The sequence below is a fragment of the Eptesicus fuscus genome, chromosome 21 (assembly GCF_027574615.1).
Source record: "Eptesicus fuscus isolate TK198812 chromosome 21, DD_ASM_mEF_20220401, whole genome shotgun sequence".
Taxonomy (NCBI): domain Eukaryota; kingdom Metazoa; phylum Chordata; class Mammalia; order Chiroptera; family Vespertilionidae; genus Eptesicus; species Eptesicus fuscus.
This window is the reverse complement of record NC_072493.1, coordinates 41,211,788-41,333,164: the sequence shown is the minus strand read 5'-3', so window position 1 is coordinate 41,333,164 and position 121,377 is coordinate 41,211,788. Positions and strand designations below refer to the sequence as shown.

Sequence of the window (121,377 nt, the reverse complement as noted above, 5' to 3'; positions counted from 1 at the left end):
ATCCGGCACTCCCAGAGGTCCTGGGATCCTGGGGTCCTTGAGTCCTGGGGCCTCCTCCCTTTCTCTTGCCTCCTGCCTGGCACCCCTGTGCGTGGAGTGGGTGGGCAGGGACGGACCACGCCTGCCCTCCTCCCATGTTGCCCAACTGGCCTCAACCATTTCTCCATACCCCGGGGCTTTGATTGCCAGGAGGGCTGGCATGGGGCTCCCCGTTCCCAGCCTGGCCACCTGGAGCCCAGCTGCCTGGTCCCATCCTTGTTTCTCTCTCATCGGTGTTTCTAGCTCTCTATCCCTCTCGCTTCCTCTCTGTAAAAAACCAATAAAATATATTTAAAAAATAAAATATGGGGGAAATACATGGTGAAAACTTTTGTAAAAGCATTAGCACAGTCATTAATTATAGTCATCACTATAATTTTTAATGATGAATTGCAAATTGTGTACCTATGGGGAAGTGGATTACAATCCTGATCTATAATAACTGCCATTAATTGATGTGTGGAGCTCTGAACTGGAAACATTTAATTACTTAAAAAATCATTAATTTTTGAGAGAGAGAGAAATTGGTTGTTCCGCTTATTTATGTATTCATTGGTTGCTTCTTGTATGTGCCCTGACCCGGAATCAAACCTGCAGCCTTGGCATGTCTGGACAACAAGGACGCTCTAACCAACTGAGCTACCAGATCAGGGCGGGAACATCTATATTCAAAATTATCCATATTATTAAATAAATATCTCCATCTCATTACACCACTCGTGTGAGGGAATCTGCATTTTACATGGGAGGAATTGAAGTTCCGATAAAAGACCGAATTCGGGGCGAAGGAGGAGTTTCAGGCGGAGTTGACGTGTGAAGGAGCGCGGGAGGATCTCAGGCAGTTTCTGGCGACGCCCCCCGCCCCGCCCACGGCGGGCTCCGCCCCCACTCAGGCCCCGCCCCCTGGGTACGGTCCCGGGAGGGCGCTGGGCCAAGCGGAGCCCGCGGGTGGGTCCCCGCCCGCGCCAGCCTCGCCCTGGTCTGAACTATTAAGCGTAGCAGCTTCCGCCCAGCGCGCTGAGAGCCACGCGGCGCGCGGGGAGAGCTGCCGTGGGCTGGCAGCGGTTGTCTTCAGGGGTCCCGGGCCGCCGCCTTCCGCGCCCAGCGGCCTGGACCGCCCCCTCCCGGATCCAAGAACCGGAGCTCCGTTTACCGCCCCCCGTCCCCGCCAGACCCAGGCGCCCGAGTCCTCCTCTTCCAGGACCAGGTACTCCAGGTCCCCGCCTCCCGGATCCAGGCGTCCGGTACCTGCGCCACCAGGACCTCGGCCGCGTCATCCCTCCCGAGCCAAGGACCCCAGTCCTGGAGAAACTCCTGGATCCCCACTCCCGCGGACACAACCTCCGAGCAGCGAAGCCCCCGCGCCAGCCTCGGGACCTCAGACACTCCATCTGCCAAGAACCTGGAACTTCGGCGCCGTGAACACACGCCGGGGACCCTGCACTCCGGCCCCCAGCTGCTACCCAGCTCAGTTCGAAGGACCGTGGGTGTCCTAGGCGGGAGCCCCAAGCCCTCGCAGTTTCCAGGCTCTTAAGAAACCCCGGGGTGTCCATTATGGTGGCCGATCCGCCTAAGGGAGACCCCGCCTGGCCGGCCGCGAAGCCCCCCGCGAACGGTGCCCCAGCGCTGGTGCCCAAAGGGGACCCCGGCGCGGCAGGAGGCGGCCGCTGTTCCCGGGGCCGGGCGCGCCGCTGCCTTCGCGCCAACCTGCTGGTGCTGCTGACCGTGGCGTCCGTGGTGGCGGGCGTGGCGCTGGGGCTGGGGGTGTCCTCGGCCGGCGGCTCGGCGGCGCTGGGCCCCGCGCATCAGGCGGCCTTCGCCTTCCCGGGTGAGCTGCTGCTTCGCCTGCTGCGGATGATCATCTTGCCGCTGGTGGTGTGCAGCCTGATCGGCGGCGCCGCCAGCCTGGACCCGAGCGCGCTGGGGCGCCTGGGCGCCTGGGCGCTGCTCTTTTTCCTGGTCACCACGCTCATAGCGTCCGCTCTCGGCGTGGGCATCGCGCTGGCTCTGCAGCCCGGCGTCTCCGACAGCGCCTACACCGCCGCCGGCAACGCCTCGCTCCCGGGCACCGTCTCCAAGGACGCGGCCCCCAGCAAGGAGGTGCTGGATTCCTTCTTGGATCTTGTGAGGTCAGAACCGGCCGCCGGAGGAGGGGAGCGGGGAAGAGGGTGCTTCAGCCACGTGGCGGAGGCGGGGCGGGGGGGGGGGGGGGGCGGATGGTGTTAGGGATGGTGGGAATGGATTCAGAGCCCGGACACCTCCAGGGCCTCAGGAAACTGGGGCGGGGGGGGGGGGGGGGGGAGCTCTGGGAGAGGAGAGACTCCTGGGGAAGGAGGCTTCTAAATGTGGGGGGACTGGAGACATAAGGGGGGACCCAGCCTAAGGGTGCTTCCAGAGAAAAGGGAAAGTAATGCTTGGGGGACACAGGGGCTCTCCTATCAGGGGAGGGGATCCTGAGGATTTCCAAGGGGAATTTTGGTGGCCAAGGGCCCCAGGATGGGGCTTCCGGATGAAGGTGTGAGTCCAGGGTCTGGATACATCCCAGGGACCCCCACCAGGCCCTCTTCCTAGTCCCAGGGCTTCCCAGGCCAGGTGCCACCCAGACGGCCAGGCTCTTTTCTCAGCCTCCCTTCCCACCCGGATCAGCTGGGCCCTGGTGGCTTCCCTGGCATATGTTCCTGGTAAGCCCTGCCGCCTCCACCACTTCCCATTCCACCCCTCCTCTGTTCGTGAAGGGAGCCAGTTGCAAAGGGGCAGATTCCTTTCCTTCTGGCCTCTGCTTCCCGAGCCCCGCCCTCCCTTACCCCCAGGAATGGTTCTCCCTCCTTTTAATGAGGAGAGACGGCTGGATCCGCATGGCCTTGCCTTGGGGTCCTGCTGACTCAGTGTCTCCAGGTCGATGGGGGACTTCCTGGAAGTGGTGGAGGTAAATGATGAGTCACGGAACTGGGTTCCCCCAGCCTCTTGGGGCCTCTGCGCCGCCTGAGATGGGAAACTCACCCAGAAGTTGCAGTGGGTGGCACCTCCTGGCTAGGGGAGATTAGCCGCTGGGCTGGCCAGGTGCACACCCACCCGAAGGCTGTTTATGCTTATGGGCCTCCCCATGTGCCCAAAACAGATGTAAGTCTGTGTCTGTTTTGGCCAGCCACTCCCAGACTCAGCTGAAACATCTTGAGCCACACAGCTGGGCACAGACACACTGAAACTCGGCCCTGGCTGTGATGTCGCACCCCGACAAATGGGCTTGCACCCACTATCACACACGCATATCCTGTGGCCGCGGGAACACAGATGCACATTCCTAACGCACACAGCCATCTCTTGTCTCCCTCTGTCCCCACCTCTTCCCAACGCCCAGAGCCTCTGAGTCGCGGGCCAGTCCCCAGGGCCAGCCTGCCCTTTTCTCGGTTCCTGGAGGAAGTGGCTGATGCAAGAAGTCCCGGGTATTAAGTTTGCTACTTGAGGTCCAAGGTGGCCCTGCTCCAGCCTGCCTGGGGAAGCCAGCATTTCTGACCCTCATCGGAAATCCTTTGGGGCTAGGATGACAGCCTACTGGGGCCCTAAGAGACCAGCTCAAACTCCCTTGCCCGGTAAAGGTGCAGGCCAAGTTCAGCCCTGCCTGACCGAACCCAGCTGAGGCACAGAGGGTGGGGGGCATACATTTGGGTGCAAAGGGCCTGCAAGGTTCTACCCACCTCAAGAGGCCAACCCAGCCCTTCAGATACCCCCCCCCATTTCCCTCCTGTGGTATTTAATAACCCCCCCCCTCCATGTCTATCTTTACAGAAATCTCTTTCCTTCTAACCTGGTGTCCGCAACCTTCCGCTCAGTGAGTCTTGGGGCCGGGTATATGGGGGTAGGGGAATCCCCAGGACGGAGGGGGTGGGCAGGGAGGAAGACAGCCAGTCGCAGCCCCTTGGTGCTTGATTTTGGGTGGCACCTGCCCGCATATTTAGAGGCACTATTTCAGGGTTCTGGGGTGACCTCTGAAACCCACCCACACCCCTCAGCCACAAAGGGGGATGCGGGTTCCCGGCCCCCGCGGGGTTCTAATTCTAGCTGTGTGAGGCTGGGCAAGTGCCTTTGCTTCTCTGAACCTCGGTTCCTGCCTCTAGAAAGGGGGGCATGAGCAGTCTTATCCCAGTGGGGCTGCTGGTGGGGTGGGATGCGATGATGTGTGAAGTGACGCCTGGGCAGGCTTTGAGCCTTGTAGGAGCCAGTACAGGGTCGGGGGGCGGGGGTGGGGGGAGGAGGAGGCTGGATGACTGTTTACACTGACTCTCCCCAATCTCCTTGCAGTACTCTACCTACTATAAAATGGAAAATGGAACCTATGTGAAGGTGAGAGCAGGAGAAGGGTGGGGGGCCCTAGCCTCTGTTTACCCCCCCCCCCCCCGGTCTTCTAACATTTGGTGTGTAATTTGGTTTTAAACTCTGTGCAGCCTCTCTCCAACTTCTGTCCCTCTGCCTTTCTGGAGTCTCCCTGTTGTCCCCTCTTCTCCTCCCCCACTACCCACTGTGGTCCAGGCTCTTGTTTCCCGCCCGCCCCCCCCCCCCCCCAATCCTGGCCTCCTCCCAGATCTGCCCCGGGCCTGGCAGCCGAAGTGGTCTTTTCCAAATACAAACCTGTCCCTGCCTCTCTCCTGCTCAAAGCCCCATCACGCTCCCGGGTGTCCTCAGAAGAAAGCCCAGGCTCCTTGCCACAGGTCCTAGGACACTTTGAGGTCAGACCCCTGCCCCGTCGCCCTCCCAGTCTCATCTCGTGATTCTGCCCAACTCATGCCACTCCAGACACAATGGGTTTCTTCCTGCTTTTTGAATGCCCAAGTTGCTCTCATTTCTAGGCCGTTGTAAATTATTTCATCTCTCTAGAGTCTAGAACGTTCTACCACCCCCTCTTGACCTGGTTCACCCTTCCTGTTCACCAGGTCTCACTCAGCCCCTTCCTCCAGGAAGCCCTACCTGATTACCCACACCCCTGAGCTGGCACCAACCCCTACCCCCTCAGTTCCCACACTCCCCAGGGTTCTCCAATTTCAACCCTGCTCACTCTGGGTGATCCCTGGTCGTGGGTCTATTTCCCCTGGACCTGGACCCTGAGATTTGGTAGGAAGGGACCTAGGACAGGCCCTCAGTGAGCTTGCAAGTTGACTGAGCATTCCCCTCCCGTCTCCATCTGTTCCTTGCCCACAGGCGGAGGGTGAGGTGGAGGGTATGAACATCCTGGGCCTGGTGGTGTTTGCCATCGCCTTTGGCGTGTGCCTGCGGAAGCTGGGGCCTGAGGGGGAGCTGCTCATCCGCTTCTTCAACTCCTTCAACGATGCCACCATGGTGCTGGTCTCCTGGATCATGTGGTAGGTGGTGGGAGAGGGGGCTTGGGGTGTAGGATGGGGCGACCTGTGCCCTTCTTAGAGCCAGAAGGCCTGGATTCAAATCCAGCATTTTCCCTACCTGGAAAATGGGGCTGAGCGGACCAGGCACAAAAAAGTTAATACGCACACACACACACACAAAGTTAATACGTGTACAGTGCTTGGGACAGTGCCGGACCTATGGCAGGCTTGCAGAAAACAACGTTAGCTAATATTTATCCAGTTACTTGACTTGTATAATTTCTTGGCACAGCCCACTGGCCAGAACATGGGCATTTGGCCAAACCCAGGTGCACAGGTTGCTGGGAAATGGTGCCTTCTCTTACTAAAGAGGAAAAGGGTTTGGGACACAACTAGTAATAGCCATCAAGCAGTCCCGGAGGCAATCTTCGGAGGCCTCTTGGCTGGGAGGCATAAGCACCCCGGGATCTTGACCCCAGGAGAGGGTGCTAAAGTTCATCGATGAATTATTAAAAAGCATTCAGCTCATTTCACCTGGCATCTCCTTTCGTCCTCCCAGCATTCTTACGAGGTTGCGAGCATTATCGTTCCTGCTTTACGGACCTATTAAATTTTGTTCATTCAATGGTAGCTGCAAGAGACTCGAGGCAGGGGCTCCCTGGTGGGGAAGATTCAGTCACACTCAGGGGCTCAGCACATGGCACATGCTTCATGCCTTGGAGCTGTTGTTAAGACTTGAGCCGTGGTCTTTTCATTTTTCATGATGTGGTGAGAGATCACATTGGTTTAAGTCATGCGAGCTGCTATAACGAACCCAGAAATCGTCAATGACTCAGGCCTGGTGCCTGCTTCTCTCTCGGTCATGTGTTAAGCCCAAATGTGGTTGGTGACTCGACTCACAAGCGGCGAGGGAAGCACCCAGGCTGCTTGTATCTCCCGGCGACGCTATCTTCAAGGGGAGAGGGCACGAGGAGGGCAGGGGAGGTGCCGGGTTCCCACACGCACTGCTCCGGGCGCCTCCTGACTCCGAGGGGGGCGGTGGCCAGGCTGCGTGGGGCACAGCGCCTGGCCCCGAGTGGGCACGTGCTCAGAGTCTTTCTCTGTCTCCTGGGTGTCAGGTACGCCCCCGTGGGCATCTTGTTCCTGGTGGCCAGCAAGATCGCCGAGAGGGAGGACGTGGGGGAGCTCTTCACCAGCGTGGGCAAATACATCCTGTGCTGCCTGCTGGGCCACGCCATCCACGGGCTGCTGGTGCTGCCCCTCATCTACTTCCTCTTCACCCGGAAGAACCCCTACCGCTTCCTGTGGGGCATCACCGCGCCGCTGGTCACCGCCTTCGGGACCGCCTCCAGGTGTGACCTTGGGGCGGTTTGGAGTCGAGGGCCCTGGAGCAGGCAGGCATCGCGTGTCTGAAGGCCCCTGAACTTCTGTGTCGGGGGACATGGGGTCTGGGCACAGGGGCTGGACTTTCCCAAGTTTCTCCTAAGGTCCCGGATCCCAGCCCCCCTAAAACTAGGAAACAGCTGCCTTAGAGATGTCCTCCTCCCTTCCTGAGAGCCCTTCCTTCCCGCCAAGGCCTGGCCCCGGGGGACAAGTGCTCTACTCCGGATCCAACCTCGGGGAGCTCTTCCCACATTCTCAGCGGAGCCTGTCCCTCAGAAGGGGCCATCCCTGCGGTGGCACCCCCAAGAGAATTAGTAGTTCTTAGCTGAGGTCCATTCTCGGTGGAGATAGCAGGTGTGAGTCAGTGAGCTCTGAGCCATTGTGGAATTCAGGTACGAGTTTTTATGTGTACTTTGAGGAGCAGCGTGCCCAGGACGCCCACATGTTGGAATAGCTTCAGTCTACACCAGTGGTCGGTAAACTGCGGCTCGCGAGCCACATGGGACTCTTTGGCCCCTTGAGTGTGGCTCTTCCACAAAATACCACGGCCTGGGCGAGTCTATTTTGAAGACGTGGCGTTAGAAGGAGTTTAAGTTTAAAAAATTTGGCTGTCAAAAGAAATTGGCTCTCAATAAATGGTGTTGGGAAAATTGGACAGATACATGCAAAAAAATGAAGCTTGATCACCAACTTACGCCATACACAAAAATAAACTCAAAATGGATACAGGACTTAAACATAAGACAGGAAACCATAAAAATACTAGAGGAATCCACAGGCAGCAAAATCTCAGACATATGCCAAAAGAACTTCTTCACTGACACTGCCCCTAGGGCAATGGAAGCTAAAGAGAAAATTAACAAATGGGACTACATCAAAATAAAAAGCTTTTTCTCAGCAAAAGAAACCATCAACAAAACAACAAGAAGGCCTACTGCATGGAAGAACATATTTGCAAATGGCATCACTGATAAAGGTTTAATCTCCAACATCTACAGGCAGCTTATATAACTTAATAACAGGAAGATAAATGATCCAATAAAAAAATGGGCAACAGACCTAAATAGAAGCTTTTCAAAAGAAGACAGAAGGAAGGCCAAGGGACACATGAAAACATGCTCAACGTCACTAATTATCCGAGAGATGCAAATCAAAACAACAATGCGGTACCATCTCACACCTGTCAGAATGGCTATCATCAACAAATCAACAAACGACAAGTGTTGGCGAGGATGCGGAGAAAAAGGAACCCTCGTGCACTGCTGGTGGGAATGCAGACTGGTGCAGCCACTGTGGAGAACAGTATGGAGTTTCCTCAAAAAACTGAAAATGGAACTCCCATTTGACCCAGTAATCCCACTCCTGGGAATATATCCGAAGAAACTAGAAACACCAATCAGAAAGGATATATGCACCCCTATGTTCATAGCAGCACAATTCACCATAGCTAAGATTTGGAAACAGCCTAGGTGCCCGTCAGCAGATGAGTGGATCAGAAAACTGTGGTACATCTACCCAATGGAATACTATGCTGCCATAAAAAAGAAGGAATTCTCATCATTTGCAGCAACCTGGATGGAATTGGAGAACATTATGTTAAGTGAAATAAGCCAGTCAATGAAAGAAAAATACCACATGATCTCACTCATTTATGGATAATAAAGAACATTATAAACTTGAACAAAAAGATAGATACAGAGACAGTAAAGCATCAAACAGACTGTCAAATTACAGGGGGAAAGTTAGGGAGAGGTGGGGGAGATAAGAGATCAATCAAAGGACTTGTATGCATGCATATAAGCATAACCAACGGATGCAAAACTCTGGGGGGTGAGGGCATATATGGGAGTGGGGTGGGGAGTGGCAATGGTAAGATATGTACACATATAATACCTTAATAAATAATTTGAAAAAAAGAAAAAGAAAAAAAAAAGAAAGAAAAAAGAAATAGGCTCTGTTGACTAATGAGTTTGCCGACCACTGGTCTACACGATCCCTAGTACCTTCTGGCCCTGGGAAGCGAAGGGCACCCATTGCTGGAAAGGCTGTGGGTGGAGGCGGGGAAAGGGTGGAGGTAGTGGGTGGGTGTGCCCAGGTTGGTGGGCGGGGCTTGGGCCAGGGGGCGTGGCGATGTGGGCGTGGCTGACCGGTGGGTGGGGCCAGGCCTCGGTGGCCTGGGTGCGCCAACCCAGGTCTGCGGGGTCCCTCGCAGCTCCGCCACGTTACCGCTGATGATGAAGTGCGTGGAGGAGAAGAATGGCGTCTCCAAGCATATCTGCCGCTTCATCCTGCCCATCGGCGCCACGGTCAACATGGACGGAGCCGCGCTCTTCCAGTGCGTGGCCGCGGTGTACATTGCCCAGTTCAACCAGCAGCCCCTGGACTTCGTGAAGATCATCACCATCTTGTGAGTGTGGGTTGGCCAGCCGACCCCTCCCCCGAGAGCGGACGCGGGCTGGCGGAGCAGGGCCCCTCCCTGACCTCCCCTCTGCTCCCCCAGGGTCACCGCCACAGCATCCAGCGTGGGCGCCGCGGGCATCCCTGCTGGAGGTGTCCTCACCCTGGCCATCATCCTGGAGGCAATCAATCTGCCGGTTGACATCTCCTTGATCCTGGCTGTGGACTGGCTAGTGTGAGTGTGGGTTTGGGGGTTCAGGGCGGGGGGGGGTGTTCAGAGGTACTTCCGGGAAAGGGAGTGAGGAAGAGGGTCATTGAGAGCCTCTGGGCAGAAGAGGAGAGGAAGGCAGGAGTTCCAGAGGCGAGGGGATGGGACCTTGGGAAGGAAGGGGTCTTGGGGCTTGTCAGAAGAACCCTAGCCCCAGCTGGTTTGGCTCAGTGGATAGAGCGGCTGCCTGCGGACTGAAGGGTCCCAGGTTCGATTCCAGTCAAGGGCACATGCCCAGGTTGCAGGCTCGATCCCAGCAGGGGGCGTGCAGGAGGCAGCTGATCAATGATTCCTTCTCATCACTGATGTTTCTCCCTCTCCCTTCCTCTCTGAAATCAATAAAAACATACTTCAAAAAAAGAAGAAGAAAAACCCTAGAAAGGTAGCGTGTGTAATAGAGTGGACCCGTAGGTCAGGCTGCTTGTGTTCAAATCCCAGCGCCACCATGGCTAGCTAGTATGACCTTGGGCGAGTATATTTACTCTCTGTCTCAGTTTCTCCATCTGTAAAATGGAGAGAATAGTCCCTCCTTGAGATTAGATGACTTAAATGCCACTTACTTACAAGAGCCCCTAGTAAGTTGTAAAGGCTGCATACGTAATTGTTAGCTGTCGGTATGAAGCTACTAAGAGCATAAAAGATTGGACACGCTTTGGTTTCAAGTTAAATAGAGAAGGACCATATGTCTTAGCAATATCACTCCTAGGTTTACACCCAAGATAATTGAAAACATATCCACAAAAACTTGTACACCAATGTTCATAGTATATTATTCTATTAATCACTATTCATAATAGTGAACAGGTAGAAACAACCCAACTGTCCATCAGCTGATGAATAGAGACAAAATGTCACCCATCCATCCAATGAGTGACTATAGAACGAAGCACTGAGACATCCACGGTACCTCATGGGTGGCCCCGAGAGCATTATGCTGAGCGAGAGAAGCCACACTCAAAGGACCATATGGCCTATGACTCCATTTCTATGAAATGTCCAGAATAGGCAAATCTATGTAAAGTAGATTAGTGGCTGCCTAGGGCTGGGGCATAGCTGCTTAATGGGTGTGGGGAGTTATTTTTGGAGTGGTAAAAATACTCTGGAATTAAATAGTGGTGATGGTTGCACAATTCTGAATATACTAAAAACCACTGGGCTGTACACTTTTTTTTACTGATTGATTAAGATATCCCCACCCTTCCCCCCCCCCCACTTTAAAAAATATATATATATTTTTATTGATTTCAGAGAGGAAGGGAGAGGGAGAGAGAGAAACATCAATGATGAGAAAGAATTACTGATTGGTTGCCTCCTGCATGCCCCTTACTGGGGATTGAACCCACAACCTGGGCATGTGCCCTTGACCGAAATCGAACCTGGGACCCTTCAGTCTGCAGGCCGACGCTCTCTACTGAGCCAAATCAGCCAGGACTGGGCTGTACACTTTTATTTTTTTTATTTTTTAATATATTTTATTGATTTTTTACAGAGAGGAAGAGAGAGGGATAGAGAGTTAGAAACATCGATGAGAGAGAAACACCGATCAGCTGCCTTTTGCACACCCCCTACTGGGGATGTGCCCGCAACCAAGGCACATGCCCTTGACCGGAATCGAACCTGGGACCCCTGAGTCCGCAGGCAGACGCTCTATTCACTGAGCCAAACCGGTTTCGGCTGGGCTGTACACTTTTAATGGGTGATTTTATGGTGTGTGAATTGTAGCTCCATTTTCTAAAATGTCACATACACCGAGTGGCCAGATTATTATGATCTCTGAACGCATAATAATCTGGCCACTCAGTGTGTGTGTGTGTGTGTGTGTGTGTGTGTGTGTGTGTGGCCAGATTATTATGATCTCTGAACGCATAATAATCTGGCCACTCTGTGTGTGTGTGTGTGTGTGTGTGTGTGTGTGTGTGTGTGTATGAGGCCTGGTGCATGAATTCGTGCATGGGTGGGGTCCGGCCAGCCTGGCCAGGGGGAGGGGACATGGGCAGTTGGCCGGCCTGCCTGCTGGTTGAACTGGTCGAGGGGACAATTTGCATATTAGCCTTTTATTATATAGGATATACACTGAGTGGCCAGATTATTATGCGTTCAGAGATCATAATAACCTGGCCACTCAGTGTACACACAGTCACATACACAGAAAGCATAGAGAGGAAAGAAAAGATCCTTAGGAGTCTAAGGAGGAGAAAGGCCTGAAGGAGAACGCAGTGTTTCAGGGGGAAGAGGAGAGGTGGAGGTGGAGGGTCTTCTGAGTCCCCAAGAAAAGGAGGGGTGACTTTGAGGTTCCAGAAGGAACAAATCTTGTTTTAGTGGAAGAAGGATCAATAGGGTCCGGAGAGGATAGAGGAGGAGACCTTTGGGGTTCAAAGGCAGAGGAAATATGATGGGACACTTAGGCATTCCAGAGGCAAGGGGGTGGGGGCTTTGAGGCTCTCGGAGGAGGGATAATTGGCATCCTGAGGGGATGGAGGGAGGGATGCCCTGGGCCCAGGGCTATAGAATAGGGTTCTGTGTGGGACTGTGTGATGGAGACTTCATGATTCCCGGGAGAGAGGGGGGGTGAGGGGGGAGAGCTGGGCCTTGACCCCACCCCTCCCATTCATGTCCCCGTCACTCCTCCCCTTTCAGGGACCGGTCCTGTACCGTCCTCAACGTGGAAGGTGATGCCTTTGGGGCGGGACTCCTCCAACATTACGTGGACCGGACAAAGTCTGCGAGCTCAGAGCCCCAGTTGGTCGAGGTGAAGACTTGTGTGGCTCCGACGCCCGTCCCCATTGAGGAGGGGAACCCCCTCCTCAAAAGCTACCCAAGACCTGCTGCGGATGCTGACAACTTGGAGAAGGAGTCGGTCATGTAAGCCCAGGAGGGACCTTCCCTGCGGATGGGGCACTTTGGACATTCAAATCACGAGAGATGGATAAAGGGACAAACCGGGGCTCTGGCCGGCCCTGCCCATACACTCCAGGGAGCCAGGGGCCCAGCCTCCCTCCCCAACCCCAGATCTGTGAGGCTTTGCTGCTAGGATGTATGTGTATGTGGGTGTGAATGTCTCCCCAAACCTCCCTGATCTCAACTCCTGCCCCCGCCCAAGGTTACGAAACAGCAAACGGAGAAGTGGCGTCCTCCACGCTCATCCTGGGAGTCTGCCTGGCCTCCCCATCTCAGGGCAGGGCACAGGGCACAGGGCACAGGTCGCCACGTGGAATTGTGGCCTCTTTGATGGGATGTTCCCACATGTGCTGGCTCCTTTGCTGGTTATTGTGGTGGGTGTGGGTGTGGGTGTGTGTGGGTGCTGTGACTCCACGGTACGTTCCACCCGGTCCCGGGAACTCTGGGTAACTCTGGGTAGGGGGAGACTGAGGACAAACACTGCTGTCACTGCAGAGGACATTTTTTAGCAATAACATTGCCAAGCCCTAGCCAGTTCGGCTCAGTGGTTAGAGCGTCGGCCCATGGACTGGAGGGTCGCGGGTTCGATTCCGGTCAAGGGCACATACCTCAGTCGCGTTCAGGAGGCAACCAATAGATGTTTCTCCCTGTCTCTCCCTCTCCCTTCCACTCTCTAAAAATCAATGGAAAATATATCCTTGGGTGAGGATTAACAAAACAAAAAAAAAGTTGTCGAGTATATATAATCAGATATTTTTAATAATTTGACTAGAGCCCTAACCGGTTTGGCTCAGTGGATAGAGCGTCAGCCTGCGGACTGAAGGGTCCCAGGTTCGATTCCGGTCAAGGGCATGTACCTTGGTTGCAGGCACATCCCCAGGAGGGGGGTGTGCAGGAGGCAGCTGATCGATGTTTCTCTCTCATCGATGTTTCAAACTCTATTCCTCTCCCTTCCTCTCTGTAGAAAATCAATAAATATATTATTTTTAAAAAAGAATTTGACTAGAAGGACTAGCCACACAGGAATGAAAAACAGGGTAAGTTGGACTTCATGGAAATGTCTGTCCGTCAACACCATGGGCAGCTACCAGGAGATGCCATGCACACCTCCCGGGATGGCAACAAACACGCACTGCGTCCTGCCGGGCGTGTGGCACAATGGGCAGAGCCCATGCGTTCTGGGTGGCAATGCAGAACGGCGCAGTCACTTTGGAAAGTGGCTAGGCAGTCTTTTCTTTATTTTTGGAGAGGGAGAGAGACATCAATTTGTTCCACTTATTTATGCATTCATTGGTAGATTCTTTTAAAAAAATATATTTTTATTGATTTCAGAGAGAAAGGGAGAGGGAGAGAGAGACAGAAACATCAATGATGAGAATCATTGCTTGGCTGCCTCCTGCCCGCCCCACACTGGGGATGGAGCCTGCAACCTGTGCATATGCCCTTGACCGCAATCGAACCTGGGACCCTTTAGTCCGCAGGCCAATGCTCTATCCACTGAGCCAAACTGGCTGGGGCCATTGGTTGATGCTTTTTTTTTTTTTTTTAATATCTTTATTGATTTCAGAGAGGAAGGGAGAGGGAAAGAGAGATAGAAACATCAATGATGAGAGAGAATCATTGATTGGCTGCCTCCTGCTGGGGATCAAGCCTGCAACCCAGGCATGTGCCCTTGGCCAGAATCAAACCTGGGACCCTTCAGTCCTCAGGCCGATGCTCTATCCACTGAGCCAAACCAGCCAGGGCCATTGGTTGATTCTTTTTATATATATATATATATATATATATATATATTATTGATTTTTACAGGGAGGAAGGGAGAGGGATAGAGAGCTAGAAACGTCGATGAGAGAGAAACATCGACCAGCTGCCTCCTGCACACCCCCTACTGGGGATGTGCCCGCAACCAAGGTATATGCCCTTGACCGGAATCGAACCTGGGACCCTTCAGTCCGCAGGCCGACGCTCTATCCACTGAGCCAAACCGGTTTCGGCCATTGGTTGATTCTTTTTTTTTTTTTTTTTCATTGGTTGATTCTTATTTGTACCCTGACCAGGGGATCAAACCCACAGCCTTGGTCTATTGGGACAACCCTCTCACCAACTGAGCTACTTGGCCAGGGCGGCTCAGGCAATCTTATCAAAATAAAACACACACTTACCATACAGCTCAGGAGCCCCACTGCTGGGAATTTACCCAAGAGAAATGAAAACTACTGCTCACACAAAAAACCAGGGCACACATGTTTCTAGCTGCTGTCTTTATAATTGCCAAAATTCAGAAGGAAGTCGCTTGGATCAACTGGTACAATTATCATTATGCGATTGAAGGCTGCTACTTGGCAAAAAAAGCAAGTACTGGTACACAGTTGACGCTTGAACAACACGGGTTTGAATTGCGAAGGTCCACTTATACATAGATTTAAAAAAAACAAACACCTGTATTGTTTTGATCTGTTGGGAGTCTGGATGCAGAGGGCTGACTGTATGCATTGACCTGTGTCATATATACAGGGGACTTGGGTGTCCGTGGATTTCCGTATCCAGGGGGGTCCTGGAACCATTCCTCTGTGGATACTGAGGGACAACTTAAGTTCTGGGAAAATCAAGTTTGACTTATAGGGGGTGGGGCCCCTCATACCTCTGTTGTTCAAGGTCAACTGTACTCAACTTGGTTGCATCTCACAGATAATATGTGGAGTGAAAGAAGCCCGAAACGGTACATACTCTATGGTTCATTTACATGAAGGCCTAGGACAGGATAGAGAAACAGCAGTCAGGGGTGGTCTTTCGAGTGCTGGTGGACGGGGAGAGGGCGCGAGGGGACCTTCTGTGGTACAGCCAGTGAGACATGTCTTGATACGGGTGATGCTTACACAGATGGGGACGTTGGGAAAAGTTAGTGAACCTGTACACGTAAGCTGTGTGCATTTTGTCCTATGTAGATTATCTTCCAGTTAGAAATGTTGTGCATCTCATTGGAAGAAATTCACCTGTCGCTGTGATCACTTACATAAGAAGGTCGGGTATCCCTTGATATCCGAACTCTCACTGCAGATCGTCCCAATAATGATTTGCTCTTTAACCCCAAATTTGTTATTTAAATAAAAAACCTGCTGTGCAACTATTAGCCCATTGTACGCCACAAGCATCTGTAGACGCAAGCGGCCGACCTTCCCCACATGCCATGCGCCTCCATAAAAAATATTTTCTCTAAGTGGCAGCCCTGACCAACTTTTAAATCATATTTTTCGGGAGAATTTTCAGCTGAGAATTGTGAGTAATATATTTATTTTTATAATATTCATTGCAGATTGATTTTTTTAAATTAAATTCAAAATATCATGGTGCGTGGGTATGGTTTTTGTTTTGTTTGTTTGTTTTAAATATATTTATTGATTTCAGAGAGAAAGGGAGAGGGAGAGAAACATCAACGATGAGAGAATCATTGATTGGCTGCCTCCTGCACGCCCCCCACTGGGGATCAAGACATAGGCATGTGCCCTTGACCAGAATCAAGCCCGGGACCCTTCAGTCCGCAGGCCAACACTCTATCCACTGAGCCAAATCGGCTAGGGCAGTGGTCGGCAAACTCATTAGTCAACAGAGCCAAATATCAACAGTACAATGATTGAAATTTCTTTTGAGAGCCAAATTTTTTAAACTTAAACTTCTTCCAACGCCACTTCTTCAAAATAGACTCGCCCAGGCCGTGGTATTTTGTGAAAGAGCCACACTCAAGGGGCCGAAGAGCCGCATGTGGCTCGCGAGCCGCAGTTTGCCGACCACTGGGCTAGGGCATGGTTTCCGTTTTGGACGCGTGGCAGTTAACTGGCGAGTCCTGTCTGAGTCCCGGATGTGGACGACACCGGCTGCTGCTCACCTGTTCCGACAGGATCCTGTCTGTGTTACCGGAGCGTTACACATTCTGATGGTATCTCCGGGTCCCTGTGCAGCCTTCTGCCGGGCCCGGAGGCAGCACCGTCCCGGTGCAATCTCTGGCATCCGGATTATCTTTAGCATCTTTTTCCCCCCATTTACTCGTGACTATTGCAGTGTGGTAATTTAACTCATATCTGATTCTGTGCAAACTTGTAGATTGCATACAAACAGGGCCAATTTAAAGAGTTTATTAAGTGTCGAGTAGTTAAGTAGTTGGTGTGTTTTTTTTAATGCTTGGTGGGTTGTTACAGAAATATTTAAGAGTGTTTTAACAGTATTTGGGGAAATTGGTGGTGGAGTTTTTGGAGGAAGCTGGAGAGTGAGTGCATTATTTCCCCCGCTTAAAATTGTTGTTTATCCTCAAATTTTCTATTTAATGTTTTTTGGAGGATGGGTTAAGTTTACATTATGTGGGATGCCTGTTTAAAGAGGTACATACCTACGTATGCAATATATCGCATATACTATCTACATACACAATATGTGTGTGTACAAAGGATGTGTAACGGCCAAGTTCCAGCAAACTACTTTAGCCACCTTTTTCCTGTTCCGTTTTTAAAATGAGCTGAGTACATGCCACTAGTTTGCCTAAAACGATAATCTAAGGTCACATAGAAAGACTGAAACCATCTCAAGCCTCTTGGGTGTAGACAGGGGCTTAGGCGGCTCCCAGGCTTGGTCCCCGCTAGCATGTCCGCTCAGGCCTGGTCCCTGCTGTCTGCCCAGAGCACAGCACAGGACCTGGCGCGTAGTGGGCACTCCGTCAGTCTGCAGGATGAATGAGCTGGGCCCCAGCTACAGAGCTGCCTGGCTGCCAGAGGCTGGTTCGGATCCCTCGTCTGCTGCCCGCCAGCTATGGGACCTTGGGCAATCAGGGCTGCGTTTCCCTCTGGTGACAATGGCTGTTAGGCCACACCCCAAGGTGAAGGTTGCATAAGAGAAGAAAAAGCACCTTGAGGCCACTCCCCAGGCCAGACTCACCTCCCTCTCCCTTTTTCCATTGCCCAATCCTCTGTTATTATTGGGACAGCCCTCTTTAAAAAAAAGAAAAGAAAAAGATTATAGAGAGCCCAGCTGGTGTGGCTCAGTGGTTGAGCGTCGACCTATGAACCAGGAGGTCATGGTTCAATTCCCGGTCAAGGCACATGCCCGGGTTGCGGGCTCGATCCCCAGTGTGGGGAGTACAGGAGGCAGCTGATGGATGATTCTCTCTCATTGTTGATGTTTCTTATCTCTTCCTCTCACTTCCTCTCTGAAATCAATAAAAAAATATATTTAAAAAATTATTTTAGAGAAATATCGATTTGTTGTCCTACGTATTCATGCATTCATTGGTTGATTCTTGCATGTGCCCTGACCAGGGATCAGTCCCACAACCTTGGCATATCGGCACCACACTCTAACCAACTGAGCCACCTGGCCAGGAATGGGGCAGCCCTCTTGCTCCGTCCAAGGAGGCTGGCTTTGGAGGGAGGGCTCAGGCTGGCCCTGGATAGAGCTTGGGCCTGGGCTCCAGACGCAGAGTGGCATTCTGGGGGTCAGGCAGCACAGGGAAATGACCCAGCTAGATCTCTCCTGGCAACGGATCAATGCTTCCAGGCCTGTTGGCCTCTCCCCCCCCCCCCCCCCCACCTTTTTGTGGGTCAACCTTGTTGAGGTATAAGTTACACACAATAAACGGCATCCATTCGAGCAGACAATCGGATGAGGTTTGACAGATGTATACACGGGTGAAAATCCACCACCACCACCAAGATACATCACGTCCCCATGTCCCCACCACCCCAAACCTCCCCGTGCCCCTTTGCAGTCTTGCCCGCCTCCGCCCCCAGGCCCAGGCCACCACTGATCTGGGTCACTGAGGATTAGAGTTTCACAGTGCACTCAGCATGTGGCTTTTTGCATCTGGCTTCTTTTACTTAGCATAATGCTTTTGAGATTTAGTTGTTTTTGCACGGGATCAGCGGTTCACCCTTTTTATTTTCATGGCTGAGGAGTATGCCCGTGTCTAGATGGTGTGCTGTCTGTTAATGGACATGGGGTGGCTTCCAGCTGGGGGCTATTGTGTATAAAGGTGCATTGGATCACAGGTCTCTGCACGCCATCCACCTTTCAGAGCACAGATTTTGTAATGCCCAGGGCAATGCACACAATAGTGACAACGTGGTAAAAGCACTGTCCCCTCCAACAGCATCTGGGACGCAGACCCCTTCCCTCCTCCCGTGCCCAGTGTGAATCCCTTGGCTGCTGGGTCAGGGGGAGGTCCAGGAGGCGCCAGGGAGAGCCAGGAGGGTAACAATAGGGGACGCGTGGCAGTGGCCATCTGCCAGCGGATTAATAATCCATAGTGGAATGTTTTCGTGTTTAAACCACCGGCCTGGCCACAACAGTGCATGTGCTGGCTTGAATGTCAGCTCTGGGCAAGTCCTCTTGGCTCTCCTGGAATTAAAGTTCATAGATCATATAACCAACCCACCTGCACACGATTTTAAAAACAATCTCATATGGCCCCAAGTGTAAGTGAAAGGAGAAATGGGGGGGGGGGTAATGGGGGAATAAGGACACATATGTAATACCTTAATCAATAAAGAAATTTAAAAAATAAAAGGAGAAATAAAAGGGCAGAAATGTATAATATGCATTTCCATTGGGAATGCACATCCCCAGAGCTCAAGGAGGTAGCCAGGTGTTTACACCTGCAGCGAAGGCAGCTCCCAACACGGCTGGATCACGTGGTCTTGGTGTCTAATTGCCAAGAGCCGTGCGAATGTGATTTTCCTGAACTTGTTGACAATCTTTGGCCAAGCTTTGAACAAAACACGATCTAAGCTTCCCTCGTTTTACGTGGATCTGCACTTCCTGGAAAATCCAGAACCTGTTAACACCTTACAAAAAGCACTTTTGAGTTTGCAGGAAGAGACAGGTTCTGGGCTCAGAGAATTATTAACCAGGCTTTACAAGTAAGGCCAATATTTACTTAGCATGCGCTAGTATGATGTGCTGGTTAAAATATTGAAATACTTCTGGCTGATTAATGGCAAGAGAGCAATCGAGAAAGCAGTAAAATGCAATAATGACAAGTTGTAATAGCAATTCATTAGTTCAAGTTCATTGTTGTGATGGGTTTTCTACCATATAATTAGTTAGTTGGTAATAAAGATAATATTGACGAGACAAAATTATCAGACTGTATTATAAGGGCTAGAAAAGTTTTAAATGTAACTGCTGTTCTGGAACAGTGAAAACACCAAAACACTGTGGTTGATACAAGAGAAATTTTTATCTATTGAAATCTTAAGTCACCTAATGATTTGCAATTTTATGGGAAGTTGCTAGAAGCATTTGATGTGATTCCCTTATCAAATCACAGCTAAGGCAAGATTATATATAATATGTGTGTGTGTGTGTATAATGTTGTTTGATGAGTATACATATATTTAGCGGTGTCAATCAAGAAATCACACCAATATTTTCTAAATGAAATAAAATTAATTAAGTTAAAAATGAGTTGAGCTTCAACTTATGTTCTTTGCACATAACTTAAAGAAATATGAATCTATAGATAGATCATTTTGATGATTATTCTGAGAATTAAAAAATAATACTTAAAAATTTGATGCACGCTCTGACTGGGTAGCTTAGTTGGTTAGAATGTTGTCCCGATACGCCAAGCTTGCGGGTTCGATCCCTGGTCAGGGCACATACAGGAATCAACCAATGAATGCATAAATAAGTGGAACAACAAATTGATGTTTCTCTCCTCCCCCTTCACCTCTCCCTCTAAAAATAAAAAAATAAAAAAAATCAATCAATAAAAAAATAAATACATAAAAACAAAAAATTGATGCATATATTGATTTATATATTAATTTATATTACCATACTAGTTGCTAAATATTTTGAACATCACCTGCACTTCATGAATGTCCAAGGAGACATTTGAGGACAGTATGTGAGCTCTGGCCGGGCAGCTCAGCTGGTTAAAGTGACATCCCAATACACCAAGGTTTCCGGTTTGATACCCGGTCAGGGCACGTACAAGAATCAACCAGTGAATGCATAAATAAATGGAACAACAAATTGATATTTCTTTCTCTCTCCCTTCTTCGCTCTAAAATCAATAAACACACATTTGAAAACGGTATGTGACAAGGGACATTGCTTCATGGTGTGCAGGTGCCCTGCATGTGAGACATCCTCCACCCCTGGGCTATGTCTTCCAAGGGCCAAGAGCACTGCCCAACCACAAGTAACCGCCAAATCACCACCATGTTTCCAGAATGCTCCATGGATGGGAACCCAACTGTCTCTCCGTGAGCTACTTGTATGTTGAGAGGCTAAAGGCAGAGGCTGCGTTCTAAGAAGCCAGGCGTTGACATCTGAGCCTTAGGAGACTGGGCCAAATTGGCATTTGTCTTTTCTTGCCGGTGTGTGAAGCCTCCTTCCATAAGGGCTTCGCTCCCCTGATCTACAGGGTCAGGGGGCAGTGACTTGCCTGAGGTCACAGAGACAGTAGTTGGCCACACCAGGATCCAAACCCAGCCCTGACTCCTGACCCTTTTACCCATCAACTGCCTCACTGCACCCCTGTGGGGCGAGCATGCTCATCACCCCCATTCCCCAGGTGCCAAGCAGAGGTACCGAGAGGCGGGAGGAAGCCGCAGCGCTGGGGTTTGAACCCAGGGCTCTCCCACTTCGGAGTCTGTGGTTTCAAAAGCCAGGTGCACACACCCAGAAGGTGTGCGGACCAAGTGGTTGGGATGAAACAATTCAACAAAACTCCTCTACTGATTTTGAAAATGAAATAATTTAAGCCTTATTACTAATATACAGAATGATAGTAGTACCTGGATATCATTGATAAATGCACATGCCAGGTCGCATGCCCAAACAGCATTTACTCTTAGATGCATGACCACAAAAGGAAGGCCGCCGTCGCTGTCCCTGCTACGTGACAAGAGGGCCTCTCGGGTACCAGTAGTCGAGCGGGGCACACGGGCCCCTTCAGTGTGGGCTCCAGGCTGACAGCCTGGGTTCGAGGTCCCACTCTGCCACCTGCCAAGCTGTCTGGCCTTTGCCAAGTGGCTTCACCATTCTGGCCTCAGTGTCCTCCTCTGTCAGGAGGAAATCATAGCAGCTCTCGCTTGGGAGGGCTGAGGAGAGGGACGAATCAGCTAATCCGTGTGCAACACTGAGAACAATGCCTGATACACAGTAACTGCTTAGCAGATGTGAGCTACGATCATTGTTTCCCTGCCTTGCAAGCAGGCAAACAGGTGCAGAAAGCTCAAATAATGAGGTAACCGTTAAGAAGGAGTGGGGCTCGGATCCAGAACCCCTTAACCACAGCCAGTCGCCCCTCAGCGCGCTGAGCCTGTTTCCTCCTCTGCAAGGTGGGGCTGAGGGCAGCATGCACCTCGCAGGGCTCTCCCAGGAGGGAAGCGAGTCGCATTTTGGAAGAAGGGGCGATGGTCATTCTGTCTGGCCAGGCTTAGAAGCCCAAAGGCTCAACAGATGTCGAAGCTATGAACACGAAGTCCTGGCCCCATGCTAGGACACAGGCGCCCTCTGGTGGTAGAAGCAACCCCAGCAGCCAAGTGTCCCAGGGGCTCGTCACGTGCGGAGACAGCGAGTGCTCAGGGAATCCTGGAGGGAACTGGGGCACTGGCCCAGGGCCACTTAACAGGGTTGGAATCACCACGGTCTGGCCTCAGGACCTACACTCTTTCTCTTTCCAAAACTGTCCCAGCTCTGGGGCCCAGGGCACGACTTTGATGTCCCAGGCCCTGCAGGGCAGCGCGGTCTCCCTGGCCCGTCCACCAAATGCCGGGAGACATCAAAACGAAGGGCGGTTCCCCTGGCCCCAGGCGTGGGAGTCAGGGCTTCAGCTGCTTCCCGCCAAACTCAGGAGGGCCGGGTTGGGATACTCGGGGTTCTCGATGACCCCGGGGCCGAACTTGAGCTCCAGAAAGCGGCGGTAGTTGTTGGGCGCCTGTGCCAGGAAGCCGGCGAAGGGCAGGGGCACGAGAGGCTGCAGGAAGTGCTCGGGGAACTCCACGTCCTGCCGGTGGTCCAGCCACGTGTCCTTGGTCATGACCCCGTTGCGGGGGTAGAAGGGCCACAGGTCCACGTGCAGGTGGTTGCTCTCGCTGTACTGCACGCGGAAGAAGTCGCCCTCGATGGCCTTCTCCCACACGAAGCCGCGCTCGTCCACCACGGAGCCCGCCTCGGCCCCCCGCAGCTGCTCGCAGTTGCCCACGTCCTCGAGGTAGATGCCCAGGTCCACATCGTAGTCCCACGGGATGATGTCCCCGTGGCGGGCCGCGCCCAGCAGCGAGCCGCCCTCCAGCCAGTAGCGCACGCCCGCCGCCTCCAGCACGCCCACCACGTAGCGGGCGGTCTCCCGCAGCGCGCGCAGGCAGCACGGGGGCGTCCAGCGCCCCTCGTACAGGTAGGACGGCGTGTCGCCCACCACCGTCCCGAAGCAGCGCGGCGTCTCTTTGCTGCAACCGAACCACTCGAGGCGCCCTCCCTCCCAGCTCACCAGGCGGATGCCCAGCGCCCGCAGCAGCGCCGCCCGCCGCGCCCGCCCCTCGCGCTCCGCCTTCCAGCGCGCGTGGGCCGTGGTCAGCGGGGGCTGGCGCGCCGCCGGGAAGGTCACGTCCAGCAGCTGCACCGCCCAGCCGCGCAGGGCCGTCTGCAGGAAGAGGCTGGTGCCCACCGGCCGGGCCAGGGGCGCCGACAGGTTGAAGAGGTCGCGCGCGCGCAGGAGCACCACGGCGTCCCCCTCCAGGGCGTCGCAGCGGGGCGCGGGGGGCGCGGGGCCGTAGCGCGCGGTCCACTCCCGCAGGCTGACGTTCAGGGCCAGGCAGCGCGCGGGGTTGGCCGAGGCCACCCGGGCGGCCACCAGGCGCGCCCCTCCCGCCCGGAGCACCTCCGCCATGCGCTCCAGGCGGCCTGGGGTCTCGGCCCTGGCTCCGTCGGGCACCAGCGCCACGTACTCAGTGGCCACGTAGGTCTCCGGGCGCGAGGCCGCCGCGGGCTGGTCCAGGGCGGGCTGCAGCAGTGCCAGGTGGACGTTGGGGAGGCGGGGCAGGGCCAGGGGCGGGTAGGGCAGCGCGTCGGCCGCCACCACCACGGGCTGGGCTGGGTCCTGCTGCAGGAAAGAGTCCACCAGCTCGGGCACCGCGTGGTCAAAGGCCTCGAACTCTCGCACCAGGATGGTGACGTGGGGGCCGGCGGCGGTTCCGCGGCGGGGTCCCCGGGTCCGGGCGTTCCTGGGCTGTTGCTGCAGCCACGAGACGTAGAAGAGGACCAGGAGGTTGACGGTAATGGCGGCTGCCAGGGCAGCCTGGCAGCGGGTGAGCCGCATGGGGCTGAAGTCAGGCCCTAGCTGGGCCTCGGCGACATCCTGGGGAGGCGGGAAGGAAAGCGGAGGCTAGAGCTGGCTGTCAGCAGCCCCTGCAGCCCGAGCCCGGCCCTTCCTTCCAGCCTTTTTCTGGTTTGGTTTCAGCTCTGACCTCCCCGCCTCCAGGAAGCCTCCCTGCCTTCAGCGCCCCGCCCCCCGCCTGCCCCTCTCCGCCAGCCCCACCATTCTAAGTCATTGCCATATAGGAACCATCCTGTCCTCCCACTTGTGAGACCCAGGGGGAGCCCGCCTTGGTCACTGCTGGGTCCCCAAGGCCACTCAGCACAGAGCCAGGTACCCATTAGGTACTGAGTTTCTATCAAAGGAGTCACCTTCCCTTCTCCCTTGTTCGATCCCACCCTTCTATTCTTTGCTAACTTCTCGCTCATGTTTGGGTTCAGCTATAAACACCCGGACCCCATCCCCAAGCCCAGCTTGTACTTTCTGCTCTACCGTTCCTTCCCCCAGGACGCCACCCCCCACCCCCCCATCTCTCCTGTCCCTTCCATACCCCGCCCCTGGCTCCAGGGTGAGGCGGATGCCCTCAGCCTGGGCCCTCAAGTCCCTCCCCGGCTGCCCCTCCTCACTTCCTCCAGTCCTGCCAACCCGTCATCTCTTTCCGGATGGTCAGCCAGCTTGTGTTAGGTTTACAAGAAAAGTTAGAAATGTTTTCTTAAATCAGAATTATCCCAATTTGTATGTTGGCCACTAGTTTTTTTTTTGTTGTTTTTTTTTTTTTAGTAGAAATGGGAAGTAGAATGGTGGCTGCCAGGGGCTGGCAGGAGGGGGACATGGAGTTGTTTAATGGGTTTAGAGTTGCAGTTTTGCAAGATGAAATAGTTCTGGAGATTGTTTGCCTAAAATGCGAATATACTTAATACTACTGAACCATACGCTTACAAATTGCTAAGATGATGAGTTTTATGTGTGTTTTATCACAATAAAAATGTTTTTGTTTTGCCCTGGCTGGTTTGGCTCAGTGGATAAAGTGTCGGCCTGCAGACTGAAGGGTCCCAGGTTCGATTCCGGTCAAGGGGCATGTACCTTGGTTGCGGGCACATACCCAGTAGCGGGTGTGCAAGAGGCAGCTGATTGATGTTTCTCTCTCTTCGATGTTTCTAACTCTCTATCCCTTTCCCTTCCTCTCTGTAAAAAATCAATAAAATATATTTTAAAAAATGTTTTTGTTTTAGATGGAATGGGCTGCATTGACAGAGGCTGCCAGTCTTAGGACTCCCCATTCATTGGCCACACTCCTAAGCAACCCCCAGATGGCGCTGTCTCCCTGGCCCCAGGATAGCTTGAAGTTTTGGCTGGTCTCCAGCAGCGGAGGTGTAACTAACGCTCTGGGTTCTCAGCAGTTACTTAAAAAAAAGTCCCCATGGATTTTTATAGCTTTCTTCTGCTCCCAGGGAGGGAGACATCGGCAACCCAGCTAATCGGCTAATCCTCCTAGCTCCTCAACACTTCTGACCCTTCCCCACTCCCACAATTCCCCCCTCAACTGGGGTCCACCCAGATCCCCACCCAGTCTCCTGACCAAGCCAGAGAGGTCTTCTAAAAGCACAAATGTGACCTCTCCCTCCCTGCTCAGCGGCTCCTCACTGCCCCAGGGAGAAAGTTTATGTTCTTACAACATCCCACAAGGCCTCCTGTGACCTGGCCCTGGCCCACCCCCCATTCCAGCGCCATCTCTGACCACGCCTCCTCAAACTCTCTGCCCAAGCCACCCGGGGCTTTTCTTCAAAGAGGTCTTATTCCTAAGCCTTTTCATATTCTGTTCCTTCTGCCTAGGAGAGATCCCTCTCAAACACCCCTTCCCTGTGCCTGTTTTCTGTGGGAGAACTCCTACTTATGCTTCAGGGCACAGCTCAAATGGCTCCTCCTCCAGGAAGCCTTCCCTGAACCCCAGCCTGGCTCCGAAGTCCCCTCTGGGCTCCCCCATCCCAGCCCCAGCCCTGCCTGTTCTGGTTCGGCACTGTCTGGGGACGAGTCTGTGTGCCCCACTGGACCCAGGAGGGTAGGGCCAGGGCTGTCTCCATTACCACTGGGGGTTCCTAGCACACAGCTGGGCACTGAAAATGCACGAGGTGAGGAAATGATGGCCAGGGTCAGGGTTTGTGTCTGTAAAGCTCCTTCAGGTCCCTGGAGCCAAACTCTGCACAGTCTCTCCTACCAGGAACGTCCTCCCACCCCTCTCCACCCACCCCAGACCTGCTTGCCCTTTTCTGACCCAACTTAGATGTTACCTAAGAATCGGAGCTGCACTTTAAGAGCGATCTCTTAACCTTTAGAATCTTGGCATTGCCTCTGGACCTGAGGCGGATCTCTCCTTCCTTCAGTCCTTCAGCAGCTACTTGCGGAACTCCTACAACATGCCAGGCGCTGCTCTAGGGACTGGGGACACCGCAGTGGACACCCAACACACAGACACGCAACAATCCGTGACCTCATGGAACTCATGATCGTGGGCGGAAGGAAACTTTGGAACACAGAATCTTCAGTCTTACACATCTTAGAGTCTCAGAGCTTAGGTACACGGAAGCACAGGCAATGCTTTTAGAACCTTCTAGAGAGAACATCCTCACTCCACCCTGGTCCCCTACAATCTGTTCGTCACTCAGAGACCAGAGAGATCCTGCCAGAGCCGGAGTTAGACCCTGTCCTGCGTCTGTTCACTTTTGTGGCTTAAAATCGCTTGAAGGAAAGCCTTCCCTGTGGCTCCTAAGGCGAATCACCCGTCCTCTTCCGCCCGCTGCCTCAGCGCCACCAACTGCCATTCCTCACATAAACCTGGGCCAGTTCTGCCACAGCACCGGCTGTTCCCTCTGCCCGAGGCTCTCCCCCAAAGTTATCCACCTGACTCCACCCCATGGCCTGCAGGTCTTTGCTCAGATGTCACCTGACCAGCGAGCCCTTCCTTTGGCTACCCAGTTTAAAAATGCAGCCCCCCCCTCCCCCCACCTAACTGGTTTGGCTCAGTGGATAGAGCATCGGCCTGCGGACTGAAGGGTCCCAGGTTCGATTCCAGTCAAGGGCATGTTCCTTTGTTGCGGGCACATCCCCAGTAGGAGGTGTGCAGGAGGCAGCTGATCTATGTTTCTCTCTATCCCTCTCCCTTCCTCTCTGTAAAAAATCAATAAAGTATATTTTTTTAAAAAAGAACTTTCAAAAAAAAATGCATCCCCCCCAAAAAAAAGTGTTTTTTTAAATTAAAAATTTAAAAATGCATCTTCCTGTCACCCACATACTTTCTCTGCCCCATCCCTGAGTTATTTTTCTCCCCTGGTAGTTATCACATAGATTTTTACTTATCTTGTTTATTATTTTGTCTGTTTTGTTCCCTGCTGTATGCCCAGAGCACAGCTCAGTGTCTGGCACATAGCAAGCGCTCAATAAACAGGGGTGCAATGATCAAGTGACTCCAACTGTTCAGATAGGGAATCTGTGGCTCAGAGACTTAAAGGATGCAAGGACCAGAACTCGGTTCTCCACCGTCCATGCTCTGCCTGGCTGCTTCTGGGCCAGGAAGTACCCAGCAGAACAGCGGACAGAAGCTGGGTCCTCAGAGACCAGAGGCTAGGATGGCTTGATGAGGAGGTACCACCTACTGGGTGAGGGGACCAACGAGGAAGGAGAAAGGAATCCTCTAGTACCTTCATAAGATCAAGTCTCGGCTTCTTAAACTGTAAGGGTTCAAAACCCCTTGCCAGACCCTGTTCTAAGTACTTTACACATATTAGCTTGTTTAATCTTTATGTTATGATCACATTTAAAGACGAAGAAACTGAGGCACAGAGAGGTGAAGTCACTTGCTCAAGGTCACACAGCTGGAAAGTGATGGACCCAGGATTTGACCCAAGAAGCTGGCTCCAGCCCGGCCTGCATGGTTCGGTGGTTGAGCATCGACCTATGAGCCAGGAGGTCACGGTTCAATTCCCGGTCAGGGCACATGCCTGGGTTGTGGGCTTGATCCCCAGTGAGGGGCGTGCAGGAGGCAGCCGACCAATGATTCTCTCTCATCATTGATGTTTCTACCTCTCTCTCCCTCTCCCTTCCTCTCTGAAATCAATAATAAAAATATGTATTTTTGAAAAAAAGAAGCTGGCTCCAGAGTTGTGCTTTAATGCAGCCAATTCTGTCTCTCTTGGGCCTGCCTTCCACGAGCCTTCCCTGGCTCTAACCTGACCAGTGCTTTCAAATATGGCGCATTAATGAATGCAACTCACTACCTCAACGAAGCTACTTATTGAGTGTCCTCTGTGCCAGACCTTGTGCTTCGGGGCCAGGGGATGAACTGGGCAGTCACTGAGCAGGCCCTCCAGAGGTCAGGCAGGAAAACAGTATCCCAAAGGGGAGAGAAACCAGCAGGGGCGTGGCAGAGAAAAACAGAGGCTTGCTATAGAAAAAGCAGCCAGGGAAGGAGGAGACAAGAGGAGACTTTGTCTCTCCACTCCCCACAAAACGGTGTAAGTGGATCACTTCCGGCCTGGGCTCACCTGGCCTGAGCTCTGATCTGGCCTGAGCCTCGGTGGCTGCATCTGTAGAATGGGAATGCCATGGGTAAAGAGGATCTGTGGGAAAGCCTTTGGGGACAAGGAAAGGGCAGTGTCCACATGATACTGAGAGACTTCTTACCTCCTACGTTGCAGGCTCGGGGAGCTCCAGGGGGGCGGTTTCAGCCTTGCTCAGCTGCGCTGCTGAGGGAAGGAGAACCCGAAAATACCAAGTCAGCCAATTTTGCACAGTGGAGCACAATTTCATCTTACCTATAACAATGGCAATGAGGCCAGGGAATCATTTTTCTTGAAGTCCTAATAAGTTCAGACACTACCTGGAGCATCTCAGGAATGGGTGGGAAGGATGTCAGTTATCATAGCAACCTATAACCATCCCTATCTCAGGACGGTGTCCAGAAAGGTAGGGCTGGAAGTGATAGAAGACGTTACTATGACACCCACTTCCCTAGGCACACTCCATCCTGAGACAATCCTAAAAAACGTCTCCTACCTTCCTGGGTCTGGTTCCTAGGGTCACTCGTAGGGAGACTGCCTCTGTTACCATAGTAACCAGGGCTTAGCCTTGCCTGTCTTGCCTCCCCGGGGAGGGTCAAGCCCTGTAACCATAGCAACTACTCCTCAGCCGAGCATCTTCTCCTCTAAATAAAAATACCTGGTTGGTTTGGTCCATGGACCTCCCACCATGGGAAAGGAGGGGAGATGGTTACCATGGTAATGCCAACTGGGTGGTTAGGAGGGTGGTTGGGAAAGAGGTGTTTCCCTCAGTAATCAGTGTCCTTGGGGCTGAGGTCCTTTCTACCTGAGCGCTAGTTGAGGTTGCCATAGTAACCAAAGCGGGTAGGGGCAGAAGGACCACCAGGGACTTAGATTACCTTAGCAACCTCCTCCTGGTGTAGGGACAGGAGAGGTTTGGGGCCCCATAACCACAAAAGAGGAGGAGAGGAGAAGCTGTTTGTGTTCTGGACTGGGGAGGAGTCACCAAGGCAACCAACCTGGGCCAGGATCGGGGAGGATGGGGCGATGGCTGAAAGCACCCATGGTGGTCGCCCTTTATCACGGGGAGTGATACTGGGTCTGGAGAGGTTTAGAACCTTTCTTTCTGGGGCTAAGCGGGAGGAGGGGGGCAGAAAGCGGCTCCTCCCCCAAGTCCCGCTTTCCCTCCTCGGGGCGCGTGCCCCCTGCCCGCCCACCCGTGCGCGCGCCTTCGGAGTCCACCCGGGTGGGCGAGGCGCGCGCCCGGCCGCGTCCCCGTCCCCGCCCCCAGCCCCCGCCGAGCGCGCGCGCGGGGGGTTGGCGCGGCCGCGCAGGCGCGCGAGGCACAGCGGGCGCGCGGGCCGGCCCGGGGCCTCCATGATGGAGGAGCGAGCGGCCGCCGCCGTCGCCGCCGCCGCCTCCTCCTGCCGCCCGCTCGGCTCCGGTGCGGGCCCCGGCCCGACGGGCGCAGTCCCGGTCTCTGCCCCCGCTCCCGGTCCCGGCCCGGCCGCTAAGGGGGGCGGCGGCGGCGGGGGCAGCCCGGGGCCCACGGCGGGGCCGGAGCCCCTGAGCTTGCCCGGGATCCTGCACTTTATCCAGCATGAGTGGGCGCGCTTCGAAGCGGAGAAGGCCCGCTGGGAGGCCGAGCGCGCCGAGCTGCAGGTGAGCGCCCCCCAGACCCCCGACCCCCGCCCGGCCCGGCCCGGCCTCACCCGCCGCCGCCGCCGCCGCCATCTTGGAGCAATGGCCGCCGGGACGGCCGGGGGGGCGGGCGGGGACCGCGACCGGCCCGCTGCGGGAGTGGGGGGCCGTCCGAGAGGGTCCCGGGGGCACCGAGGCTCCTGGAGGCGGGCGTGGGCCCAGGGGCGGGAGGGCCCGGCCGCGGCCGGCGGAGGGAAGGGGCGCCGGGACCAGACCCGCTGGAAGTGGCCGCGGGAGGGAGCGGACCGGTGGCGGCTCCTGAGTGCCCTCGGGGCCTGGAGGGGCCCCGGAGACCTCAGCCGCGGGTGCCGGGAGGAGTTGTTGGAGGGGCCTTGTGGCGTGAGGGACGCCCACCCCCGTCCGAGCCGGTGCGGGTTGGAGGTGGAGCGTGATGGGCTGCGGGTGGGAGATGGGGCGTCGGGGGGACTGGGGACCCGCCGAGGGCGAGAGCGTCCGGCCGGGATCAGGCCGGAATAGGGAGAGGAAGTCGCGGAGCCCGGGACGCGGGGTGTTTCGGAGTGTTTGGACGGAGGGAACGGAAAGATGGCTGTGTGAGGACTCCGGGGATCACGGGGGGGCCTGGAGGGGTTCCAGGGTGATGGTGTGTGCCTCCTCATTGAGGAAGAAACTTGGGGAGCCCTGGCCTGTGTGGCTATCGAGTGTAGGGAAGTTGTCCCAAAGTTGTGCCCTAGGAGCCTGTGTGGAAGAGCTTGAGAGCAGAAACTCCAGGGTGGGGGTGTGGAGGGGTGGGGGGTGGCCCGAAGATGGGAGATGTGTGTAGGGTGGCAAGTGGAGAACCCCGAACTGGAGTGGGGGGCAGGCATGATGTCCATCGTGGAGACCAGGGGACCTGGGAAGGGGACAGTGAGGAGGAATCCGGGGTTCCCCGGGGTGCTAGGGGGAGCATTTTGTAGAGCAGGGAGGCAGCGGGAAGAAGCATCTCAGAAGGATCCCGAGGGGAGCCGTGTTTGTGGGCGTTGTGGGAAAGGACCCATGGTGTGTGGAGTAGCTGGGAGGGGAATGTGCCCTGAGATGGTGTTCGGAAGTCTGAGGAGCTGGGCTGGATTTCGTGACTGAGACGTGTGGGTCCATTTGCAGTGTCCCCCGGAGCCCGGGCATTGGAGTTGTGAGGGTTTGAAGGGGTCCAGTGAGGAGTTGAGTGGAGTCTGGGGTTCCTCAGCTGGGGTGTTATTAGCAGAACTCAGTATCTTCCAGCGAGCGCCCATCTTTCTCCTTCTGATGTGCTTGCTGTTTCCTATCTGTGTGAGGTGGGGACCCAAATTAATAACTGATTCGAGCCTGGCCGGTGTGGCTCAGTGGTTGATCTTCGATCTATGAACCAGAGGGTCATGGTTCGATTCCCACTCAGGGCACATGCCAGGGTTGCAGGCTCAGTCCCCAGTAGGGGGCGTGCAGGAGGCAGCCAATCAATGATTTCTCTCATCATTGATGTTTCTACCTCTCTCTCCCTCTCCCTTCCTCTCTGAAATCAATAAAAATACTTAAAAAAAAAACTGATGCGAATTTTGTCCGTAGGATGACTAAGGACAGCAACCCACAGTTCTCCCCCACTAGGGATCTTAGCGGTTGGTAGTTGAGGCTTGGGGTGGGAGAGGAATCCTTAGGTGAGTGCCCCTCACTTTTGTGTCCTACTCTATCCCGCACCCTTTCCCAGCATACAGCTCACTAGATCATGCAGTACACGCGTTATGTAGGCAGAGCCAATGTCCTTACCCTCACTCAGCAGTAATGTAGCAGCTGCTGTTCACTGAGCACATGTTATGTACCAGGCACTGTATTGAACACTTTATATATGGTATCATTTGTCCCTGCAACCTCCTGGGAGGGTAAGTGACATTATCTCCTCGCCCCCTTTTGAAATAATAAGTGGAAACGGAGACTTTGAGAGGGCCAGTGATTAATCTGGGATCACAGCCTGTGGGTGGCAGGGTTGGTCTGTCGGTTTTCAGGCCCATGTTCTCTTCCGCTCTGCTGTTCAGTACAAATGGGCAAGCTCAGTGGCCTCCCCAGGTCATCCAGTCAGAGCAGAGTTGGGCTTGAATCTTGGTCTCTGGGACGTCATGCCACCACCTGCTCATCTCTGAGACCAACGAGAGGAAAGATGTGCTTATTCCCTCACTTAGTGGCCCTTCTTGCAGTTTGAGAGGGATTTGTGGGAAGCGCCCAGTTATGCTGTCCATGTCTTGGCTCCAGCATCACTTTGTACTCTCGTTCTGTTACATTAGTGAAAATTCAGAGGCCTTAGAAGTGTGTGTACGTACTGTGTGAGTGAAAGTGGAAAGTGCCCTTTGTCCCTCTCCTCCTCCTCCCCAGCTATTACTGCTGTGAAAGAGGCCATATTATATGTATCATTTTGTGACTTTTTTTCACATACTCATGCCTTGGTGTTCCTTTCATATCAGCACAGAGAGCTCTTTATTATTTTTGGTAACTATGGTCCATCGGATGTTTGCACCATAGCTCATTTAGTTTGACCCTGTTGATGGACTTTTAGCTTGGTTCCAATTTTCCCCCGTGAGAAATGGCTGCAGTGGATGTCCATATGGCCCTGTATGAATACAAGTGGAAGAGTCGGTGGAATAGCAGAATAGATGTGTTTATAAAGTGGTGATTGGTTTGCCAAGTTGCCCCACGTTTCCACTCCCATCAGCAGCACCTGTTTTTACACACCTTTGATCAGGTCACTTATCACTTACAGAGGTGTGACTCCTCCTGTGAGATATATCACACACGCACATATATTTTATTGATTTCAGACAGGAAAGGAGAGAGGGAGATAGAAACATCAATGATGAGCGAGAATCATTGATCGGCTGCCTCCTGCACGCCCCCTACTGGGGATTGAGCCCGCAACCCGGGCATGTGCCCTTGACTGGAATTGAACATGGGACCCTTCAGTCCCCATGCCAACGTTGTATCCACTGAGCCAAACCGGCTAGGGCCTCCTGTGAGATTTTGTAAGGCTTAGACCGAGTTCAGTTGTTCTGGTGAACTCTGAGTACCTTTTCTCTGAATGACAGTACAGCAGCTCTTGGCACAGGGCCTGCTGTGCAGTCAGGGCTCAGTGTGTGTGGATTGGCAGAAAAGGCAGCCCGTCATGGGGTCCTCCCAAGAGGCACCCAAAGATTGGAGCAGGGCGGCAGGGGAGATTGGGTCTGATAACAAGCAGGACTTTGCCAGGGGGGAGTTCAAGAAGTCGGTGGTATGGTTCCTGCCCTTCAGGGACTTACAGGCTCACAGGAGGCTACAGAGAACGCTGCACGATGGGGCCGTGCCCGTGATCTGTGGCACTTCTAAAAGGGGAGCCGAGTCCTTGCGGACCGGGGGACCCTCATGGGGGAATCTGAGTTGGACATTGATGTAGGAGCAGCGGCAGAGAGATGTGAATATGGCAGCAGAGGAGGTGTGGATCTGACCCCTCCCCACTTCTAGTTTCACAAGGAGCTTTGAGGGATCCATGGGCACTCATCCTGGAGCTTGGGAAGGAGGAGATGTGGGGCTAGATGAGCCCATCTGGGGAACCTCTGCCTGGGGGCTGGGACAGAAGGGTCAGCAGAGGGGTAGAGAGGCTCAGTTCCTGGGAGGACTGAGAGGCTAAGGCTCCTTGGGAAGCTTTTAGATGTTGCCTGGCTGAGAGAGGGAACAGCTGGAGGAGAGGCGGCAGCCATGTCTCAGAACTGTTCTGGGCTTGTGTATTTTCGAACAGTCTGGCCAGAGGAAGCGGCAGTGGGTGGATCTGCTGAGTAGAGAACTTCCCGATTCCAGACTTACCTGGCAGCCGCCCCGGCACTCGCAGATCAGGCAGTGGTGGCTGCTGGCGTTTGCCAGCTAACAGGGACTGGCCACCAGCACTTCCCCTTTCCGTGGGATTCCACTGCCTTGGGATACTTCAACCACATGTTTCTGGTTCTTTCCCCCTCCTTCACCAGAAGAACTGGGAAGGGGACACAGAGCAGAGTGGGCCAACTGAGATTCTCCACTTTCTTCACCCACAGACAAAAGTTACTGGGTATTGTCAGTCCCTCCTCATTACCTGAAATCCCTCATCTCCTCCCTGCCCCAGCCCCGATCTTAGTCTGGGCTCCTGGGACTTCTGGGACTGCCTCCTTGTGTGACTGGTCTCTCTGCCTTTAGCTTTGCCATCCCCACCCCACCCCCTTCCCCAGCCATCTGTTCTCCACATTATAGCTGAAATTACCTTTGTAACATTTTCATGTGGCCACACTGGCCTTTTTATTTTATTTTTTTTTGTGTGATTTCTTCTGTATGCTCCTTTAAAGAAATGTTTTATTGAATTTATTGGGATGACATCGGGTAATACAATTATATAGGTTTCAGGTATACAAGTCTGTACTACATCATCTGTATATTGTATTGTGTGTTCACCACTATAAGTCACGTCTCCTTCCATCACCATTAATCCTCCCTTTACTGTCTTCTACCTCCCCTATGCCCCTTTCTCTCTGGCGATCACCATACTGTAGTCTGTGTTGATGAGTGTGTTTCTTTGCTTAATCTCTTCACCTTTTTTCACCCAGCGCTGCAACCCCTCTCCCCTCTGACAGCTGTCAGTCTGATCTCTATCTGTGAGTCTGTTTCTATTTTGTTTGGTAGATTCCACATATAAGTGAAATCATATGGTAGTTGTCTTTCTCTGACTGGCTTATTTCACTTGGCATAATGCTTCCCAGGTCCATCCATACTGTTGCAAAAGTTAAGATTTCCTTTTTCATGGCTGAGTAGTATCCCATTGTGTAAATGTACCATAGCTTTTTTATTCACTTATCTACTGATGGACACTTGGGCTGCTTCCAAATCTTGGTCATTGTAAATAACTAGAGGCCTGATGCACGAAATTCGTGTGAGGGGCTCATCTCCCACCGCCCCGGCAGCTGCCTCGGCCCCGCCTGCCGTGGCTTTGTTCGCAATGACGTCTGGTCTAATTAGCATATTACGCTTTTATTATTTTAGATGCTGCAGTGAACATAGGGGTGCACATACTGGCCCTTGTAGGGTTCCTGAAGCTCACCATGCCCCTTTGTCTGTCCTCTGCCAGCAGCACAGCCCACTGCCCTGGCTGACTCCTGATGAGCCTTCAGGTCTTAGACGAGCTATCACTGCTTCTCAACCCCAGACGTGGATTAGGTGTCCGTTTCCCCATCACATCCTTGGTGGCCCTCGTCACAGGTGTGCTGGTTGTCGCTGCTTTTGCCTGTCTTCTGCGTTGGACGGAGAACTCTGTGGGGACAGGAACCACCGTCTTCTCCATGATTCCTCCAGTGCTCACACAGTCCCTGGCTTGTTATAGGCAGTTGCTGGTGTTGGATGTTGGATGAATGTAGGCTCTCAGCAGGCTGCCCTGGCTGGCGCTGGGAAGCGGAATGCTCTCCAATGGAAGCCCAGGAGAGCAAGAAGGATAGTGAGGAAGTACCTCGGGGCTTGTGTGTGGTGATCAGCCTTTTCTTCACCTCTACCCCCACCTTCTAAAACGACTCGTGGACGGGTAGATTTGGGGGACTGAGAAGATACATAAAGGATGGAAATTCAGCCCTGGACAATTTGGCTTAGTGGATAGAGCGTTGACCTGTGGACTGAAGGGTCCCTGGGTTCAATTCCGGTCAGGGGCACAAGCCTGGATTGTGGGCTCGGTCCCCAGTGGGGGACGTGCAGGAGGCAGCTGATCAGTGATTCTCTCTCATCATTGATGTTTCTCCCTCTCCCTCTCACTTCCTCTCTGAAATCAATAAAAATATGTATTTTAAAAAAAGGATGGAAATTCAAACTTACAAGATGAGTCTATCTCTCTGGCCTTAACGTGTATGTATGTATGTATGTTTGTATATATGTATGTGTTGATTTAAACTGTAGAGAGAAAAAAGTGTTAAGGAGGAGGAAGAAGTTCCATCCTCACAATGGACAGATGAGGCTTCTTTTCCATGGCACACCTGGTGACATATTTATTCATTCATTGTTTGTCCCATAACCCCTATAGAATGTCAGCCACGTCTCGTTCAGCACTGTATCTTCTGTCTACAACTATACCCGATACATACTAGTAGTTGGGGCTCAATTAATATTTGGGTTGTGGCTCTGTTTGTTGGGCATTGTCCCGGGCACCGAAGGTTGCCAACTCAATTCCCTGTCAAGCCCAGATTGTGGGCTTGATCCCCGGTAGGGGTTGTGCAGAAGGCAGCCAATCAATATTACGTTCACATTGATGGTTTTTCTCTCTCCCTGCCTCTCTAAAATAAATAAATAAAAAATACTTTAAAAATAAAATAAATATTTGGTGTTAGGTGAATGAATGAATGATACTTTTGTCATTTATTAATGCATGTGTATCCCTTTTTATTTTTTTAAAAGGAACGTACCATTGCCGCTATGCCTGAAGGATAAGTTCCTACAAGCACAATAAGTTCCCATAATTCCTAGAAGTGGAACTGCTAGGACAAAAGGAATGTGCATTTAACATTTTTATAGATCTGGCCAGATTGCCCTCCAGCAAGTGCATCCGTTTATGACCCCAGCGAAGGGGTATGAATGTGCCTGTTTCCCCGGCCCCCAGGCAGTGCCAGGCAGTACTTAGCCTGAGGTGGAGACCTGGGCCCTGGAGCAGGACAGAGGTGATAGCAGGGCTGTGCTGCACTCCACATGCACAGGCCAGATAGGTCAGGGCCCTTCGAGCCCCAGGGAGAGGGGGAGCAGTGCAGGGGGGCACCTGAGAGGCTGCCGGAACTGGCCGTCCTGGAGCGAGGCTTTGAGAATGGGCTCGGCCTGGCAAAGGTGTCTGGGCAGACTGCGGCTTCTGGTGGAGGCACTGAAGTTTTCTGCAAGCACATGGTGTGCGGGGATTGGCTGCAGCAGACGCAGCTGTGCTGTGCATGGTGGCAGGAGGCCTGTAAGCCACAGACATCCCTGCTGATGGGTTTAGGGTCTCAGAGGGACCGTAGCTCCCACAAAGAATGGGGCCCATGTCAACATTGTGGAAGGATGGACAGGGAGAATAAAAATAAGAGGCAGGAGTTGGCATTTATTGGCCCGTCTTCTGTGCTAGGTCTTGGACTGAGGCGAACTTAACACGAGGGGAAGGCACTCTCATAAGCCCCATTTTATAGAAGGGGAAATGGAGGCTCAGAGAAAGCCGACGACCTACCTGAACTCATGCCGCAGGTGGGTGGGTGAGTGGGGCTGGAGCTGAGGCTGCCCAGCCCAGAACAGTGGCGCGCTAGGGGAGAAGCCAGGGACAAGTCCTGCACTTGGCTTTGGCACAGGGCCTCCGGAACGTGGACAGGGGCCAGGATCCTGCCTCGCAGGTCGTTGGCCGAGTGTCTCCAGATGACCTGTTGACAGACCAGAGCAGACTGGGGCAGCCCGTGCCAGCAGACGGTGTGAAGTGGTTGGCAGGGGCCCTGGGTCATGTCTGTGGCACGTCTCCCTCATGCTGGGCAGACTCCAGGGGGACGATTGGTCCCCACAGTGGTAAAGCTTTGCACTGGAGCAGGAGCTGAGCCAAGCCACCCACTCTTGTCCCTAAACTCCAGAAGTAGCTTCCTACGCCTCCCAGAGATAGATGCTCTGGTAGGAATAGTGAGACGCCTCCACCAGCAGTCTTAGGGACAGCACCTGCCTTTGGGTGGAGAGGAGGAGGACCCCAGGACTATTAGCGCCTACCTCCCCACCTTTATCCCCAAAAGGCAGGGATAGGTTACGCCCAAGCTGGCCCCGCTTTCAGTATTTCAGGGGTTAAGGACTCCTCTTCAGCTCTTCCATTGTGGGTGACATGGCCGGGACTCTGGCAGCAGAACTAGCATGCCCTCTCACACGCCATTGAACCCTGGCTCAGGGTCTTCGTGCCTGAAGTGGCTGCTGCATGTCATTGTAGGGGTAGGAGCTGGTGCTAACTGCCCTGAGTGAGGGAGGGACACACATCAGGGAGCCTAAGCCCTGCTGTCTTCCTGTTTCCTCTGTGTCCCCAGGCTCAGGTGGCTTTCCTCCAGGGAGAAAGGAAAGGGCAAGAGAATCTCAAGACAGACCTGGTGCGGCGGATCAAGATGTTAGAATATGCGCTGAAGCAGGAGAGGTGAGCCCTGCTGCCCGGTCCTGCCTCTGAGAAGTCAGTCCCCAGCAGAGCCTTCCACCGAGGGAGATTGGGGATCAGGCGTTCCCCATCACCAGACACTCTGCGGTTCTAGGAGAGGGGACAGAACGAGACATAGCAGGTGGATTCAGGTTAGACACCAGAGACAGTATTCATAATGATGGTGGCCACTGTGTGCCCAACACCATCTGTCCCTAATGTCTCCTCTCTTCCACTAGCCTGGGGGGTACAGTGGCTTCTGGAGAGCGAGGACTTCTTTCAGGACTCCTGGGGCTGGGATCGCAGCCCAGCCTGCCAGGCTCTGGAGAGTGGGTTCTTCACAGCGCCATGTGTGGCGCCTCCCCCCACCCCCCAGGGCTGCTTTATACTGTGGGCAGGTTGGGGGAGCTCAGCCTCAGAGGTAGGAGAGTGGATTAGGGGGGCCTGGGGATTTGGAATTCCTGAGGTGAGTGCTGTCCTGTCTACTCTTCTGTCTCATTTGTTACTCATTTGTTCTTTTTCTTTTTTTTTTTAATGTTTCTGACTTTTTATTTTATTTATTTATTTATTTTCATGTTTTCTTTTTCTTTTTTTTCCTTTTTTTTTAATTAAGGTATTATATGTGTACATATCTTACCATTGTCCCCCCCTACCCCACACCCTTACATGCCCTCACCCCCCAGAGTTTTGTGTCCATTGGTTATGCTTATATGCATGCATTCCATTTGTTCTTTTTAGGGCTAAATATCATAAACTGAAGTTTGGGACAGACCCGAACCAGGGAGAGAAGAAACCAGAACTGTCAGAACAAGGTACCCACCCTCTGAACCTCCCTGCTTGCTCCTCCCACAAAACTGAAGCCGCCTCTTCTTCCTTTGCTCCATAGGAAGCAGCATTGGCGGGGGCGGGGAGGGCTTAACTCGCTCTCAGGCGCCCCCCTCCCCCCCCCATAGGCTGCTCTGTCGGATACTGGGCACTGGGCACGGGGCTGGACCCCTGGGGAGAGGCAGGGGTGGGTAGTGGTGAAGAAGCCCAGTCCTGCCTGCTGTTCTGTGTGAAGTAGAGACAGACACACAAGGTCCCATCAATATTTGATGAATAAAATGAACAGATGGTCTCATTTAATCCACACAACAATCCCAAAAGGTGTAGGTACTGCTCTCATTAGCTTTATTTTCAGAAGAGGAAACAGGCTCAAATAGGTAAACTGCCCAGCTCAGGGTCACACCTGGGAAGAGGCAGAGCTGGACTTGAACCCATTTGAGTCTGCCCTTTTTCTCAGAATTGGGCCAGCTTCCTCTGTGGGAAAATAGCATAACTAGAGCTGAGTCTGAAGCTAGTCTGGGGGTGGTTTGGGGGATGACCAGTCAGGAGACTAGAGATAAGGAGCATGGAGGGAAGAGTAGGTTTCAAACACTCAGAAAGTGACTCTGCAGAACCCATGACAGTGACCAGTTTGGGTTTGAGGGTGAGGAAGGTGGGGGTGGTGGTGATGGGTATGTGGTGGTACCCTGACTAAAACAGCCTGTCTCCTTTCCATCCCCCAGTCTCCAATGGCCCTGTGGAGTCGGTCACCCTGGAGAACAGCCCACTGGTGTGGAAGGAGGGGCGGCAACTTCTTCGACAGTGAGTGTGCAGAGGGACAGGGCTCTGGGGGCGGGGCAAGGAGACGAAGGCCATGCCTGGCTTGGGAGATAAGCCTGAAGACTCCACAGCCCTGCCTGTCCCCACTGGGGACACTGGACTATCAGGATCCCTGCTGGACACAGCTGAGATGGCCTGTCACCGTGTAGGTGGAGCCCCACCTGGGGAGAGGGCGGGACGATTCGGTGCAGGAGGCAGACGGGGAAGACCCCCACTCTTGGAATGCAATCCCAAATGCCTGTTGCTTTTCTTTTTTTGGGGATAATGTTAAATTATTTTTTATTACTAAAGAGATTTGTGTATTTCAGTAAATTTGGGAAATATAGGGAAACACACATACACACAAAAATAGAAACCACTCATAATTCCACCACCTAAGGAACTTCATACCCATAACATTTTGGCATGTATGCCAGCAGTCTCTTCATGGCTGTGCATTTGTGTTGGTGTATGTGTTTTATAAACGGGCTTCCCCTTCACAGTGTGTTCTGATGCGCTGCTTCTGCTCAGTGTTGTGAACGTCTTTTCATATAAGTTAGTTAGGTTGCATCGTTTGAAGAACTGTGTAATGGTCTGTGGCATGAGTAACCATAACCTGCCATAGCCAATCCCTTCTTGTGTATTTCATTGAAGATGTTTTTATAGACAGTGTAACAAACGTCAGGAAGTTATTTGTCTGTGTCTTTGATTTCCTTAAGTTAATATCTGGAAGTGAAATTGCTAACTTAAGTGTATTGCAAACAATAACAACAACATGATTGCAATAGGTAACACTTGCCAACTACCTAGTATACGCCTGGCACTGTGCTAACATCTGGCACACATCGCTTCCGTAGGGCATAACTGCCCATTCCACTCATTTTCACAGACGAAAACCCAAGGTGCAGAGAGGGATCTGCTTGCATAAAGTCACACAGCTAATCTAAGCAGAGGGTCCGAGGGGTGATCTCGGGCAGTCTGCGCCCCGAGCCCAACTTCTTCACCCCATGCTTCCCTCCTCCTCCCGTGGTGGGAGGGGAAGCCTCATACGCACACAGGCACACAAGACGAGACGGCAGGGAAGGCGAGGCCTGTCTAATGTGCGAGGGGCAGGGTCCCAAAGGGACAGGGTCATGGTAAACAAAAGGTTTTCAGGGAGCCTCCTGAGGACCAGCAGGGACTCACCTCACCTCTTTTGAAGCCACCGATAATTGATTCCCCCGTCTCCCCCACCTTTAGACCAGTCCCAGTTGGCTTCAATTTTTTAATGTGGGATTAGCCCTGGCTGGGTGGCTCAGTTGCTTAGTGTCGTCCTGTGCACCAAGAGGTTGCCAGATCGATCCCCAGTCGGGGCACATATGGGAGGCAGTCGATCAATGTTATCAATGTTTCTCTTTCTCTCTCTCTTTCTCTCTCTCTCATCAGTAAACATACCTTGGGTGAGAATTAAATAAATAAATCGCAGAAGTAATAAATGCTCATTTGTAGAGTAAATAGAGTAAGTTCCAAAATTCCTCATGCCCCTAATCCCATTCTTCAGAGGTCACTGACTGTGCTCTTAAGTTTAGTGTGTACCTTTCTTGGCCTTGTGGGGGCATGCTACAAATGTGTGTGTGTGTGTGTGTGTGTTCTAGCTATATATATAAAAGCCTGAGCAACCATTACAACCGAACAACTGGAATGACCAGTCGACCGGTCGCTATGACGTGCACTGACCACCAGGGGACAGACGCTCAATGCAGGAGCTGCCCCCTGGTGGTCAGTGTGCTCCCACAGGGGGAGCGCTACTTAGCCGAGTGAGTGGTGGCAGCAGGCGCAGCAGGGCCAGGATGAGCGGCAGCAGAACTGCGCCCAGCCCTGGCTGGGGCTCCTCCCCAGCTGCTTGCCACTTGGGCACTGCTACATCCCCTGAGGGGGCCCGGATTGAGAGAGGGCACAGGCCAGGCTGAGGGACCCCACCTGTGCACGAATCTGTGCACTGGGCCCCTAGTACTTATAAATTTATTAACGCTTTATTCTATTTTTATTTTTAATCCTTACTTGAGGATATTTCCATTGATTTAGAGATTTGGAGGGGAAAATGGAGGGAGGAAGAGAGAGAGAGAGAAATATCAACATGAGAGAGACACATTGATTGGTTGCCTCCTGCACGGTCCTGACATGAATGGGGATCAAACCTGCAAACCCAGGGACATGCCCTTGACCAGGAATTGAACCCACAACCCTTTGGTGCGCAGGCCAACGCTCTAACCACTGAACCACACAGCCCAGGGCTTTTAAACATTATTATTATTATTATTATTATTATTTTAATCTTTAGCACTCTTTTTTTTTTTTTTTAAATATATTTTATTGATTTTTTACAGAGAGGAAGGGAGAGGGATAGAGAGCTAGAAACATCGATGAGAGAGAATCATCGACCAGCTGCCTCCTGCACACCCCCCACCAGGGATGTGCCCGCAGCCAATGTACATGCCCTTGACCGGAATCGAACCTGGGACCTTTCAGTCCGCAGACCGACGCTCTATCCATTGAGCCAAACCGGTTTCGGCAGCACTCTTTTTTAAAACAAACACTTGAGTTGTATGGAACATGTACCTTACACTTTTTGGTAAGCCATTATCGTGGCCAGCTTCCCGTGGCACTCTTCCTTGTTTAGTTTCTGCCTCATGTCCCCATGGGTAATTTGCTTCCACAGTCCTCGTCGGTAGATGTGTAGGTCGGCCCCTGTGTTTTGGTCTCCTGCACAGCATCGCAGTGAGCACCCGGGCGACAGCACTGGTATGTAAAGCCACCACTGTATGGAAAGTGAAACGGCGGGGTCAGGGCATGCTTATTTAAATTTTTGGTGTGTAATATTAAGTTGCTCCTCCAAAAAGGCAGTCCCAGTGTACTGTCCTTTCCATAAGCCCGCAGTACAAAGGCTCAGGATGCCTGACCCTCCTGGTTCTGCTTCCACGCAGGTACCTGGAAGAGGTGGGCTACACGGACACCATCCTGGACATGCGGTCCAAGCGTGTGCGATCCCTCCTGGGGCGCTCGTTGGAGCTCAACGGGACCGTGGAGCCCAGCGAAGGGGGCCCCAGGGCCACACCAGGCCCCGGGGGGCTCAGCGGTGGGGAGTCACTGCTGGTGAAACAGATCGAGGAACAGATCAAGAGGTGAGCCCTTGGGTCCGACGGGTCCATCCCTCTGTGCCTCCTCCCTCCTGCGAAGCCAGTGTCGGAAAAGGGAGCTGTGTCCCAGGGCTCTGCTGGCCACTTCCTTCTGAGAACATATTGTGGGCTCGCTTGTTCCAGACCCCTCTGTCTCTTCACTGTGGGATCCCCAATTTTGTACTGGGTCCCCTGTGCACACGCTCCCACGGCCTTGCCTCAGTGCTGGTAACACACCACAGCTCATCTCCAGCCTGGCCCCTCTCCTGCGGCTCAGGCCTGCACGCCCCTCAGCAGACACCGAGCACCCGCGGAAGGCGGACCCAGGCCAATGCCAGGGCCTGGCGGGGAACAGAGCACACAGACACCCCCTTTGGGGAGCTCTTATTTGTTCATTTCTCTCAGCCATAATTGTTATTCATCAGAACCAGTAATGTGGCGTTCGGTGCTGTGAAGCAAAGCAAAGGTAGTAAGAAAGAGTGATGGGAAGAAGAGTACCGCTCTGGGTAAGGTCGGTAGGTAGGACCTCTTGGTGGAGGAAATGGAGGATGAGCCACAGAAGTAGTTGGAACAAGAAGGAATGTTCTGGGCAGAGGGAACAGCACGTGTAAAGGTTCTGAGGCGGAGGCTTGGCAGGTTCCGGGAGCAGCAGCAGGCCAGCGAGGCGGCTGTGGGCTTGTGGTCTGTGGTGAGGCTGAAATCTCAGGAGTCAGATCAAACAGGGCCTCACTGGTTGAGATAAGGAGTTTGGATTCTCGTCTCTGCTTGTGGGAAGCCCGTGGTTCCAGCAGGGGCGTGATGTGATCTGATGCCCGCCGTCTGCTTCAGGACGGCACGGCTGTAGAGGGCAGGAGTGGGCAGGGAGACCAGTTGGGAGACGACTGCAGTGCCCAGGCAGCGATGGCAGGCATTAGGTGGAAGGGTGAGAAGGGTTAGCTTCTCGGTGGGTTTTCAGGGTAAGTGGGCGGTTTAAAGGATTGGATGTGGGGGGAGGGACAGAACTAGAGCTGACTCCAGGGTTGGTCTGAGCAGCTGGGAGCAGCACTGACCGAGATGGGGAAGGCGAGGAGCAGCACACCAAGAGGGCTGTTTAGGATGGTGGGGTTCGGGGTGCCGGTCGTGAGTAGCCGGCCTGGAGCTGGAGCTGGGTGCTTGATTCCTAAATTTACCTCTGTTTACCAGCACAGCAGTTTTCGCAGGCTCTGAAGGAGAGAGTGTAGCTGGCAGCACAACCAGGAGGTCTGAGGACTGAGCCCTGGGGCTCTTGTGTCTAGAGGCCAGAGAACGAAGCAGAGGGAGGCCGCAGCAAAGGAGGCTGAGCTTCGTCAGCTGTGGGAGGAAACCGGGCATGGTGTCCCAGCAGCTGAGCACAGAGCTGTTCTGCTGGGAGGATACGCATGGGGGCCGGGAAGCGAGTGACGGATTTGGCTGCCTGGAGGAAGGCTCTCTACGGGCCAGAACCGTATACTGACCAGCTCTCTGGGGCAGGGGTGGGAAGGTCCGCCCCGAGGGCCGTGTGAGGCCCATGAAATCATTTGGTCTGGCCCTGCCAAGGCATTGGGGGTGAGTTAATTAAAAGTTTGACCAAATATAGCAGGTTAATTTTTAAGTTGATAATTTTATATGACTCGCAAATGATGTTATAAATGTCCAAATGGCCCTTGGCAGGAAAAAAAGGTTCCTCACCCCTGCAGGCTTGGCCGTGGCCCCTGGCTGGAGGGCCCAAGCATTGGTAGAGACCGGTTTCCCATTCCTCCAGGGCGCGTCTCTGTCCCTCCCCTGGCCTGTGCTTGTGGTTTGACCGGGCCTTGGGAACGGGGCTGCTGAGTCAGTGGCATTTTCTCATCCAGCTCTCCTGACTCAGCACACGTGGGGAGACCTGTGGTCAGGGTTGGGGACTAGTCCCCTGGAACTCGGGGTCCGAGCTCAGTGAGGAGTTGGCCCAGTCTGTGGTCCACATGGGGGTTTGAGTCGGGTGAGCATCCGTTAGGCAGACCCTGGATTGAAGCCCTGTGTCTGATCCCCCTCAGGGCTCCTCTGGGTTTGTGGTGGGTCAGCCCCCTGAGAGCTGGGTCCAGGCTCCAGCTACCAAGCCTCACCCTGGCACCTGAGCTTTGTCACATGGCAGGACTAACGCCCCCTTTGCCCCCTGTTGTGGGCAGGAATGCAGCAGGCAAAGATGGCAAAGAGCGCTTGGGTGGCTCGGTGCTGGAGCAGATCCCCTTCCTGCAGAACTGTGAGGACGAAGACAGCGACGAGGACGACGAACTGGACAGCGTGCAGCACAAGAAGCAGCGGGTGAAGGTGCGTGTGCGCGCCGGAGGAAGCGCTCCTCCCTCCTCCCGGGGGATCCCCCTGCTTTGTGTACCAGGAACAGGGTGCCCCTGTGGACGCTCAGGGCTCCCTCTGTGGGCTGTGTGGGCTGACCACATCCCAGAGTCCCCGTCGCCTTGCCTCAGAAACCTTCAGAGGAGCCAGGTCTTTACTGTCCGGGCCGCCTTCGCCCCACCTGCACCCCGTTCTCTCCATCCTCCCTTCTCCAGCTCGGGTTCCCGAGAGGCCTTTCCTGAACTCCAGCCCAGGCCAGCCCCCATGGTGCCCTCTGACAGTGCTCTCTCCTTCCGGCTAGCTGATCGTCATACTCAGATATGTTTTTGGTGCGACTGTGGCTCTTTGTCTCCCACAGTAGACTGTGAGCTCCACTCGGCCTTTTCACTGCTCTCTCTCCAGCTGCCTGACTGAGTGCGGCTGGGCCCAGGGCTCAGCCTAGAGCCAGGTTGGAGTGCTTCGTGGGGGCTTCAGAGGATGCGAGTGCCCAGTCTGCTGTTGATGTCAGGATTGTTTCAGGGACCCTGCCCACAGGGTAGTCCAGATCCCCTCAGCTGGACCTCGAGCTATGGCTCCCAGCACGTTCACCCTCATGACAGCACTACCCTTAGGCATGGCATAGTCTCATCTGTCCAGTGAACATCAGCGTGGGCCTTTGTGGACCATCTGTGCTGGCAGCCGGGGTATGGAGACATGGTTGCTGACGTGGAGGAGCTTGTGGGCAGCGGCAGGCTTGTAAGCAGCCATGTGCTGAGGGATGTGCCACAGTGGGGTCAGGAGCATATACCTGTGAAGTGGGGGTCGGGGGACTGCAGAGACGGCCTTTCATTCACCCAGCCTTTCATCAGACTCCTTCCTTCATCATCATCTTCTTTTTTTTTTTAATATATATATATTTTTATTAATTTTTTTACAGAGAGAAAGGGAGAGAGACAGAGATCTAGAAACATCGATGAGAGAGAAACACCGATCAGCTGCCTCCCGCACACCTCCCACTGGGAATGTGCCCGCAACCAAGGCACATGCCCATGACTGGAATCAAACCTGAGACCCTTCAGTTCACAGGCTGACGCTCTATCCACTGAGCCAAACTGGTCAGGGCGACTCCTTCCTTCTTTAAACTCACCTCAGACACACCCCTCCTCCAGGAAGTCTTCCCTGACTCACCCTTACTCCCCTTCCCTCCACAGGCTCAGGAGCCTCTTGGAGGTCCCCTGCCCCGTCCTTGTGAGGGGCCCGGTCTGTCCTGGCCTCCACATTCTCTGCAGTGGCTCAGCTCAGACTGAGTGCTCATTGAATTCACTGAGTGGAAGGGAGTACACAGAGCCAGACCCTAGATTGGGTTTCCAGAGAACCAGCATGTCTCTGAGCACGGGCTCTCCAGCATTGTTCCCGGGTCCAGAAAGCCTGGTCCCTCCTGCCCCCCACTAGGATTTTCACTACTGAGCAGGTCTTACCTCAGCCTCCTCTGGGAGACCTTCCCACTCCTCTCTGCTCCTCCTGCAGAGAAATTATTGCTGGCTTTTCATATTTCCTTAGGCATTGGCATCTGCCACTGCCCCGTCCTACGTGCCTGGGGGTGGCTCATTGCGTAGGGTGTCACGCCTCCCCATGCCCACACAGCAGGCCTTCAGTGACCAGACTGTGATTTGAAAGACCCTCCCATGGCCCCCAGGCTGGCTCCGGGCCTCGCTGTGTACGTTGGGTATCTGATGCTCTTAGTCTTAACTTGAGTTTCAGGGCTAATGGTCCCTATCTCTGGATGCTGAGGCTTTAACTAAAATGAGTGAACACATAGGAAGCCTTGGCTGCACAGTGGCTGCCGCACGGAGCGCTCAGTGGTGGCATTGATGGGCTCAGCAGTGAGAGCCACAGGCACAGGCAGGGTGGCTTTTCAGGGCCCCGTCCGGTTCCACAGTCCCGTGAGCCCTGACTCCCGCCAGTGCCTCTCCGGGCGTGCCGTCTACACCTGGCGCTACGTCTTCTCCTGGGAAGGAAGAGGAGGGCGCCACCCATGGGGCCATCCCTCTGGTCCCCTCACGGATGCCTGAAAGGTGTTGCCTCCAAGTGTGTACCCTCCAAACCCAGCTCGGGGTGCTGAGCCTGTGGGAGGGGTTCAGCCATGCCTTTGAGGAGTCCACAGTCTGAGTGAGGCTGGCCCCATGGGTGCCCAGGACACAGTCTAGTGGTCGTCAGAATCTAGTGGTCGTCAGAATCCTGGGATTGGTTGGGGTATGTTCTTAAGGCAGCACTTAAAACAGAACTCAGATATCAAAATTTCTGGAAAACTCTGGAAGTCCCTTAAGCCTTAGGTGCAGTGTTTGAGGTTCCAGGTGCACACCCTGGATGGTTCTTTGTGTAAAATGTCATGACGAGAGGGTAGAGAGTTGTACGCTAGATGTCACTTCATAAGGCTGTGTCTAAAAGGTGTCCGTGTGGGCCCCAGGCTGCTCTTGAACTCACAAGTCTGGGGTGGGGAATTGTAAATTAGGCTGGTACATTGAGGGAATCGGATGATTTGGTTCCTACCCTCGGTTAAGACCGGCTGTGGAAAACTTGGCAAACTCATTATTCGCTTGCCCAGCATTCTGTTCTCAGAGTGGAGGAACTGCTGTTTTTTTCTCATTCTAAAAGTAGCGTGTGCTGGTTACATAAGAAAACAAAAACTCAGCCAATCTAGAGAGTTCTCAGGAAGGCCTGGAGAACCTGGGGCAAGGAGCTTCACTTTGCTCAGCTCATTTCTCCGTGTGCAGTAATGAGATAATAAGTGCAACAATGGTAACCATTCATGTTGTGAGATGTGAAATCATAGATTTGAGTCTTATTCAGTGCACTGAATAATGCAGAGGCCAGCAGTGTTGGTGAGGATTTGTTATTATTACATGTTACGTTCCTGGGTCTGTTCTCACTTTTATTATTTTCTTTTTGTTAATCCTCACTCCAAGGGTATTTTTCCCATTGATTTTTAGAGAGAGTGAAAGGGAGGGAGAGAGAGAAAGAGAAACATGGATGTGAGAGAGACACATTGATTGGTTGCTTCCTGTACATGCCCCGACCAGGGCTGACACAGGGATTGAACCTGCAACGAGTTATGTGACCTTGACTGTGAATTGAACCCGAGACCCTTTGGTGTGCAGGACACTCTAACCACTGAGGAACACCAGCCAGGGCACTGTTCTCACTGATTGTGCACCTCCGTACACTGATAGACAAACATATCGCCCCTCTCCCTGAAGCAGGCTGTCATATTGACTTTTCTTCCTGAGAAATACTGTGTTGGGGGGCAGGGATTGGAGGAGTGGGAACAGCTTGAGCAAAAACCAGGAGGAGGGCTGTGAGGGGATCACAGCTGGGGCGGAGGAGGGAGGGTCTCCAAACTCAGGCTGGGGCTCCAGGAGGGAGCAGCCTCTGAGGACTCCCAGCAGGGGGAGCACAGCCCCAGAGGAAGGAGCTGGTGGCTGGTGGCTGGTGCGGCGTGTTCCTCGCAGGGGCCCTGGCTTCCTGTTCTTGGAGGCTCGGGGGGCTTGGCTGTGTCATGAGCTCCCTAACTGTCTGGTTTCTCCATGCCCCAGCTGCCAGCCAAGGCCCTGGTGCCTGAAATAGAGGATGAAGATGAGGACGACTCAGAGGATGCCATCAATGAGTTCGATTTCCTGGGCTCAGGAGAGGACGGGGAGGGCTCTCCGGACCCTCGGCGGTGCGCTGGAGAGGGGGCCCACCATGAGCTGGGTGAGTGGAGGGTTTTCTGGCAGGAGGGGCACACACAGCTGCCTGCAGCTGCTTCCTGCCCCAGGGTCTCCACCGGATGGACATACTTCCTGAGAGGAGGGGGGCCGAGGGAGAACAGTAGCCAGGCCTGCACCCCTTCCCTGGAAAATCCCCCTGGGGACACAGGCAGGCCCGGTTCTTCCTGACGTGGGGCTGCCAGCCTTGTGCGCGCGTGTGTCCAGTTCTTGTGGACCTCGGGGAGGAAACAGGATGGGACCAGCGGGAGAGGCGGTCAGGGCCTCAATGTGCTGCATCTTCCTCCGGTCCTGGGACTCTGAGCTGCGAGGCCCTCGGGGTCACAACATGGCTGGAGACCGAGGTTTCTGCCAGGGCGGTCCATGGAGGGTCCCCGCTCAGTCTCCTCTGTCCATCCCCACCCCACTGTGAGCCCAGCGCACTCTGGGGCCAGGGCTCCCCAGCTCCCACAGGAGCGGCTTCTGGTGGGGAAGGAGCGCCTGTGCCTGGCTGGGTTGAGCTGGTGGTGACTCCTGCCGGGTGCCGCATCCCTGTAGAAAGCCGGCGGGTCAAACTCCAGGGAATTTTGGCCGACCTTCGGGATGTGGATGGACTGCCCCCCAAAGTGACAGGACCGCCTCCTGGCACACCCCAGCCCCGGCCACACGAAGGTAAGAGGCCCCTCACCCTGGCCCGGCCCACGGGGCCACAGCACCTACGGCAGAGGGGGGCTGCAGAGCTAAGCCCAGGGCTTCTGTGTCCTCAGGGTCGAGGCCCGGCCCCTAGTTTGCAGCCTCCCTGTCCCAAAAGTTCGTCTGTCTGTCTCTGTCTCCCCCTTTTTGTCTGTCCTGCCCTGTCTTCCTGCCTGTCTGTCTCTCCCGGTCTCTTTCTTTCCAGCTGTGATTCTTGATCTTGTCCTCTACCTCTCTCTCTCACACCTCACCTCTCTCTCCGCCTCTCTGTCTCTTTCTCTCTCCCGGCCCCTCTCTGCCCCCTCCCTCCCCTCCCCCCACCAGGTTCCTTTGGCTTCTCCTCAGACGTTTTCATCATGGACACTATCGGGGGCGGGGAGGTGAGCCTGGGGGACTTGGCAGATCTCACCGTCACCAATGACAACGACCTCAGCTGTGACGTAAGTTCTCAGGGTGCCCACCCCCCACGACCCCCATTGGGCATTCTGCATAGTGGCAGCATCTGCCGAGCGCCGGCTGTGCACGGCTTGTGCTCAGTCCCTGACACGGGAGTTCCATGTGAGCCGGTTCAGCGGCTCAGGTGTTTGACATAGGGGTGCCGATGCAGACAGGTTCGGGGACTTGACAGGTTCACCAGTGGCAGAGCCTAGAAGACTCTGGAGCCTGTGTCTTAATCACGGTGCCAGGCTCCTTCTCCAGGGGACGCCCCTCCCAGCCCGGCTTGCTTAAGTGCACCTCAAGCCCAGGACCCACCTGCTGGGGGCAGGGCGAGGGGGGAGCAGAAGCTAAATACAGCACCAGAGGAGGACGGGGGTTCGGCTGGCAGCAGTGCGGGTAAGACACTGAGAAAGTTGGACTTGAGCAGACCTTTGAGGGGAAGATGGCCTCCAGCCAACAACCAAAAATCAGGCCAGTCTGGTGCGCATGGGGGCTGGTGGCGCAGTGGGGCGGGAATGACAGGGAACTGAGGGCCAGTGCTCTGAGCCTGAGGCCGTGGTGGGCCCCGGCCCCCTGGGATGGGCAGTCGGGTGCGTGTGCATGTCCTGGGCAGGTGGCAGGACACTCCCAGAGCTTTCAGCAGGGTCTCAGGTGGTTGCTGGTCCCAGGGAGGCGGGCACAGCTGTGGGAGTCTGGGAAAGGGCCAGAGCCGAGCTTTGAGCAGAGGAGCTGCCCCGCATCAGATCCTTCCTGGGGAGTGTGTGAGTGAGGGGGTCACACAAGGCAGAGCCTCTGGCCCTAAGAATGTGGCCGAAGGGGCCTTGGGACCAGGCCTAGATGAAAGGGTTTGTCAGGTGTGAACTCTGTCTTGGGGCGGGGCACTGAGGTTTGCCTTTCTTCTGCAAGGTCCCTCACTCAGAGAGCGACACCCCCACCCTCCAGGGCATGTGCAGTGTTTCTGGGGCTTTGCTCCCCAGTCTCTTCCCATTGTGTGGACTTGTCGCCATTTCCACACCTCGGCCACCCTCCCCCATTGCTTTCTGCATCTGGGCCTCCTCTCTGGCCTGGATCCATCCTTGCTGCCTCCTGTCTCAGGGACTTTGCACGTGCAATGATGTCCTTTCTCAGTCCCTTCCCCTTATCTGGTTAAGTCCTACGTATTTGTCACTTGCTCAGGAGGAAAGCCTGTTGACCCCACAGAGGCAGTCAGGCTGCTGGGTGCCTCCTCCCAGTACATCTTTTATTTTTTAATATATTTTTATTGATTTCAGAGAGGAAGGGAGAGGGAGAAAGAGATAGAAACATCAATGATAGAGAATTATCGGCTGCCTCCTGCACATCCCCCACCAGGGACTGAGCCTGCAACCCGGGCATGTGCCCTGACCAGGAATCGAACTGATCTCCTGGCTCATAGGTCGACGCTCAACCACTGAGCCACGCTGGCTAGGCCTCCCAGTGCATTTTTAATTCATAGCACCGCTTGTAGTTTATAAGCCTGTGCACAGGTGGGATGGTCTGAGTGTCTCCCCAGCCCCCACCCCCTGTGAACTGCAAAATCACAAGGGTTCGGGCTCACCTTTGTCTCTTCAGAGCCAGGCACAGCCCTGCACACAGTAAGAGCTTGTTGAGTGAGGGGATGCTGCAGGGCCAGGAAGAAGAGGGGAGCCTCGGGGCTGGAGACCAGGCTGTGGGGTGCTTCACATGGGTCTCTGTGGAGGGACGCGTCCTTGGGGTCCTGGATGCGAATATCTGTGTGACTGCTGGGGTGGAAGAGAAGACACTGAGGCAGCTCCCTCCGTCCCCCAGCTGTCTGACAGCAAAGATGCCTTTAAGAAGACGTGGAACCCCAAGTTCACCCTTCGGTCACACTACGACGGCATTCGCTCCCTGGCTTTCCACCACAGCCAGTCGGCTTTGCTCACCGCTTCCGAGGACGGCACGCTCAAGCTCTGGAACCTGCAGAAGGCTGTCACAGCCAAGAAGTGAGGGCACAACCCCAAGGGTGGTGGAGGGGGCATCGGGGCCCAGGAACAGGTGATGAGGGGCTCTCGGTGACTTCTGTCTCCCACAGGAATGCTGCGCAAGACGTGGAACCTATCCATGCCTTCCGGGCTCACAGGTAGGGAGGGAAGTGCCCCCAAAGGCGGGGTGGTGACAGGTGGCAGGGCAGCAGGAGGGTCGGAGTCCCTGGGGCCCTCTGCGCCCACACCCCGGCCCCGGGTGCTCTGTGTGGTTCCCAGCACAGCCTTTGGAGGAGGAAACAGACATGGGGAGGGGAAGGCAGAGGACGGGCAACTTGCCCAGTGGCACAACAAAAGCTCCAGAAGCTGAATTCCTTTGGCCACCCCTGGAAAATGCTAGTAGAGGAAGAATGGCAAGGTCCTGGGGAGGGGCGAGCGTTGAGTTTTTCGTTTCCCCTCCTTTGTACCCTCCAGGGGCCCCGTGTTGGCAGTAGCCATGGGCAGCAACAGTGAATACTGTTACAGTGGTGGGGCAGATGCCCGCATCCACAGCTGGAAGATTCCAGACCTCAACATGGACCCCTACGATGGTTACGGTGAGACAGCTCTTGCCCTTCCTTCCCCCACCATCGTCTACTGGGGCCTCTACCCTCCGCACATGTAGCTCGCATCGGCCCATGCCTAACACGGCAGGGACTGGTGGGGTGCTCAGCCTGGTTGAGCGTGGAACAGCGTGACTCAGCATGTGGCAGTCAGACGAGATGGCTGAGCTGACTCAGCATCAGCGTGGGGGCCAGGGCAGCACATGTGAAGGCGTGGGGGGCCCTGGCAGCATTCTGCGTGTGTCTGTGACTGAGCGGGGCAGGCAGGAGGAGGCAGGAAGAATGCGCGGGGCCGTCTTGCAGGGGGTTGTGCTTCGTTCGTGGGCACCTTTAAGGGTTAAGTGGAGAAGTGACCTCTGTTCAGGGTCTGTCCCTGCTCTCTGACCGCTGTTTTGATAAGTGACCACACACATGGCTCCATGCAGCATCCTGTTGTGGTGGAGTTCAGAGGTCTGTTCCCTTAAGGAACTACACTGTTTTCCTGAGAGCAGTCCTACCCTGGGAAAGGTCAGGGGTCAGTCCCTGGCAGTGTGTGCTCTGGGCCAAACGAACTGCCACCCATTGGGCACCAGCATGGCCCGACCAGACACCCCTGTGTGGACACAAGTGACCAGAGAGGCCGTGGTGGGACTGACCACAGGGCTTTGGCCAGATGGCCAGGCTGGGGCCCGGGGGCAGAAAGGACTGCAGGGCCCGGGCTGGGGCCAGCCCTCAGGGCCCAGGCTTTGAAGAAGGGTCTGGGGCCAGAGTCATCATTGTTCCTTCTCCCTTAACTGAGTTAAAAGGTACATATCGGGGGCCCACTTTGAGCACGATGGACCCCAGGGGACAGCAGGGAACGGAGGCATCCCTGCCCTATGGTGCTTCCGTGCGGGGCTGCCTCCAGAGCCCTAAACTCTTCTCAGTTAGCGATCAGAGTGTGAGCAGCCGCCAGGGTGCGTGGCGGCGGTGTCGGGTTCGAGGGCCTGGCGCTTGTGGGGTGAGGCTGGGTGAGTGTGGCAGAGCTCGTGCTCCAGGCTGTCCACGATGGCGCTGGCGGCCCTGACGCAGTCCATCTCCCCCCGGTGGGTCCAGACCCAAGCGTGCTGAGCCACGTCCTGGAGGGCCACGGGGACGCGGTGTGGGGCCTGGCCTTCAGTCCCACCTCCCAGCGTCTCGCCTCCTGCTCCGCTGATGGCACCATCCGCATCTGGGACCCCAGCAGCAGCAGCCCGGCCTGCCTCTGTACCTTCCCCACAGCCAGCGGTGAGTGAGGGACAGGGGGACAGTGGGGACCCTGACGCCTCACTCAGGAGCCGTGTAGAGCTGGAGGCCCTGCGAGGAGGGTGACGCCTGCACCCCAGTCCCAGGGCAGGACCGGTCTAGTAGGCAACCGTCCGTCCCCTCCGCCCTCAGATCACAGGATCCCCACCTCAGTGGCCTTCACCAGCACCGAGCCTGCCCACATCGTGGCCTCCTTCCGCTCTGGCGACACCGTCCTGTATGACCTGGAGGCTGGCAGTGCCCTCCTCACGCTGGAGTCCCAGGGGAGCAGCGGTAAGGGGCCCCACCGGGGCTGGGATCTGGATGCCTCCAAGGCCGCAGTGCTCCTGAGGCTCCGTCAGCTGCAGATGGCTCCCACCTCCTTGGGGCTCTGCGTGGGAGGAGATGAGGCCTCAGCCACTGCCCTGATGGACAGCCCGAGTCTCGGGAGGGCTAAGTGCAGGGAGGGTGTCGGACTTGCCTGTCGGCCCACTTGGTGGCCTGGACGAGCCATCTCAATGCCCATCACCCCTCCTGCCCACTCCAAGACAGGCCCTGTGCCCGTTGTACAGGAGACGCTGGCCGGAGAAGGGCGTGGCCTGGGTGCCCCGCCCTCTTCATGTAGGCAGAGGCAGGGATGTGGCAGAATGGTCCTCTTGCCTTTGTCCTTGTCCCCCACTTTCCCTCTAATGTCCCTCCTCCCTGCTTTTCCTTCCAGGCCCAACCCAGATCAACCAGGTGGTGAGTCACCCAAACCAGCCCCTCACCATCACCGCCCATGACGACAGAGGCATCCGCTTCCTGGACAACCGGACAGGTGAGGCCCTGCCTTCCCGGCTCCCCAACCCACTGTGCTTGTGGGAGGCGGGTGGCCAGGCTCAGACACAGAACCCCTGCTGTCCACGTGGGAGGCTCTGAGCGTCCTTCCCAGGTGAGGCCCAAAGTGGGACAGTAACCTGCCGCCCTCTGCCCTCAGGGAAGTGCGTGCACTCCATGGTTGCCCACCTGGATGCTGTCACCTGCCTGGCTGTGGACCCCAATGGCGTGTTCCTGATGTCAGGAAGTAAGTTGCTCCTAAGGAGCAGGGGCCTGTGCCTTCCCCGGCCGCAGGGCACTGGCCCCGAGGGAGTGCTCGGGGGACTCCTCAGGCGGGGGGCTGGGCAGGGAGCCTTAGGTGACAACAAAGCACTGCGAGCAGAGCCCATCCTAGGCACTTCCCACATCATCTCGTTTCCTCGGAATAACCGACGAGGTTGGGACTTTGATCCCCATTACACAGAAGTGGAAACTTGCGTAACTGGCACAGCCCAGTGGGTTGCAGGCACTGAAGTTCTGGTCTATTTGATTCGGTCCCCACAAACTTTTATAGCATTTGTTGCCGCCCTGCTCTCTGTGGTTAAGGGCACTGAGGCCCAGCGACTGTGCCGAGGTGCCTTGAAGGGATGGGGTGAGACTTGGCCATTGGAGACGGGGCCGAAGCTCCCCAGGGGGTGATGGGTGTGTGCTGGTGGGAACTGGGGCTGCCATTTGCCTCTGCTCCGCAGTGTGGGATCTCCATGGGGTGTGAGCGAGTGAATGCACAGAAGGGTGAGCAAGGGTGTACGGGCCTGGACTCCTCCTGTCCTGCTCTCTGTCTGCCCGTGATGGCAGCAGCTGCCTCCAAGGAGATGGGCGAGGGTGTGGTCAGGGAGATGTAGCCCTGGCAGAGAGGATCCAGTACAGGGGCCAGCACCCTCCAGAGAGGGACGGAGAGAGCTGGCCTCCACTGCAGCCTGGTCCTGACACCTAAGTCAGGCCACCTCCCTCTGGTGGCTCATAGCCCCAAGGCCCAGCCCAGCTCTGACCTCCCCCTGCCCCCCCACAGCTGCTCAGGCTGTTGCAGCCCACGTGCTTCCTGTCAGTCCTCAGGGCCTCCCCCGGCTGGCCCACCGTTTGGAAGGCTTTTCTCCCTGACTCCCTCTTGGCCAGTCTGTCCTCACACTGACCGACTTATGCCCACAGCACTCGAGACCACCTGGCATTGTTTATTCTGTTTTCTTGTTTACGTCTCTCCCACAGCAGGAGGGAGATTTGCCTGTTTTGTTTATTGTAACCCCAGGGCCCCATACACAGTAGTTGTTCAGTAAACACTTGTGACTGGATGGAGGGTGACAGGCGGGATGTCAGGAGGGGACTGAGCAGAGGGAGGCAGGAAGAGAAATGAGCCTTGAGAGAGGCCAGCCAAGGGGTTGGGGGTCGGATCTGAGCAAGGAACTGTGGGTCCAGAGCTGCTGGGTGACGGCTCGCTCCGCCCACGCCTGCGCAGGCCACGACTGCTCCCTGCGATTGTGGAGCCTGGACAACAAAACGTGTGTGCAGGAGATCACGGCCCACCGCAAGAAGCACGAGGAGGCCATCCATGCTGTCGCCTGCCACCCCAGCAAGGCCCTCATCGCCAGTGCAGGCGCTGATGCCCTGGCCAAGGTCTTTGTATGATGCCCACCTGGCCCCGCCCTGGCCGGGGAGCGAGGCTGGGCAGGTGGGATTGAGGTGAGGAGCAGGGCTAAGAGGGAGGCTTGGCCCAGGAGGGAAGAAGCCCCTGTGTCCTCCCTCACTCCTTTGCCTGGCCCTGCCTAGGGTGGCAAGTCCTGTGTAGCCCTTGGGCATTCAGAGGAGGGGCTGAGGCCTGGAGGGACCCAGAGCTGCCTTACCTCTTGTGCCCTGGAGGTCATGGTTCAGTCTCCCCTCCCTTCTGTCTCCCACAGGTGACAGCCTCAGTCTGGAGGCCCGGAGGCCCAGCCTCTTCCTGCCTGCCTTGAGTCTGGTGGTGCTAAAGGCCCTTTCCGCAGGAGGCCCTCCCCCATGGCCTGCCCTTCCCCAGCATTCAGCCTGGGGAATTGCCTCCTTCAGGAATCACCCTCCAAGATGGCCTCCAGGAGTTTCATCTCTGCCCTGACACCCACTCCTGGGCTCCTAGCTGCCTTCTGGGGCAGCACGACCAGGGCGGGGTGTCCTTGGGGATCAGCTTTTCCAAGATGCCAGAAGGTGCCAGGTTCTCTCTTTGAACCCCCATTCCTCCTCTCCATCCTTCCAGACCTGGGTGGGAGGTGTGCTGGGAGGAACCCCAGACGCCCCTGCTCTAGGTCCACCAGGAACCATGGAGCCAGCCGGACCCAGGCTGTCCTCAGTGGGAGTGCTGGGCCTGGCCCATCCTGGAAGCACACCCAGCCCCCCACCCTCTCCTCCAGTTCCCTCAGCACAGCTTCAGACACTACCCAACGCCTCCAGGGCCAGCAGCTGCCCCGGGAGCAGGCAGTGCCCTGTGGGGAGGCACCCGCCCCTACCTCCCTCCACACTCCTCCAAGGGCAGTCCCCTACCCCTCAGGGGTCACCCATGGGGAGAGATGTCCTCTTCTTGCCCCTCTCTGGGGCGTGGAGGATGGAGTGGGGTCCCCCAGGGTCCCCCATAACTCCCTGTATATCTGTATAAATAAATGGGATTTTAATGGAGCCCCCCGCCCCCATGTCGTTATCACTGTGTGATAGTCTGTCAGTCTCCTCTCCTGGCCCTCCACTCTCTCCCTCTATTTATTTCACTCTTTTTTGGATTCCACCCTGTGCCCTCAGGATCCCTTCCAGTTTCCTGTTTATAAACCCTGTCCCTCTGTCCTGGACTTGTATGTGAAACTTGCCTCAATAAACCCTTTGGAGTAAGATGGGTGGCGGTGCTGACTGTTGAGGGGACCGGGGACTTTGGGAGGAGTAACTGGCTCTGTCTGGAGTGGGTGGAGCTTGGAGAGGGGATGTGATGATGGGTTGGGGTTTTGTGGTAGGGCAAGTGGGGCTAGAGCCTGGGCAGAGTGGGTGCAGGAACGGAAGTCAAGGCACAGGACCGAATCTCCCCGTGCCCCTCCTGTCCCTAAGCGCTCTCCCCAGGGGCCACAGCAGCACCCTGGGCAGAGCCCACAAGCACAAGGTATGATTGACAGTGTAGCTCAAGACTCCTCCCCCTCACCCCACCACCCTCACCCCTGGGATGTGTGATGGAGTGGTGAGGCCAAAGAGCTAGCCCCCTCATGGAGCAGGGAGAGCCTGGGAGCTGCCTGTACAGACAGCCGCCATGCTGGGAGCTGCTGGGGGGAGTGGGGCCCAGGGTCCCTTCGAGGTGGCGGAATCTCAGTCAGTGGTCAGCTGTACACTTGGCAGGAACCAGACCAGTGTTAACACGTGCCATTTCACTGGGTCCTCACAACTTCAAAAAGCAGGGAGCATTTTGAATGCTTTACAGAGAAACATAGAGGGTGGGGTGGGGGAGGCTCAAGCAGTGACCAGAATTTGTATCCTGTCCCTTGTCACTCCCTCTGCTTACTCAGTCCTCCACCTACCAGCAAAGTGTGCTTGGGCAAGTCCCAGCACCTCCTGGGTTGTCAAGGGCTGCACCCGTGTCTAGAATAGGGCCCGGCCCTGTGAACACTTGAGGAAATCCTGCAAACGGCACACTTGGGACGTGTTAGCATTTCAAGGAGCAAGGGTGCAGGTGGGCAGCTGGCCATCAGGTGACTGACAGGAGCCTGCCGTGGGCTCCATGTGGCCTCGCTCCCCCCTCATCCTGGGCTCTGAGCAGCTTCACCAGGTGTGGTTTGGGTTTTCGTTCCAGCCTCAGACTTCCTTCCCCAGCCCAGCCAGCCCCCCCCACCCCCCGCACCCGGATGTGGTGACAGAAACACTACTGTATCAACCTCAGCGGCCCCCAACAACCAGGAAAGGGGGGCTCATCTCACGGCCCCCATCCACAACCATCCCTGCTGGTCTGGAACTCAGTCGGGAATATGGCCCACCTCTACTAGGATACTTCGGAGCTCAAACCAGACCTTGAGCTCGATGAATGGGGTGGGGTGGTAGCAACTGGTTTGATCTTGGACAAGTCCTTTTGCCTCTGAGGGTTTAGCTTCCTGTATGTAAATTAAATAGTAGCCACTCTTAATATCTGGGGAGGAGAAATCAAGTATGAATTGCTTCTGAAGGAACTGAAAGAGGCGTTTTATTAACAGACTGGCACACGGTAGGCTGTCCAGCAACGTTGGATGACTGAGCGCTTGAGGTGCCCACCCCTGTATTCCTGCAAATTACAGCGACAGCCACCATGTACTGATCTGCTGTGTTTCAGGCACCGTTATACAATCTCATTAATCCCCACAAAGACCCTCTGAGGTCAAATATATTAACAGATGGAGAAACGGGCTCGGGGAGGGGAAGTCGCATACCTAAAGTCACACAAAGACAAACGCACATTTCCCCAGAACAACCCGCTTTCCATCTGTGAAACGGTGTGGGTGTGTTGTCCTCACTGATCGCTGTGGCCCTTTCAGGCACCCCAAGCCTTTGGCTCTTCACCTTCCTGAGGACTAGGGTGGAGTGGGGAGCAGAAGGAAGGGAACTACACCCCCACCCGCCTTCTGCCTGACTCCTGAACAGGTGACCCAGGCCTGGTTCACTCCATGCACCTTGCCCAAGGTTGCTGGAGACAAACCTGAGGCCAGGACCTCTGCCCATCTGGGTGCTTCGGTCTGGGGTTCTCAGCAACACCCCTTCTGCTGGGTGGTGAAGGGGGCACAGCTGGCTATCTGGGAAAAGGGAGGCGGAGCCCAGAGAGCCGACCGGACCTGACACCCAGTTTCCCACCCTTTCCCCTGCGGTGGGCGCCGGATGCAGGCCAGGCGGGAGGGCCCCCTTCCTTAAAGGGCCAGGCACCACAGCGCCCGCCCCCGCGACCTGTGGTGGCGGTGAGGGTGGCTCGCCCCTCCCTCTCCAGCTCAAGGAAAAGTTAACTTTGCAGACTCGGGTGTGTTGTGGGGAGAGATCGGTCCTACCTCCCTGCCCCGCATCTCCCACCAACCGCCCCCGGATCGGGTCAGGAGAGGTGCCGCCCCCAACTCAGAGGTGCTGGGCCCGCCCTCCCCTTCCGCCCCCTCGCTCGCTCCGCCCTCTCTCTGGCGTCACCGAGGCCGGCGCCGATTGGCCGCCTGCACCGTCGCTCCGGACACTTCCTCCTGGGCCGCGGCAGCGGAGCTAAACTTTGGCGAAGGAAAAAGAGCCACCGGCGCCCGGCGACCCTCCCTTGCCCCACCTCCACCGCGGCTGGTAACGCCCCCTTCTCCGCGGGCCCCCGACCGAACTTTTTTCCAACTTCCGAGATCCGAGAGATTCCCTCCTTAGCACCGGGCCCTCTGCCCATCCCCGGGCCCGTCGGATCCCTGGGATCCACTCGATCCCCGACTCAGAGACTCCCGCCCTCCACCCCCAAGGTTTGATGAGCCCCACGGCCCCCCCTTAATTGGATCCTCTTCTTAGAGCCACTGGATTCTGGGGTCACCCCTGCTCCTTTCCAATCCTTTTTCTTTCCAAGGGGCCTTTGGATCCTGGGTCTGCTGATCTCTGCGACCCCGACCTTCTAGATCTTCTTTGATTTCTTGGAAACTCCCCATCGCTGGGCCCCCCAAACACCATCTCTTTTGTCTGATAGTCTGTGACCCCTTGATTCCCGGGCGTCTAACCCACTGGATTCCTTTTCTCTAATTCCCCAGGATCCCGCCATCGTCGAGTCCCCTCAACCTGCCAGATTTCTCTTCTCGGACCCGGGATCCCGCGCTCCCGCTCCCAGGCTACGAGTTCCCTGGATACAGCGTGCTCCCGGGCTCTCCCAGCCGGACCCCAGGCGGGCGCCGGGCGGCGGCTCCCGGGCCTCCCATGGCTGCCGCCCCCTCCCATCCCGCCGGGCTCCCGGGCTCTCCGGGGCCGGGGTCTCCTCCGCCCCTCGGCGGCTTGGACCTGCAGTCGCCGCCGCCGCTGCTGCCCCAGGTTTCGGTCCCGGCCCCGGGCCCGGGGGTCTCCTTCCACATCCAGATCGGGCTGACCCGCGAGTTCGTGCTGCTGCCCGCCGCCTCGGAGTTGGCCCACGTGAAGCAGCTGGCTTGCTCCATCGTAGACCAGAAGGTGAGGGCGCAGGGTTCCCCAGCCCAGCTTGGGGAGAGGTCCGGCGGAAGTGTGCGCTGACCGAGGCGACCTGGAGCCTGGCGTAGGGGAGGGGGAGGAAGGGGCTCTAAACCTTGGGAGCATGAGGGATGGGGGTAGGGCACTGGCCCCAGTTGCCTCTTTACCCCACTACCCGTCTGAGGGAGGCCTGGGCAGGGGTGGGGTGCCCCAGAGGCCTCCCCAAATTGCGAGTCCTTGCATGTTGTTTTCTGCAGCGGGCAGGGAGGAAGGGAGGGGCCCACCAGGTGTGGAAGGAGGGAGGAGGAAGGGGCAGGTGGGGGCATCAGATGGGGGTGAGGGAGCACCTCCCCGCCCAGGCCCATCCCTGACCTCCCATTTGGTGGAAAATAGAAATTGAAGCCAGGCTGGCCAAGGCGATCGGATGACATGTGTGGGTGTGGGTGCTTGCACTGGCTGCCAGGGGCAAGTGAGGTCTCGGAGCCTAATCTCTGCCCTCCCCCAGGCCTGAGGTGTGTGTGGAGGGACAGGCACCTCTTCCCAAGGTTCAGAGGCTCTGGGGACCCCCCCCCCCCCCCCCCACACACACACACTCTAATGCTGCCTATTAAAACCGGCCTTCCCCAACCCCACTCCACTCTTAGCTTTGGGCACCAGGGTCACCGGTGGGGGGAGGGGGCTGCGGGTCATGGCAAAAGGCAATCAGGTGGAACTTGGTGGTGCCTGAATCCCAGAACATGAAAAGTCAGAATAGTGGGCTTCTCTGTTGTTCGAATTCTGGGCTGTCAAAATGTTAGCGTGTTACAGAATTCTAACTGGGAATATGCTACTGTAGGTAATTGAATTCCTCTGATACAAAGCATTCAGACATTAGAATCCTAGCTTGCTGAAACACTAAAACATTAACATGTTGGAATATTAGCTTCCTGAGTTGTTGGAATGCTTCAATGCTAAGATATTCAACTACTCGAATCCTAGTTTGTCAGACTCCTAGAACATTAAAATACTAGCCTACTCGTAATCTAGGTTGTGGAAAATCCTGAAAGCGATCAGGAGGATATGTTGAACTCTAGCATGTCTGATCTTCCTAGAATGTAGGCAAGTTAGAATCCTCACATCTCCAAGTGTTAGAATCTTCTGACTCCTGGAAATGAGTTCTTTGGGCTTCAGAGAAACATCTGGAACTGGGCCAACTCCCCCATTTTACAGACAAGAGCTTAGAGAAAGACTTTCCAGGCAGTCAGGGCCGAGGCGGCGGGTCACCTTGGACCCTCTCCCAGGGGGCAAGAACAGATAGGACTTCCTTTGCCCCCCCCTCTGCCCTCCGCTCCCCCCCCCCCCAAAAAAAAAAACAACAACAAACTAGCAGCCCCAGCTCCACGCCCAACTGAGCCTGCTCTTTGGGAAACAGGCTGGGGGGAGGGCAGACGGTCCTCTGGGTGGATGCTCTGTGCAGTGCTCAGGTCTTCAGCCTCCTCCCTCAGGCCTCTCCCCGGTTTTATTTTCTGCCTTCTCCGTCCAGGTGTGGTAGGGCCCCTTTCCTTCCTTCCAGCGGCCCCACCTGGGCCGTTTCACTTTCTGTTCTACCGCGTTTCATTTCCTGCCCCCTCCCAAATTGGGGACCGGGACACCTGGGTCCTTTGGCCTTTGGGTGGGGAGCATCCTCCACTTTTCAGCTCCCTTAAGCCCTAGCCATCCCATAGCCCCCACCCCCCAAGAGTCCTCAAGTCCCTCCTTTCAGCTCGCCCTGCCCAGACGCTGGGCCTGGAGCCAGGTAACAGGGACAATAGATCCAGGAAGGAAGCTGGGGGGGCGGAGGAGGGGGGCATAAGGAAAGGGGTGCTCACTTAGACCCCCACCCCCACCCCGATCTCCGGGAAATTCTAGGTGCCCAGGCTCCGGGAGCAACTCTCCTTCCCACCCCAGTGCGCCCATCCAGCCGCCAAACTCTGGCCTGCGCTCTCTCCCCAGCAGCACACCTTTCCTCGAGCCCTGGCGCCCCGCCCGGCTCGAGCTGGGCCTGGGAGGGAGCGGCAGGAAGCGAGGGGCTGCAGGGTCTCTGCGTTTCCGGGGGAAACAGGCGGCCCTGCCCTGGGAGGGTCCCAGACCGCTGCTTTTCCGACACCCCCTCCCTCTCCCGCCTCTCAGTTCCCCGAGTGTGGCTTCTACGGCCTTTACGACAAGATCCTGCTCTTCAAACATGACCCCACGTCCGCTAACCTCCTGCAGCTGGTGCGCTCGGCTGGAGACATCCAGGAAGGCGACCTGGTGGAGGTGGTGCTGTCGGGTGAGAGGCCGGGCTCGCCGAGGGGCGGGGCCTCGCGCGGGGGCGGGGCCCCTGAGCGTGTGGAAGGGAGGTGGGCCCGGAAAACTTGCTCTTTAAAGTGAGGAGCCCCGGGTTCTCCGCTTCTCCGCCGCAATGGGTCCGGGTACTGTTGCGCGCGCGCGCGCTGTGGAGTTGGCTGAACGTAAACCATCCGCAGCAACACGGATGCATTTCCCAGACCTAATGCTGAGAGAAAGGAGCCAGACACCAGGCCACGCTCTGTGTAATTCCATTGGCGAAGCGCAGACGGCTGCACCTACGCTTTGGTATTAGAAGCCAAGAGGCGGGGCGCCTCTGGGGAAGAGAGAGTTGGGGTGGGGGGTGGGGGGCACCAGGGAGCTTCCTGGGGACTGGTTAAGACTTCCATTGACCCCCCGGGGGGCTGGTGACACGGTGTGTCCGGTTGGGCAGTTCACGGAGCGTGCGCTTCGGTGTCCTTGCTGGCCGTAAGCCAGAGGTGGATGTGAAGTTTAAAGTGTCTTGATGCCCATGCCTCCTTCCCAGTGAAGTGCTAAATGCAACCGGACTCTGCAGGGCGTGAGGTGCCCCTGGCACCTGCATTTTCAGCCAGAATCGAGTCCACCCCCTGGCCATCCCCACGCTACAGATGGGCAGACTCTCTTTGACAGTTGATGACCCTTGGTTCTTTCAGGAGGGAGGGGGGGTGGCGTATCTGCCTTATTCATGGCTGCATCCCCCACCCCCGCACACACACTGCCCCTTGCGTACTGCAGTGCTCAGTGCAATTTGGATTTAATTCCCTTGTAACCTTATTCAGGTTTTAACTGCCCTCATATAGACTAGCACCTCTTAGATTTTTAAAAATATATATTTTTTATTGATTTCAGTGAGGAAGGGAGAGGGAGAGAGGGATAGAAACATCAATGATGAGAGAATCATTGATCGGCTGCCTCCTGCACGCCGCCCACTGGGGATCGAGCCCGCAACCCCGGGCATGTGCCCTTGACCGGAATCGAACCCGGGACCCTTCAGTCCACAGGCCAGTGCTCTATCCACTGAGCCAAGTCAGCCAGGGCACCTCTTAGGTTTTTATCTTCACCCTAGGCTCTCCCCTAAAACCAGGTCTTATTCACGTAGCTGTCTCCCTGACACTTTCACTTGGCATCTCCAGGCGTTTCAGACATGGCCTGCCCAAGACGGAAAGTGTATTTCCCCTTCTAAACCTGCTCTTCCCGCAGTCGCCAGCATCTTGGGGAAAGGCACTACCCAGGTGCCCCTGCCCCAAACCTGGAGCATCCTTGACTCCTCTTTTTCTGCCACCCACTCACCTTATCTGTCATCAAACCTCCTGGTCCTACCTTTAACATACATGCTGAATGTATTTTGGATTACCGCCACTGGTCCAAGCCGCCATCACCTCCTGTCTGCATTATTTCAGTAGCACCTCAGTCAGGTCATGACACTCCACTGCTCAGAATCCTCCCATTGCCCTGGGAGTAAAATACAAACTCTTCCACATGGCCTCAAGGCTGCCCCTGCTAATTCCGTGAATTCTTCTCTTAACACTGCCCTCCTTACTTTCTTCGTTCCAGCCATGCTTGCCTGCCCCTGTCCCTGGACCAAACCCAAACTCCCTCCTACCACAGGGCCTTTGCACGTGCTGCTCTTGGTGCCTGGAATGCTGCCCCCATCTCACCTTCTCATCGTTAGCTCCTTCTTGTTATTTGGATCTCAGCTTAAATGCCATTTCCTCCCTTGTCTGAAATTTCCTCGTTTATTTGTGTGTTTATGTTTCGTGTCTGTCTCCCCAAAAGAATGTCAGCTCCTTGAGAGTAGGGTGTAAATCTCTCTTATTTATAGTTTTATCTTGAGTGTGTAAATAGTGCTTGACTCACAGAAGAGAGTCCCCTTTCTGTTGCATCATACAAAGAAAAATAGCTTAATAGTCGCCTGAGACTTGGGGGATGGGGAGGACAAATGAGACTTAGTCCAAAAATGAAACCTCGGAGATAATAGCTAACCTTTATTGAGCACTTCCTTTGTGCCAGGCACTGTTTTAAGAGCTTCCCGTATATTCGTTTAATCCTTAAAGAACCTATAAGGAAATACCTTTATGATACTAGAATGTTCTTTCCTAGACACCTGTGTAGCTCATATCCTACCTCCTTCAGGCCTTTACCTTAATATCACCTCGCAGAGGCCTTCCCTGACCACCTATTTCAATTTGTACCTCTTGCACCTTCCCTCCCTCCCTTCCCTGTTTAATTTTTCTCCTAAGCACTTACTGACTTCTAACCAACTATATATTTTATTACTTAAGATTTTCAGAGAGGCAGAAAGTATGGTGCTAAAAGCATGAACTCTAGAGCCACACTGGCCTGGGTTTGACCGTGAGTTCTGCAACTTGCTAGCTGTGTGTCTTTAGATAAGTTGCTTAATCTATCTGTGCTGCAACCTCCTCAAACAGAAAATGGGGACCGTAACAGGATGTACCTGACAGAGTCCTGAGAGGGCTAAATTCATTAGTGGTGGTTTTGTGTTGTTGTTGTTGTTGTTGTTTTTTAAATTGATTTGAGATCGAGGGAGACAGAGAGAGAGAGAGAGACAGAGAAACATCGATTGGTGATCGCTTACCTCCCATATGCATCGAACCCTCAACCTGGATATGTGCCCTGATCCAGAATCCAGGTGTCCTGGACAAAGCGCTAAGCAACTAAGCCACACCCGCCAAGGCTAAATTCATTCGCTTGCTTTATTTATTATTTTTTAAAAATATATTTTATTGATTTTTTACAGAGGGGAAGGGAGAGAGTTAGAAACATCGATGAGAGAGAAACATCGATTCAGCTGCCTCCTACACACCCCCTACTGGGGATGTGCCCGCAACCAAGGTACATGCCCTTGACCGGAATTGAACCTGGGACCCTTGAGTCTGCAGGCCGACGCTCTGCCCACTGAGCCAAACTGGTTAGGGCTTCATTCGCTTTTAAAGTACTTAGTGCAGTGCCTGGCACAGAGTAACTGCTGGGCTGGGTGGCTGTTAAGTAAGAGTATTTCTTTTATTTACTTTGCCTGTTGCTCTCACTAGAGGCTAGGCAGGGATTTTGTCTGATGTGCCATCCCTACTACTTAGAACATTTTAAAGATGAAAAAACTGAGGTACACAGGTGTTTGTTTTTTCCTCTTGATGATCAGGCTCTACCCCAGGCCAAGTAGATCAGAAACTCTGAGGGTGGGGCCCAGGCATCTGTATTTTTAAATTTAAAATGTTTTAATTGTGGTGAAATATGCATACAGTAAAATGCACCATCATAACCATTTAAAAATTTTTTGTTGTTGTTAATCCTCACGCTAGGACACTTTCCCATTGATTTTTAGAGAGTGGGAGGGAGGGGGAGAGACACAGAGAGAGAGAAACATCGATGTGAGAGAGACACCTGGATTGATTGCCTCCTGCATGTGGCCCCCGAGGGTGCCTTGGATCAGCCTGCAAACCGAGGTACGTGCCCTTGACCAGAATCAAACCGGGACCCTTCAGTCCACAGGCCAACACTCTATCCACTGAGCCCAACTGGCTAGGGCCATGGAACCATTTTTAAGTCTACCGTTCAGTAGTGTTAATTACATTCACATTGTTGTGCAACCGATCCCCAGAACTGTTTTCATCTTGCAAAACTGGAATTCTACACCCATTCATCAACTCCCCTCCCCCGGGACTGGGAGAAGCTGCACATAGCTGCTTTGCCCAGTGGTGGAGCTGGGATATGAATCCAGGTAGAATATAATATGTGAGCAAATGAATGAAGGAAGGAACAATTAAACCTTGCAGCTGGGCCCAGCCGGTGTTGCTCAGTGGTGAGCGTCGACCTATGAACCAGGAGGTCACGGAGATTCCGGGTCATGGCACAAGCCGCGGTTGCGGGTTCTACCTCTAGTGGGGAGGCATGCTGGAGGCAGACGATCCATGATTTTTCTCTCATCATTGATGTTTCTATCTATCTCTCCCTCTTCCTTCTTCTCTGCAATCAATAAACATATATTTTGAAAAAATCCTAAAAACAAAAAAACCTTGCATTGCAAGGGGAGGATTGTAAGAAGCCCGGGAATGCGGGGGCTGAAATGGCCTCCGCTGGCCCGGGCTCAACCATCCGCCCTCCCCGCTGCCTGCAGCTTCGGCCACCTTCGAGGACTTCCAGATCCGCCCGCACGCCCTCACGGTGCACTCCTACCGAGCGCCCGCCTTCTGCGACCACTGCGGGGAGATGCTCTTCGGGCTCGTGCGGCAGGGCCTCAAGTGTGACGGTGAGAGGCGGGGCTGGGGGCGGGGCCTGGGGCGGAGCGCAGGTCAGGGGGCGGGGCCGGGGCGGGGCTCGGAGAGAGAGATCCGGGCTCGAGACGGAGATGGGGGAGGCGCTGGGGGTGGGGCCAAGAGGCGGGGCTTGGGCGGAGGGCGGGCCTCGCCTGGGGTGGGGGATAAAAAGGGGCGTTCACAGGGGAAAGGGCGGAGCCTGTATCCAAGAGGGATGGACCGGAAAACAGCCAGTAGGGACTTTTGGAAGGAAGGAGTTTATAGGATTGTGCGGGCGGGCTGGCTGGCTGGCCAGCTCTTGATCCGTAGGGCAGCCTGGGCCAGCAAGGGCAGCTGGAACTCAGGCAGGAGCTAAAGCTGCCACCCACAGGGGAAGCTCTTCATCTGGGGAGGCTCAACTCTGCTTTTTAAACCTTCCAATCCAGGTGAACTACTAGGGCAGTGGTTGGCACACTCATTAGTCAACTGAGCCAAATATCAATAGTACAACGATTGAAATTTCTTTTGAGAGCCACATTTTTTTAAACTTAAACTTCTTCTAACGCCACTTCTTCAACATAGACTCGCCCAGGCTGTGGTATTTTGTGGAAGAGCCACACTCAAGGGGCCAAAGAGCCGCATGTGGCTCGCGAGCCGGTTTGCCGACCATGGCACTAGGGTCATCTTTCTCACTTAAAGTCCGCTGATTGTGGACTTGAACCACAGCTTATAAAATACGACATAGCAACACCTCGATTAGTGTTTGAATAATGGGGGTGCTGACCCAGCCAAGTGGACCCGTGAAGCTGACCGCCGGAGTCCGCCCGTCCACTCGGCACCTCAGTCTGCTAGGGCCGCCATAACAGAATACCTCCGGCTGGTGGCTTCCGCAGCAGACACGGGTTCCTCACAGCTCCAGAGCTGGGAAGTGTAAGACCAAGGTTCCAACGGGGCTTGTTTCCTGGTGAGGACTCTTCTGAGCTTGCAGATGGCTACCATCTCACCAGGTGCTCGCAAAGCGCGTGAAGAGGGGGAGCTCTGACGTGTCTCCCTGTATGTAAGGACCCAGCCTCATCGAATCAGGGCCCCACCCTATGACCCCATTTCACCCTAAGGCCCCATCTCCAGAGGCGGTTACGGTGCAGGTTAGGGCTTCGACGTGTAAAGTGGGGGTGGGGACACACAAATACTCAGTCTACAGCAAGCACCCACACACGTCTCCTTAAACCAGTGGTCGGCAAACCGCGGCTCGCGAGCCACATGCGGCTCTTTGGCCCCTTGAGTTTTTAGCAAAGGCCAGCTTAGGCGTACCCTAATTAAGTTAATAACAATGTACCTACCTATATAGTTTAAGTTTAAAAAATTTGGCTCTCAAAAGAAATTTCAATCGTTGTACTGTTGATACTTGGCTCTGTTGACTAATGAGTTTGCCGACCACTGCCTTAAACCATACATACTTAAAAAAAAAAAAAAAAGGAACACAATGTTCCTTTAGCCAAGATGTCTCGAGGTTAAGCCCAAATGTCAGGATCAGCAGGTCCCTTCCCTCTTGGATGCTTCTGGGTGAGAATGTGGAGGTCTCGCCCTCCTGCGTCTGAAGCCCACACCGCCCGCCTTGGCTACACAGAAGATGGGGACCGTCCACTCTGCGCTGACCACCTGCTGCTCCGTCAGCGTGCCAGCTTCGTGGTGGCCATGCTCATACGGAAATCCGGAGTCTTTGATAACCTGGGTTCCAGGTGGCCGACAGCATCGACTACAATTGTTATCTTGTAGCCCTCAGCATATGGTGGCATTATTTAAGGACATGGACCAATAGCCACAGCAGGCCTGCAGAAAACAGATTCAATGCCTTCAAAGCTGCTATCAGTATGGCCGTCATCCACACATCACCTCCAACTCCTCATGCCTTGGCATATGTGACCTTCGTCATGGCGCAACCCTGGCGTCATCAGATTCTGTGTGTGTGTGTGGTGGGGGGGCTGTTGTTTTTTTTTGTCATCAGATTCTAATGGGCAATCTTAGCATGGACTTCCGTGACCCAGCTTCACAGATGGTGGTCCAAGTTCATATGGTTCCAAAAGAGGCCAAATGTCCGTACTAAATGCCACTGACACCTTCCCATGGGAGTCTGACTGTACCGTGGCATTCATATTGGGAGTCATGGGTGAGATTCTGAAATTCCGCTCAGCGTTCGCAAGGCCCAAACCGGAAAGTGGTTCCTGTAGGCCAAGGCCCTTTGCCATCCTCAAGCTCTCCTCCTCCGGCCAACAATGTTCCTCGAGTGCGCATGCGCCTGTGCAGCGGGACAGCGCGAGTCCCAGGCAGTGCCTGCCTGGATGGGGCGTCACCTGCCTGGATGGGGAGGCGCCTGCCTGGATGGGGAGTCGCCGAGCTGGCAGGTCCGCACAGGCAGCCGACCAGGAGACAGGCTTCGCGGAGCCCCTGCAAGGAACTCCCAGGGGCTGCAGGGACATCCTTCCGAACAGCCAGCCATCCGGAATCACGTGGGGTCGCCGGAGACGGATGGGAGCGAGGGTTCAGGAAGCCCGGTGGAAACCACACGCTGGGCCTGATGCTTTCATGAATGACGATTTAAAAAAAATTTTTTTGAGAGAAAAAACAATAACAAAGTTCTGCTTCCACCTGATATGATACAACCATCCTGAGTACAAGTGAAAACATGCTAACGCTTTCTTCCCCCAGAGGACGGCGTGTGTGCTTGAGACCCTGTGGTGTGAATGCCATGACGAACAGCTAATCATCATCAGCATCTTAGGTTAGGTGCCAAGGGCACAGGAGAGGGAAGAAAACAAGCATTTGACGCACACACACAGTCATCAGAGGAGGAGGAAATGCTAGCGATTGTAGCTCCCGTGTCTGCAGCGGGTCGCACGGCGGTGGCCTCCTTCTCCTCCCCAATCCGCTCTCTGCCCTCAGCCAGCACCTCACCTGCTCGAGGTGCTTTGCCTGGTGGAATGGCCCACACCTTCATTTCTGAAAGTCCTGCCTGAATTGGGTTTTTGTAGATTTCCATAGGCTTTAATTACACACTAAGTGTCCTGAGGGATGTACCGTGCTCCAGATCTGAAGAAAAGGAGAAAGGGGGGGGGGGGGGGGGGGTGGAGTTGAGCGCCAGGGGCAGTGGAGGCTGCGTCTCTGACCCTTTGGCGCCCCCCGCAGGCTGCGGACTGAACTACCACAAGCGCTGCGCCTTCAGCATCCCCAACAACTGCAGTGGGGCCCGCAAGCGGCGCCTGTCGTCCACGTCTCTGGCCAGTGGCCATTCCCTGCGCCTCAGTACCTCGGACTCGCTGCCCTGCACGGCTGATGAGCTGGTGAGGGGCAGGGGAGTGGGCAGGTGGGTGGCTGGGGGTGACAAGGCCCGGGCGTAGGGCAACGCTCTGATGTGCCGCTTCCGCTCTCGCTGACCCATAGAGCCGCAGCACCACCGAGCTCCTGCCTCGCCGCCCGCCCTCGTCCTCCTCCTCGTCCGCCTCATCCTACACCGGCCGCCCCATCGAGCTGGACAAGATGCTGCTCTCCAAGGTCAAGGTGCCGCATACCTTCCTCATCCACAGCTACACGCGGCCCACTGTCTGCCAGGCCTGCAAGAAACTTCTCAAGGGCCTCTTCCGCCAGGGCCTGCAGTGCAAAGGTCAGGGGGTAGGGGGCATGGAGGGGGGCACAGACAGGGTGGGAACCCCCGCCCCCCACACACTCAGAAGCTTAGGATCTCCATTGGGCTTGTGGCAGAACACACGAATCCTTAGAAGCACGAGAGGCGTGCCCTGAACCTGTGGCATTCTGGAACCCTAGAACCTGGGAACCCTAGGACCTTAGAAATCTAGACTCATAAGACAGCATGGCATTCTAAAAACTGCAGAACTAGAGAATTCTAGAATCAGAGAACCTTAGACACATAGGATTCAAGAATTCTGGATCGTAGAATTCAGCTAAAACAACCACAGGATTTTAGATAGATTGTAGAACTGCCAAATTGTAGATTTTCAAAACGTTAGAACTTTAGAACCATATGATTTGAGAGTAGTAGAGGCCTAAAAACATCAAATTTGAGTCTTAAGACGTAGAACCGTAGAACCATGGAGTCTTAGGGTCCTAGAACTCTGGAATGTTGGATGTTCAAATTCTAGAACACCAGAGATCTAGACAGGTAAAAACTTGGAGCCACCCAATTTTAAAATTCACAGGAATAATCAAATGCTAGAATCTTGGGTGTCGAGAGCTGAAGAACAGTAGTAACATTAAGTTCTAGAATCTTGGATGTACAGAAACCTCGGAACCATCCGCTTCCGGAGACTTAGAAATCCAGAACTGTAGAGCTCAGGTCACTGTCAAACCTTGGCCATCAAGGAGTCTCAGTAATCTAGAACCAGAGATGTGTGTTGAGGTCTAGAAACTTGGACATTGAACTCTGGGGGGCTGGGGGGTGTTTTAGAAATCTAGAACATAGAACCTTAGAAAAATAGGTTTTACCAAATTCTAGAACCTCTGATGTACAGCACCCTAGAACCTTATACTAATCACACTCTAGAGCAATGGTTCTCAACCAAGGACAGTTTTGCCCCCCCCTCCCCCGGGGATGTTGGGAGACATTTTGTTTATCATACAGGGATGGTGCAACCGTTATCTAGTGGGGAGAAGTCAGGGGTGCGCTAAACATCCTATGAGGCACGGGACAGCCCCCCCCCCCCCCCCCAACAAGAAATGAGCCAGCCCCAAATGTTCATGGTGCCAAAAGCTGAGAAACCCTGCCCTTGAGTGTTCAAAGTCTAGAATCACAGAATGTTAGGTCCTGCTACATTCCGGAATTTTACAAGTCTAGGGTAATGGGTATCTGTACATTGTTTGAACTTCGGATGCTTAGAGCCACAGCACTTAATCAGCCCCCCCTCCCCCCCTGGCTTACTCTCTCTCCATCGTTGGAGAAACTCGCTCCAAAGGGGGACAGCCATGGATGGAAGGGGCAGCCAGTGTCCTGGCCCAAGCAGCAAGAGTAGCCTCTTTGAGACTGGTGGTTAGGGGTCAAAGTCAGCCCTTCAGGTGACCCCTCTTCCCTCTCCCTCCTGTGTCCTTGTTCCCCGTCCTCCTCCCAGACTGCAAGTTTAACTGCCACAAACGCTGCGCCACCCGAGTCCCCAACGACTGTCTGGGAGAGGCGCTCATCAATGGAGGTAAGAGGCTGTGGGCTGAGCCGGCAGGAGCTGGGGGCCAGACGGGGCGGAGGCCCCTCTGATGCCCTGTCCCCCTCAGATGTGCCCATGGAGGAGGCCACCGATTTCAGTGAGGCTGACAAGAGCGCCCTCATGGATGAGTCCGACGACTCCGGGATCATCCCAGGCTCCCACTCGGAAAATGCCCTCCACGCCAGTGAGGAGGAGGAAGCCGAGGGAGGCAAGGCCCAGAGGTACCCAGGGGACCCCCTGGGGATGCCCTTCCCCATCTCTACAATGGGTTACCATCACCCTCTACTTGAAAATTACCCAGGTTCCTGAGGCAAATCTTCTTCAGCACCCACACTTCATTTTCCAACTTAACACTTTTTCCTGATTCACATTTTTTAAAAATATTATTTATTTTTTTAAATTATATTTTTATTTATTTCAGAGAGGAAGGAAGAGGGAGAGAGAGATAGAAACATCCATGATGAGAGAGAAGCATCGATCGGCTGCCTCCCTCACGCCCCACACTTGGGGATCCAGCCCGCAACCCGGGCAGGCGCCCTGACTGGGAATCAAACCATGACCTCCTGGTTCATAGGTCGACACCCAACCACTGAGCCATGCTGGCTGGGCCTGATTTAACATTTTTAAAGAGTTTTCATAGAAGCATGTTTTAATTTACGTTATATTTGTTTAGGAGCTGGTAACACAGCCATTGAAACCTCCCACTCCCTGCCTCCCGCTGCCCAGCTCCTCTCCCTGGAGGACGCCAGGGGGCTCAGTTTCTGGTGACAGTGCAGTGTGAGTGAGAACATGAACTCTGGAGCCAGACTGCTGTGTGGCCTTAGGCAAGAGACGAACCTCTCTGAGCCTCAGTTTCCGCATCGGAGAGGTTGAGTCACTTGCCAGGGACACACACCTGGCTGCAAGATCCCTGGGCTCAGTAGTAATTAGCACCGCAAGGCCCACCGTGGGCCAAGCACGGGGCTCAGCTCCTTAGAGAGGTTTTCACGCCTCAGCACCCCTTTGGGGGGAGAAATGAAGGCATGAAGAGTTGGGTAATTTACCAGGCAGCCTGGTTTGGGAACCCAGCCTTTCAGTATAAGAGCCTCCTTCCTCATTATGGGAAATCTACAAAACAGGGGGGAACGTGTGCCCTCCCCAAAACAACTCCCAAGCTGCCCAGAGATGCCCCTTGGCCTGGGCCCCAGGCGCAGCGGGGGATTTTCTTCTTCTTCTTTTTAAAAAAATATATTTTATTGATTTTTTACAGAGAGGAAGGGAGAGGGAGAGAGAGTTAGAAACATCGATAGGAGAGAAACATCCATCAGCTGCCTCCTGCACACCTCCCACTGGGGATGTGTCCACAACCAAGGTACATGCCCTTGACCGGAATCGAACCTGGGACCCTTGAGTCCGCAGGCCGAACGCTCTATCCACTGAGCCAAACCAGTCAGCGCAGTGATTTTCTTCTTGTAGTAACCTCCCGCCCCTTCTCCTCCCCCCTCAGCTCCCTGGGGTACATCCCCCTCATGAGGGTGGTGCAGTCCGTGAGACACACGACACGGAAATCCAGCAGCACACTGCACGAAGGTTGGGTGGTTCATTACAGCAACAAGGACACGCTGGTGAGTGGGCGGGGCGGGGCGGGGCCAGGAGGGCGGGGCGGGGCCAGGAGGGCGGGGCCGGATCCTTGGAAGAGGCGGGGCTGTGCTGGAGCCCAGCTAGAATTAGAGGTGGGAAGGGGCGGGGCAGGAGTCAGGGGGCGTGGCTAAGGCCAAGTTCAGGGGCGGGGAGAGGCTTAGGGGCGGGGTCTGGCTGGTGGCGGGTAGGAACCCTAGCCGCACTGCGGGCCCGGAGACACCCTCACCTCCGACACCTCTCCCAACAGAGGAAGCGGCACTATTGGCGCCTGGACAGCAAGTGCATCACACTCTTCCAGAACAACACAACCAACAGATACTACAAGGTGGGTCTTCGGCTCCCAGCTGCCTCAGACTGTCCTCCTTTGCCCAGCACCTTCTTGATTCCTCTCCCAGTTGCTCCAGCCAAATGCCCACGAATTGTACCCTCTCCGCACACACTGCTTACAGCCCATCAGCAAGTGGCCCCATCACCTTCCAGCCAGGCTCACCTGTGTGCTCTCACCTGTAAAAGGCTTCAAAGAATAGCCGTCCCCTCAGGACTGTGGCCAGAATTCAGAGATTATGTACCTACAAGCAGTTAGCTTAGGGCCGGGCATACGCTAAGCTCCCAGTAATTATAAACTTGTTATCCTTATTACTTTGTAATTCACTTATGGAATTATTTGTATTCATCACCACCTCCCCTGTCAGCACTGCGTTCCAGCCGCGCCTCCCCCCACCCCCCCCCCGCCCCTCTGCCCCAGCTGGTTGTGGCAGTTTTCTCGCTGGCCCCTGCTCTGCCTTCACCTCAGTCTTCCCACAGAGCAGCCTGAGGAGTCGGTTAAAACGTCGGAACCCTGCGATGGCTCCTCTGCCCTTAGAGGCCTGTTGCACCCGTCCCAGGGCTGGTCCCTTCTCATCCTCCCCATCCTGCTCACATCCTGCTACTGAAAGTCCACCGGCCTCTAAAACGCCTCCCCACCATCACCTCTCTGCTCCTGGCTCTATTGGCTGCGGAAGTCTGTCTTTCTTTCCTTCTTTTTCCCTCCCTCCTTCCTTTCTCTTTCAGTAATTTTCAAAGCAGACACGTTTCTCTCCCCATGGAACCTGCACTTTCCCTCCCACCTCCTTCTTGATCTCCTCTCATTCCGTTTCTCTCCCATCCACTCTTTTTACAATTTATTTGTTATTTTTTATTTATTGATTTGGGAGAGAGAGAGAAACATCAATTTGTTGTTCACTTACTTATGCATTCATTGGATGCCTCTTGTATGCGCCCTGACTAGGGGGTCAAGCGAATGAGGACGATGCTCTAACCAACTGAGCTACCCAGCCAGGGCTCTCCCAGCCACGCTTTTTTTTTTTTTTTTTAATCCTTACCCGAGGATATTTTTCCATTGATTTTTATTTGTATTTATTTATTTATTTTTTAAATATCTTTATTGATTTCAGAGAGGAAGGGAAAGGGAGAGAGAGAGAGATAGAAACATCAATGATGGGAGAGAATCACTGATTGACTGCCTCCTGCACACCCCACACAGGGATCGAGCCTGCAACCCAGGCCTGTGCCCTGACTGGGAACTGAACCATGACCTCCTGGTTCTTAGGTCGATGCTCAACCACTGAGCCTTGCCAGCTGATTTTTAGAGAGAAGAGAAAGGAGGGAAGGAAGGAGGAAGGAGGGGGGAGAGAGAGAGAGAGAGAGAGAGAGAGAGAGAGAACATCAATGTGAGAGAGACACATTAATTGATTGCCTCCCAACCCAGGCTGGGGATTGAGCCTGCAACCAAGGCACATGCCCTTGACTGGGAATCGAATCCATGACCCTTCAGTCTGCAGGCTGACGCTCTAACCACTGAGCCAAACGGGCTAGGGCTCCCATCCTCTCTTGACACACAGCCAGAGAGGTGGCTCTAAACCCTTCCATGGAGACAGAGCCTGGGCTCCGCCCTGTGTGGCCCGGCCCTAACCTCATTTCCTTCATTTATTCATCAAACATGACACCCCTACTGTGTGCCGGGCACCATCCGTGTGATGGGGATGTGGCATGTGCCTTGAACACAAGCCTTTCCCACCTTAGGCCTTTGCATGTGCCGTGTCCACCGGTCCTCTAGCAGCCGGCCTCTTCTCTCCGTTCTGGTCTCTGCTTCCGTGTAAGTTCCACCAGGCGCCTGTCCTGGCCGCTCCGTCCCAGCCACTTCACCGCTGACACTGGATTCTGTGCTGAGTGCGCGGGGAGCTCCAGGGCCTGCCCGATGTGCTCACCTGCGCTGGCTCTGTGTCCCGCCAGGAAATCCCGCTGTCAGAGATCCTCACCGTGGAGCCCGCCCAGAACTTCAGCCTGGTGCCGCCAGGCACCAACCCACACTGCTTTGAGATCGTCACCGCCAATACCACCTACTTCGTGGGCGAGACGCCGGGCGGGGCCCCAGGGGGGCCCAGCGGACAGGGGGCCGAGGCTGCCCGGGGCTGGGAGACAGCCATCCGCCAGGCCCTGATGCCCGTCATCCTCCAGGATGCGCCCAGTGCCCCAGGCCACGTGCCCCACAGTAAGTCCCCCATCCGAGAGGAGAGGACGGGTCGGGGAGGGCTTGAGTGGGGTTCGGGGAAGGGAAGAGCCGGGGAGAGGCAGGGAATGGCACAGTGACAAACGTGGCTTCTGGACTCAGCAGGCCTGGGTCCAAACCTTCATGAAGACCGGGACTTGATGGGTGGCTTTGGGCGTGTCACTCTTTCTGTGATGCTGGGACATGGGAACCAGAGGGCTGCACAGGGCCAGAGAAGGGGTCTGGTCCAGACTGCGTATCCAGAAGGGCTTCCTGGAGGAGGCAACATCTGGGCTGAGGCCTGGAAGCTGAGGAGGGGCGAGAGAGAGGAAAGCAAATGGGAAATGATGTCGGGCAGAGGCCAAGGACGATCAGAGAGTGCCAGGTGGCCAGCCTTCTGGAGCTTATCATCCAGTGTGGGTGGCAGACATTAATCAGATCGTCCGGTACAGTGACAGCTGAGACACAGAACACGTGCTAGAGTAATCTGACATGGCCCCGGGAGTGAGACTGCGACTGAAAGATGAGGAGGATTTTAAAAAATGTTTTCATCCCTAGCCGGTTTGGCTCAGTGGATAGAGCGTCGGCCTGCAGACTGAAGGGTCCCGGGTTCAATTCCAGTCAAGGGCATGTATCTAGGTTTTAGACTCCTCCCCGGCCTGGGCCCTGGTCAGGATGGGTGCAGGAGGCAACCAATGGATGTGTTTCTCTCACATCAATATTTCTTTCTCGGCCTAGCCAGTTTGGCTCAGTGGATAGAGCATCAGCCTGCGGACTAAAGGGTCCCGGGTTCAATTCAGGTCAAGAGCACATGCCCCGGTTGTGGGCTCAATCCCCAGTAGGGGGTGTGCAGGAGGCAGCTGATCAACGATTCTCTCTCATCATTGATGTTTCTATCTCTCTCTCTCTCTCCCTCTCCCTCTCTGAAATCAATTAAAATATTTTTTAAAAATATTTTTCTCTGTCTTCCCCTCTCCCACTCTCTCTAAAGATCAATAGAAAATATCCTTGGGTGAGGATTTTAAAAGTTTTTATTGATTTTAGAGAGAATGGAAGGGAGGGAGGGGAGAGAGAGAGAAACATTGATTGGTTGCCTCCCGTGTGCACCCTGATCAGGGATCGAACCCGTAACCTGGATATGTGCCCTGACTGATAATCGAACCGGTGACCTTTCGGTCCATGGACGATGCTCAACCAACTGAGCCACACCAGCCAGGGCATGAAGAGGATTTTTAAATTAAGTCCATGACAAGGGAAAGAGGACATTCCTGGCAGTGGGAACAGCACGTGCGAAGGCCGGGAGACAGGAGAGAACTTGCTATATCTGAGGCCCAGCAAGGAGACCAGTGTGGCGGGGACACACAGCAGCATAGTAGGGCTTCAAGTCAAAGCGGTAGATGAGGGACCAGACCCTGCCTGAAAGGCCGTGAAAGGCGCTTGGGCTTCCTCCTGAGGGTCCTGGGGAGCCAGGGCAGGTTCCCAGCAGGGGATGGACAGGGTCAGGTGTGTGCGTCAGCAAGATCCCTCTGGCTTCCCCGTGGAGGGTGAATCGGAGCGGGCAGGACTGGGGCGGGAGATGAGGGAAGAGGCCGAGTGTGGATGTCTCAGTGGAGACGGGAGAGACATTGACATGGCAGAAGGACCAGGACTTTGGAAATGTCCGGTCTCGTTGGGCGTCACTTGTTGGCAGGGGGGCAAGTTCAGGGGGAGATGCTGGAGTCAGTGTGGACTTTCCCCCGGAGCCTCCGTTTCCTCCTCTATAAAATGGGATCTCAGCCTTGCTTGGCGCTGAGATCACGGGGTGAAATACTCAGCGAAATCATTCCTGACATCACCTCTCCCTCCAGCCGCTCGGCACATGGCATTTACCCGCCTCTCTGGCCCTGAGAGGGAGGCCCTCCTAGTGTCCCCATTCTCCAGATGAGGAAGCTGAGGTTCGCAGTAGACAAGGCAGTAGCCTGACGTTGCGCCTTGGATGCCTGGATTCGGACCTGGGTGGTCTGGCTCCAGAGGCCGCCTTCGGGGTTACGGAGGAATGTAATCCTGAGCCTGGGGTCCCCTCACCTCCGCCTCTCCCCTCCTCTCCCCCCAGGACAAGCTTCTCTGAGCATCTCCGTGTCGAACAGTCAGATCCAAGAGAATGTGGTGAGACCCCTGCCCACACCCCAGGGCCCCAAGGATGTCTCCCCCGTTTCATTCTCCCGCCTCCCCGGTCTCCTCGACCCCCATCTCCATTTGCAGCCCTGACCCTCCCGTCCCCGCCCTGCAGGACATCGCCACGGTCTACCAGATCTTCCCGGACGAGGTACTGGGCTCGGGGCAGTTCGGAGTGGTCTACGGCGGTAAGGGCACTTCCGTGCTTCCCCCAGGGGGGTTCTGGGCTCCAGACCTTCCCCTCCGATGGGCCACCTGTCACCTCCCGCTCTGGTTGATTAGAAAGCTAGATCCTGGGGCAGAGTGTCACGGGTCTCCTGTTCCCACTGGGAAACGCCAGTGGGCTTTCTCCTGGTCCGAACAGGGACGACCATCCCGTACTCGGACTGGCTCCAGAGCTAGAGCCTGGATTCTGCAGCCCCTCTCCTGGGGACCAACCCTGCAGACGGGGCGTGGGCCCGGCCAGGAGCCGATAGACTGGCAACCTCTTGGTGCACAGTCCCGCTACCCACGGAGCCACACGGGCCAGGGCCAGAGCCTAGATCCTGATGGGTTGTCAGTCGAGTTTTCCGTGTAGCAGAGTCCCCTCCTTGGAGCTGCCTTTACCCTCCTTCACTCCACGTTTATTCCCAGGGCCCCTGCCCCTTCCGTCTCTCCTAGGGGCCCCTCGGAGCCACGTCGATGGCCTTCCATCCCCTTCGCCCCGTGCTGGGTGTGTCTCTGTGGGTGGGGCGGAGTCCCTCCGGCCAGGACTGCCAGGTCCTGCTCCCCTCATCCCCCGCCTCCCCTCCCCCCTGCCCAGGAAAGCACCGGAAGACCGGCCGGGACGTGGCGGTTAAGGTCATCGACAAACTGCGCTTCCCCACCAAGCAGGAGAGCCAGCTCCGGAACGAAGTGGCCATTCTGCAGGTGACCCCTGGGGCCTGGGGTCCAGCGCTTCCCCCCCCCCCCCCCCCAGGAAGGTCCCTTCCTCCTCACTTCCTCCTTTCAGGGGCCAGCCGGCCGTCTGGGGTGGTCAGGGAAGGCTTCTTGGAGGAGGGGATATACGTGTTGAGACTGAGGGGTGGGCCGGGTGTTCTGAGCACAGGTCTGGAGGTGAGAGGGAACGTGACACCTTCTAGGCACGTAAAGGCGCCAGGGTTAGGTGGTTTATGGGGTGGGCGGTGAGGCCAGGGCGGCAGCTGGGGTCACACACTGTGGGCTTCTCCTGGGGGGCCTGGGGAGCCATGGAAGCATCTTCAGCAAGGAAGGGGCAGAGGCAGGTGTGCACTTTAGAAAGATCCTTCGCCCGCCTTGGAGGGGGTGCGGAAAGGGGTGGGACTAGGGCCCAAGGAGGAGGCTGGGTGGGGACCTGGGTGGGGGAGGTGGGGTCAGGCCAGGCCAGAGCTGGGGGAAGAGGGAGAAGGCGCAGATTTAAAAGACAGACATACAGAGGTTCTTCCCATTTCCCCGCACTCCGCCTGCCTCCCTCCCACCAGCCTGGCCTTCACCAGAATCGTGTGATGGAAAGTTCGATCCTTCTGGACACCTGGGGGCGCAGAACTGCCGTTCAGACCGGGCCTGTGGGAACCCCCTCCCCTCCCCCAGGGACAGCCCCAGGGAACGAGCTGCTGTTCAGGGACATCCTTCCTCTTGTTTGTCATCCCTCTGCTCCCGTAACTTGTCCTCTGGGGTCCCAGGTTCAGGGGTGACCTGGGCCCTGACCCCCCACACGCCCTCCCTCCCGCTGCAGAGTCTGCGGCACCCGGGGATCGTGAACCTGGAGTGCATGTTCGAGACGCCCGAGAAGGTGTTCGTGGTGATGGAGAAGCTGCACGGGGACATGTTGGAGATGATCCTCTCCAGCGAGAAGGGCCGGCTGCCCGAGCGCCTCACCAAGTTCCTCATCACCCAGGTGCGTCCACCCACCCCCGCCACCTCCCTGCCCGGCTCCCACCTGCCCTGGGCAGCCGTCCCGTTGGAGTGGCCCCCTGTGCCCAGGAGGTCGGGCAGACACTGGGCGGGAGTCACAATAGTGGATAATAGAAAACTATAATAGACTAATCGTAACAACAGGAAAAATAATGGAAATAATAATCCTATATAATAAAACCCTAATATGCAAATCGACTGAACGGCAGAATGACCAGTTGCTATGACACGCACTGACCACCACGGGGGCAGACACTCAATGCAGGAGCTGCCCCCTGGTGGTCAGTGCGCTCCCACAGGGGGAGTGCAACTCAGCCAGAAGCCAGGCTCACGGCTGGCGAGTGCAGTGGTGGTGGCGGTAGCCTCTCCCGCCTCCATGGCAGCACTAAGGACCCCTCGGGGGATGTCCACCTGCCTGCTTAGGCCACTGAGGGGTCCTGGACTGCGAGAGGGAGCAGGCCGGGCTGAAGGAACGCCCGCTCCAGTGCACGAATGTCGTGCACTGGGCCTCTAGTTGTAAAATAATAAAGTAAAAATAGGACAGACCATAGAGCAATCAGAAACGTAGTAGGAAATAAGTAGAAAAGAATGGTCATCATAATAGTTATTACTACAGTCATGCCCCACATAGCAACATGTCAATCATCAATGGACCACATACACGACCGTGGTCCTATCACATTGCAACGGGGCTGAAAAGGTGCTGCCGCCGAGTGACATCGCAGCCTTCATGAGGTCGTAGCGCGACGCATTACCCTCGTGTGTGGACAGAGCCAGTCGTAGAAAGGCACAGCGCTGCAATCATGTGTACCGCATAAGGCGATACGTGTTACTGGTTTATGCGCTTACTGTACTACACTTTCCATCGTTATTGCAGAGTGCACTCTTTCCTCTTTGACTTATAAAAAAGGGTGCTGTAAAACAGGCCGCCGTGTTCCCCGGGCAGCGGCCTCAGCCATCTCATGTTGACCGCGTCTTCTCAGCACAGCGTTTTGTCTGGTGTTTGATTTACTCTCGGGGGTTTTGTTCAGTCACATGCTGGGGCGATGGACAGCCTGGGAGCAGCAGGCTGCACCGTGTAGCCTCGGTGTGCAGTAGGCTGTGCCACCTGGTTTGCGTCAGTGCACTCTGCGAGGGTCCCACAGCCACCATACCGCCTGGCCCCGCGTTTCTGAGACCACGTCCCTGGCGTTAGGCGGAGCGTGACTGTGTTCTAGTTCAGTGCGCAGTTAGCAGCAGAACTGCCTCTTTCTCCGAATTGTATTCCATGGTGGATATCACCAAATCCCCCAATTGTTGAGCATGTCGCTTGTTGTTGTTTTTTGTTGTTGTTGTTTTTTTGTGTGTGTGTGTGTGTTTTAATATTTTTTCATTGGTTTCAGAGAGGGAGAGAGATAGAAACATCAATGATGAGAGAGAATCATTGATTGACTGCCTCCTGCACGCCCCCCCATTGGGGATCAAGCCTGCAACCCGGGCATGTGCCCTTGACCAGAATCGAACCGGGACCCTTCAGTCCGCAGGCCGACGCTCTATCCACTGAGCCACACCAGCCAGGGCCATGTCGCTTTGTTTTTACTTTCCCACTATTACAAGCGATATTCTGTGAACATCCATCTACAAACATTACCCGGTTCTGGCGGGAGAATTTCAGTAGAACACACTCAAATAGTAGACTTCTGAGTCCAGGGGAATGCGCCTTACATTTCCTTAAACGTGCTGTCCTGTTATCCTCTAAAATCCCTTTCCATCTTTGCTGTGAACAACAGAGCTTGCAGGTGTCTATTTCCTCACTCCTTCCTAAACAGCAGTCTGATGGGTGGGGAAATAGTACCTCATGTGGCTTCGTTTCCCAGTTTAAAAATCATGAGTGAGCTTGACCATATTTTCATGTTTATTGACAACCTGGGTAGGTGCCCTGACCAGGAATTGTACCTTTTTTTCAATTGGATTATTCTTATTGAATTGTAAACACTCTTTGTATATGAGGGACTTTGGGTCCTTGTCATGGTGTTTGATTCTTTTATCCCAGATTTCTTTTCCTCTTCGTTTCATGCATGACGTTTATGTGCCGTAGAGAGTGTACCTCTTACGATGTTCAATGTTGCCTTTCGTGGCTTCTGCTTTTCACAGCCTTTCTAGAAAGGCCTTCCCAGCTGGCTGGTCGCTCACCTGATCCTGGGACACGTTCTCTGTTGGTTACAAAGTCCCCAGTGCTCTGCTCCTGTACCCAGGCCCAGCAACCTCGCTCTCCCGAGCTGTGTGCCTCTGCCAGGTCGGCCTGCAGGTGGGGTCAGAAGCCACTGAGGCAGGCTCATCGGACTCCGGGCGGCGAGGGGACCGCGGCCTCCTGCAGCCGAGGTCGTCTCTCTTTCTGGTCATCCCTCTCTTCCTCTCTTTCTGTCTGTGCTCTTCTCTCTCTCTCTCTCTCTCTCTCTGCAGATTTCTGTTTTTCTGCTTCTTGCCTGCCCCACCCCAAGTCCTGGGCTCAGCCTTCACTTCTTTAGGCCTCACAACCGCCCTTCGAGGTAGGTATTACTAGAACCCGTCTTACAGGTGAGGAAACTGAGGCGGAGGGAGGTGCCTGGGACCTGCCCAAGGTCACACGGCCAGGAAACGGTCCGGTGAGATTTGAGCCGGGATCTATCTAGCTTCCAACCTGCCCTCCTTCCTCCCCACATTCACTAGGGGCGGGGAAGTCACCAAACAGGAGGCCGGAGATGTGCTAGTGCATGCTGGGACCTCGGTCTCCCTGTCTGTACCATGAGGAGGCCGGACCTCCGCAGTGGCTTTCAAATAGCATTTCTGTCCTCAGAAGTCATCCAGCGGAAACAAATATTTACATTCTAAGATAGAAATTACAGCTTCGTGCTTACATCTCTCTACTTCCCGTGTATTTTGTTTGTTTCACAGACTCAAGGAAAACCGTGGTTCCTACAGATAAATGCTTACAAATGGGATCAGGGTTTGTTTTTTTGTTTGTTTGTTTTTTGTTTTAGCAGTTCACTTTGCCACATACTCTTTATTTTTAAATTATTTTTTTATGTTTTTATTGATTTTAGAGAGGAAGGGAGAGGGATAGAGAGATAGAAACATCAATGATGGGAGAGAATCATTGACCGGCTGCCTCTTACACACCCCCTACTGGGGATCAAGCCCACAATCCAGGCATGTGCCCTTGGCCAGAATTGAACCTGGGACCCTTCAGGCCACAGGCCGACGCTCTATCCACTGAGCCAAACCTGCTAGGGCTAAAAATTATTTTTTAATACTTTCCTGAGGATATGTTTTCATTGATTTTTTTTTTATTTTTATTTTTTAGAGAGAGAGAGGAAGGGGGAGGGAGAGAGAGAAGAAAGAAACATCGATATGAGAGAGAAACCAATTGGTTGCCTCCTATACAAGTCCTGACCAGGGATTGAACCCACAACCTGGGAATGAGCCCTGACCAGGAATTGAACCATGATCTCCTGGTTCATAGGGTGACACTCAACCACTGAGCTACGCCAACCTGGCCAGAATACTCGGCAATTAACAGATAACAGCAGGAGAGGCTCTGTTTGAAACAGAAATATGTTCACCAATAGGCCATCACAAAAATAATAAGCAATAACAACAACAATAATAATAGCTAACATGTAGCTTGCTCTGTCCTAAGCACTTTGTATGCATCTACTTGTTTAAGCCTCACAGCAACCCATGAGGATGGTACTGTCATCGCTCCCATTTTACAGATGGGAAAACTGAGGCCCAGAGAGGTAAAGTGACTTGCTCAAAGTCACAAGCTAATAAGTATAGAGCCAGGTTTTCCGCCGGGGAGGACTGGCTCTAGAATACCCCCCGCCTCTGAAGAGTCGTACGTTTGATATATAACGCATGTCGAACTGGTATTGTTTTGTATTAGTTTCACACTGGGTGAAAAAAAATTGCTTTAATTGAGTCACACACTAGTACCTCCTGGAAAGCCACTGCTGTATTGCTAGCTCCTTTTAGCCAGAGCTCACCACGCGCCAGAGGCTCTCAGGATCTCCCCAAAACCGCCGCACAGCTCAGCCTTTCTAGAGCTTTGTGTTCAACTCCTATCTCAGGCGTAACCGGTCCTGGGTTCTGAGCTTTTCCTTTGGTGTTCCAATGCCCCCGTTGGCCCCAGCGGGCATCCTTAGGGGCGCGGAGAGGGGCATGGGTGGGGTGCGGAGGGCAGCTGCTGAAGGCACATCTGGGGCAGGCACCGGTCCTCTCTCTGACCGCTCCATCTCTCCTCAGATCCTGGTGGCTTTGAGGCACCTGCACTTCAAGAACATTGTCCACTGTGACTTGAAACCAGAGAACGTGTTGCTGGCATCAGCCGACCCGTTTCCCCAGGTCAGTGATGTCCCTGAACCTGGGAAGTCCAGTTAGTAAGGCTGTTCCCCGGGACGGGTAGTGGCAGGTAGCGCTGTCAGCACGCACTGCGAGCCGGGCGTCTGCTGTGCTGCGAGCTTTAGATGGATTGACTCGTGGAGGCCTCCTGACAACCCTGGGGGGTGGCGCTGGTCTCCTCCTCCTCCTCCTTCTCCTCTTCCTCCTCCTCCTCCTTCTCCCTCCTCCTCTTCCTCCTCCTCCTCCTCCTCCTCCTCCTCGGACAGATGAGGAAACTGAGGCACGGAGAGTGGAAGTCACTTGGCTAGTGAGCGGAGGAGCCTGGACTCAGACTAATATGTCATACTCTCTGGAATACCGCGATGGGGGGCCCTGGGTGGGGTGCAGCCCCAACACCCTTTCAGGCCCCGCCCCTCACCTTGGCAGGTGAAGCTGTGTGACTTCGGCTTCGCGCGCATCATCGGCGAGAAGTCCTTCCGGCGCTCCGTGGTGGGCACGCCCGCCTACCTGGCGCCCGAGGTGCTGCTCAACCAGGGCTACAACCGCTCGCTGGACATGTGGTCCGTGGGCGTCATCATGTATGTCAGCCTCAGTGGGACGTTCCCCTTCAACGAGGACGAGGACATCAACGACCAGATCCAGAACGCAGCCTTCATGTACCCGGCTTGTCCCTGGAGCCGCATCTCGGCCGGAGGTGTGTGGAGGCGAGGGGCGGCCCGCCGAGGGCTGGGCGGGGAGAGTGGGCGGAGCCAGGAGGGGTGGGCTCTGAAACAGCCTGGGGCCCCTGGAGTGGAGCCTAGCCATGGGGTGGGGCCTGGGGTGGAGCCTAGCCATGGGGTGGGGCCATGGGATGGGGCTGTGGATGGAGCCTAGCCATGGGGTGGGGCTGTGGGTGGAGCCTGGCCATGGAGTGGGGCCATGGGTGGAGCCTGGCCATGGGGTGGGGCTGTGGGTGGAGCCTAGCCATGGGGTGGGGCTGTGGGTGGAGCTTAGCCATGGGTGGGGCCATGGGTGGGGCTGTGGGTGGAGCCTAGCCATGGGGTGGGGCCTGGGGTGGAGCCTAGCCTTGGGGTGGGGCTGTGGGTGGAGCCTAGCCATGGGGTGGGGCTGTGGGTGGAGCCTAGCTGTAGGGTGGAGCCATGGGTGGGGCTGTGGGTGGAGCCTAGCCTTGGGGTGGGGCTATGGGTGGAGCCTAGCCGTAGGGTGGAGCCGAGCCATGGGTGGGGCTGTGGGTGGAGCCATGGGTGGGGCTGTGGGTGGAGCCTAGCCATGGGGCCTTCATGTACCCGGCTTGTCCCTGGAGCCGCATCTCCGCTGGAGGTGTGTGGAGGCGAGGGGCGGCCCGCCGAGGGCTGGGCGGGGAGAGTGGGCGGAGCCAGGAGGGGTGGGCCTGGCCATGGAGTGGGGCTGTGGGTGGAGCCTGGTCATGGAGTGGGGCTGTGGGTGGAGCCTAGCCATGGGGTGGGGCCGTGGGGTGGAGCCTAGCCACAGGGTGGGGCTGTGGGTGGAGCCTAGCCATTGGGTGGGGCCGTGGGGTGGAGCCTAGCCATGGGGTGGGGCCATGGGGTGGGGCTGTGGGTGGAGCTTAGCCATGGGTGGGGCCATGGGTGGGGCTGTGGGTGGAGCCTAGCCATGGGGTGGAGCCATGGAGTAGGATCTTTAACCTGGAAGGCGCCCTGGACCTAGAACTGTGGGGCAGGGCCTCAGGCCCCGGACTCAGGCCTAGACTAGGTTATGTGGGTTGGAAACGGTGCCAGAAGCGCTAAGACAGACTCTTGGTGCCTTGGGGGCTAAGCTAGGCGTGGCCAGTCTGGGACCAGACCAGCAGGGACTGGACCTGAGGAAGCCGAAGGGCTGGGGGGCCAGGAGAAGAGGCAGATCCTCCCAAGGTGTTAGCTGGGGCCTGTAGTCTTTGGGGTTATGACCCTGAAAGGGTTAGCCCTGCAAAAGTGGGGGGGTGGGCGCCAGGGGACAGGCTTAAACAGGGCTTGGCTAATTTGCTGTGTGCTGGGATGGACTAGGGATTGGGGGCTGGGGGCGGGCCCAGTGAAAGGGAGCTGGTTTAGGGGTGTGGCTGGAGGAGGGGCAGGGCCTTGGAGGGTCTCTGAAGTTGCCTGCGAAATTACCACCAGCCTAGAGACCAGTCACACCTGGAACCTGGGAGCCGCTGGGCTGGGGAGGAGCGCGGGCGGCCTGGAGAGGGGCGTCGAAAGGCGGAGCTTAGATACCTGCAGCAGGGGCTTTGGTGTGGCGGCCAGGCAGTGGCGCTGGGCCTTGTGACTTGGGCCGCTGCCTTGGAGACTTGCCTGGGAAAGTTAAGTCCTGGCGCCCCCAACTTTGGGGCCGAGCCAGGTGTGGGGCTAGGGCAAGGGTGGGGCTAAGAGAAGAAACCCTAAATAAGTTAGAACGAGGGCCAGGTCCTGCGGCCCTGAGCTCAGGACAGAGGGAGTATGGGAGGAAGGTTAAGAAGACAATTATTTATTTTCAACAATTTATTCAACGAGGACATGTTGAGTGCCTACTATGTGCCTGATTCGGACTGTCCTGAATTCTGAGAATACCGAGATTATTCAGAGAGAAAGGGATCATGTGGAGAGAAGGCTGAGTGGTCTGTGAACAGTGTGTGTGTGGGGGGAAGGGTCCTAGAAGGGTGTGACCTCATGGAGCAGGCAGAGACGGGGGTGACTTGAGGGTTACTCAGTGCAGCTGACAAGAGCCGGCGGTGGGCCTGAGAGCGGTAAGCACTAAACGGTGAGAGTGAGGATTCCTGGAGACCGGAGTGGTCCTGGAGATCCTCGGAAGGCGCTCCGTAGGTTGTGTGCGTGAGTGAATGTGAACGGGCGGATGTGCGTGAGGGAGCCTGTGGGTGTTGACCAGAGCGGAGGCCCGTGTAGACAAGGCCTGCACTCAGAGGGGCCCACACAGTGAGGCCTTTGTCCGTCAGGCTTCCGATCAAGGGGAGAGCCTCGGACAAGTGCTGGCTTGTCTTGAATGCCTGGAACTCGGGAACCCTCCTTTTCACGGGGAACAGGCCTTGGTCTCTGGGCTCCGCAGGAAACCAGTGACAACGACCATCCACTGACACTGTTTATTTTCATTTGCTGACTGTGGGCATGCCAGTGATCTTTGGATTTCCACTGACCAGGCTGATGTGAAGTTTCCATTTTATATAAATTTATTTTCACCTTATAAAGTGAAGTGATTTACAAAACTGTGTCGGTTTTTACTTAGGATCAATATTCACATGGTTCAAAATGTTAAATACACAGAAGGATCTGCAGTGCAAATTCTCTCTCCTTTGTCTGCCATTCTTCCCAAATATGTGGACATATATTCTCTTATTTCCCCCTTTTTACACAGATGATAGCATATTATACGTGCTGGTTTTTTAAAAATATATATTTTATTGATTTCAGAGAGTGAAAGAAACATTAATGATGAGAGAGAATCATTGATCAGCTGCCTCCTGCATGTCCCACACTGGGGACTGAGCCCACAACTTGGGCATGTGCCCTGACCGGAATCAAACCCGGGACCCTTCAGTCCGCAGGCCGATGCTCTCTATCCACTGAGCCATGCCAGCCTGGCAATACGTGCTGTTTTTCACCTTGCCTTGCCCACTTCACATTATATCTTGGACAAATGAGTTGGCTTAAAGAAAAATAGTAAGTGAAGAATAGTACAGATGTACCTGTGTCTGTGTGTGACAGAATTTGTGAAGATGACATAGGAATGGGGAAACTGAGGTAGAGACTTGGAGTGTGTGTGCCACATGTGTATGGGGGAAACAAATTTGTGATTTAATGAGGAAATGGATGGGTGGGTGAGTGATTGGTGCAGGCGAGGCTCTGAGCCATCTGGGCCAGTGCAAAAGGTCTGGATGGGCAGCAGGTAGGCCGGTGGCCTGTTGGCCCTCACCCCGCAGGGCTTGAGCTGTCTCTCTTCTCCCTCAGCCATAGACCTCATCAACAACCTGCTGCAGGTGAAGATGCGCAAGCGCTACAGCGTGGACAAGTCTCTCAGCCACCCGTGGTTACAGGTGATGCAGGGGGCGGGGCTGGAGCTGGCTTTCTTATTGGCCGGGCAAGTAGTGAAGGGTGTGGCCCATTACGGTGGGTCAGGAACGTGGCTGGGCCTCCCATTGGCTGGCTATGGGGTAGAGCTAGATCTCTATTGGCTGCGCAGGTTGTGAGGGCGTGGCCTCCCTTTCCGCGGTACCTGGCCCCGCGTCGCCGTTGGCCGCTCTCGGTGCAGCGCCCAGCTGACCCCTGTTTCCCCGGGCCTAGGAGTACCAGACCTGGCTGGACCTCCGAGAGCTGGAGGGGAAGATGGGCGAGCGGTACATCACTCACGAGAGCGACGACGCACGCTGGGAACAGTTCGTGGCGGAGCACCCGCTGCCCGGGCCGGGGCTGCCCGCCGACATGGAGCTCGGCGGGGCCCTCCCCGCGCAGGATCACGAGATGCAGGGGCTGGCCCAGCGCATCAGCGTCCTCTGAGGCTCCGCGCCCGCGCCCTGCCGCCTCCGGACGCTGACCTCCCGCCCTCCCCTCGGGAAGCGGCCCTCCTCCCCTTCCCAGCGACGGACTGCTCTAGGGGAAGCGACTTCTGCCCCAACTGGATGGGACACGCCCCGGGAAGGAGCATGGCGGGGGTGCGGGGAGTTGTTTCCAAAGTTAATTCCCCAACCATTAAAACGGACTCATCTCTGGCCCCGGGGCCACGGTCTCTGGCCACACCTCTGGATCCTCAGTCTGCTGTTCACCTGGAAGGAGGGCTGCCTGCAAAGGAGGGGGTGGGAGAGCTGGGGAGGAGGGGCAGAATGGGGGAGGGTTGGAAGGAGGCTAATGGCTGGATAATATAGAGGGAGGGTTGCCAGGAGGGGAGACTGGGAGGGGGAAGGTATAGAGGTGGCATAAGGAGAAGAGGGGAGAGTAATAGATGAAGAGTTAGAAATCCCCCCCACCCCCGGCGGCTGGCCGGTGGCTCAGTGGTTGAGCGCAGACCAATGAACCAGGAGGTCACCGTTTGGTTCCCAGGTCGATCACCTGTGTGGGGCGTGCAGGAGGCAGCTGATCAGTAATTCTCTCTCCTTCTCTGAAATCAATAAAAATATATATTTAAAAACGAGTTAGAAATGGAGGAGAGATGGAAGGAATATGACTGGAGGGGGAGAATGGATAGAGAAGGGACGTATTTAGAGGAAAGCAAGAATCCCATGGCTTGTTTGATGCATTTTCTATTTGGTGTTGTCATTACCCATCACAGCTATTAATAATGACAACGCAGCTAGCAGAGGCCTGGCCCATAGTGTAAACCTGGCACACAGTATTTTCTGTTTTAAACTGATGTGATGACTTCCACACACTGAATGGGCTCATTCTCTGGTTCATCCATTTGTCACACTGTGCAGGGTGATGGATGCTGTGAACATGGGGATGGTGGTGACCGAGACACCCCAGGCCCTGCCCTTGGGGGTTCACCACCCAGTGGGGAGACAGTCCTGTGCCCAGACAGTGATGGCCCAGAGTGGGCAGGGCTGGGAGGGGGAGCCCAGGCGGGTAGGGCAGCCTACAGGGAGCCTGGGGGTCAGGGAGGACCAGTTTTCTGAGCTGGCGTCTAGGCCCTGGGGTTGTAAGCAGACACATCTCCACGTGGTCACGCTCAGACTCACACAGCTGCAGGACCGGCAGGGTTTAGCAGCCAGTTGAGGCCAGTCAGCGCCTGGAGCTTGCTCTTCATCTCTTCCCAGTTTATATCAACTAGTCCATCTGCCGGCCTGGGTTCCGGAGCTGCAGCCCTTTGATCTGAGAAAGCTAAGTGAGTCTTAGTCCACGAGGATCTCCAGATGAACTAGCACACCTCTGAGACGTAACCCAAGCTCACACTAGTGGGGGATGTCTCTTAGACTCCATCCTGAGGGCCTCTCCCTCTACAACTGACCTGCGATCCAGGAATGTAAGCAGTAGAGGGACAAAGCCATCTCCAAGGACAGACCCAGGCTAGGAAATGTATGGGAAGACTACTCAAGGCCTGATCCTTAACAATTCTGTCTTGGCCACTAGGTTTAATATTCTGAGACCAGAATTAGAGACATGATAAGAAAAACATAATGTTGCCCTAGCCGATTTGGCTTAGTGGATAGAGCGTCAGCCTGTGGACTGAAGGGTCCCGGTTCAATTCTGGTCAAGGGCACATGTCTGGGTTGCAGGCTCCACCCCAGTGGGGGGTGTGCAGGAGGCGGCTGATCAACGATTCCCTTTCATCATTGATTTTTCTCTCCCTCTCTGAAATAAATATTAAAAACAAACACTGTCTGGGCACAGGATTATCTCCCCACTGGATGGTGAACCCCCAAGGGCAGGGCCTGGGGTGTCTCGGTCACCACCATTTCTGAAAAAAATGCCTCCATTACAGAATTTCATGAGATAGCCCAACATTATGAGGATGCCATGGCAGATAAATCAAATACACTTTAAGGTCCTACAACTTAAACAATTAGAGACAAAAATGTCAATTTTATCAAGGCCATCAGATACCACAAAACCTAATCTTGATAGAGAGACACATGTGGATACTGTAAAGGAACATTGGACTTGAGACTGTCCAGCTTTACAACACACAAAGGAACTTAAGCCTAAGATTCAGTCTCCCCAATGACTGCCTTCCAGCAGACCTTCCCCTTTTGTCCATAAATGCCCCTCAGCCCACAGAGGGCCATGACCCTCCCCATGAATGACCTGGCTACCACCATATGAGTAGATACAGGAGCCACCCCACCCGGTATCTCACAGCAGCCCCCCCCCCACCCCCCCCCGCCGGTACATAGCAATGGCTGTGATGAGATGCCACAATTTGCCACATGGTTTACCCTTGTCTAAGCCATTCTCTGTCTTGTTAGGTCCCTTACTACCCAACACAGTTTCTCCGCCCCCCCCCCCCCATTTATTTATTTATAAATTAGGATTGATTTTTAGAGAGAGGAAGAGAGAGAAACATTGATGTAAGAATGCAACATCCATCGGCTGCCTCCTGCATGCCCCCTATCAGGGATGGAGCCCAAAAGTTGGGCATGTGCCCTTGACCGGGAATCAAACTGGCCACCTCCTGGTGCCTGGGACAATGCCTAGCCAACTGAACTGGGACTGGTACCTCACCTGGACATCAGCCAGGGCCACTGGCTGGTTCCTGTACGTGGCCTGACCAGGGATCTGACCTGCAGCCTTGGCGTAGCAGGATGGCAATCTAACCAACTGAGCTATCCAGCCAGGGCTCCCAGCCAGTTTTTCACTCAAATTACTTCAGTAAATCTTTCTGGAGACGATGTTCTATAAATCTGAAATGCTAACATTTTACATTTATGAGAGAGCGTCTCTCTCTCAGTCCCTGACTGCTCCTGTCCATCCTGGTCCACTACCCTTCCTCACCTCACAAGCAAACAACCCACCGACCCCTCCCTCAGGCCCACAAGCTGTGCTATGCTGAGCGGCATTCCTGATTCTCCAACTCAACCGACGCAGGTGCATCTCGGAGGCTGAACCTCTGAAAGTGGAAAGAGATCTTTTCATGCTGCTCTGGAAGCTTCCTGAGCGTGCTCTGACACCCGAGGCTCTCCAGGGCCTCCCACCCACCATTCATGGCCTTCTCATACCTGCCTCCAGCCCCTGCAACACTCCCATCTTCTCCATCAAGGACCCCGATGTTACCATTGGGATATGGTTAGTCCAACCAGGAACAAATAGTCAGACCCAGGTTCCCATGAGTTCTCAACCCAACACCAGCCTGGCCTCTAGCTACACCTCAGACACCACCCACTTTACGATATGAGCATCCCTTTTGCTTTCTTTTTTTAAATATATTTTTATTGACTTTAGAGATGAAGGGAGAGGAACAGAGAGATAGAAACATCAATGATGACAGAGAATCATGGATTGGCTGCCTCCTGCACGCCCCCTACTGGGGATCGAGCCTGCAACCCCAGGCATGTGCCCTTGGCCGCAATCGAACCTGGGACCCTTCAGTCCGCAGGCCGACGCTCTATCCACTGAGCCAAACCGGCCAGGGCCCCTCTGCATGTCCATTCACAGTCTCCTCTTGCTCTCACCTGGGACTGTCAACAGTACACACAGGCCCTAACCAGTTTGGCTCAGTGGATAGAGCGTCGGCCTGTGAACTGAAAGGTCCCAGGTTCGATTCCGGTCAAGGGCATGTACCTTGGTTGTGGGACATCCCCGGTAGGGGGTGTGCAGGAGGCAGCTGACCCATGTTTCTCTCTCATCAATGTTTCTAGCTCTCTACCCTTCTCCCTTCCTCTCTGTAAAAAATCAATAAAATATATTAAAACAACAACAACAACAAAAAACAACAGTACACACAGATGGATGGTTACGCCTCAAGGTTCCACTGAAGTCCCCGCTTACTTTTCTCGGACTCTGAATGCTAATATGAAGGATCTGGTTTTTCCTTGCAGTTCCTCTCGAACCCAATATGTGGATGGTCTTCTTGTCTGCTCTGTTCATTTCAACAAGTCACTGACCCTCAACAGCTACTCCCAAGCCCCTGCTCCTAGGGCACAAGGTATCTAGGAACATATGACAACCATGCCAATCACAATTCAGGACATGACCTTGCACCTGAAGGGAAAACCTTATCCACAGCACACATTTATCCCATCATTCATTTCACCTTTACCCAAGACTAAAACGCAACTGCAGTGGTCTGGGCCTGATATGGGTTGAATTGTGTCCTCCACACCCGCGCCCCCCCCCCTCCCCAAAAAGGTATGTTGAAGTCATCCAATACCTCAGTGACATAATTTAGAAGTAGAATCACTGAGGATGGTTTGAGCATTGTCCCACATCCCTCCTCAAAAACTCCTCCCAACTCCACGCTCGACTGTTGCAGGAACTTCATCCTATTCCTACCACCTATGAATCAGGGTTTCTGTGCTTCTTCCACAACTTCCCTAATGGCCCCTTCGTGGGACTCAGTTTGTAATCACTGAGCTTTTTAAAAAATATTTTTAAAATGGATTTTTAGAGAGAGAAAAAGGAAGAGGGAGAGAGAGAGAAAAACATTGATGTGAGAGCAAAACTTGGTGGTCTGGGTTACAGATGGAGAACTACACCCCTGATAGAAGACTGGATTCTATGTTTGAGGCCTGGGCCCCGGAATCTTCTGGGCCCCGCCATGATGGTCTGGGACCCGGATGTAGGTCTGAGCCCCGGATGGAGGTCTGGGTCCTGGGAGGGCAGTTTGGGCCGGGGGAGGGAGGTCTGGGCACTGGGGGGCAGTCTGGTTCCTCACCTGGACATCTGGGTTATGGAATGGTGGTCAGGGTTACAGATGAAGATCTACCCCCTGATACAAGACTGGAATCTGAGTTTCAGGCCTGGGCCCCGGTATAATCTTATGGGCCCCAACCATGAAGGTCTGGGACCCGAATGTAGGTCTGAACCCCAGATGTTGGCCTGGGTGCTAGAAGAGAGGTGTGGTCACTAGGGGGCGCTATGGGCCCAGGTGGGAGGTTTGGGTCAAGGGCAGGACCTCGGGATGATGAAATGGTGGTCAGGACTAGCCTGGATATTTTTACAATCCAATAAGGGAATAGGCACTGGGTTCTAGTATGGGTCCCCGGAATGGCCTTCTGGTCCTCGCCATAAAAGATGGGGACCTGGATGAAGGTCTGAGTCCTGGTTGGAGGCCTGGGTGCTGTGAGGACAGTTCGAGCCAGGGAGGGAGGTCTGGGCCCCGGGGGGCGGACTGGTACCTCACCTGGACATCTAGGTTATAAAATAGTGGTCTGGTTTAAAGATGGAGAACTCCACCCCTGATACAAGACTGGATTCTGTTTGAGGCCTGGACCCCGGGATAATCTTCTCGGCCCCGCCATGATGGTGTGGGACCCCAATGGAGGTCTGAGCCCATGGGGGCGGTCTGGTACCTCACCTGGACATCTGGGTTATGGAATGGTGGTGTGGGTTACGCATGGAGATCGAGCCGCCTGATACAACACTGTGCTCAAAGTTTGTGGCCTGGGCCCCAGTAGGCCTTCTCGGCCCCGCCATGAAGGTCTGGGACCCGGATTTAGGTCTGAGCCCCGGATGGAGGTCTGGGTCCTGTGAGGGCAGATCGAGCCAGGGAGGGAGGTCTGGGCCCCGGGGGCGGTCTGGTACCTCACCTGGACATCTGGGTTATGGAATGGTGGTCTCGGTTACAGATGGAGAAATACACCCCTGATACAAGACTGGATTCTGTGTTTGAGGCCCTGGCCCCGGGTTGGCCTTCTCGCCCCGCCATGAAGGTCTGGGACCCGGATGTCCATCTGAGCCCCGGATGTATCTCTGGGAGCTGGGAGAGAGGTGTGGTCACTAGGAGGCGCTATGTGCCCAGGTGGGAAGATTGGGTCAAGGGCTGGCACTCGGGATGTTGAAATGGTGGTCAGGACTAGCATGGATATTTAGACTCCAATAAAGCAATAGGCACTGGGTTCTAGTATGGGTCCCCGGAATGGCCATCTGGTCCTCGCCATAAAGGTCTGGGACCCAGATGAAGGTCTGGGTGCTGGGAGGGCAGTTCGAGCCTGGGAGAAAGGTCTGGGACGGGAGGGGGGGGGGGGGGGCGCGGGGGGGGGGGGGGGAGGCGGTGTGATACCTCACCTAGACATCTGGGTTATGGAATGGTGGTCAGAGTTATGCATGGAGATCTAGTCACCTGATACAACTCTGTGCTCAAAGTTTGTGGCCTGGGCCCCAGTTGGCCTTCTTGGCCCCCTTGGCCCCGCCATGAAGGTCTAGGACCCGGATGGAGGTCTGGGTCCTGGAAGGGCAGTTTGGGCCGGGGAGGGAGGTCTGAGCCCCGGGGCCGGTCTGGTACCGCACCTGGACATCTGGGTTATGGAACAGTGGTCTGGGATACGCATTGAGATCTAGTCTCCTGATACAACCTGGATTCTGTGTTTGAGGCTTTGGCCTGTGTCGGCCTTCTCGGCCCCGCCATGAAGGTCAGGGACCCGGATGTAGGTCTGAACCCCAGATGTTGGCCTGGGTGCTGGGAGAGAGGTGTGGTCACTAGGGGGCGCTATGGGCCCAGGGGGGGAGGTTTGGGTCAAGGGCAGGACCTCTGGATGATGCAATGGTGGTCAGGACTAGCCTGGATATTTAGACTCTAATAAAGCAATAGGCACTGAGTTCTAGTCTAGGTCCCCGGAATGGCCTTCTGGTCCTCGCCATAAAGGTCAGGGACCCGGAAGTAGGTCTGAGCCCCGGATGGAGGTCTGGGTCCTGTGAGGGCAGTTCGGGCCAGGGAGGGAGGTCTGAGCCCATGGGGGCGGTCTGCTACTCAACTGGACATCTGGGTTATGGAATGGTGGTGTGGGTTACGCATGGAGATTGAGTCGCCTGATACAAGACTGTGTTCAAAGTTTGTGGCCTGGGCCCAGGTTGGCCTTCTAGGCCCTGCCATGAAGGTCTAGGACCCGGATGGAGGTCTGGGTCCTGTGAGGGCAGATCGAGCCAGGGAGGGAGGTCTGGGCCCCGGGGGCGGTCTGGTACCTCACCTGGACATCTGGGTTATGGAATGGTGGTCACGGTTACAGATGGAGAAATACACCCCTGATACAAGACTGGATTCTGTGTTTGAGGCCCTGGCCCCGGGTTGGCCTTCTAGGCCCTGCCATGAAGGTCTGGGACCTGGATGTTGATCTGAGCCCCGGATGTACCTCTGGGAGCTGGGAGAGAGGTTTGGTCACTAGGAGGCGCTATGGGCCCAGGTGGGAGGATTGGGTCAAGGGCTGGCTCTCGGGATGATGAAATGGTGGTCAGGACTAGCCTGGATATTTAGACTCCAATAAGGGAATAGGCACTGGGTTCTAGTATGGGTCCCCGGAATGGCCATCTGGTCCTCGCCATAAACCTCTGGGACCCAGAAGTAGGTCTGAGCCCCGAATGGAGGTCTGGGTCCTGGGAGGGCAGTTCGGGCAAGGGAGGTAGGTCTGGGCCCCCAGGGGCGGTCTGCTACTCACCTGGACATCTGGGTTATGGAATGGTGGGCTGGGTTACAGATGCAGAACTACACCCCTGATACAAGACCGATTGTGTTTGAGGCCTGGGCCCGGGGATAATCTTCTCGGCCCCGCCATGATGGTCTGGGACCCGGATATAGGTCTGAGCCCCAGATGGAGGTCTGAGTCCTGGGAGGGCAGTTTGGCCAGGGAGGGAGGTCTGGGCCCCGGGGGTGCAGTCTGGTACCTCATCTGGACATCTGGGTTATGGAATAGTGGTCTGGGTTAGGCTTTGAGAACTAGTCCCCTGATACAACACTGTATTCAATGTTTGTGGCCTGGGACCCGGATGTAGGTCCGAGCCCCGGATAGAGGTCTGGATTCTGGGAGGGTCATTCGGGCAGAGGAGTGTTGTCTGGCCCCGGGGGGGAGGTCTGGTACCTCACCTAGACATCTGTGTTATGGAATGGTGGTCTGGGTTACGGATGGAAATCTCTTCCCCTGATACAAGACTGGATTCTGTCTTTGAGGCCTAGGCCCCGTGTTGGCCTTCTCGGCCCCTCCATGAAGGTCTGGGACCCGGATATAGATCTGGGACCCGGATGAAGGTCTGGGTGCTGGGAGGTCAGTTCGAGCCAGGGAGAAAGGTCTGGGTCCGGGGGCGGGGGGTGGGGGGGGCCGGTCTGGTACCTCACCTGGACATCTGGGTTATGGAATGGTGGTCTGGGATATGCATTGAGATCTAGTCCCCTGATACAACCTGGGTTCTGTGTTTGAGGCATGGGCCTGTGTCGGCCTTCTCGGCCCCACCATGAAGGTCTGGGACCCGGATGTAGGTCTGAACCCCAGATGTTGGCCTGGGTGCTGGGAGAGAGGTGTGGTCACTAGGGGGCGCTATGGGCCCAGGTGGGAGGTTTGGGTCAAGGGCAGGACCCCGGGATGATGAAATGGTGGTCAGGACTAGCCTGGATATTTAGACTCCAATAAGGGAATAGGCACTGGATTCTAGTCTGGGCCCCCGGAATGGCCTTCTGGTCCTCGCCATAAAGGTCGGGGAACCGGAAGTAGGTCTGAGCCCCGGATGGAGGTCTGGGTCCTGGGAGGGCATTTCGAGCCAGGGAGGGAGGTCTGGGCTCCAGGGGGTGGTCTTGACCTCAACTGGACATATGGGTTTTTGAATGGTGTTTTGGGTACAGATGGATAGCTACACCCTTGATACACGACTGGATTCTGTGTTTGAGGCCTGGGCCCGGGAATAATCTTCTCGGCCCCGCCATGATGGTCTGGGATCCAGATGTATGTCTGAGCCCCAGATGGAGGTCTGGGTCCTGTGAGGGCAGTTCGGGCAGGGAAGGGAGGTATGAGCCGCGGGGGGCGGTCTGGTACCTCACCTGGACATCTGGGTTATGGAATGGTGGTCTGGGTTACAAATGGGAACTACACCCCTAATACAGGACTGGATTCTGTGTTTGAGGCTTGGGCCCCACGATAATCTTCTCGGCTCCTCCATGATGGTCTGGGACCCGGATCTAGGTCTGAGCCCTGGATAGAGGTCTGTATTCTGGGAGGGCATTTCGGGCCGGGGAGGGAGGTCTGAGACCCGGGGCAGGTCTGGTACCTCCCCTGGACATCTGGGTTATGGAATAGTGGTGTGGGTTACGCATGACTGCTGTCTACCTACCAATATGATCTTGCCAATATGTAAGCCCTTATCAGAGTTTTGATCTCCTTCTATTACACCCACATTTCACTCGTTCTCCTCTCAAACCCCAAACTCCTCACAGAGGTAAGAGATCTGACGAGTCCTGTGAAGGCTGAAAATCACCATGTAGACAAGATCCAGGATGACTGTGATCTCCTTTTTCATTCGGATCCAAAGAAGCTGTGAGAGGGAGAGAGAGCGAGAGAGGAACATTGATGTGAGAGCAAAACATCAATCTGCTGCCTCCTACATGCCCCAACCAGGTGCTTGGCAGTGACCTCCGAGGATTCCGCATGGCCTCCAACCATATTTGGACGACGTTTGTGCCCAGTTTAGGGGCTGCCAGGGGAGGGACTTGTGGGCTGTGGTTGGCAGCAATGCTGCAGGTTTATTTCCAGGAACTCTGCAGGCATCGTCATCCCCTATAATAAAAGCCTGATATGCAAATTGTCCCCTCCACCAGGCGTTTGACCATTTGCTATGACGTGTGCCTGCCCCCGGATGGTGACCAAGGCGGTGGCGGGAGGTGGGGTTGCCGCCCGGCTCCCAGGCACTGAGTGAGCCAGGCAGGGGCCTGATTGCCCCACCAATGGCCCCCCAGATGGCGACCAGTGGTGGCGGCAGGGGGCGGGGCTGCCGCCCAGCTCCCAGGTGCTGAGGGAGCTGGGCTGGGGCCCAATGACTCAGGTGGAGGCGGGGGCCCCGGGGACCCAGGTGCTGCCCAGGGCCCAGAGGTCAGCTGAGATCCTGCCCTTCCATGCCAGATGCTTGCGTTTTGATCGCTAGCCAGGCCTAGGGACTGCACCCGTGCACAAATGTTGTGCACCAGGCCTCTAGTTATCAATAAGAACATCGAGAGGCCAAAAAGGAAATCTGCAGAATTGTTGCTACTGCTGTTCGGACTCCACCAACCAAGCAGCTCACTTCACTTCCTTCTCGGAACCCTCTCAACTCCCTCTGGCTTCAAAATTTGGTTTTACTCCTTTATTCAGTGATTTTAATTTGTCTTCCTAGGAATGCCCATCTTCAAATGCCTGCTAGACCAGAACCCTAAATCAGCTGGAGATCCAATATTTCATACAGCACATGGTTCACCTGGTTTTGCACGCACAACGGGGGTGAAAAGCCAATCCTGACATCACCCCAAACACTAACTACGGAGGAGGTCTGGTTTGAAAGTGAGCTCTCCAGACCCCCCTTTCATCAGTCCCAATCATCTCCCCAAGTTGGAGACTTGAGGTCATTGAGGACAGATTAGGTCTGCCTTAAACAGGATGGGGATTGAATAAAGTTTGTCTCTACTAAAGTCCAGGCTTATGTTTTCCCTTTGGACTCTAGATTATTTTTTACTTATTCATCAGACCCTTCTGTGGCTCTTTATACGTGGAAGGCACCACTTCAAGCACTTGGCAAATATATCCCTTAATCCCTGTAACAACTCTATGTGGTAGGCTGCATTCTAATGCCCATTATACATACGGGGGAATTGAGTAAGGTGACCAGATTTTTTAAAAAATATATTTTATTGATTTTTTACAGAGAGGAAGGGAGAGAGATAGAGAGTTAGAAACATCGATGAGAGAGAAACATCAATCACCTGCCTCCCGCACGCCCCCTACTGGGGATGTGCCCGCAACCAAGGTACATGCCCTTGACTGGAATCGAACCTGGGACTCTTCAGTCCGCAGGCCAACGCTCTATCCACTGAGCCAAACCGGTTTTGGCAGGTGACCAGATTTTAACATTGGTAAAGCGGGACACCATTGACCGGGGGTGGGTTGGGTTGGGGGGAGGGGAGCGGTTCTTGATTAAAAATTTGGTCTATATTGTAATCGCTTTTGGTTTTTTTAATAAAAGGAAATTCACTTCTTAGATCATCGTTGAATTTGCATCCTCTTTTCTTACTCATTATGTTAAAAATCTAAAAAACATAATTTAAAATTATATTATAAATTATTATATACAGTTGCTTAAAAACACAGTAAGTAGGTACATAATTACATGAACATATTTTATTGTTAGTTTATAAATTAAATTAATTTGATTGTTATACAGTAACTATATTTTAAAAATTATTTTAATCCTATATTTCTTTCTAAATAATAACAATACTAACTTGTATTATTTTTCCTCTGAATTTTCCGTAACGTAAGTTGTGTCACTTTCAAGGCCAGCGCTAGACTTTTTGCCGCCACTATAAATTATAAATAATACGAGTACTGTCTGCTAAATTCAAGAAAATTTATGTATTTATGAAATAAATTACTTACCTAAATTATCTGAATAGCTGATTTGTAATGACATCAGTTGTTTAACTAGCTTACTAGCACGCAGTACGATGTGTATCGTCTGAGAGACAGTTACAAAATGTTTTTGTCGTTGCCAATCCCAAAAAATGCCATTGTTCATTAAGTCCAAACAATGGTGGTCGAATTCTAACAACTGATCAACAATGCGAACTTTGATAAGCAGTTCTCGATAATCAGTTCTCAACAATTATTTGTTATTATTAAAGTTTAACATTATAAAATCAACAAAAATAATATAAAACTCATATCCTGGCTAAATAGCCACATGGCCGCCGAAAACTGTATATTCCCTTCCCGTTCTCCCGCTGTTCCCTAGCTTGTCGTGCATTCTTTCCAAAAATCGGGACTTTTTTAAAACACCCCGGGACGCGGGACAAATTGTTAAAAATTGGGACTGTCCCGCCAAAAGCGGGACGTCTGGTCACTTTAGAATTGAGGCACAGAGAGGTTAAGCACGTTTCCTAAGGTCACACAGCTGGAAAGTGGTAGAGTTGGGTCTCTCTCGTGACAGTCTTTGCTCTCATTTTCTGCTATTGCTTCTCCAGCAAACGATCAGGAGGTCACTCATAAAAGACTGAGGTTCTCACATGATCTTCTGGGCCCTGGCTTTTGTTGTTGTTGTTAATACTCACCCAAGGATTTTTTAAAATATATATTAATTTTTTACAGAGAGGAAGGGAGAAGGATAGAGAGTTAGAAACATCGATGAGAGAGAAACATCGACCAGCTGCCTCCTGCACACTCCCCACTAGGGATGTGTTGTGGAGTGGATGCGAGTGAACGACCACTGGAGCCCAGACCAAATTAAAATTTAGGGAGCCTTTATTAGCCGGGCGGCCGGACGACCCTGCGACTGCTCTGCCATTCTCCACGCCGGGAGACCAGAGAGCAGCAGCGACCCTTTGTGTAGGACCGCTTTTAAGCACATTAACCACATCCGGTTTTTGCAGAACAAGTGACCCAAGACAAAACAGTTTTTCCCAAGCAACGTCAGGATCATGCCAATGACGACCATGTTATTCACAGGGTCATCCTGTTCTCCAGAAAGTTGACAATGTTCTGTGAAAGAAGGCTACGTGCTGGGAAGGGGCCATGAGACTATATCTCAAGGCCTGGCCCGGTGTCAGCACTGACAACTCTATCTGGGGCATAGTCCACGGCCTCTCTGGAAGCATGCTCAAACATTCCCACTCTCCAACAGATGTGCCTGCAACCGAGGTACAAGCCCTTGACCGGAAACGAACCTGGGACCCTTCAGTCCACAGGCCGACGCTCTATCCACTGAGCCAAACCGGTGAGGGCCCAAGGATTTCTTTAATTGATTTTTAGAGAGAGTGGAAGGGAAGGGGAGGGACACACAGAGAGAAACATCCATGTGTCTCCTATCAATTGGTTGCCTCCGGAGATCGAGCCTGCAACCGTGAAACATGCCCTTCACCGGGACCCAACCAGAGACCCTTCAGTTCGTGGGTCGACGCTCTATCTATTGAGCCAAACTGGGCAGGGCTGGTCCCTGGCTTTTAAGAAGTCCAGGACTGTCTGAAAAATGGTTATGAACATTGGAGCTAGATCTCCTTGAAGGTTGTAGGGACGCACACTCGGCGCAGTGACACAGGCTGGCCGCCTGGGGGCGCCAGCCCCGCTCTCGGAGCCTGGAGAGGGAGGAGGAACGGGGAAACAAATGTCAGGCTCCGACTCTTAGGGTCACAGAAGGTTGAGAACACAGCATCTTAGCAGCTGAGAACAAAGCCTCTTAGAACGTAGAACAAAGGCCCCTGGAATCGTAGAATGGTGAGCGCAGAGCCTCGCAGCATCTGGGAGACAAAAGACGCTTAGATTCTGTCCTGCCCGAATCATAGCGTCTCCACCCAGGTGCTTAGGATTCCACAATTTGGGATATCACCGACCTGAGACTCTTAGAAGCAAGACTAGCTACCTAATTTGCGAGGCCCAATGTGACATGAAAACGCGGGGCCCCTTGTTCAAAAACTAAGAATTTCAAGACAGTAACAGCAGAACATGAACACTAAGCTCCTGGATCTGCTCAGCTGGCCGCATGCAGATGATGCCCACCCCACTCAGAAGTATAATTTTATGGGAGTTTCTTGATCTTAGCTAGACTGGCCTTCTAGTTTTACAGCCGAATGTCTGGGAAGGCTTCGTGGAAGAGGGGGCAAAATCAGGGCTCGATTCTTTAACCCTTTCCCTCCTCCTGTTCAGCCTCAGAAGCTGAAGGTTGCGAGGAGTTGAGGGGAAAGGAACATCTGCCCCACTGTCACTTGGACCCGTTCTCTATTTATAGAACACCTCTTTCCCTGCTGCCGACCGTCCAATGGTAGCCAGACCCCGCCGCGGGGCCGGAGAAGCAGGGACCAATGATATTGGAGTAAGGGCGGGCTTGTTTCATTGTGACGCGTGGGGGGGCGTGGTCCCGGACCAATGGCAGGCTAGCGTGGGGGGGCGTGGCGAGGCCACCAGAGAGCACAGCAAGTAGGCAGCTGCGAAGCTGCGAGCATGCGTCGCGTGGAGGGAGTGGGGCGGCGCGTGAGCGGCGGAGCAATAGGTAACGGTTGCTGTGTGGCCGGGGGCGTGGCCATGCAGATAAGGCGCGGGTGGGCGGCCCAATGGGCGGGCGCCTATGCAGATGAGACGGTGACAGCCGGGCCAGCAGGCGGGCGGGCAGGCAGGCGGGCTGTTGGGGCGGGGAGGTGGGACCCGCAGAGGGGTGGCCGCGGGGCCCGGCTGGGCTGGGGCGGGGGGCCGCAGCCATGATCCGGGCCTTCTCGTTCCCGGTGAGCCCCGAGCGGGGCCGGCTGCGGGGCTGGCTGGAGGGCAGCCTGGCCGGGCTCTGCGAGTTGCACTGGCTACGGGAGAGGCAGGAGTACCGCGTGCAGCAGGCGCTGCGGCTGGCCCAGCCCGGAATGGGGGGCGCCGAGGCCGAGGACGAGGAGGACGCCGACGAGGACGAAGATGCAGCGGCGGCGCGCCGGGCCGCGGCGGCCCTGGAGGAGCAGCTGGTGAGGGGTCGCCTGTCCGTCCCTCCCTCCGCAACCATCTGTGTCTGTCTGTCTGTCTGTCTGTCTGTCTAGGTTAGATGCTCATATACCCATCCCGGTGGGGGAGGGGGAAGGGGTGAAGGGTAGGGGGTGGGGCTGCAGACCCTGGAATCTGGGCGGCGGGCGGGCGGGATGTGGCCTCCCCACCCCCAAACTGAGGAAGGAGGGACTGCATCACCCCTGCTGGAGCCTATAGAGATGCACAGGCCCCATCCCTTGCACCCCTTCCCCAAAGGAAATGTTTTTGGGCGCCAAGTATGTGTCAAGCCTGGGGACCAGGATTGGGCATGCGTTGTCTTTTTGCAGCTTGGATGATAAGAGGTGATAGTCCCCATTTTACAGAGGAAGAAACTGAGGCTGGGAGAGGGCAAACGACTCACCCAAGGTCACACAACCGGGCTCCAAACATGCCCCACTCTGGGGCCCGGCTGCCAGGGCTCCATCTTCCCTAAGTCAGGGTGTGCTTGGAGATCTCCGGAGAGGGGGGGGGGGTCTGATTAGGGGGAGGGAATCTTAGGGTCCCCAGAGGGAAGCTCACAGTCCCCGAGGCCCCCACGGTGATCTTGACCCTCCTGTGCCCCTCTCCCTCCTTTCCTGCCTGGTCCCAACCCTGGTTAGCCCAAGAGGAGGCAGGTTGAGGTGGCATGGGGGTCTGACTTCGGGGCCCTGGGTGCTTTCATGGGGGAAGATGAGGCAGAAGTCTGCACTCTGGCCATCCTCCACTCTCCCTCCCCTCATTTCTTGATTCTCCCGACCGCTTCCTGGGTTCCTCGCACTCTCCCTGCTCACCGCCACATCTGACCTGCTGTGTGCTTCTATCGCTCCGCTCTTCCCTTCTGCACCCTCTTCCTGCCCCAGGTCCCCGTCCCTGTCTCTCTCTTCCCCTCCCCCAGCCCGCCAGGCCCCAGACCCCAGCCCCCCGTGCAGATCCCATCCCCAAGCCTGTGGGTGGTCAGAGCTTCCCGTTTGGGGAAACCTGAGCCGAGGTGGCGGGGGAGGGGGCTCTCCCTGCTGCTGACCTCGACTGCCCCCACCCCAGATGGGGACTGGGGAGGGGACTGCAGCCAGACTCCCAGGCTGCACGCGCAGCCCCTCCCCGGCCGGGAGTGGGACCCTGCACATTCTTCTCTGGAAACAGAAACAGCTGTGGGAGGCCCCACCCCCTCCCAAAGTTAGAGACACATTGTGGGGGCCTTCACCAGCTCCTCCACCCCACCCCCGGCAGGCCGGGCCTGGGGAGGCGCCTCCCACCTCTACAAGGAGAGGGGGAGGCATGGGGATGGGCAAGCCGCGTCCCTCGCTGTCCCTCAGCCTCTCCCTCTCTCTGCCTCAGTCTCCCCTCACTTTCCCCATCTCTGCCTCTCAGCGCCCCCCATCATGAGGTGGTAGTAGAGAGACCTCTCCCCCACCCACCCACACACACACACACACACACACACACACACACACACACACTCACACACAGAGTCTCCAGGCAAAGCTCTGTCCCAGCGTCAGGGAGGAGGCGGCAGCAGGCAGCGGGAGGGAGACAGCCCCGCCGAGAGGAGCAGAGAAGCGCTAAATATAAATCCCTCTGGTGTTAGGGGTTCCTGGGTCCTTCTGAAGAGGCGGTGGAGGTTTCTACTCATTCCTGAGCCTCTGTCTTACTACTTACCCCTCCCAGTCCCTTTGAAGCAAGAACACTGAAGCCAGACGTCATTCGTTCCTAATAATAGTGATGAGGATGCAGGAACAGGGTATGGCAGAGAGAACAGGCAAGAATCCTGGGGGGGAGGGGGGTCTCTGTTCTCTCCCACCAAGGAAGAAGGTCCCCTTCCAGCAAGGACTTAAGTTAGACTTGCAGAAGGACTTCCTAACAGAGATCAAGGGAGTTGGACACAGACTAGGGGAGGAACAAAGGCCTGAAAAAAGTTTGGGCAAAGGGGTCAGGTCTCCAGGAGCCCTCACCACGCTCATGGTAAACCTGCTGGAGCTTGGCACCCTCAAGCCCACTAGGCATTGTGGGCAAATGGGGAGCCAGATTCAGACCAAAGACCTTCTGGTCTTTTAAAGATTCATGCCTTTGCAGCTGGAAAGAATGAGGTCAGACTTAGAATAGACTGAGGGAGGGCGAGTTGGGGGGGGGGGGGGTCCAGGCACAAAGAGGAGGCCTCTCCTTTCTGTCCCCCTAACTCCTGCCTTCCCGACAGTGGCAGCATTGAAATTAGACCTGACGAACTTACCAACATTTATTTTTAATTACACAAGTAAACATGATTTTATAGTTTCCTTGTTGGAAATTCAGAGCGTTCATGTAATCATCGAAGCTAGCATTTCTTAAGTGCTTAGCAGGAACTGCTGTTGTAACTCACTGAATTCTCACAGCAACCCCATAAGAGAGGGAGTTGAAGGATGCCCTGTTACAGGTGAGGAGACCAAGGCCCAGAGAGGTGAAGCAACCTGCTCAGGGTCACACAGCCGGGAAGCGCCAGGGCTGAATCTGAATCCTGGGAACTGGGACCCAAGCTATGCCCCCTCAGCCACTTCATTCTCCCAGCCCGGACCCTTACCCCCCACTTGACTCCCTAAATGCATCCTCTCCCCTGACATCACCTCTGTGCCACCCTGGGAGTCCCTCCAGCCCTCCTTTGATGCATCTTCTGGCAGAGATGGTTTACATACCCAAAATACCAAGTTTTGCTTTGCTTTTGTACAAATTCCAGGGTCTTGGGTGAGGTCCCAGAGACGATGCCAGTGGTTTTCACAATGTGGCCCACTGGACTAGAGCCTCACCTGGGGACCTGTTAGAAATGCTATTTGGGGGGCTCCTCCCTGGACTCAGAAGTTCTGGAGGGATCCCGCGATTCAGGTTTTAACGTGCTCTCCAGGTGACGCTGACCCACCCTCACACTCCACACCCTGCCCTTTCCTTTCTCCACTCGAGGCCCTCATCTCGCTGGTGGTTCTATGGAGAAATGGCTTCCTCCCCTGTTAACTGTTGGATAGCATTCTGCTGCACACACTCATTCCTCCGTGGAAACTTTCCTGAGCACCTGCTTTGTGCCAGGCACTAGCCTGGGCACTGGAGGTTGGGAAGGTGCCGAAGTGAGCAAAACAGTTAAGACTCTGCTAAACAAATGCCAACCTGATCTACGACTCCAAGCCGGGAGGGCATTACCGCGATGAAGGGAAAAAGGCAGGACACCCGGGGTGCAGCATGAAGGGGAGCTATTTTGGAGAGAGGGTGGGAGAAGGGATGGGGTGAGCAAAGTTTCTGAATGAAGCAAGGGAACGAGGCAGAAGGAGGTGCGGGGGACACAGCCTACTGAGGTGGGGACGTGCCAGCCACGTTCAGGGAACAGCGAGGCCAGGGTGGCTAGTGCAGTGAGCGAGGGGGCGATTCGTGGGGGCCGTGACACAGGGTACGTGGGCAACTGTGATTTGTTTTCTAGCCACCCCTGACGCCGCACAGCTCGCCTGCTTCCCTGGGTTTTGCTCAAAGATGGCGCCCCCCTGAGCACCTCTGCACACCCAGAGATGGGGCCCAGAGTGCACCGTCTTGTTGCCTTCCTGGCCATAAACCAGCCCAGACGGGGGGCTCCTGATCAGGGGGGATGGGGCCCGGGAGAGCAGTCACCGGAGTGGGAAGCAGGGGGGAGGGGGTGTCTACCAGAGAGCTGGCCGGTCTCGCTGCCTTAAATAGGCAGCGCTGGGCGCCTGCCCTCCCCGCCCCCCCTCCCTCCTCCCCTCCCTCCCGCCGTCCAGACAAGCCGCTTTTGTCTGAGGGTCAACCGTCAGCTCCGCCGCTGCCACCCCTGGCCTCACCCAGACCCCTGTGGGACTCTTCCTGGCTCCGGCCCCATTTCCCAAAATGGTGTTAAGTTCTAGTGTCTTAGAGACCCCACCAGTGCCGGTTCAGCCCCTGCCCTCACCCGCAGTCCCTGTCACACTCCCCTCCAAGCGTTTTCTCCGTCATTTCTTCACACCTGATAGGAAGTGGTCTCTTCCTGCAGCCACAAGGAGCCGGGAGCCTCCACAGACCTTCCTTATGGGGATGAGGAGCAGGGGGTGGGCACTGGGGGCTTCTGGGTGGGGATGGAGCAGGAGCAGGAGGCAGACGTGGTGGCCCCGGGGGCAAAGGAGCCACTGAGGCCAGGAAGGCCTTGCCATTAGGCATGGGGGTGCTTTCTGAAGCGAGGAGCAGAACATAGGAGTCCCAGCCCGCCAGTTTTATCCCCGTGAGGGAGAGGGTCAGTCTGCACCAGAAGGGACTCAGGAACACTTGCAAAGGAACTTCCTATGGGCGGGGAAGGGGCAGTAGGAGAGGAGGAGAGCATCTGAGAAGAAAAGGTCAAGGGTGGGAGACGGCAGACCAATGGCTAGGGGATCTGATCTGCTAGGTCCTGGACACCACCTTTTAACAATGAAGAGCCTCTAAAGCAAGAAGGATTGAAGTTAGACTCAAGGAAGCACATTCTAATAGGGGTTAAGGGGCCCTGAGCACAGATGGAAGAAGGCAGGGGGAGGGATGGGACCTTAGGAGGCCTCTTCACACCTAAAGGGGAGTGAGGTGGCTGCCGTGAGGACTGGAGTTAGCCAGAAGGACTTTCTAATGGGTACAGGGGCAGAGGTCTTTGAAGGGGATCCTGGGACTCAGGTCCTGCTTTTACCCTTTTGAAGTCAGAGCCTCATTGTCAAGGTGGAATTCCACCCGTGAACTCCTGGAATAGGGGACTGGAACAGGCAGAGGCCTCGGGGGTGCCTTCTGACCACCCTGCTCTTGCCATGCCCTCAGGAGGCCTTGCCCGGACTCATCTGGGACCTGGGCCAGCAGCTGGGAGACCTGAGCCTGGAGTCTGGGGGCCTGGGACAGGAAAGTGGGCGCAGCTCAGGTGAGCATGGGTAAAGGGAGCAGGGTCAGCCTGGGACGCCCCAATGTCTTCCACTGTCCCCCATCTCTCCGGCTCCCCTGTCTCTGTTGCTTGGTGTCCTCCTTTCTCCACCCGCTGGTTTCCCCAGCCAAACCCCCTTTTCGTCTCTCCCTTTCTCCCCAATGCAGGCTTCTATGAAGACCCCAGCTCCACAGGAGGTCCCGACTCACCACCCTCGACCTTCTGTGGGGACAGTGGCTTCTCTGGATCTGGCTCCTATGGACGCCTGGGTCCCTCGGAACCCCGGGGCATCTATGCCAGTGAGAGGCCCAAGTCCCTAGGTAAGGTGGGGGGGGTGGGGCCCTGACGGCCAGGGGAATGACAGTGAGAAGATGGTCTTGAGCACACTTCTGAGTCAAACCAACCTGAGTTCGGATTCTGGCTGCGACACTCCCTTTCGTGTGGTGTTGAGCATGTCCCTTCTCTCTGGGCCTCAGTTTCTCCATCTGTTTAAATGGGATTAATGACAGCACCTTCCTCCTAGGGAAGCTTTGGGTATTCAGTGAGCCTCTGCCTTACGGCACTGGACTGGGCACCGGGAGCCTCTCAGTAATCAGGATCTGCTGTTACTCATTCATACCAGTTCCTGAGCCCTGACTAGGTGCTATCCTAGCACTGCCCTGGGGGTGAGGGGCACAGCAATGAAAACAGCCCGTCCTCATAACCCTGACATTCCAGGGTGACACAGGTAACATACAAGATAAATAAGAGCACTACATAGGGTATTAGATACTGACAAGCACAACGAAAAGAAAATCGGGGAAGGGGACTCGGGCATGTCCCTTTGAATTGGGGAAAGAATTGCAATTTTACAAAATATGCTCAGAGAGGGCACTGCGGAGACTGTGACATTTGAGTGGCACCATGAAGTGAGGGAGTGGACCAATCAGGTATCCTGGGGGAGGAGCATTGCCGGCCCTGAGGCAGTGTGGCTGGCCTCTGCACCCGGAGGTCACTCTGGCCGGAGACCTGTAACTGTGGGGGAGAGGGTTAGAGATGGAGGTCAGAGAGGCGGAGGAGGGGCCGTGCAGGCTGCTGTGAACCTGAAACAAGGGAAGGGGTGAGAGCAGGGTTCCTTCCCCTCCCCTTTCCCTTCCTTAGTTTTTTTTTTTTTTTTTCTTCCTTTCCTTTCTTTTTAATGGGAGTGGGACAATAGTGGGGAAATGCCCCTCCTAGGCGCGTTGGGAAGGGGCTTTGAGAGCCTCTCCCACTCTTCCTTTTAAATGTTGCTTCCTCCACCAGGAGACGCCAGCCCCAGCGCTCCCGAGGCGGCGGGAGCTCGGGCACCAGTACCGCGGTCCTTCTCGGCCCCCTACCCGACGGCAGCGGGGTCTGGGGGCTCGGAGGCCTGCTCCTCAGCGGAGCGGCGGGCCCGCGCGGGGCCCTTCCTGACGCCCAGCCCGCTGCACGCCGTGGCGCTGCGCAGCCCGCGGCCCTGCGGCCGTCCTGCGGCGGACTCGCCCGACGTACCGGGCGCGGGGCGGCCCCTGGACGGCTACATCTCGGCGCTCCTGCGCAGGCGCCGCCGCCGGGGGGCGGGCCAGCCCCGGACGAGTCCCGGGGGCGCGGACGGGGGCCCGCGGCGCCAGAACAGCGTGCGCCAGCGGCCACCCGACGCGTCCCCGCCCCCCGGAGGCGCGCGGCCCGCGCCCGAGCCCCCCGTGGAGCGCGCGGGGGGTCGTCCCGCGAGTCCCGCCGCCTTGGGCCGCACCTGGGCCTCGCCGTGGGAGTCGGAGGCGGCGCCCGAGCCCGCCGCGTCGCCCGCCGTCCCCTCGCCCCCCGACAGCCCGGCGGAGGGCCGCCTGGTGAAGGCGCAGTACATCCCCGGCGCGCAGGCGGCCACCCGGGGCCTCCCCGGCCGCGCGGCCCGCCGCAAAGCGCCGCCGCTGACCCGGGGCCGCAGCGTGGAGCAGTCCCCACCCCGGGAGCGCCCCCGGGCCGCGGGCCGCCGCGGACGCATGACGGAGGCCTCGGGCCGCAGGGGCTCGCCGCGGGCCCGCAAGGCCGCGCGCTCCCAGTCCGAGACCAGCCTGCTGGGCCGCGCCGCCGCGGCTCCTCCGGGGCCCCCCAAGTACCCCACCGCGGAGCGCGAGGAGCCGCGGCCGCCGAGGCCTCGCCGGGGCCCGGCACCCACGCTGGCCGCGCAGGCCGCGGGGTCCTGCCGCCGCTGGCGCTCCACGGCCGAGATCGACGCAGCCGACGGGCGGCGCGGCCGACCGCGCGCCCCCGCCGCCCGGGGCCCCGGTCCCGGCCCTTCCCCGTCCGCGCCTCAGCGCCGGTTGCTCTACGGCTGCGCGGGCAGCGACTCGGAGTGCTCGGCGGGGCGCCCGGGGCCCCTGGGACGCCGGGGTCCCGCGGGCGGCGGCGGCGGCGGCTACGGGGAGAGCGAGTCCAGTGCCAGCGACGGGGAGTCGCCCGCCTTCAGCTCCGCCTCCAGCGACTCGGACGGCAGCGGGGGCCTCGTGTGGCCGCAGCAGCTGGTGGCCGCCACCGCAGCTTCGGGGCCCGCGGGCGGTGCGGGCGGAGGGGCGCCCGCGGGCCCCGCCAAAGTCTTTGTGAAGATCAAGGCCTCCCACGCGCTCAAGAAGAAGATACTGCGCTTCCGTTCGGGTTCTCTCAAGGTCATGACGACAGTATGAGTTTGGGGGTCTGCTTGTGCTCCCCCCTTCATAGCCTCTGCACCACCACACTCCCCGTCACCGACCCTCCAGCACCTCCCTTCCAAAGACCACCGTTTTCTCGGCTTCCAAAGACCCACCCTCCTGCCCCCTCCACTGTGGTCCCGGTGGAAAAGGCTCCCCTCCACCATCGGGAGGAATGGGGGAGGAGCCCTGTTTGACCCACAGCTGACAGCCCGGTTCTGCAGCCCGCGGGCCAGGACGTTCCCTCTCAACTTCACCTCCTTCTGTACTGTGGGTGGACGATGGTATGCTGAAGGGGGAATTCAGTTTGAATTTCCCCATTTAGTTTAGACACTTAGTCTGTTTGATGCCCTTCACTTCTCTCACTGAGCCCTCTTATTCCTCCTTTCCATGCCCAGATATGGACCCCCTCATACACAAAATGCCCCCCATCCATGTCTCTGGACCCCTAGCATTTCCCCTTGGCACATGGTTGGAGACTCTGTCTGACCCAGATGGTGCCTGCAGAGTGCCCTGGGAAGGCAAGGAGCGCTGACTTCGGGGTTTTGAGGGTCAAATAGGAGTTGATAACACCTGGAAAGAACTCTTTCATCTCCATCCATGGACACTTATGGAGGATTGACAAGTAGAAGAGGGGAAGGAAGATGGCTTCTATCTTGTGACTCCCCTCCCTGGTGAGAGGGAGTGGGGGGAGCTCAGGATGACCCTCAGCTGTTCCAATCCAGTATTTTTTTTCTTTTTAAAAATTACTGTATTTATTATGACGATGGTGACCCCCCCGGTGCACAGGGGGGCCAGATTCTGTGTGTTTCTCTAACCTCTTTGTAAATAAATGTACAATGTTACATATGTGGCGGACTCCACTTCTGTGTTAAAATGGGAGAAATGCTTTTCCTTTGGACTGACATTTATTAAGCAATTACTGTTTGCTTTGGCTGTGGCCGCGCCCAGAACCAGATGGCAGATGCCAGGTTGGTCTCAACATCATTTTCCTACCACTGGCTATTTTACCTCAATGCGTCTGGCCTTTGATGGAGTTTTTTTAAAATATATTTTATTGATTTTTTACAGAGAGGAAGAGAGAGGGATAGAGAGTTAGAAACATCGATCAGCCGCCTCCTGCACACCCCCTACTGGGGATGTGCCCGCAACCAAGGTACATGCCCTTGACCGGAATCGAACCTGGGACCCTTGAGTCTGCAGGCCGATGCTCTATCCACTGAGCTAAACCGGTTTCGGCCCTTTGATGGAGTTTTGTTTGGCCATAAAGATGGTTTCATAAAAGCAGAAGCAATATAGGTAAAATGACAGTCCCAAATCCCCTTTCTCAGAAGTCGTCATAATCAGTGTGGTATGCATCCCCTTCATGTTCTCCCTTTATGTGTTTGCATACATTCATGGGTCTAGTAACCATATAACGACATATGTGCATATACATACTGTTATACTGTATATATAAAACTATATTTACATAAATTGAACTATATGGATGCATTCTTTATCAAATTTTTTTTGGTTAAGTCATCTGTGCCCAGAGATTTCTTTATGGGAAAGATTTTCATTAAGAACTGAATTTCTTTGATGGTTACAGTACTATTAAGCTTTTCTATTTCTTCCTGTGTCAGTTTTGCTAAGTGGTATTCTTCTAGGAATTTTTCCATTTAATCTAAACTTAGATGACATATATTCCTATTATTGCTTAAGCTGTATAAGATTCCACTGTAGGGAGTCCCATAATCTAACCCTATTGTCAGCTCTCCAGTTCCTTGGCTATTATGGACCTTGCTGCAGTAATGTCCTTGTATGAGTCTCTCTGTGCTTTTATGTATGACTGTCTGTTGGATCCACTCCTAGAAATAGAATTGCTTAGTCATTATAGTCTGATAATTTAAAAGCTTTTAAAAAAATGCTCACTTGAGGATATATATATATGTGTATATATATATATATATATATATATATATATATATATATACTAATCCTCACCCCAGGATATTTTCCCATTGATTTTCACTAGAGAGTGGAAGGGAGGGGGAGAGACAGAGAGAGAGACACACATTGATTGGTTGTCTCACACATGCTCCCCAACCAGGGCCCCAATGGAGCCTGCAACCAAAGTATGTGCCCTTGACCGGAATCGAACCCGGGACCCTTCAGTCTGCAGGCCAATGCTCTATCCACTGAGCCAAACCAGCTAGGGCCTGAGGATATTTTTTCCATTGCTTTTTTAGAGAGAGTGGAAGAACGGAATGGTGGGGGTGGAAGGGAGAGAGAGAGAGAAACATTAATGTGAGAGAGACACATCAATTAATTGCCTCTGGTGCACAGGCCCCGGCTGTGGGGGGCGGTTGAGATGGGGAGTGGGTGGGAAGGGGGCAGGATCAAACCACAAGGGAGATACTGTGCCCTTGACCTTAACTGGGAATCAAACCCACAACCCTTCTGTGTGAGGGCCGACGTTCTAACCACTGAGGAACACCAGCCAGGGCTCATTTAAAAACTTATAAATTAAAAAAAAATTATTTTTGTTAATCCTGAGGATATTTTTCTATTGATTTTTAGGGAGAGTGGAAGAGAGCGGGAAAGAGAGAGAGAAACATTGATGTGAGAGAAACACATCAATTGGTTACCTCCTGCATGAGTCTTGACCAGAATCGAACCCAAGACCCTTTGGTCCACAGTCTGATGCTCTATCCACTGAGCCAAACCGGCTAGGGCTAGAAACTTTTTAAAATATATATATTTTTATTTATATATATTAGAGAGAGAGGGATAGAGAGAGACATCGATGAGAGAAACATCATCAACTGGCTGCCTCCTGCATGCTCCCTACTGGGGATCCAGCCAGCAACCAAAACCTGGGCACATACTCTGATGCGGAATCAAACAGGTTATCTCTTGATTCCTGGGTCGATGCTCAACCACTGAGCAACACTGGCTGGGCCCATTTAGAAACGTTTAATTGGCATGGCCACACGTCCTTTCACTAAGGCTGCCCTTCACTGACATTTGCAACAGCGCCCGGCTGGTGTGGCTCAGTGGTTGAGCCTTGACCTATGAACCAGGTCAAGGTTGATTCACAGTCAGGGCACATACTCAGGTTGCAGGCTCGATCTCCAGAAGGGGGCATACAGGAGGCAGCCAGCCATCACGGAGCCAAACATCATTGATGTTTCTCTCTGTCCTTCTCCCTTCCTCTCAGAAATCAATAAGAATATATTAAAAAAATATATGTATTAAAAACCACACACAGCTTTTTTTGAGATGCCTGTTTTCCCACTCCTTTACCAAACAATGGCTTGAGAACTGTTGTTTTAATTAGCATGTCTCCCTCCTTTCCTTGATGAGAGACATCTTCTTGTTTGCTTATTGAACCACTTGTGTTTCTTCTGTGAATTGCCTGTTCACATCCTTTGCCCATTTTCTACTGGGTAAGCCCAATAATTATACTAATTTCAAGGCTGGATTTTAAAAAAATACATATATTTTATTGATTTCTTACAGAGAGGAAGCGAGAGGGATAGAGAGTTAGAAACATCGATGAGAGAGAAACATCGATCAGCTGCCTCCTGCACACCCCCCACTGGGGATGTGCCCGCAACCAAGGTACATGCCCTTGACCGGAATCGAACCTGGGACCCTTGAGTCCGCAGGCCGACGCTTCATCCACTGAGCCAAACCAGTTAGGGCTCAAGGCTGGATTAACAGAGGCTCAGAGTGGGGCCATCACTTGCCCTGGTCACACAGCAAGAGGGAGCGCCCCCCCCCCCCAAAAAAAAAGAGGGAGCCAAGAGAAGGACCCAACTGCCACCAAGTCCACAGTGTGAAGGGTGGGTATTTGTTGTTACTTTGACCTTTGTGCCTACATGGGTGGGTCCGCCTCTCTGTCCCTTTGAGATCTGAGAAGCGGGGGACCAGACCTACTGTGCGCCCCTGAATCTCTGGTGCTCAGTAGGGCCCTGTGGACACAGCAAGGAACAACACAGGAAAGTCTCTGCCCTGTGGAGCTCCCACTCTGTGTGTGTAGATAAACATGTGTTTCTTTTAGAGTACTAATAAATCAAAGTTATTTTTAAAAGTTTGCCAGGAAAAGCCGTGGCTTGTCAGGCCCTTGGGAATATTCGCCCGACTCCATTCTATGAAAGAGGCAGCCGAAGCCAGAAAGGGGAAGAGACTTGTCTACGCAGGTCACTCCCTGGTCAAATGGTTGCAGTGAAATGGATGGCCTCCCTTCCTGTCACGCCCATGCCGGACTCTGTTCTCAGCACGTTATATGTATTGACTCATTTAATCCTCACAACCTCCTGGGGGTTAGATACTGTTGTTATGCCCATTTTACAGATGGAGCATTGAGGCACGGAGCGGTTAAGTAGCTTACCTGAAGCTCAAATAGCAAAGTCGGAATTTCTGTTCAGGTTGCCTGAGAGTTCAGGCCCTTAACCACTGTCCTACGTAGTATATCTGCAAATGGGTTGTCTCTGGAAGGATATACAAGGAACTGGTCACAGAGATGGAAGCTGGGTGGGGAGGGGAGTTGACATAATAAATAATTAAATTTTATCATCTTTTAAAGGTGGCAAGGCCTTGGCCAGCGTGGCTCAGTGGTTTGAGTGTTGGCCAGTGCACCGAAGGGTTGCAGGTGCGATCCCCAGCCCTATCAGGGTGTGTGCAGTAGGCAACCAATTGATGTGTCTCTATCACATTAATGTTTCTATCTCTGCCCCCCCCCCCCATCTTTTCCCTCACTTCCACTCCCACTAAAAATCAATGGAAAAAAATATCCTCATGCCCGGCCAGTTTGCTCAGTGGCTGAGCGTTGACCTATGAACCAGGAGGTCACAGTTTGATTCTGGGGTTGTGGGCTCGATCCCCAGTGTGGGAAGTGCAGGAAGCAGCCAATCAATGATTCTGTCTCATCATTGATGTTTCTATCTCTCTTTCCCTTCCTCTCTGAAATCAACAATAAAAAAAAATATATATTTTAAATCCTCAAGTGAGGATTAATAAAAATCTATGTATATAAAAGGCTAATATGCCAAGTGTCCCCTCAGGAGTTCAACCCGGAGTTCACTCATTATGATGTGTGCTGACCACCAGGGGGCAGTGTGAAACAAAGGAAGGCCCCGGCCAGCAGCCGGAAGGCCTGGATTGGCCCTGATAGCAGGCCAGGCCTAGGGACCCTACCCGTGCACAAATTTCGTGCACCGGGCCTCTAGTAAATAAATAAATAAAAATAAAGGTGGTAGGACAATGAGGGAACACTGAGCAGAGGCATGAGGGAATTGAGTGGGATGGGGAGCTGAGCAGTGTGTCCTTTGAAGTTGCGTGATCAGGGATGGTCTAACTGGGAAGGTGACATTTAATCAGAGACCTGGAGGAGGAGTGAGGCTTGTGGGTACCTCGGGAAGAATATCCCAGGCAGAGGGGTCTGCCAGTGCAAAGGCCCTGAGGCCAAAATGGTGCCTGGCATGTTGGCAAAATAGCTGGGAGCCAGCACCTCTGGAGTCGTGGGCGAGGGCAGAGAATGGCGGGGAGCACCCTCTCCTGTGGGGTCTCGGGGGCCATGGTGAGGTTTTTGATTTTTCACTTTGAGGGAACTGAGAGCCCTGGGGAAATTCTCAGCTGAAGAGGGACGTAGGTTTTTTGGGGGAATAAGGGAGTTAACCGTTTTATTGAGATATAAGTCACACACCATGAAATTCACCCTTATAAAATATAGACTTCAAGGCTTTCTTTTCAAAAAAATATTTTCTTGTGTTGGGAACTTTTAAGGTCTAGTCTCCTAGCAATTTTCAAATATGCAGAATAGTAAAAGTATTATTATCTATTTGTCACCATGCTGTACTTGACATCCGCATGACATTTGTTTTATTACTGAAAGCTTGTAGCTTTGACCACCTTCACCCATACCCCCACTCTCCTTCTGGCATCCACCAATCTGTTCTCTGTAGCTATGAGGTCTTTTTTCTTTCTTCCATATGAGTGAGATCATACAGTATTTGTCTTTCTCTGCCTGACTTATTTCACTTAGCATGATACCCTGAAGGCCCATTGATGCTGTGGCAAATGGCGAAGTTTCCTTCTTTTTTAGGGCTGGATAACATTCCATTGTGTGTATGACGTATTCTTTATCCATTCATCCATCAATGGACATTTAGGTTGTTTCCGCAGCTTGACTGTTGCAAATAATGCTGTGATGAACACAGGGGTGCACATATCTTTTCGATTTAGCATTTTCATTTTCTTTGGATAAATACCCAGAAGTGGAATTGCTGGATCATTTAGCAGTTCTATTTTAAACATATATATATATATATATATATATATATATATATATATATATATATATATATTTATTTCAGAGAGGAAGGGAGAGAGAGAGAGAGATAGAAACATCAATGATGAGAGAGAATCACTGATCGGCTGCCTCCTGCATCCCCACTGGGGATGGAGCCCGCAACCCGGGCATGTGCCCTTGACTGGAATGGAACCTGGGACCCTTCAGTCCGCAGGCCGATGCTCTATCCACTGAGCCAAACCAGTTAGGGTCAGATCAAGGTTTCTCTTTCTCTCTCTCAAATAAAAAACAAGCGAACAAAAAAGACATATTATTTACAAATATTTTCTCCCATTCGGTAGGTTGGCTTTCCATTTTGCTGCTGTATGGGAGCTTTTTAGTTTGTAGTTTCACTTGTTTTTTGCTTTTGTTGTCAAATCCAAAAATATCATCACCAAGATGGATGTCCAGGAGCTTACTGCCTGTGCTTTCTTCCAGGTGTTGTACAGCTTCAGGTCTTACATTGAGCTTTAATCCGTTTTGAGTTAAGTTTTGTGTCTGTTGTAAGAAAGTGGCCCAGTTTCCTTCTTTTGCTTATGGCTGTCCCGTTTTCCCAACCCAGTTTATTGAAGAAACAGTCCTTTTCCCATTGTGTATTCTCCTTTGTCATAATTTAATTGACCACATATGTGTGGGTTGATTTCTGGCTCTCTATTCTGTTCCATTGTTCTTTGTGTCTGTTTTTATGCCAGTGCCATGCTGTTTTGATTACTGTAGCTTTGTAATATAGTTTAAACCCAGGGAGAGTGATACCTCCCGCTTTGTTCTTTCCCCCCCAAGATTGCATTATCTATTCGGGATCTTTTGTGGTTCCATACAAATTTTAGGATTGTTCTATTTCTGTGAAAAACGCCATTGGAATGTTAATAGGTATTGCTTTGAATCTGTAGATTGCTTTGGTATGGCCATCTTAATGTCAATTCTTTCAACCCATGAACACAGAATACCTTTTCATTTATTTGTGTCTTTTTCCATTTCTTTCAAGGTCTTAATAGCTTTTAGTATAGTCACAGAGTTGTGCAACTATTACCACAGTCAATCCCAGGACATTTTTATCGCACCCAATAGAAACTCGGCACGCTTTAGCTGTGGGCCTCCAGTCTCCCCAGCCTTTGGCAGCCGCTGATCTACTTCTGTCTCTGTAGACTTGCCTGTTCTGGGCATGTAAATGGAGCCCTGGCGTGTGTGGTCTTTTCTGGCTTCTTTCACTCATTGTTTGGGTCAACCACTTTCAGTCTATCCGTTCATCAGTTGATAGACATTTGGGCTGCTTTCACTTGGGGGCTATCTGTAATAATAAAAGGGTAATATGCTAATTAGACCGGATGTCATTCCGGACGTCCTTCCTGACGAAGCCGGGGAGGGCAAGCCCGGGTCCAGGGTGCCTTTGGGCAGCCAGGGGAAGGAAGGCCTACTCTTGCACGAATTTTCGTGCATCGGGCCTCTAGTTATGAATAATGCTGCTGTGAACATTCCTGGACAAGTTTTCGCGTGGACGTATGTTTCCATGTCTCTTAGGGAGATACCCAGGTGTGGAACCGCTGGGTCACGTTGTCACTGGTCAACCTTTTGAGGAACTGCCTGTTTCCTAAAGTGGCTGCGCCGTTTTACATTCCCACCAGCAGTGCCTGAGGGTTCCAATTTCTCCACATTCTCACCGACACTTGCTGTTACCTGAGGACTTGGGTTCACACAGGGTCCCTCTGGCTGCCCTGATGGGGACCAGGCTGAGGGAGATGGGGGAAGAAGCCGGGGACCCTGTGGGGAGCCACCGTGCTCGTCCAGGCGGGACAGCCTGGTGGCCGCACCAGAGCGGGGCTGCGGGGAGGTGAGAGTGAGTGGGTTGTGGGGGCACTTTGAAGACGGAGGTGATGGGATTTGTTGCAAGATCACTTGTGGGGTGGGAGAGAGGGAGGGGCGTGGAGAGTGACCCGCGGAGATGGGTCAGACTGCGGAAGGAGTGGGTTTGGCAGGTGGAACCCGGAGCTCGGTTTCGGACGCGCTGAGTTTGAGATTCCCAGCAGACACCCAGGTAGGAATGTGCAGTGGCCACTGGGTATGTGATGCGAGAATTACTGTTGGCGTTCAGGGCACGTTTCTTTCTTTTTCTTTATTGATTAAGGTATTACATATGTAACACCTCCTGGTGTCTGTGTCCATTGGTTAGGCTTATAGGCATGCACACAAGTCCTTTGGTTGATGTTTCCCCCTTACTCCCACCCGCCCCCCCCCGCCTTCCCTCTGAGGTGTGATTGTCTGATCATGCATCTCTGTCTCTGGATCTATTTTTTTTTTTTAAATATATTTTATTGATTTTTTACAGAGAGGAAGAGAGAGGGATAGAGAGTTAGAAACATCGATGAGAGAGAAACATCGATCAGCTGCCTCTTGCACACCCCCTACTGGGGATGTGCCCGCAACCAAGGTACATGCCCTTGACCGGAATCGAACCTGGGACCCTTGAGTCCGCAGGCCAACGCTCTATCCACTGAGCCAAACCGGTTTCGGCTGGATCTATTTTTGTTCATCAGTTTGTGTTGTTCATTATATTCCACAAATGAGTGAGGTCATGTGATATTTATCTTTCTCTGACTGGCTTATTTCACTTAGCATAATGCTCTCCAGTTCCATCCATGCTGTTGCAAATGGTAAGAATTCCTTCTTTTTTACAGCAGCATAGTATTCCATTGTGTAGATGTACCACAGTTTTTTAATCCACCCATCTGCTGATGGGCACTTACTAATAGGCTGTTTCCAAATCTTAGCCATCAGTGCACGTTTCTTGAATAATTAAAGCCAGGCCTGAATCTGAAGCCAGGGTCTCAGTTTCCTCCTCCGAACGATGGGGACAATAATACCAAGACTATTGGGTTTCTCGGTTGTCTGTCATGAAACTGGGGCTATTCCTGTGCAGCACAGAGCAGGGCTGCGCACCGGGAAACTACGGTCCTGCGCTGGGTACAGAGAGGGCCGCGCCCGCAGCTTAGGAGAGAAATGGAGGGTACCCTCGGCCCAGGCGGTGTCCGTCTCCCCGGCCCCCAGCCTCTGGCCGCCGTCGGGGCGGGAGAGGGGAGGTTGGGTTGTCACCCTGTCTACCCGCGCTCGGAGCTGGGTTTCCTTTCGGGGGCTGCCGGGGCCAGAACTGCTGATGGAAACCAGCTGCGGGCGGCGCGGAGGCCGGGCGCACGCCCAGGCCCCTCCCCGGCGCCGGCAGACCTCGCTAAAGGGGGGGACCAGGGCGCCCTGGCTCCCCGCCCCCCTTCCGCAGCGGCCCGGGGCCCTGGCACGTCCGGCGCGCCTGATGCTTTCCAGATGTGAGCCTGGCTCCCCTCCCCCACCGGGCTCCTCGCTCCCGCGGCGGAGGGGCGGAGGGG

The 121,377-nt window shown here is 54.6% G+C and overlaps 5 protein-coding genes across 9 annotated transcripts; 4 read left to right on the top strand and 1 right to left on the bottom strand.

The window, feature by feature from the left end:
- Positions 1 to 1,050: 1,050 nt before the first annotated feature.
- On the top strand, positions 1,051 to 20,402 carry SLC1A5 (solute carrier family 1 member 5). Of its 2 annotated transcripts, XM_028129663.2 has the most exons (9): positions 1,051 to 2,168; positions 3,826 to 3,868; positions 4,339 to 4,380; positions 5,233 to 5,393; positions 6,491 to 6,724; positions 8,968 to 9,162; positions 9,256 to 9,387; positions 12,058 to 12,282; positions 20,148 to 20,402. In XM_028129663.2, the coding sequence occupies exons 1-9, from the start codon at positions 1,594 to 1,596 to the stop codon at positions 20,152 to 20,154; spliced, it is 1,614 nt and encodes a 537-aa protein (XP_027985464.2). In that variant the 5' UTR covers positions 1,051 to 1,593; the 3' UTR covers positions 20,155 to 20,402. The 2 variants fall into 2 exon arrangements, with proteins under 2 accessions (XP_027985464.2, XP_054566271.1); XM_054710296.1 differs by lacking the exons at positions 3,826 to 3,868; positions 4,339 to 4,380 and having other exon boundaries at positions 2,113 to 2,168.
- A 1,411-nt stretch (positions 20,403 to 21,813) lies between these two features.
- On the bottom strand, positions 21,814 to 29,898 carry FKRP (fukutin related protein). Its single transcript, XM_054710297.1, has 3 exons — positions 29,874 to 29,898; positions 28,307 to 28,368; positions 21,814 to 23,671 (listed from the first exon to the last, which is right to left on the bottom strand). The coding sequence occupies exon 3, from the start codon at positions 23,630 to 23,632 to the stop codon at positions 22,145 to 22,147; it is 1,488 nt and encodes a 495-aa protein (XP_054566272.1). The 5' UTR covers positions 23,633 to 23,671; positions 28,307 to 28,368; positions 29,874 to 29,898; the 3' UTR covers positions 21,814 to 22,144.
- On the top strand, positions 29,523 to 57,419 carry STRN4 (striatin 4). 2 transcript variants are annotated; one of them, XM_054710295.1, is made up of 18 exons: positions 29,523 to 29,823; positions 37,860 to 37,963; positions 38,699 to 38,772; positions 39,508 to 39,586; positions 42,547 to 42,744; positions 44,901 to 45,042; positions 48,639 to 48,795; positions 49,347 to 49,460; positions 49,827 to 49,921; positions 51,726 to 51,901; positions 51,991 to 52,038; positions 52,355 to 52,476; positions 53,557 to 53,727; positions 53,878 to 54,018; positions 54,443 to 54,541; positions 54,701 to 54,787; positions 56,030 to 56,253; positions 56,469 to 57,419. In XM_054710295.1, the coding sequence occupies exons 1-17, from the start codon at positions 29,539 to 29,541 to the stop codon at positions 56,197 to 56,199; spliced, it is 2,262 nt and encodes a 753-aa protein (XP_054566270.1). In that variant the 5' UTR covers positions 29,523 to 29,538; the 3' UTR covers positions 56,200 to 56,253; positions 56,469 to 57,419. The 2 variants fall into 2 exon arrangements, with proteins under 2 accessions (XP_054566270.1, XP_054566269.1); XM_054710294.1 differs by having other exon boundaries at positions 49,806 to 49,921.
- Positions 57,420 to 59,737: 2,318 nt separating this feature from the next.
- PRKD2 (protein kinase D2) lies at positions 59,738 to 89,784 on the top strand. 2 transcript variants are annotated; one of them, XM_054710292.1, is made up of 19 exons: positions 59,738 to 59,844; positions 60,288 to 60,696; positions 62,842 to 62,980; positions 67,151 to 67,282; positions 70,452 to 70,606; positions 70,707 to 70,926; positions 72,386 to 72,463; positions 72,543 to 72,696; positions 73,962 to 74,079; positions 74,343 to 74,420; positions 76,367 to 76,625; positions 78,715 to 78,767; positions 78,892 to 78,964; positions 79,579 to 79,685; positions 80,509 to 80,670; positions 84,951 to 85,049; positions 85,473 to 85,740; positions 89,000 to 89,085; positions 89,333 to 89,784. In XM_054710292.1, exons 2-19 carry the CDS (start codon positions 60,451 to 60,453, stop codon positions 89,543 to 89,545), a joined length of 2,640 nt encoding a protein of 879 aa, XP_054566267.1. In that variant the 5' UTR covers positions 59,738 to 59,844; positions 60,288 to 60,450; the 3' UTR covers positions 89,546 to 89,784. The 2 variants fall into 2 exon arrangements, with proteins under 2 accessions (XP_054566267.1, XP_054566268.1); XM_054710293.1 differs by lacking the exon at positions 59,738 to 59,844 and adding an exon at positions 59,930 to 60,008.
- Positions 89,785 to 103,602: 13,818 nt separating this feature from the next.
- Positions 103,603 to 112,506, top strand: DACT3 (dishevelled binding antagonist of beta catenin 3). 2 transcript variants are annotated; one of them, XM_054710682.1, is made up of 5 exons: positions 103,603 to 103,621; positions 103,895 to 104,075; positions 108,889 to 108,985; positions 109,153 to 109,305; positions 110,267 to 112,506. In XM_054710682.1, exons 2-5 carry the CDS (start codon positions 103,980 to 103,982, stop codon positions 111,661 to 111,663), a joined length of 1,743 nt encoding a protein of 580 aa, XP_054566657.1. In that variant the 5' UTR covers positions 103,603 to 103,621; positions 103,895 to 103,979; the 3' UTR covers positions 111,664 to 112,506. The 2 variants fall into 2 exon arrangements, with proteins under 2 accessions (XP_054566657.1, XP_054566656.1); XM_054710681.1 differs by lacking the exon at positions 103,603 to 103,621 and having other exon boundaries at positions 103,827 to 104,075.
- Positions 112,507 to 121,377: the final 8,871 nt, after the last annotated feature.

Excerpts from the sequence above, each read along its gene's own strand:
- SLC1A5 (XM_028129663.2), top strand. The coding sequence starts at position 1,594 with ATGGTGGCCGATCCGCCTAAGGGAGACCCCGCCTGGCCGGCCGCGAAG. Across the intron at positions 3,869-4,338 it reads TGTCCGCAACCTTCCGCTCA|TACTCTACCTACTATAAAAT; the intron begins GTGAGTCTTGGG and ends ATCTCCTTGCAG. Across the intron at positions 4,381-5,232 it reads AAAATGGAACCTATGTGAAG|GCGGAGGGTGAGGTGGAGGG; the intron begins GTGAGAGCAGGA and ends CCTTGCCCACAG.
- FKRP (XM_054710297.1), bottom strand. The coding sequence starts at position 23,632 with ATGCGGCTCACCCGCTGCCAGGCTGCCCTGGCAGCCGCCATTACCGTC.
- STRN4 (XM_054710294.1), top strand. The coding sequence starts at position 29,539 with ATGATGGAGGAGCGAGCGGCCGCCGCCGTCGCCGCCGCCGCCTCCTCC. Across the intron at positions 37,964-38,698 it reads TATGCGCTGAAGCAGGAGAG|GGCTAAATATCATAAACTGA; the intron begins GTGAGCCCTGCT and ends TGTTCTTTTTAG. Across the intron at positions 45,043-48,638 it reads ACAAGAAGCAGCGGGTGAAG|CTGCCAGCCAAGGCCCTGGT; the intron begins GTGCGTGTGCGC and ends TCCATGCCCCAG.
- PRKD2 (XM_054710292.1), top strand. The coding sequence starts at position 60,451 with ATGGCTGCCGCCCCCTCCCATCCCGCCGGGCTCCCGGGCTCTCCGGGG. Across the intron at positions 67,283-70,451 it reads GCAGGGCCTCAAGTGTGACG|GCTGCGGACTGAACTACCAC; the intron begins GTGAGAGGCGGG and ends CGCCCCCCGCAG. Across the intron at positions 74,421-76,366 it reads CAACCAACAGATACTACAAG|GAAATCCCGCTGTCAGAGAT; the intron begins GTGGGTCTTCGG and ends GTGTCCCGCCAG.
- DACT3 (XM_054710681.1), top strand. The coding sequence starts at position 103,827 with ATGATCCGGGCCTTCTCGTTCCCGGTGAGCCCCGAGCGGGGCCGGCTG. Across the intron at positions 104,076-108,888 it reads CGGCCCTGGAGGAGCAGCTG|GAGGCCTTGCCCGGACTCAT; the intron begins GTGAGGGGTCGC and ends CCATGCCCTCAG. Across the intron at positions 109,306-110,266 it reads TGAGAGGCCCAAGTCCCTAG|GAGACGCCAGCCCCAGCGCT; the intron begins GTAAGGTGGGGG and ends TTCCTCCACCAG.